The sequence below is a fragment of the Mastacembelus armatus genome, chromosome 19 (assembly GCF_900324485.2).
Source record: "Mastacembelus armatus chromosome 19, fMasArm1.2, whole genome shotgun sequence".
Lineage (NCBI taxonomy): Eukaryota > Metazoa > Chordata > Actinopteri > Synbranchiformes > Mastacembelidae > Mastacembelus > Mastacembelus armatus.
Genome location: NC_046651.1, coordinates 19116461 through 19246266, shown reverse-complemented (window position 1 = coordinate 19246266; position 129806 = coordinate 19116461). Strand labels below are relative to the sequence as shown.

Genomic DNA, 129806 nt, shown 5'->3' with positions numbered 1-129806 from the left:
AAAGGGTAACGCTGCCTTTCTCTCTGTGTCGACCATGAAGACGCAGAATTCAGTCACCTGGCAGCCAGGACCAGATCCTGGACTTCACACACACTGAGCTCATGAGTCCAGGTCTCACTAAAACCGACACATCAAACCAACAGCAAAGAACCAGCAGGCCGACTGAACGTCGCCTTCGTCTGGACCAAAAAGTGTCCTTGAACGTACCACACGGCCAACCAGCTCGATCGTTCTGCACCTGCTGAGAGGAAATACCTCTCCATACCAGCAGGGGGCAGTAGACTGGACTGGTCATTCAAAAAGGGAAGACCTATCCTATACTGCAGATATAAAAGCGTAACCAAAGCAGCGTTTGGTGACCATCTTCACACCACAGACGGTTTATAGCTGTACAGCTGACCCACATGATCTTTTCTCCCTGTCCGTTTGTGTGCACAGCTATACTGATGACACTCTGCTTTACCTGCGGCCCACACAAAATAACCCGGTTCATTTAAAGAGTGTGTGTGTGTGTTGGCGTTACCTGCTCGTGCCGGGCTGTTGTGCAGGCAGTTTGGGGAGACGACGCTCGTGTGCATGGAGATGGAGGCGTGGTTGCTGAGGTCCATCACCGAGGTTGCCGGCGTGAGTGGGGCTGTGGCCATGATTGGCGGCTGACGCGGTGGAGCGTGCGGCTGGTGCTGGTCGTGGTGGTGGTGGTGGTGGGAGGGACTGGAGGGAATGCCGTTCTCAGACAGGAACTCCTCCAGGTCCATGTACTCCAGCTGGAAGGTATCTCCATCGTAGGGCAGGGTCTTGTCCCACAGTGTAGGGCCCAGGAAGGCGGACTGGGGGGTGCTGCGCTCCTCCTCCAAGTTCTTCTCCTTCTCCTGCTCTTTGCTGAAAGCTGCACGAGAAAACAGAGGGATTGAGTCCATACAGACCCAACAAGGCGAAACTCTTCATGTTTAAACTCTGGGTCTGACTACAGACCATTTATCCCGGTTCATCCAGTCTGGACTGGTGGGGTCTTGAGCAAGTCATTGTTTCTTTTCTACCTCATGCTCCACTTGTATGAACAACCACACAGATGATACTACATCACAGGCCCTTCAAACTAAATTACAAAACACTAAAGGACTAAAATTCACCTGGTAACACACCTGCTGTCACATGACTTCTGCTTCAGGTCCTGACAAGAACTGAAATCCCTCACACCACAGTTAGGGGTCGTCAGCAGGTAAACGCAAACATGTCTCAGTCACTTCGACAGCCTGAGCGACACCCAGTCCTGCACAACAACTAGTGACTGTAACACTGAGAAACTCTGCATGTAACCAGGAAAGTCCACAGGGACCTTAACGGATAAATGGTCCTTTACAAACTGGGGCCCTGGGGCGACTCATGTGATCCTCAGAAGTTCAGTCTGTCACATAGGAAAAACCACAGCGGAGGAGTTTAGCATGGCAGGGGACAAGGACTGAATTAGGGCGGAAACTGTGTAAACAGGTTGAGAGATGTGGGGACACTGGGCTTCGACCTCGTGAACCTCACAAAGTCACCAGAACAGACAAACTGGTTTGTCTCAGCTTCGACTGATCCACACACAATGAAACCTTCTTTTTCCAGGAGTGTCCCTGAACACAACACTGACCTCTGACCTTGCCCCTAACAGGGATCATTGCCTAATATTACCAGACACCAGTCACTCTCCTGTTACAGGTCAGGTAAATAAAACCAACAGGATTTCTCGAGTCCTTGAACAAAACCCTGAGGTCCCCCCTGTGCAGACAGACGCTGATGGACCTAGTTCTGTTTGACCTGCTCAGACTAAATCCAGTTTTCAGCAGCAGCTCTGAGCTGAAGAAAAACTATTGGTCACTGATTTACCAAGAATGTGACTATTTTCAGTTTTAACCTGAAATAAAATCCTACAGAGTTTTGGAGTTTTGATATTTAGAAATGTCAAATTCTGCGTTTAGTGCTGGATATTAAAGACATCTGTCATCTCTGAACATCCCTGCAGCTGACAGCTAACTGGTCTTTCTGGTCTGACCTGAAACTTTCTGCCTGACGCACCTGAGGACCTGTCGGAATATACAGCTCGCCTCTAATTACAAAATCCCAAATCCCTGACCCCGAACCTGCGGCTCAGACAGGCAGCTGTGACACACTTTCTTTCCCAGCTTCACCTTCGTGATGCAGCGGCAGCTTCATCGGGTTTTCCAGCAGGGACTTGAGCACTCCGTGCGGCGCCGGAGGGAGGAAACTTGGGTTGAGAGCAACGGGATGCCGGGGCATTTTCTCCATCACGCCTCCTTGCATCGGGACCCGGGGATCCAGCGTGAAACCAAGCGGAACCAAAGACGAGAGAAAGTGTGGCTGAGCTGTGTCCTCGGCTCTGCAGCTACATGAGCTCCGGCGGAAAACGCGAAATAAAAGCCCTAAGAATGAAACCGTGCGCTGGGAGAGAAGGACACTGCTGTGGCAGCGTGTTGCGGCGCCTGACCGGGCTGCGGGAGGCGGACCGACCGAGCACCGAGGGCGGATGACGTCAAACCGTCCGCCCCACCCCCGCCGCTCTACCGCCACCTCCTCCCTCTCTCTCTCTCTCCGTGGACACACCTGAGCTGAAAGACGCAAACACAAAATGAACACAATATTTCCTTTGTCGCCTTTTATTTTGTAGTTTATTAAGCCTCCTTTATTTTGTAGTGTATTAAGCCTCCCTTATTTTGTAGTTTATTAAGCCTCCTTTATTTTGTAGTTTATTAAGCCTCCCTTATTTTGTAGTTTATTAAGCCTCCTTTATTTTGTAGTTTATTAAGCCTCCCTTATTTTGTAGTTTATTAAGCCTCCTTTATTTTGTAGTTTATTAAGCCTCCCTTATTTTGTAGTTTATTAAGTCTTCCTTATTTTGTAGTTTATTAAGCCTCCCTTATTTTGTAGTTTATTAAGCCTCCTTTATTTTGTAGTTTATTAAGCCTCCCTTATTTTGTAGTTTATTAAGCCTCCTTTATTTTGTAGTTTATTAAGCCTCCTTTATTTTGTAGTTTATTAAGTCTTCCTTATTTTGTAGTTTATTAAGCCTCCCTTATTTTGTAGTTTATTAAGCCTTTATTTTGTCGTTTATTAAACCTCCCTTATTTTGTAGTTTATTAAGCCTCCTTTATTTTGTAGTTTATTAAGCCTCCTTTATTTTGTAGTTTATTAAGCCTCCTTTGTCGCATTTTATTTTGTAGGAAACTGTATTTAACCGAGGAGGAATTTTGAAAATGTTCCATTTATTCATGTCTCTGTTGCTTCCTTTAGGAAAACACTGGACCTTAAGTGTCATGCACTTCGTTTTTTATTATTCCTGGCCCGGTCCAGGTGACGCAGTGAAGGTCCAGTTCAACATTTTCTGCAGAAACATGAACATGATCGGTTCAGAGGGCAAAGCCACAGGTCAGAGTTCACATCCCACCGTGTCCCCACAGTCCGTGTCAGTACTGGTCCAGTTCAACCACACACTCATTTCTCCTTATTACGACCAGAACTTTCTCCACGAGGCTGCTCGTGTTGGACCTAATCAGCTTCGTTCAGCTGCTGTTCATCAGGACCAGTGTGTGTTTTAACACACACACTCACAGCCTGCACTGAGGAATGCTGGGTCACATGACTGGGCCGGCTTGACCTACTTTTATCCAATCAGACGCCTCCGTCTCCTTTTCCCCTCCCCGTCCTCCCCCAGCCTGCCCGATCACATTGAACCTCATGTGCTCAAGCAGGAGAACAACAAATCCTGCAAGGAGACAAGGAGGAGGCAAGGACAGGAGAGGAGGAGGCAAAGAGAGGAGGCTAGGGCAGGAGAGAAGGCAAAGATAGAAGAGGAAAGGAGACAAGGAGAGGAGACAAGGGGGTAGGAGACAAGGAGAGGACTTCTAGTACACAAACTAATTAAACTGTTAATTATCAGATGAAAAATGTGTAGCTGGCAGCAGAAAAGCATCATGGGAGAAGAAGAAGCAGCACAAAGATCAAGAAGAAGCTAAAAACTCATTAAGCAGCGACAGACAAACTGCAAATCCTTGTGTCTGGACAGGAAAGTGAACGATTTTCCAAATTCAGACCAGTTTGTGTGTGCAAACATGATCCAGGTCCCTCAGTCAGAGTCCTGTTACCCAGAGCAGACAAACACCAGCTGTGGCCGTGGGGGGAAGGAGTCCTCAGCAGCCCTGACAGATCCTGCTCCGCCTCGCTCTCATTAAACTTCCTTAGCAACAGCGGTTGCTACAGCAAAGCAATGTTGTGATGAGCTGCATGAGAGGAAAGTAGGACAGGGCTGAGACACCAGAGTCTGGGCCAAACACGGCCCTGACTCATCCGCTGGTTTCACTTTGAGTATCAGTCCCTTCACCTGAGCAGCTCCACCTGTTCCCCTGCATACCTTTGTTAGAACAGGTGGAAATATTAAAGCCGCTGTGAGGCAGAACTTAAGGTCCTGCTGTTTCCATCAGACCTGCAGTTTGACCCATGTCTGTCAGGGACATGGACCAGGTGTGAACCCCCTGAGCTCCTAAACTGCCCCCATACACAGACTGAACTGAAACAACGTCAATTGTGCCCAGTTGTCTCCAAAGCTGCTGGGTTCCCATATGTTCCTTCCAGTTTGGCTCCATCAGAAGCTTCTCCATAAATGTCCAACCAATGTGAAGCGTCCTGGTCTCTCCACTGCCCCCCCTCCTCCATGTTGATGTTTCCCACACTGAATGATGACGACAGGCGACATGTGCAGAGGAGGGAGACGTTAAAACGACCACATGGATTCTGATCTGACCGTTCTGACGGCGCTCGCACACTCACACATCAGACAGGAATCAGATCTAGGACCACATATGCAGGTGGCCCAGATCTGGTCTGAGCACATCTGATTTGGTCTGTTCACACAGTGGGAACATCTGGACTGAGTCACTGAGTCATTTGTTCAGTGTGAAACTTCCAGAAGAGCTAATTGGATTTTCCTGCCAAACTGGGATTTGCCTCCAGCCTCATTCATGCTGGGGGGGGGGGTCACTTGGACTAGCTCCAGACCACAGTCTCACTTGTTGTTGTGGGTCAGTTTTTTTCTAGCATATTGTAAACAACAACAGGCTCATGTAACGCCGCTGAGCCAAAACGCTGATTTACATAACCAAAGCTGCCCTGAACGAGCTCAGGCCGAGCGCTGACCTCCTGGTACCTGCTAAGACCCACAGAACACAGGAGGGTTAATGAGACCAGCTGTCGCAGAGTGAAGGGAGGCGTTTAGGGTTGTTGTGGCTTTTGTGTTGTGAACTCAAACACCCACAATAACCACAGTCAGACCAAAATAATGAAAACCAGGAGCAGCAGGAAACACCAGGCTGATTGACGATGTGATGATTCTCTGATTCTCCCTGATCCAATCAGCTGATGACCACAGGGACCTTTATTGTTCCAGGCGTGTTTAATGCAGAAATGATCCGGATCCAGGAAAACTGTCCTCAAACACACATTTAAACCCTAAAGTGAAGACCGTGGCACTGAAACACTCCAGTGGGCGCGGTGTGAAAGAGGTGTGTGTGTGTTCGGGTTTGTGTTGAAGGGTGTGTCTCTTGTCATCAGTGTTTCCGAGCGCAACAGATATTTATAGCTTCACGAGAAGGGAAATCAATACTCGGAGCCCCAGGCAGGAAGAATATTGGCTCGGCCTCTCCACCACCAGCCCTCGCACACACACTATAAATACAGTCATTCACACACACACACACACACACGACCTCCTCACCTGAAGCTAAACAGAAGAATCATCTTTTTATTACAGGATTTTATTTTGGTGCCGTCGAACTGGGACGGCAGCAGAAAACCAGAGAATGGGTTTTAAAGTGAACAGACTCAGAGAGCAGGTCTCTGCATCGACCCTCCTCTGACATAACACGTCCAATATCATCAGCGATGTGACAGTGCACGTCCGTCCGTGCACGTATACGACTCTGTGCTGTGTGTTTCTGTACAAGTGGCCCGGTGCAGATCAGTGATGGAAGCAACAGGAAGTCCCAGTTTGACAGATCTGTGCTGGGCAGCAGCTTCCCCTCCAGCTGTAGCAGAGATGTTAAACCTGTTAAATCACCTGGAAAATACTTGGTGACGTCTCCTCCTTCAAGCCTTCACTCAGACCCACAGGGCAGTAATTTGACTCGGACTGATTTTCCTTTCTGAGGTCTGCGTCCTCATACGGCTCAACATTCAGACAGAAGACCTGAGTCACTTCGGCCTCACCAGGCTCTGGGGTCGAAGCTGGAACACACAGATTTCTATACAAATAGAGTCAGACCCACGTGCACTGTGCACGGCAGCTCGGTTTAATAGTCTCTTACAGCTTCCTGTTTACACACTAATTAGGAACTTTAACACTGTAGGTACTAAAAGGACCTTACACACAAACGGTGATGGGTCAGTGAGCAGCTGCAGGTGGGTCCTGCAGAGGAAAACGTTGCTATAGTCAAATCCAAGGACTTCACATCTCTGTCTCTTTGGACTGGCTGGGTCTCTGGCCCGCCACCTCCCCGTCCTGCTCTGCCTCCAGCTCTGACGCCTCCACAGGTAGAGGAGGCGCCGGGCTGCTGCTCCTCATGTCCGGGAGGCTCCACGATGTCGTCTGGGTCATGTGACTGTTACAGACAGAAAACACAAGACTGACTGACTGGGGGGGGGGGACCTGAGCTCTGCTGTTTGGGGTTTTCTGGTCCTAAAAGCCTCAAGAACTTGGATTTCACTAGAACATTTTAGTATTTAAGTCATTTAACTTCTGGCAGGTTCATCTATGATGATGTGTGGGTCAGAAAACGTGTGAATCCTCTTACTTGATGAAGTACTTGACTCCGTCTGCAGTGTAGGCCTCCTCCCAGCCATAAGGAAGACCTGCAGGGACAGAGATAATCATCACAGAGAGCAGGGCGGCTTTAAGACATCTGTCTCGCTGTGAAACGTCCAGACATAATCAGGCAGAGACATCACCAAACACAAATATCAGGTTTCTATCCAACCTGTTTTTCCACTGAAGCTCCACAAAGCACCGGCCCAGCACTCACTGTCCTGAGGAGGTTCTGAGTCCAGAACCAACGGGGCTCATTTGATTTTACACAGCACCAGGAGCCATGGGGTCATGTTTCTGAGCAAACCACACAGGCACAGGTGACTTCCTGTGGACAGGTCAGGGGGCGGGGCTAAGCTCAGATCTGTGAGACTTCCATTAGTTTAGCTGACTGAAGGTGTAAGGCAGATACGCCTGAAGATTCTTCAGCAGCTGTGTAGTTTTAGTGGCAGCAGGAGGTGTCAGACTAAACCACCGTGTGTGTTCAGGCTGATGAAGCAGCAGAGTCACTCACACACACACACACACACACACACACACACACGATTCCAACCATCAGTGTTGGTTCTGCACAAGAGAAATATACGTAATAATCTTTTAATTAGGAAACAAATCAGTCAAATCAAAGATGTTTCCACTGCGGCTGGAGATGTTTTACTGAACCAACACAGTCACTAAGTTCACTGGTGCAGTTGTCATGGCAACAGAAACACCAAAGCTGCTTAATTCATTTACCCTTTGAAGGAAAACTAACCTGATGGCACCGGTGACGTCACCAGGGCATCAGTCATTCAATCGCGAGTGAAATGTTGCTCCCCATCTGTCCCTCTGTCCACTTTTCGTCCAAACAGCCATTAAATGATTCAACGTGTAAAGAAAATTGAGTTTGTTCTGGGAAGAACTTCGACCTACCTCAGGAAATGAATATATTCTGTTAGGCTGTTCTACCTGTGGGACAGTTAATGGTTGTTTCTTATATCCTGGTCCCAGAGGCTGATTTCTTAAATGTGTTTCGAACCTTAGTCTGCTGTGATTCATTCTGCACAGCCGCCTACGGACCGAACTCTGTCCATATGCAAATATTCTGCTATTACTTTTCCGAGTTCAGCGGGTTCGTGCAGTTTGCAGAGAAGTGGAGCGTGTTGTTTGTGCGCAGCCAGGACAAAACCTGCAGTTTGTCCGTGTCCTCTACAGCAAGAGGACAAGATGTGATGGTTTCTTCTTCAGCTGTGACTGGAACACACCTGATCCAGGTAATCAGCAGTGGCCCTCCTGGGGAAATCTGCCCACCCCTGTGGTAAACCAACCAGGCTGCCGGCCTAAAACACAGTTTCCATATTTCTCTAGACGGAACCTGCCCGGCTCCTGCCTGGTGTGAACACCTGTGGGTCACACTCTGCAGGTTTGATCTGAGAAGAAGCTGCGACTACAGACTTTTATTGTGGAACATGAGCCGTTCCTGCCTGTGTTTCATGAAGAAAAAAAGAAAACATTACTCCTGAAAATGTGTTTTGATAAGAGCAAAGAAGATGCAGATGGATGTAATTTATAGGAGACGAGGTCGTCATGGCAACAGTGTCAAAGTGGCTGCTTGCAAACAACAAATGAATGAATGAGTGTGTGTGTGTGTGTGTAGCTGCTCGGTCTGCTGATTGTTTATCGTGCAATCTGTCGGGCAACGCGTGCGTTTATGTGTGTGCGCGTGCAGTTACGAGCTGTAGGACTTTAAAACAGAGCAGGTATCCAGGCAACAACAGCCCTATACAGGTGATGATGCACAGGCGGCCAGACCCGGATCAGACTGACCTACTTCTGCTCCTCCATCCTTATTATCTGTAACGGGACAGTGTGGATGACAGAGGACGTCTCCGTGGCCGCCTGTGATCCTGAAACGCGGCTGTTAATTATGCAACTGTGCCCACGTCCTCCCACTCGCTCACACATGGAAACTAGGTGACTGTGTCAGAAGCAAACATCCGGCCGTGCGCAAGGAAAACGCTCCAGTCTTCAAAACTAGAACCAGCTCTGTGTATTTGTGCCCAGACTTATTCAGTGTATTCTGATCTGGGCTCTGTGAATTTGTTGTAGAGCTCCTCTAATCCAGAACCAAGCTTCTCTGAAGCGTATCCTGGCTCTGTGTAATTGCTGGGACAGCTGAAACCGCCCACCCTCACCGAACTACTCCAAAGCTCTGTGTAATTAGTGAATGAAGTGGCTCTGAACCTGAATTTTCCAGCCTCAGGTAACGTTCAAGGACCCTCTGACATCGAAGCTTTGAGTTTAAGGGTCAGTGTTTGCAGCATGATGACTGTTTGACCTCTGGGTTTGGAGAATTTAAACTCTGACATAAGTGCAAACCTGAAGCTGTAGCAGGTGTTTTCCAGAACAAACCCGTCACTGTTTTCATCATTTTGATTTGGTCACACTGACCAGAACCGGCCCGTCTGGGAAACCTGACCCAGTTTGAGCTTCAAGCAGCCACACAAAGAACAACTCATCATAGGTACAGTTTGTTTCAGATGGTTTACTCTGAAAATGACAAAGAACAAACAGCAAAGTCTCCAAACATGATAAAAGTGTGGAACATATATGGTCCAGTCAGGTCGAGCTGACCGTTTTTCCACCGTAACGCTCCGTCTGCTCCTTCCTGACCTGAGGGCTTCAGGGTTTGTCCTCCTGCTGGTTTTCCTGGACTTTGTTTTGTTGACTAATCTACTCGAACACAACGCTGAGCACAGACACATAAAGCTACACTAGGTTGTTTTCTAGCTGTACGATATGTAGCTGAACCGCAACCATATGACACTATATGCAACTTTGATGTCTTCTACTCTTCTACTGCTTGTTAAATGAAGATATTTGCTGATGCTACACAGACAGAGGGAGAACTCAACGGACCTTTGAACACTGCCCAGCATGTGTGCGACACTAAATCCCTCCAGAGAGCTTTAATTTAGGAAGCAAACCTGCAGGTTTCAGAAAAAAGTTGAAATATTTTGAGATAAAATGAGAAAAAAGTCAAATTGTTAAAAGAATGGTGTGTGACTTTGAGAGTAAAGTTCATATTTTATATAAAAAAATATTTAAAAAGTTGTGGTTTGAGAAAAAAAGTCGTATTAAACTTAAATATATATAAACTTCAGATATTTTAGGAGAAAAACATTAATAATCCTTGTGTCAAAATATTACTAATAATATAATGTTATGTTTGTACTTTTACACAAACTGCTGAACATGTGTAGGCTGCAGGTTTCACAGCTGGAGTTCATTTGGTCCATCACCTCCTTTTCCAGGTAACAGACAGAAACAATCCTCACATTCGTTCCTCACATTCTGAGCAGCGTTCACGGACACTGTCCAGAACCTTTCTGGTCCGTTCGCAGGTTAAGACCGAGGGGTAAAGCCACAGGTCAGCGTGGACTGATGGACTATTCAGACGACGTGTGGTGGTCAATGTGCTGCTTCATGCATGAGTCCGTGGTGAGCTGAGGAGATGAGGAGGTGACAGGGAGGAGCGGGTTCGCTTGTTGAGTTTCTGCGGGCGTCTGAGAGCCGCAGACCTTTGGGTCCTCTAGAAGGTCAGCACTGAAACGGGGAGGACAGTCAAGACTACGGCAGGTCGGTAGGGTCACTGGTTTCAGCTTCATCCAATGGGAGTCGCATGCGGGGCAGCACAGACAGCAGGAGGAGGACATGCAGACCTGCAGGCGTGGAGGCGATCACTTACAGTCGACCTCCAGGATGGCTCGGACAGTCCGTGTGAGCTCCTTGGCCTCCTGCGCCAGCGTGGTCGCCGTCCAGTGGCTCTTCTTATAGCGAGGAGGCAGACCCTGAGACGACACCCCGACTTTGACGTCTCCAGAGCTGCAGACAGAGAGGAGCATCGGTCAGCACCGACAGGCTACGACTGCAAACCCTCACGGTGGCCCTGAACTGGGGGTCTGCACTCAGCCGTCACTGGCTTTGACATGTTCTACAGCTGAACTGGGAAACAAACTCAGGCTTTCCTGAATGTCGTGCCTCAAACATTTCCCTCTGCACAGGAAGCTGTCAGCAACACTGGTCACAGCCTGGTGGATAAACTCGCACCTCCAGCTGTTTGAATGATGCATGAACACATTGAAGTGGCTGCGTCTCCATGGCTGCAGCTGCTGCTCACAGCCACATACTGTGCTGCAGTACAAGTCAGAGGTACAGGTACTTCATTATTTCCATTTTATGAAACTTCATACTTCTACTCTACTACATCTCAGAGGTAGCTCCAACATCTGAAGCTGAAGAAACCATTCAATAAAGTTTTTCTACTTTTACTGCAGTAAAGGACCTGAGTGCTACTTCCAGTACTGCTCTCTTCACTCCCATCACTGAATGGCTGAATGGAGCCTTAATGGCCGACAGGGCTTTATAACATGTTTTTGCTTTCTGGCTCTTATTACCTACACAATGAAATTTCCTGCTTCTTCCCTCCAAGGGCAGATTTTCTTTTCTTTATTACAGCGCTCAAGTCGGGATGAATAATGGCTTTAATGAGAGCGAAACCCCCAGTTATGAACAAAGTCATTACCTGGGAGTGAATGTGCAGCACACAGCCATTTTTTGCTAACAAAGAGGCACGATGCCTGCTGCCCTCGGTGGCCTGATCGAAGCTCAGCCTACACCTCAGCTCAGCAGTGGCCTAGAAACAGACGCACAGGTGAATAAAAAGCAAACGATGACCGGGGGGGGGGAGGGTCGCGCTATTATGAAACATGCGTCCAGGTGTCCCACTGACCTGGACTGAAATGAAAGGACACCAGGCAGGAGGTGTGATAGCTGGGCGACTTCATAACATGACCGATTGACCTGGTTTACAGAGGTCTTACACAACAGGCCCGAAGGTGCCGAGAGCTCCGTGTTACAGCTCATCACGATGCTGTTCAGCAAGAAACTGGAGAGGAACACACACCTTCCAGGTCAGCCACTACTGAAGCAAACAAACCTGCAGCTCGATGTGTTTCATAACAGCAGGGCCCGTGGGGGCTGAAGTGGGCCGAACCGGGCTGAACCGGGTCACTCAGGGAGTGTCAGGGTGGAACCTAGACTAATGGGCTCTGCTCCGCACGAGCTCTCATTACCTGACATGCACACACGCTACAAATGACTGTAAACAGACACAAACATGAGCAGCACTGTGTACCTGTGGCTCTTTGTTGGTCCGTGACTTTCCAGCAGGAACTCTTGAACATTCTGCAGAAACAAACAAAAACTAAACATGACGCAGTTCTTTCTGGTTTTCTTCATTCGCTGCTTCTAGAAAACAGGAACCAGCTGCACCAGTGCAGGAACTGACTTTTCAGGCAGAATCTGTCAGTCTGATCTAAATGACTTTCAGAAACTTTGCTGCTGCTTCATTCTTTTGTGATACAGACGTTTAACCAACGTTGTGTCTAATGCTGACTCCTAGTTTGACTGTTTACCTCCACAAAGCTCAGCAGTTTCCCTGTCGACATCTCAAAGCCCTTTTTGGTCGCTTCGCTCTTCCGTAGCTGACACTCCAGGACAGCCGCCCTCCTCTTCAGCTCCTCCAGCTCCTCCTGCAGTGAAAACACAACAAAACATTCTCTCGTCTTCTTCACTGGGCTCTGAACGTCATCAGGGACCGTTCTCTGTCTGTGGTTCTAGATGTACGACTGCATAGATCTTCTGGCTATATCTCCAAATTGGCTGATATAAGTTTTAAACTTGGTAAATTCTGCAGCGGGGTCTCCAAAGAATACAAATCTACTGCTCGTTCCTTCTGGACAGAACCAGGCTAGCAGTCTTTATGCTAAGCTAAGCTAATGAGCTTCATCTGCACCTCTGAGTCTCAGCAATTAGGAGAATCTGACAACGCTTCTTTGTTCAAGTTCATCATGTATCAAGCTTTAACTGAAATCAATAATTCAGGAGCTAATCAGCAGATTTCTAAAAACAACTACCTGCTATAGGCCTGTGTTCTACGAGGGTACAGTGTAGTGCAGAACCGCAATTACAACCTTGAAGAACAGTGATGAAGAAACGTGATGGTGTGTAAGAGCGTGGACTTTTTGACACCTGCAGAACCTGCTTTGTGAACGCAGTTTGTTGTTTCTGCAGAGAGCGGCCCGACGTCAGCACTGAGCCTGTTGGTGCCGCTCACCTGTAGTCGCCAGAGTTCTGCAAAAATAACCCGTCGCCTGAGAGGAGGCGACGTCACAGATCTGTCACTAAGCAAGACGGAGCAAAATACTGACCCAGATTCGCTGGTGCTGTGGAGGAAGAAACCAAAACCTGCTGGGCAGGATGGGAGAGGCATGCTGGGAAATCACAAGGCAGATAACAAGGAAGGACTGCCAGAAATGACTTAGTATTAGGCAAAGTCGTTCCTTTTACTAAGACCTGTAATGAGATCCTTAGCTCTGGTTAGATGAAAGCAGACACTCACACTGAGACTCAGGTCAGATCAGTCTGTAAAAACAGTTTTCCCTAAAAACCTTTGTCCAGCAGCATAACCCGACCAGCAGCTCGTCCCTATACATTCAATAAGTGACCAAGTTCACATTTACTTAAAGACCATAACAGGAACTAAACAAGAGCCCTGACTTAACGTCCTGTCGCTCAGTGCTGGGGCCCACTGACATATTCTTACATCTCTAATAACATTAAATGGTGAAAATGATGTGAAAATGAATCAGTGGATTCACCGTGAGGAGGCGAACGGCCCCCACACTCACAATGAGCTTTAATTAAAGCTTCAACTACAAGACAGGTTTTAAAATCCATCACATCCGCAGCCTGAAGAGAACAGAAAACACTGTCATAACCCATGGTTCTGTCTTCTCGCCCTCGTGCTCCAGCATTCATCTCAGAAATGTTCTGTCAGGTGTGAATGTAAAAGTCCTGCCTGAACAGATAAACGAACGTTACGTATTCACAGACTGAAACATTTAGCACCTACAGTGTGAGAGGGAGGTTAGTTTGCTTCCATCAGTCTAAAACTGAATCACATTACATCTTTGAAACACACTTAGGACTAGCAGAAAGAAACTGTGGACACAGTTGGCTCTGGTTCTGACCAAACAGTCCGTCCTGTCCGATCACGGAGGATCGGTCACCTTGTTGCTCGCCGCCGGCTGCTCCAGTCTCTGTGTCTTCAGCTCGGCGATCTCAGCCTCCAGCAGGTGGATCACCTCCTCGTAGTCCATCTCCATCCCCCTCGCCTGCTTCTGGGCCGCTTCAGCCAGCTGGACCTGAGTCCTCAGAGCCCGACTCTCCTCGGCTCCGAGTTTGACTTCCTGTAGGGGAGGGTGTGAGGACAGAGGGGAAAAAAAAGATTCATTCAGCAAACGGAGTATCAGCATCAAAACCTCTTAACCTGCCGGCTCAGGACTTGGACTGACTGGTGTCAGAGTGAGTTAGTGTGATGAAGCTCTTCGTTGCCCTGCAGGACTCACTCACCCCTCAACATGTTTCATATAACGTGGAAAAATCTGCATCTGCAGGGAATTCAAAGCCCGACTGACCCGTGTGTTTCATCTCAGTTGGTCCTGTGGAGTGAACGATGCTGATCCGACATATTTTAAAGACAAGATGAAGACTCTGCCTCCCTGAAATGACTTATCTCTGGTCTTAATGTGGTGTTTTTGTGCACACTCCAGAAATAAACTCCTGAATAACTAGCTAACATTATCTAATCAGCAGTAAGCACAAAATACAGCTGAGGCTGATGGGAATGTGAGGCTTTTCATCACTATCAGGGAGTGAAACTCACACCTTCAACTATTAGACACCATGAGTCCTCTTGACTGGGAAAGACCCCTTCCAGGCCTGTAGGCTCACTGGCAGCCGGTCTCTGCCTGCAGAGGTCCTGCTCTGCTCACAGTGAAGTCTCCTTGGTGGATAATGAGGGTTTAGAAACGCAGAGTCTTAGTACTGCTACTCCCTTCCTCGGACTGATATCTTTCCGCTTTAGAAAATCTACAAGCTACAACATGCGGTGATATTTGAGGCGGCACCGGTTTGTGTTTGTCTCTTCCTGGGGCACATGCACAGATCAGCCCCACAGAGAGATGGTTTGTCAGACTGTATGAAAGTGCAGGAGTGAAGTGTGAAGCTGGGCTTGTCTGGTTGGGTAACTAATTGATCCCAGCATGAGCTGTCTTCCTTCCAGCTGTGGCCCCAGGGGGCCTTAGGGGCCCTGAGATGTTCTCCCTTCTGTCTTGAGGCCTGACCTCTGGCTCTAATGAGGGAGCATGTCACCCGCCTCTCCTCTGCTACTCAGCCTGCAGCTCTGCAGAAAAGACAACATAATGGAAGAAAAATCTCTCGCTGTGCACAAGCTGTACAGCCTGGCAGTGAGAGGCAGAACAAAGGAGCAGCGGCTGGTCCTGGTTTCCATCCCGACCCGACAGCCTGAGTCCACCTGAAAGGTTTTTCTGCTGCTGATCTCACTGGGAAATGACACTGACATTTTCCTTTATGGCAGCTTTTTGCTTTATTTGCCTGTTATGTATTCAAGATGCAGTGTCTGTCTCTGAGCAACTGATTTGACTAAAAGCAACAATGGTGCTGTTGAAATATATTAAATGCACTTCAGCCTCAACTAGATTTTAAAAGCATCTTAAGACAAGTTGGGTCTTGATTTGCAGAAATCAATAAGCTCAGACTGTTATTTTAAAAATCCCACTAAATGTAAATCACTTGACTCATTTATGGATAATAAAAGAAGTTAAAAATGCTGTTACATTTCTTTTTCTTTTCCTCTGCATATGGAAAACAGAACAAATGCCAATCACAGCCAACAGGCAGAAAGAAGTCGAACAATCAGGTTACTCAAAACCGTGACCTCAGCATTGTGCCGGGTTCTTCGCGGTGGGCCGGTCCTGGTTCTGTGCACCGTTTGTTCGTCGTCTCCAATCCCTGACCCTGGAACTGACATAAACCTGCGTTGTCGTCTGTCACCTCTGTCGTCTGTTCAGCTGAGATGCAGGTCGACTGAGCCGATTCAGACTGTACAGCAGCCACAGTCAGATTTCAAACCTAACTGGCTTTGAGAATCCACCTCGAGATTTTCAGGAGTGAATCTGGCCTGGAGAAATCCCCCTCAGGGGATTAACGTTGTCGGCTTTACTTGTCTGCACAGGCTCATTAAATATTCAGAAAACTCAACCCCACACAGGCTAAAGCTGACAGCAGGTAGTGTTCATCTGTGTCCCGACACGTCTGCAGCCGAGGTGGATGTTCTGTTCCCATCAGCTTCTGCAGTTTTCTCTTTACATCTGGACTTTTGCTATCAGCTCAGCGGCTGACGCATCTCCTGTCCTGTTTAATCTGCACGTCTTTGTCTTGCTGCAGAAACCTTTTTGTTCTGGATGCCAAGGTGCCAGATTTGCCTGAAACAGATTTTCCCATTTTCTCTGCCCCCCTGAAAACTAAACATCAACCCTTTGACGCAGAGGTGGTGCCGACTCAGAGGCACCAGTCAGCCCCAGTCATCCAGCAATAACACCGACCCTGCTCCAACTCATTTTTTAATGAGAGTGATTGGGCATTGGCTCAACCAAAGACATGCACATTCTTTGCAGGTCCCAGTGAACTGTGACTTTCCAGAGTTGTCAGTTTCCCAGTACTGTAAACCATCAGAACCAGCACATAAAGTCACCTGGCTGAGGAGGATAGACATGTGGTTCATCCGACTGTCACGTCAGACCCTGAATGAACCTTTTTATGAACCGAACCGACACCTAACCCCCACAGTGCCACTGCTGCTATGATGAGATACTGTTTTCTAGACACAATCAAAGGCTGTGACATTATTGTCTGGTATTAGGGCTGAACAGGGTTGTCTCAAGCATCTTTTTATTTTATTTATATCACTTGGTTCCTAAAACACCGTTTCTGTGGCAGCTGAGCCTCCATCACTGGCTGCACATATCTACAGTTTAGCTAAGGAGCTCACGTCTCAGGTTGTTTCATACAATTTACAGGCCGGGGGGAGTAAAGATTAGAGAAAATCTAATCCCAAGCCAAAGTTCAGTCTGTACCCAGGTACGCATCTGTAGACAGTGAAGAGTGTTAAAACCAGATTGAACTGGTGCATTAAAGTCGGCCCCTCTCGCTGCTCCTGCTGGTGCAGGATGGACGCAGAAGGAAAACAAAAGCCTGAACATGGACTAAATCTGAGTCAGGTACAAGTCGCAGGTAGGAAATGTTCCGACTCAGTCTTTTGTTGTTGCAGTGCATCTGTGATCCTTGTCTAAATGTAGATATCGATCGGTTTATGCAACAGTTGAGAGGCAGGAGAGTGGGAGAGGCTGAGACCCCCTCAGCTATGAATCACAAAACAAACTATTTTAGAGCCTCAGAAAGCTTCAATGGCCTTACTCTCCTCCCACTGTAAAGCTGCTGCTCAGCCTCCTACACACCCCCCAAGCTCGCCTTTCTTCCTCCATTCCCACTGTTGTGTGTGATTGTGTGTGTGTGTGCATACCTGTCCAACAGCGAGCCAACAGAGGACACTGTCCACTGCTGCTCATGCCTTAAACTGCTAGAACTCAGCAAACTTACTTTATTCTGCACCTGCAGCCTGGTGCCTGTAAGGTGGTGACAAAAAGTGGGATTCACCTCTGGCGCCTTTCGATCACATACAAGGCCACTGTGAGGGTCAGTGAATCAGGAGGTCCAGAGAGAGACGAGCTGCATGTCATACAGTCCACGATACATTTAATTATTTCCATAATGGCTTTTTATTTAACAGACTGCAGCACCACAGGGTTCATATCAGAATGCGTAAAATGCATAATGTTTAAAAACAATATAGTTAAATGATGAATGTTTTGTCAGGGAAGTCAAACTAAAAAGTCCACACACACCCAACAGTCCACTGCTGTGTGTGTGTGTGTGTGTGTGTGTGTGTGTGTGTGTGTGTGTGATCTATTTTAAAAGATGCTCCCAGTTCAGAAGCCCACACACACTCTCCCACCAGATGAAACCAACTATAAAAACACAACAGAAGCTACAGACTCACAACAGAGCAGAGTTCAGAGTTGAGAACTACCAGCAGCATGAAATCCACTTCATGAATGTTACTGTCAGCTTCACACAGAACCGTCAAACAGCAGCAAACAGAAACCGTCTCCTGTAAAGTTGTCTGATAAAAAAATCAGTCCCAAGATGTTTTCGTTTGAAGTATTACAGTAAAATGTAAAGAGCTTAATTTAAGTATGACCTCAATAACACACCACAGAATTTCATTTACACCACAGTTGACCCTATAGCTGACCCTGAAGGTCTGTTTCTCTCCACGCAGACCACTGTGGTCCCATATGCAGCAGGTGGGACTCACCTGTTTGACCTTGCTGAGCTCCTCCTCCATCTCACGGTGAATTCTCTGAGACTCGACCAGCTGCTCCTGAAGAGGCGGGAACCAAACGGGGAATCAGCAGGAAGTACACGCACAGGTCGACAGGAAACAGCTGAGAGCAAACAAGAAATTGGAAGAAAAGACACCGAGGGTGGGACTTTACCTGCAGCCTCTTGATCTCCCTCAGAGCCTCGATGTGCTCCTTCCTCAGCCTCTCCATCTCCTCCAGGTCCTCGGAGTCCGACAGCGACGGCTGCACACACACAACCTGAGTTAGCAGCAGATAGGATGATTATTATCAGAATAAGAATATTTTACACCACATCCTGCATGTTGCCATATTTACACGAATCCCCTTAATCAATGTCAAACCCAGTTATACCAGTGAGTAATATAATTTTATTGACAGTGACGTCTGGAGCAGCTTAGATAGATTATCTGTTGTAAGATAAAAAAAAAAGGTTTTTACATCATGATCACGTATAATATCAGGCAGTAGCCATGTTTGGGCACAGACTCCAAAATAAAAGCTGCTCCTGTTCTACTGATTCCTCTCATAACCTGCTGAAAAGTGACTCTACATTTTACAGCCAAATGAGCAGAAGAGAAACTGAACCAGAATAAAGAGATCGGGCCTGCAGTATCAGCTTTGGTTTGGAAAACACTTTGGAGCCACAGGTCTGAACCAGTTCTGTGTCAGAGTGGTTCATGATGGCACTATCAAAGAGCTTTGTGCTCTGGTTAGAAGCAGAAACAGGATCAGGATCACTGGTGGTCCAGGACAGAGTGAAACCTGAGGTACCAAGTGACACTGTGTGTGTCCAAGGAGATGAATGACTGACTGACTGTGTGTTTTTAATAGTGGCACAGAAGAAGAAGAGATGTCATGCTTCTGCCCGTCAGGCCTGTAGCTGTCAGGCTGTGATTGATTATAGTTAATATACTGTAGAAAATCTTTAGACCCTGCTGAAGGGAGAGGTCACAGCTCTCTGCACTGACAGCAGATCGAAGGCCCAACAGGCCAGCTACTGACTACACATGTAGTGAATCTGTCCTTTTCTACCCTGGGCTGTGTGTCCTTACATTACTGAACTTGGCTGAATTGGGCTGTTCTTTCTGGGCCCTGGTTCTGATAACAGAACTCTGGCAGTTCTCTCAGCGACCGACTCTGTAAAATTCATCCTCCTGCTGTCGACAGAAATCTGAAGACAAACCTGCTCCATCAGCTGAGAATAAGACAATGACAAGACAAGACTGATGACACTAACCAGCTCAGACGTCACTGACAAACCACCAACTGCTGTTTCTCTAAAGTGTGCTGTGTGCTGCAGAGTGCTCTGACCCGTGGGTTGGTGGGCGACTCCAACAAACTGCACAGCTCCTCAGATGTGAACCTCGACCCCGGCCGGGCGACGGCCAGCTCCTCCAGCTGAGGCTTGAACAGCTCCCTGATCAGACTCTCAAACTCTGCAAGCACACACAGGTTACGCACACATGCAGGATCTGTTCCAGCTGTGTGACAGAGAACCATTCAGAACCAGACTGAGTGCTCTGATTCTGAACTTACAGGGATGTTAGTGGAGCTTCAGGCTGCTTGGTTTCTACTTTCAGATCAAAACAACACTCAGTTCAAGTGACATCTCATGTAGTTTACAAATATGAGAATCTTTAAATACTTCATCAGCTAATACAAGGAGTTTTAGGAAGGCAAAGACATGACACAAACATTTTGATCTGAAGTCGCACTAACAAAAGTCACTTAAAGTTCACAATATGTGTTCTTACCTGACACGGCCACTGTCCCAGCTGGATCAGCTCGCAGTCTGGACCTGAGCGCTTGTCGCTGAGCCTCTGTGGTCTTTAGACCAATCAGATCCAGAGCCTGGACACACGCACAGAAACACAGATCAATGCGCGCACACACACGCGGCTCACAGTGGTGGCGCCCTGAAACACCGACAAACAGCCTGTAGCTCTGATCTGAGAGGATGGAGGGCAGAGAATAACCTCAGCTCACTAAGATAAAGTGGATCATCAAGTGGAAAGATCTTAATAGACTAGACCAGGAGATGTTTTCTGGCTGCAGCTGATCTGTATTTCAAATTCTATAACACAACAATTGGTTTGAATATTGTACAAACTACTGCATCTTAGAAAAGGCCAATTAGGTGAATTTTAGGTGTTAAGTCAGAGTAATTTTCTCAGCAGGGAGGGGACCTGCACAGACAATAGTAGGTTTATTGGCTGTGGGCTGAATAAACCGGCACACAAACACTTTAATGATTAACACGAGTGACACAAGGCAAAGATTCCCTTCACTTTCTGTCACAGAAGCTACACAAGGGGCTGGATAGAGAATCACACACAGACCTGCTCCACACGCTCCAGTCTGAGGCGACAGCTGGGGCTCAGGGAGAGTTTCCTCTGAGGAGGCTGACTGCTGGAAGACTCTGCACACAGACACACAGACATATATATCAGTACAACAAAAAGGCCACATCAACACAAACTATTCAGAAAGACACAACATGAAGACAGACCAGTGCTACAGCCTCCACCTCATCAAGGAATATTTTGTGGTTAATGAGCTTGAGAAGAATATTTCTGTTCTTCTGGCTGACATTTTTACAGATTACCTCTGACATGCTCATCTTTACAGCCCACTGAGTTTTACTGCCTGTGATGAGAGAGCTCGTTTTTCAGGCTGAGCTGGAAAAGTATAAATTTTAAAACACGTCCCAGGTCGGTCGAATGGGAACTGATCTTCAGTGTCAGATCTTCATGAAGACGTGGAAGAAATCAGCAGGTGCAGCGTAAGCCCAGTCTGCCTGTGTGGGTGTGTTAGCAGTGTGTTAGGAAGGATCAGAGAAACGTCTGAGAGGAAACTGCAGCCACACTTCATTCACTAACAGGGATTCGCAGACATTCGTGTTGTTGTCTAATATGTCAGTGCTGAGCTGCAGGACTGTGATTGGACATCTGCAGCCAGCTGTTGGCCAAGCATGTGATGATGTAGAGCCAGTTATGATGCATGAATGGAGCAGCTGATGCTGATCAGGTGAAACAGCAGAGACTCCAGTGTTCTGCCTGAACTAACCTTTAACTCCCTGTTTAACCTGGAAGCGAAGCTGTGGAAAGTAGCAGTGCTGACGGTGCAGCACCTTCATCTCTCAACGTTTATTTCCACCCGGAGCTGCATTCATTCTGGCTGAGATCCAGGACCACGATGGATAATTCATGCGTGAAATCGATTCCTTCACAACCCTCACAATCCTCATACTTTCTGGCTGATAGTGTCAGACAGTAGATTTAAGCGATCAGAAAAGCTGTAGGTCGACACCTGAAAACATGTTCCTGCAGCTCTGACTGGACTCAGACTAATGTTTGCTCCCTCAGCCCGTCTGAACCATCTGCAACTCATCACACTCACTGGGATGTTCACATTCTCACACCATGTCACAAGCAGACATGTTCCACTTGGACGGTCAACATGTGCAGAAACGTGTAGGAAGATTTATTTTCTCTCAGCTAAGTTGGAGAAAACAGATGCTGGATCCGGTAGCAGATAACAACAGCACAGAACAGTGCGTGTGTGTGTGTGTGTGTGTGTGTGTGTCCAATCATGTGTGATAAAGCAAATCTGTCATATTTACAGCCTGTAAAAACTATGAACATGTAATGACGTGTATATGAAACAGAGCAGCTTTAACTGGGGCAGTTTTTAACATCTACACACTCTTTACTGCAGGAATCACTGGTTCTGAACCCGATCCACCTTCAACATCCTCTATCTACTACGGAACCACATTTTAGTCTTTAGACGTGACATCACATGGCCAACAATCCACAGTAACGCACATATGGAGAAAGCCCTCAGCATCCCTCACACACAGAGACGGGATGATGCTTCACGCCTCTCTGGCCAATTGTAGGCCAGACCACCCGCCCGCTGCACTTCCTCCTCCGTCCACACGCCATCTGTGCCTCGCCGCCTCAAAATCAGAAGTGCTGCCCAACTTTCATTTGCACCGCACAGTTCACAGCAGCATGCCCAGCCGTTTGTATCATGACATAAAACACAGACACACATAGAAATACTGTAGAGACTGTACTTTCTACTTCCTACATGACTGTTTTTCCATCCGCCTCATTCTCAGGTGTGTTTTAATGTGTCGTGAAAACAAGCAGAGCCAACTATAGCACAGAAACATGTAGACAGAGCGTCGACGCAGGTGTATAGACATACATACAATAGATACACACCAGGGTTTGGATCAGTGATGCTGTCGCTCTCTGGTGGAGACGAGACAAGTGTCTGCTCTGGTCTAGATGGAGACACTCGCACCTGCAAACATTCACACAACATATTAATAACGTTTTGATGTGTGTGTGTGTGTTTCAGTGCAGACAGACTGATGCAGAAATTACATTTGTGAGGAAATGTTACTAGTAGCGCCATCATCAGGTCAAAATTAACATTCCCATCAGCCTCAGCTGCACTTTGTGTTTACAGCTGATTGGCTAATGTTTGCATGTAAACACTTTGCAGTAAATGGTGAAAAATGCAAACACTATACCTACTAGTGCTGGTCTCATGCAGGTCCTGAGGCAGACGACACTCACCTGGCTGACGTTCACTGCAGGCAGAGTCTCACTGGTGGGGTTTCGGCTGGAGGTGATCTTGGTGACGACAGCCGGCTGTGGAGGCATGCTGCTCAGCCCCGGGACCTTCATCTGGTGCCCAGCTCCACCTCCAGACCCCTGTAGGGAGATGGGGCTGTGCGGCCCGCTGCTGGAGCTGGAGGAAGACCGCCGCCTGATGAAGGCAATTTCCACTGTGGGGTCTGGTCTGAAACATGCAGGACAGGTTTTTAAAGTGATGGCTATAGGTTGTTGGCAGCACACAATCATATTGATGAGCTATCATCACATTTATTCTAGTGGAATCACACAGCTAAGCTCTTCGGTTTTGTTTCATTGCTGTGAACTATGTTGGCATCGGAATAGTTTCTGTCCTTGGAGAGGTCTTCGGGTGTTGGACCTGAGTTTGGTGCGTGTCAGGATGCTCCGAGCCTCCTCGTAAGTCACTCCGATCAGGGACTCTTTGTTGATGGACACCAGCTGATCCCCGACCTGCAGCCTGCCGTCCTGAACCAGCACAAACACAAACACAGAGTCAGAGCAGCTACTGGGACTCAGTTTCTCATATCAGGGCAGCCGACGCACATCATGGATGTTTTATTTTAAAGGATTAAAAAGAAAGATTAAAAAGTTAGTGACGATATTTTCTGAAGTCATGTTTTGTCTGTTCTCTGAAACAGAGCACTGAGGAAGGCCCCACATAAATGACAGCTAACTGCTGTTTTGTGCCTTAACCATGAGGCTGGATTCACACAGACCTCAAGACCAAAGCGGGAACTTCCATTTCACTTCTGTGTGAACATGTGGAAGAACAATGGAGAGCACAGGCCGGACACATGACAGCGTCTGAAGTGCGTCACCTTTGGGACAAAAGTCTGTGTGAACCCAGCTCTTTAATGTGGTTCACATTCTTCTTATTTATGTTTTATCTTGGGAATGAAGCGGTTCAGTTAGTGATTTTCTGTGTTGTGAGTTAAAAAATGGAGAAGGACGCTAACCTTCTGGCAGTCTCCTCCAGGCACTATTTCCTGAATGAACACCATTGGTCCTTCGGCACGACTGGCACCGCCCTTGATGACGAGCCCCAGGCCTGTTCCCTTGGCAACGCATATCAACTGAATGATACTGTCACTGAGGAGACAGAGGGAGGTCGACACTGAGCATGATTACAAAGCACAGAGCCGCCACCACTCACGCTCAGCCCCACAGAGTAACCTCTCACCCCCCATCCACCTGAACCTCCTGATCCTCCTCATCCTCCCCATCCTCCTCGTTTTCCCAGTACTCCTGATCCTCCTAATTCCCCTCATCCTCCCTGTACTCCTCGTCCTCCAGATCTTCCCCGTCCTCCTGATCCTCCCCGTCCTCCTGATCCTCCCCGCTCTCCTCATCCTCATCCTCCCTGTGCTCCTGATCCTCCCCGCTCTCCTCATCCTCCCTGTGCTCCTGATCCTCCCCGTCCTACTCATCCTCCTCACCCCCACTCCATCCTCCTCTGTGAAACTGCTGAAGATGCTTTTCACTATTTTTAGTTGTTGCTGGTGTTCCCATCCTGCACAATCACAGTTTAACAGTTTATATAACTGCCTCCTAGAAACCAACTCTGCAGAGAAGCTACGTATTAGACTTCTGAACACTTCACACTGCACGTACACTGGAGTGGTTCACAACCAGAATCAGAATCTGGACTGAAATTAAGCTTTACGCATGTCAAACACTGAGAAATGGTATTTTACATTCTCCTGTTGTTACTGGAATCATTTCCTGTGCTCATTATTGAGGTTTTCTTTGCCTGCATTTTAAATGAAACGTGCCACTGAAATAATGAAAGGTTCTGTAGTGTTTCATTGTGATCAAATAATAATTAGGTACATTTCAGGAAGCTGTCATAAAGTCATTTCTCAAATTTGCATCTTGACAAAAGGCAGCTGTGTTTAAATAGATTCCTAAATGTTGAAACCCAAATTCACTTTGTTATTGCAAACTTTAATACAAGGAATTTATCTTCTAATTCATCATGATTAAACAAATCTAATGCTATTTGCTGTCTATATATTTAACTTCCGGCTCCCTGTGGAGTGTTGGAGCGTTGGAGCACATTCCTGAGTGTGGGCCCCACTTTTGCTTATTTTGTGCAGCTGCATGAAGACACACGTGCACACGTCACACTACTGCACTGACCTGCAGGTGGCAGTAACACACCAGGATATTGAGCAATGCACCAAAAATGCAATGAGGAGGTCACCACATTAGGATGTTCTGTTGACTAAACTCCACTTGGTTCACTAATACTGTGCAATTTGGGCTAATTGACTTTAAATGCTTTTTCAAAATATAACTTTATTAACAGACTAAAATCAAGCACCCATGAGGACCAAGAGGAAGAGATATCTGTAAAGGGTTAAATCTGCTGCCACCGTCTAAGCCCTACCTGAAGGCGTGTGTGGGCGTGTGCACGGTGCAGGGGGCGCTGTGGGTGTAGGCAGTGACCCCCTCTTTAGGACTGAGGAGCTGGGGGCTTTCTGATCTGGAGGAGGAGGAGGAGGAGGCTGTGTCCGTCAGCTTACCTAAACAGAAACCAGAGAAGAAGAAAGACAAGAAGAGGAGGAGGAGGTGGGAGGAAGGTGGAGGACGGGACGAAGGGCGAGAGGAGAACAGTCAGATTCTAACACTGATGATCTGAAAGTCTAATGACAGTGCTGAAGGTGTGAAGACCTGGACACTGAGGACATATTTAGTTTCTGCAGTACGTTTCTAAAGTAAAGACATTTACAGAAAGTGCAAGTCACAACATTTGCACAAAGCTGGAGAAATGACCTCTGGATATTTTTAGAAGTTATATTTTAGGAGTCTGCATATTTTTACAAAGTGTGAACCAGGACAGGTGGTAATGACGGTTGTCAGAACGTCAGGAGATTAGTGGAGACCAGGACATTTTTAAAAAAGGAAGTTTTTTGTCTTTGTGTAGTAAAAAGGTCCAGTCAGGCTTCACTTCATCAGAGGGCTGATTGAGGGATTGAGTTTCTAGTTAATGTGAATTTGAATAAAAAGTGTAACTTGCATGTTTTTACCTGTGGAGAGCTGAGTGGGAGAGATTCGCCCTGGTGATGTGACGTTATTGGAGCCGTACTTCTCCATCAGCTCAGCAAACTCCCTCCTGTAAAAATACTTAGATGTGTGAGCGTATGTCTCCCTCACATGGCCACTGAGGAAACCTGAGGTCACTCAGTGTCACCGTCTGATCTGGATTTGATTGGATCGGCTGTTAATGCCTTTTGAAACAGGATCTGCACAATCACTGAGACAACAGAGTTGACAGACAGGGGTCACCCGTCTCACCTTTGCACTCTCCGTGTCCATAACAACCACACACTGACTCCAGGAGTCAGGTGCAGCCCGTGAAAGGAACGACCAAAATATTTTAAAAAGGGATCACAGCAAAGGGTTCACACACGACAAATCAAAGCTGTGAAAAACACAAAAATGAAATTCATCTGGAAAAAAAAATATCCCTAAATTCCAAACAATCACACATTTACACACATTGAACATACAGAGATGTTGTTAATGTATTACAGATTAAAAACTTTTGGTACAAATGAAAAACTTGTTCCTAGCCTCTGGTATTTTGGACTGTACGTCTGACCGGACTTTTGATTTGTTTCATTTATGTATGACTTTTATAAATGTGTGATTATTAGCACTGCCACACTGGTCACACTGGTTTCTGCCTCTATGCTCGGCCCTGGTGAGGTTTATTTCATAGAGCAAACAACCTGGACTTTAATGCAAACACAGTGAAAACAACATTAACTTAATTAAAAAGTCAAAGCATTTGATATCATGTTTCTCCCTCGGTGTTGTTGTCTCGTTTTATTGAGAAACTAAAATACACAGATTACAACACAAGCACAACCCTAGCAACCTAACAACCCTAACTATTTTTAGGCCCTGATGAATCATGGAAAATCCCTGCTGACTCACATACATTACGTGTTTACACAATTATTCTACTAGTTCAGGCTCAGGAGGTGATTTAATTGGTTCTTTAAGATGCAGCAGAACCAAAACAAGCATCCAGAGCCCCACAAGTTTCTCCATGAGGCTGTGATGTTCATTACGCACCAGAAAAATAAAAACTGTTGGCACCAACAGCAGCTGTGACAAACGGTCCTTGAACTTCCAAACCAAACCTCTGACTTTTCATGTCTGTACCACAGCTTAAAATGACTTAATCCACAGTTTCCATCCTCAATCCCATTCAGCATCCTGGACTCACCAGACTCCACCAATAAGCTTTTCCTGTTTCTGTCCAGTGAACCTGTGAGGACAGCAGCACCAAATCCCCGCTGCATGATTGCATCATGGCGTCCTTGCAGTGACCCGCTCTGCCGCTCGGGGCCAGCTGCAGATAATAATCATAATTTGGTTTAAGTGTGAAAGTAATTTCTGCAACAATCGAGGTCGAGCTTTGATGTGTCGCCACAAAACTACTTTCACACACACATGCGGTACACAAACACACACACATACAGGCTGGTTTGGTTGTGTAATAATAAAAATGAGAGGACTCCTGACTCCGGCCGAGCTGGGACGACCTTCGTCTGCAGCCACAACAACACGGTCACTTGCTGTCAGCTGCTGTAAGCTGTTTTTATCAGGTCACACCTCAAATCACCTTCTGTTCCTCAGTGAATCACATCTGGCCGGTTCCCACTGACGCCTCCAGACATTTCTCTGTGCACATCTGTCCTTCAACACGTCTAATGCCACCAATGTGTCAAGCTGGTTAAAGCTGGTTAACAGGCTAAAAACAGTACATGACAGCTGACTTAACCAATATTTCTGGTAATAACTAAAAAGTCCGAATGAGAGGAGGTTAAACACAGTCTCATCTGGTAGGAGGGACAAACCTTAAACCCCAAAAAACAACTCCAGTCTGCAGCCTGGAAACAGGCCGCCTGCTGGTGTTTTTGATAAACCCAGCGCTGCTTTGCATCTCAGATCAGTTGGAAGTCCTTTCCTGAGCAGACACACTGTGGACAGACCTTAGAGCGTCCCTATTGTGTCAGGCTGCGTTTGTCTCAATGTGGCAGGCTGACGTGGGAAAGCACGGGGACAGCAGAGTGCCAGGTCAGTTTACCTCCTGCTGGTGAACCACAGGAATCTGCCTGTCGCCTCAGAGTTTACGCCAAGGATGGATCAAACTCCTGACGAGCTCCAGTTCTATGGGCAGTCAAAGCTTCAGGTTCCACCCTGTGTCTGAAAAGGCCAGCTGGTGTCAGAGAATCTCACAGGGGCTGGGTCAGTTTATTAGGAACCCCTGTGTCAGCTCCTCCTCCATGAAGGTGACAGTGCTCAGTTTGGGGTCAGACTGCTTCACAGATGTTCATTCACCCATTCATTGTTTGTGCTGCTGTTGGACTGGATCTGTTACACTGAGAGCTGGTTCTGGTATTTAGCCCAGAGTATATGGCGGATGGATATATTATAATATATACCTGTCAGTATAAGGCAATACAATCTTACTGCAGCAGGACTAATTTTACGTTGCTCAAATTAAGTGAACAGATCATGATCACCAGACCAGAAGGTGTTCTCAGTAACCTCAGGTTTTGAAACCTCAGATGTGTATTTCATGTCACTGAAAATAACAGACACCAGTGACTCCGGGGTTAAAGAAGCTAATGTGAAAATGAAAGTTTCACAGGAAAAAATTAAGCATTTCTTTACCTGGATTCATCGTCTCTGGCAACCAGCAGGGACATGTGATTAGAGAGTGAGGCGGTCCTCAAGATCTCCACCGCCCTATCAGGAAGCAACACGAAGCCACGACCATTACCAACTGTCCCGTAACCTCTGACACACGTCATCAATGCTCTTTATTCAGTGTAAAACTAAAGGATGAGTCAATCCACTCAAACGCACACAGGTAAACTCACCTCTCATTGGTCACCCCTATCAGACTGATGTTATTCACATCCAGAATCAGGTCACCTGACTTCAGCCGACCTGGATTCAGACAGGAGAGGGAGGATGATGAGAACAAAATCACTCTATCTTTCTCCAGAACAGGGCAAAATATCAAACATGACCCACCATCCTGAGCTGCCAGGCCCCCAGCTATCACCCGCTTGATGAAGATGCCGAAGTCCTCTCCCGTTAGCTCCCTGTAGCCTCCAATTATTTTCACACCTGTGAACGTGCACAGACGAGCTCCGGTCAGTTAAACTGCCTGAACTCAACACAAATGATCTGTTGATATTTGCTGACACTGCTGGTGAAAATGCAGCATTTTCACATTCTGAGCTGCACCTACATTAATAACGATTCAGAGGTCAAAGAGGTCAGCAGGCAAATGCTTACCAAGCCCCTTCCTGCAGTCGCAGAACTCCAGTCGCTGTACGGCTCGGCTGATGCCGTGTGGGCCCATGATCGTCCTGGCAACAAGCAAAAACACAACAGATTCAAAAACATGTCAACATCCGACTCTCTCTCCTCTGCCGCACAAAATAATCAAATCACAGGGTTTTATCATTGTCTCCTCCCTCCCTCCTCCACACAGCCACATCCAAACCAATCAAATCCGTCGCAGAACCACACTGTGACCTGGATGTTAGGAAGCTCCAACAGACAGTGATTAAAAAAAACACTCATAGCAAAATTACAAGGCAGTTATTAGTGCGTATCCTTCACAGCCCCCTTGCTGACTCGACTCGTGTGTTTGTAGAGTTACAGGGGAGAAGTTTTCTCAGACGTGGTTAACATGACCCTGTTGTCTGATGGTCCCGTCCTGAGGCTCAGCTCAACATCAGAGCGGAGCGAGCAGAGGTTGTTTCAGGCGTGTGTGTGTTTGTGTGTGTGCTTGAATCCAACAGCAGATTCATCCACCCGTGAGCCAAAATATAATTTAAAACCCTCTGTTGAGGTTCTTTAACATCAGGGGAAAGCTGCAGGTGTTTTAGGGTTAAAGATCAAACACAGCACTGCAGCAGGGATTTAATGACTCAGTGTTTGGGTGCAGTCGTACCAACGTTCACTTCACTTTGTGTCTTTTACATAAATGCCTGAGCCACTGTTAATCTACAAATATCGATTAATGCACCTTTAGTTATCCAACCTCTGCAGTGAAGGAACCTGGTCTCAGTTATGGAAAGTTTTACAGACAGACTTGGACTTGTACCTGTTTATATGAGACTTTTCTTCGACTTTCCCCAAAATCCCTAAAAGTTTTAGTCAACAGAAACGTGTCTTTCCAGAAAGGTTTTGACTACAAACCTCACTGTCCATATATAGAATTTTTTTTTTTACAAAGGGTAAAAAATACAGAGACTTGAAAAGGTGCTCCACATATCGAGTGGAGCCTTGTTTGCTACGTGTAGAACTACATTAGTCTTTGAGCTGTACCTCGGCTTCTGCAGTGGAGTAAAAAGTACAAAATTTTCCACTGCGGCGTAGTGAAGGAGAGAACAAGGTCTCCATAGAATCCAAAGAACCCCTGTCAGACTGACGGCTCTGACGTCAGCTTGTTTTTTCTCCTTCATTTGCTGTGAGGCGGCTCTCAGGAAACCAGGATACATATACTGTGTGTTATGTAAGGGATACCATAGAGTCAAATGGATGAATAAAGAGGTCACGCCAAACTCCCTGCAGAGGCTTATTTTGAATTTATCCATCTTATGACAAACCACCAGGCCAATAGATCATGTAAATATAAGACAAGGTGTTGATTTAAGAGACATTACACAGTAAGAAGTAATCTGACACTTATCAAGTTAAAAATTCTTTAGCATTCATCATGTGCACTGGCTATGAAAATCCTTCAGAAAGACATAATACACATCAAAAAACAACCTGTGAATAATTAGATAACATAACTAATTCTGCTGCTGCCAGCCTCACTACCAGTCCAAACCATAAAAACACAACTTTACTGTTCTTTAAGAAACAGCTTTCACTTTGTTCTGAGAGTGATTCTTTTATCTAAGTCAGGAGGGCTTATCCTGAGTATGTGGGCCGTTTCAGGACATCTCAAACTGTCAGGTTCAGATTTACAGTGTCAGACGTCCATGGGCCCGGACTCAAACTCATTACTGACATGCAGCGATACAATGTGAAGGTACAGTACTTCACTGTGCAGCCATGTGCCATCACTAAAATCTACAAGTTATCTGATTTAGAAAGGTCCCAAAACCTCCGGGAACCCAACATGCCTACGTTTATTTTCCACACCCAATCAGAAAGTCAGCTGAGGACAACCAGAGCCGCTCTGGAATAGACCAGAGGATCATCAGAGTCCCTGGGGTGTTAGACACATTGACACACAAACCTGAGACCAGCAGCACATCATACACTCAGATTATCATTTAGAACTGGTCCAACTCAGGTCTCAGGTGTTGTTAAGCAGGAACTGAATGGACCCTTGAAAACAGGCTCACTTGATTAGTCTGAATTCCTTACAGGAAGTCAATTAATCAGTGTCCTTTGAGTTTTTTCTTGTTCTAAGAAAACCAAATGTACCAGCTGCAAACAACGAACCCAGCTGCTGGGACACAAGGGAGCAATTAAACTGATCACTTAATACCTGATAATCTGTATTACCTGCCGCTAGTGATTAACATCACACACAGGCCGGCTGCCAGGGGAACACGCTAACGCCACTGCAGAGCCACAAAGCCAGGACCAACACCCACTGAGCAGTTTCTGTCACTGGTTTCTAATCTAACTTCAATGACAGAGACATGCAGTTTCATCCTGACAGGTACCTCACTGTTAACAACATATCAAGACTACAGTTCCACAGCTTTCTCTTGTTCTGCAACTGAAATGAACCAGTTTGTTACTGTTGAACATCTTTCAGTAAAACTCAATTACCCCACAGGAAGAACACAGGCATCACAAAGCTTGACTAACTTTGACTGTGGGCTAAAATTACATTTTTACTAATAAAATGTTCTTAGAAATATGCTGCTTATGTTTTTATCAACACGACAAGGAAATGCCACAGAATGTGCATACCAGAAAAATATGCAAAACATTTTGTATCAAAACAAAGAAAGGAAGATGTGGAAATAACAGAGATCTGTGCTGTGAGGTTTCCACAGAACTACATCAACACTTTTCTACCAGTCAGCGTCAGTGAAGAACATCTCCGTGTGAAGATTACGGTTTGGGGTTTACATATTTAATCTGCTCCTGTCGCTTTGCCGTCTCTCCCTGTGTGTTCCACTGTCACATAAAAACAAGAGCGGGATAAAAGCGAGAGACTCCCTGCAGAAAAGCACAGCAGAGAATTGAGTCATGCATATGGATCCATGTGCTTGACAGGTCATTAGCAGTCACAGGACACTGTGTGATAAACAGAAGCTGCTGCAGCTTCAGTTCCAACAGGGTCATCAGGTGAGAAGCGTCAGCTGTTTCAGCTAAAACCTGGTTTCAAACAAAATAACGAGTTTGTGTCAAAATGAACAATACTGTTTGTTATGTTTCACCTGACCATGTCCATACTATATGTTTTACTGTGTGTGACAAGAGCAGAATGTCAGTATCAGTTATCACATGACTGTAACTATTCGAGAAAAACATACAGTTGGAACCATTCAGACGGAAAATCTCTATTGCAGGCCCAGTGACAGTAGGACTGCGATTCAGACGAATGAAATTATTTAAAAGTACTCCATTACAAAAATATAAATTAGAATTATTATCAACAAATTATTAAAAAAGAAAAAAACGAGAAAGTCTCCTGTGTGTTTTTAGAGTTTCTGAAAACTTTTCTTACCTGATAACATCGATCTCATAAGGGGAAAAGCAGCAAATTCGACAGTATGAACCAAACAATGTCTGACATTTTGCTTGATAACTGACTTCAAGGATTAATCAGTTAATAAACTGTACTGAGTCATTCTTAAATCTACTAAGCTCTTTAAGAAAAAGTGTTTGTGTGAGCTGAAACATAGCTGGGTTTTTTTAACATTTTTACATCCCAACATTCACATTTATCTCACATTAAATGTCCAACATGAAGCTGTAAAAAAAACACCAGTACCTACAAAACCTCCCTCTGAAACCTGCTGCAGGAAAAGCAGAAAGTCAAAAAAGAGATATGTACAAATGAGCCGTCATGACTAAAACTGTTGGTATTGTCCTTTAAAGCATCGCGTACATGCATGACCCAGAACAGTGACCAAGCATGTGGACTTAAACTCAGAGGCATCTGCCAGTAAACAGGCGGTAAGCCCAGTTCACCTCTGAAGTCTGACGCACATGATCCACCGCTGCAGGCAGCCAAGGCAGAAAAACAAAAGCTGGCAACCGTATCAAGGAGCCAAGTTTGTTGTGTTTTAGAAAAAGGAGAGAAGTAAGGAAAGAAGGAAAGAAGGATCTTACCAGTAGAGCAGAGACAGCCTATCGAATCGCTCTGCGTCCTGAGGGAGTAATGGCATCGCACAACAGTCTGGGAGCAATAAACCCACCAACCAGCCACACATACACACTCACACACAAACACAAGCCGCCATGAGACAGCAGCGAGAGGTTCGGAGGAGGAGACGGGATGAGATGAGACGGCGGAGCGGTTCAAACCAGGTCGGCGTGTGTGACCGGAGAGAGAGGAGAGGGATGGAAATCCGCCTAGACAGGGAGAGACACACGCTTACCTTTACTCACTAATCCATGCTGATACCCGTCCGTCTGAAACACACACACACACACACACACACACACACATACAGATGAAACATCAAACTACAAAGGCTTCATTTTCTGAAGACGTGTCCTTTCTCCAGCTGAAAGATTAAAGCTTTAGACTTACAAACACTGGAAGGAGCTTAAAGTGTGTTTTTCTTATGTTTATACCTCAGCCCGGCACTGCACTGACTGCTGTCTGTGCAGGCTGTTTTCACATTCCTGCAGTCAAACATCAGCTCATTTACTGTGAAATAAATAATAAACTGCCAGTTCATATGGTTTTTCCTCAGACAAAGTCCATTTACGTTGTTAAATGTTCTCTAAAGCACATTGGCTCTTACTCTTCTCACTAAAAAAAGGGCTAAATATATAAGTACTGTTGTAAATTGTAAAAATATTCAAACTGCACCCAGAAATGCAGAATGACAGTAAATTGAGTAAATATACAAGGAAAATAGTATTTTTCTGTGAAATGTGAAGTTCAAACTGGCAAATAACATTGATAAAAATCACCTGTAAAAACCTGCAGACTCCAGGGAAACTTTTGGGATTATTTACCTTTATTTTAGACCCAACATACGGTTTGTGCTAAGGTTAGCCGAAGTTAGCTAACGGTTAGCCTGCGGCTAACAGCCAGTTTCCCGCTTGTCACCAAATAACATTTTGGATCAACAGAAAAATGAAGAAATACTCACATGCTGTCAAACTGTTGGTAAGACTGTAAAAACAGTCGTATATATTCTTTATAACGCCGTGAAAACGCAAAAACGTAATTATTAACTTTACAAACCGTGGTGTAAGCCACCGGCTACAAGCTAACTGCTAGCTAACGCTAGAGCTAAAGGATGCTAATCTCAGGAACCAGTGTGAGGCTCACGTTAAACATAATATAGCTAGACATTAGACATATTAACATATATAATAATATATTTTTACAAAGAAGAGTATTTTTATATGCAAAAAGATTCTTAGTCTCAAAAGAATATTCAGAAACTAATAGCTAACAACACTGAATGATTTAATTTCTTTTTTTCTTTTCTCGTGTGGTGTCCGACAGCTATTGTGTGATTGGTCAGAAAATTGAAGTGGGCGTAGTTAATGCGGAAAGCGGAAATGTTTTTCCCGCTTTTTCCGCTGCCGGTTGTCATAGCAATGGATAGTTTTGAGGGACAGCAGCCAGAGGCGGTGAGGAAGTATGAAAATCTTTATAACACATCCTGTAAGAGATATGAAGTATGAAAATCTTTATAACACATCCCGTAAGAGATATGAAGTATGAAAATCTTTATAACACACCCTGTAAGAGGTATGAAGTATGAAAATCTTTATAACACATCCTGTAAGAGGTATGAAATATGAAAATCTTTATAACACATCCCGTAAGAGATATGAAGTATGAAAATCTTTATAACACATCCCGTAAGAGATATGAAGTATGAAAATCTTTATAACACACCCTGTAAGAGATATGAAGTATGAAAATCTTTATAACACATCCTGTAAGAGGTATGAAATATGAAAATCTTTATAACACATCCTGTAAGAGGTATGAAATATGAAAATCTTTATAACACATCCTGTAAGAGGTATGAAATATGAAAATCTTTATAACACACCCTGTAAGAGGTATGAAATATGAAAATCTTTATAACACATCCTGTAAGAGGTATGAAATATGAAAATCTTTATAACACACCCTGTAAGAGGTATGAAATATGAAAATCTTTATAACACATCCTGTAAGAGGTATGAAGTATGAAAATCTTTATAACACATGAAGAGACACAAATATAATTCGTGGAAAAAGGTAGGCCAAACATTGTGTATGGAGGAGAGTGGGTGTGTGTGTCGTAAAAGATGGCGATATCCGCTGAATTGTAGTTTCTGTCAGATTCCCACAAAAAAAGTGTTTTTATATTAAATGTAAGGTTCAAACTGGCAAACATCATCGATAAATCACCTATAAATACCTGCTGACTCCAGTGACTTTTGGGATTATTTACCTTTATTTTACATCCGACATACGGTTTATGGTAACATTAGCCGAAGTTAGCTAACGGTTAGCCTGCGGCTAACAGACAGTTTCCTGCTTCTGTCACCAAATAACATTTTGAACCCAAAAAAAAATCAATACTCAAAATCAATGCTGTCAAACTGTTGGTAAGACTGTTGAAATAGTCAAATATGTTCTCTCTCTCTCTCTCTCTCTCTCTCTCTCTCTCTCTCTCTCTCTCTCTCTCTCTCTCTCTCTCTCTATATATATATATATATATATATATATATATATATATATAAAATATTTAACTTAGTTGCCTTTTTAGTCCATTCCACCACCACATTGGGTCATTGGGTGCACTTAGAGAGCCAAAGCTGGAGAATCTTTACCTCTTCAGGCATGACCCTGAGAACACAAGTGTCAGACCCAGTCTCTGCATCAGAGAAGGGACCTGCTCTATAGACTCAAACTGAACTGAGCCTATCAATGTCCAAGAGTAAAAAAAAAAATCACTTCATCTTAAATGTTACTGTTGGGACATGAACTACACCTGTGCCCCCCGAGTTGGTTTATTTGAAGAGATCAGTCAGTAGCCTATTGAAGATTCTATACTTTTATTGTTTCCACATCAAAACAGATTACATGAGCAAATACAGTCAGATATATCTGGAGTTCTGTGACACTATTTCTAATGCATGTAGCCACAGAACTGAAAACAAGGAAACACACAATGGTTATATAATCTGATTACGCCCTTCTCAAATGTAACTCTTGCTGCTCAGCTCGTTCCCATATATGGCCTTTACATCAGCGTATGCTCAATAATATTTCACCTCCTATATATGGTCTCTACACCAGTATATGCTCAGTAATATTTCACTTCCCATATATGGTCTTTACACCAGTGATTACAATAATTCAATCTTTTATCTTTGACCCCTCACATTACCCATCAGCAAACATAAAGTTGCAACAAAACAAAGTTTCTACAAATATCAACTGACTAAAACAAACTAAAGCACCATAAGGATATAGGTTCTTACTCCTGTCAGTAGCAAACTGTTCATAAAGTGGTTCATGAAGACATCTGCCAGAGAATTAGAAATTATGGGAAAGGCATAAGTTTCTCTTTATATATTTTGCTCTGCCCTCTGCTTCTTTCCAGAACATAGTCAATGTTATTTCTTTTTGTAAGAATTATACCATCATATCATCACTTAACAATCTGTTTCCAGTCCTTATGCATGCATCCTTATGCTTGTCCTTATGGCATTCAGCACCATGGTATTAAACAGTTTCAGAAATGCAAAAATGATGTGCACAAACTTAATAAAGTCAAAAGTAAGGAGCAGAAAGAATCAAGCTAGAAGTTACAAACAGTAATAAGTACAAATAACAATGTAAGATCTAGAAAGAATAGGAAAATATACAAAAAGGGTATTTCAATCAAGTCTCAATAAGTATTACATATGGTCTTTAGAGAGGATGTGTCCGAGGTTGGAGAATGGAAAGTTTTTGTCATGTTTCACCAACAGTAGAGAAAAATCATGTAGCATCTTGTGGAGCAGCCCAGACCACCTGCTAAGGCCCTCTATGTATGCTCTGATAACCACATCCTGTGCTTTTGACCAGGGACAGGAAATAGCCTGGCAGGCAGCACCCAGAACTCAGGTGATTTGTAATTGGTCAATTCTATCACCCCATATGGACATAAGCTGATCTATTGGTTGATTTTCAGTTGAGTTTGCCATTTCCAACTATTGCATGCTAAACTAAGTGTCAGTATAGTTGTGACCAGTGAAGCTTTGGAGCAGAGCAAAGCTTTTCCTCTACCAGAAAGTTTGATACCACATGCTGAGAGATTTCACTCACAGACGGTGAATTGATTAGACGGACTACATACATCTATCGATTGAGAGATAAGTGTCGTTAAGTTGACTTTTCTTTTGAATGTGTGGAAACTCTATCCAGCAAACAGCAGTACAGCAGTTATATGTATAGGGCAAACATTAATTACACCATACTGTCATTTGCTTGCTTGTGTGTGCAAGTCTTTTTTCTTACCTGAAGACTGACAATGTCTAAAAGCTTTTTGCATGTACCCGTATTGTTCCGAATATAAGACAGTATTTTTTTGTTTGTAGCAGGGGAACTGAAATCCCTCTCATTTTTATTATATTAACCCTTTGATACATTTTTGTGTATTTTGATTTTAATTTCCAGCTCTTTTTTTTTTCATTTTTTCATGCATATTGTGAGTAATCAATGCCAGATTATGCATTTTTAAGTTTTTTTTTTTTTTTTTCATGGGTTCGTAAATTTTCGCCTATTTATAACGCTGTAAACCAAAATAGTAACATTGAGTATCCTTCGCACAAAAATGTGCACATTGAAAACCATTTTAATCACTATTTTTGACCCTGCACTTATAAAAAGCATAAAGCATGCATATGATTATATATCTTGTTTTTGTTCATGTTTTGTTATAATAAATAATATAATAAATAACAAATAAATAATAAATATAAAATAGATGTTACATGGGCAAAAGGTGTGGCTGTTTGTTACAGCACAAATGACTATTTGGTATCTATCCATAAATAATCCAGTTTGCATGAAGTATACTGAAAATACATAATTTATTATGCTTTTTTTGGTCATAAAATGAGGGTGCATGATGACAAAAACATGGCAATTTAAGGGTTAAAATAAAAAAAGAACCATGCATATTTGATATGTATGATTAGGGCAGATGCTGGTCTACCAAAAAAAAAAGTTTGATAATAATCCATCCATCCATCCATCTTCTATACCCGCTTTTTCCTGAAAGCCAGGGTCACGGGGATCAGCTGGAGCCTATCCCAGCTCTCTTTGGGTGAAAGGCAGGGGTCCACCCTGGACAGGTCCCCAGTCCATCACAGGGCCACATAGAGACAAACAACCTCACACACTCACACTCACTCCTATGGGCAATTTAGAGTCACCAATCAACCTGACATACATGTTTTTGGACTGTGGGAAGTTTGATAATAATAATTTATATAATTTTTATAGTTTGATTTTTCCGCACACATTTTTGTGGGACATTAACGTAACTTTTTTGAAGCTGCGTCAAAGGGTTAATATAACTCCCTATTACTCATGAGAGTTAACGCACACGACACTCACAGCACACAGGAACTAGGATGCAACTTCATATTCAGAACAGGACTAATTCTGTGGCTTCTCTTCACGGAAGCTTACAAACTTGCGTGTTTCTCAGAAGTACAACTATTCAAGTGCATCATGGGTAATATAGTCGCTGCTTGCAACGGGACTTTTTTACAATATCCTTAAGGTGTAAAGAATGAGCACCTCATCGCTTTAATTCCCCATCTCTCGTGCTCCTCGATGCTGCATATACATAATCCTGTTTGGTATCTATTGAATCTGCTAGTTTGGATGTTTTCATTCATCTAGGAGACATGACTTCAGATAATATAGAAGTGGTGGCAGCTCTGGGTCGTCCTTTTACCCTGGGGATGCTCTATGATGCAAGAAGAGATGAAATCATTCCAGGTAAGATGTGACTAGCTGTTACATTGCAGTTCAGTCCAGGTATCACAGATCTTTTTGAGGAAGTTGAATAAATTGATAATTAACCAGAATAAAGACTCTACTAATTTAATTTAATTATTCAGCACAAATACAATAAAATGCTCACATTAATGTGATTCTTTTTCTTCACTTTAAACACGTAAATTATAAAAGTGCACACATTGTTGGGTCTACTATAAAATACAATGCAGGCCAGTTTAAAAGAGAAAAAATAATTAAAAGACTAATTACATGAAATGTATTTTTCATTTGCATTCCTAGTTTCCTTATATTTGCTAATTTTTTTTTCTATTTTGATTATTGTCGCAAAAGTAAAAATGGGTTTGCACCCTTTTAAAACTAATTAACATAAAAATATTAAATATTCAGATTTTAAAATAATCTGTCATCTCATAAAATAAACCTTTTACAGTATTATGGTGAAGAGATTTTACAGAAAATTAACTGAAACCATAGAAAAACCTTTGCTATGTTACTGTAGTAACTATATTTTTTTATATATTGCCATGTCCCACTGAAAACATACCTCACTATCATTCTTGTACTATGGATGAGCAGTTTTGTGCCAAAATCAAATGTTAATTGCAGAAAACCTTCCCCTCACCACCACCACCAACCTTCCTCTGCAGTTAGACTTAGACTGAATCTATTAATCCACAAGGGAAAGAGCTTTGAAAGTTATTGTTGTTCCTTCTCTCACAACTTTTGTTACATATTTATTTGCACTATTGGTGATTTCTCCGATGTTCTTGAGAAATAGTTTTTCTTTTTAACCAAACTGTGCCTGTGATGTTTTAAAGGCATCATGCCGTGGGATGAGGAAACTGTACAGAAGTACACAAAGGAGTGTGATCATCATGGCAGTGAGTTTAAAGTCTTTACGTCTGACTCCATGGAAGAAAAGTCCTTCCTGCTGGATGTTGGTGCTTCCCTGAAACTCAGTTTTTATGGTGGACTGATTGAAGTTGGAGGATCTGCCAAGTATCTGAATGATAAGAGGAAATCCCACAATCAGAGCAGGGTGACGTTTCAGTACAAGGCCACCACCTCCTTCAAAAAGCTGTCAAAGATTCTTGATGTAGCCAGAAACACCGATCAAATAAATCATGTTAAGGGCTTAGCCACACATGTGGTCACCGGAATCCTGTATGGAGCAAATGCTTTCTTTGTGTTTGACAGTGAGAAGTTGGACACCAGCAGCATTCAGGATGTCCAGGGCAACATGGAAGCTGTGATAAAGAAGATCCCCTCATTTAGCATTGAGGGTGAAGCCAACGTGAAGCTGACTGATGAAGAAAAAGCTCTGATTGATAAATTTTCCTGCAAATTCTATGGAGATTTCATTCTGGACAGCAACCCCACAACATTCGTAGATGCAGTGAAGACCTACCAGCAACTCCCAAAGCTCCTGGGAAAATCAGGTGAGCGTAGTGTTCCATTGAAGGTCTGGATGCTGCCACTGAAGACTGTGGCTCCAGATGCTGCCAAGGTAATGAGTGTGATCAGCATTGGACTTGTGAGGAAGGCTGGAGATGTTCTGGAAGATGTTAAGGAGTTGGAAATAAGATGCAATGATTGTCTGGAGGACGCAGTCGTCAACAGTTTCCCACAGATTCAGAAAAAGGTCAAGAGGTTCCAAAACCTGTGTAAGGACTACGCAGCAGCAGTCCAAGAGGAGATAGCAAAGAAACTTCCCTCGATCAGAGCAGGTGATGAAGATGAGAGCTCACTAAGAAAAGTCTTTAAAGACAGAAAGAGGTCACCTTTCAGTCAGGAAAACCTCAGCAGCTGGATGGATTCTGTAGAGAGAGAGATCAACATCATCAGCTCTTGTGTACAGATGATGGAGGGAGTGAAGATCGTCCCAAATCAGTCTGAACTGGACAAAAAGATTCTTGATCCAGGTGTAGAGGAAGTTTTCTCCTTTGTCTTCACCTCCCTGGAAACTGCTGACCCCTTCCATCAGAAACTGGCCGACTATGTGGATCACTTAGAACCACAGAGTCCTGGAGGGGTCAAAATACCCAAACAGGACCAGTGGTGCTTCTCAGATGAAGTGACGACCAAGATGAGAGAAAAGGCCAAAGTTTTCAGTGAGTTTGTCAAAGGTCAGAAGAGCAACAGCAGAATCTGTTTCCTTGTTGCAGCCATTACAAATGAGAAGCACAAAGGAGGGAGCATCTACCACTACAACGACTCCTCCCTCGTTACCGATGATTTCTCAAAGCCTGAGGTCCCTGATGTAATGAATATAACAGACAGGAGAGATTTAATGTGCTGTAAGTATTTTATTATGATTTGAGAACTTTCCTTTTTTCCACCATCATTGTAAACATGAACCTACTTTTCCTAACGTGTGATCCAAGCTGCAAAATGATTTAGATTTGGTTCTGACCAGGTCTCATTGTCTCCAACAGACGCCTGTGATCTCACCCTGGATCCAAACTCAGCACAGAACAACCTCATTCTGTCTGAGGGGAACAAGAAGGCGACACATGGTGTGAGTCAGTCATATCCTGACCATCCTGACAGATTTGATGTTTTTCATCAGGTCATGTGCAAAGAGGAGCTCACTGGGCGCCATTACTGGGAGGTGGAGTGGAGCAGTGGTGAGAGTGAAGATGTTGCTGTGGGTGTGAGCTACAGAGGAATGTGGCGGAAAGGCTACGGTGACGGGTGCAGGCTGGGCTATAATGTCATGTCCTGGTGTTTGGGCCACAGGTGGAATCCACCAAACCCTACTCTGTATGCAGAGCATGATAAGAAGGCCACATATCAGCCTGTCCCCTCTAGTGGCTTCTGCCAGGTGGGAGTGTACCTGGACTGGCCTGCAGGCACCCTGTCCTACTACAAAGTGTCAGCAAACACACTGACCCACCTTCACACCTTCTCCACCACGTTCACTGAGCCTGTTTGCCCATGCTTCATGATTTGGTGTGATAAAAACTATGTGTTCCTGCCCCTGTAAACCTAAAGCCACATGATTCACTCATGTCTCAGCAACTGGTCATGGTGAATTTAGCTTTTCACTGGTTACAAAACTGATCAATATCAGCAAATCAGTATCGAGAGGAATCGTTTCTACAGATCTCAAAATTAAATCTGGTAATCAGGGGGTCCTTTAGTAATTATCATTACTAATTATTAGTAATAATAATCATTCAATCTCAACTTGACCATGTTTTTCCTTGGAAGACTAGTATATAATAAAATGCCTTAGCAAAGTCTCTAATGAACGTCAGGATGGATTTCAAAGGAATGGTGGATAAGACTCACTCTGTTCTCAACAACAGGGAAGATAAACTTTGTTAAGGAGGAAATTCAGGAGTTTTCAGTGTATTCATGGTTCTGTCTAAACCTTTTGACACGGTGAACCACAGTATTTTGCTTAGAACGCAGTCTCTGTATGTGTTATATGACAAAAGGAAAACAATATGTTAGTGTAATGGATGGAGCTGAGATTTCTGGGGCATTAGATGCCAAATGTAGTTGGAAGGGTCAAATAAACTTAATCATGTAACCAAATCCTTTGTCAACCTGTAAAATAAGCAGATCAGCTCAGCAAAAATGTTTAAGCTTCTATTACAGTTTAGTTTTTCCTTCTCATTAGTTTTAGGACTTGACATTAACATTTACATGTATTTTTATCTATAAACGTCTGTATCATTCACATTATCTATCTCTAACTTCTAAAGGCCTTTTTCAGTTAAATTCTGTAATACACACATTATCATACACGTTAAATAACTAGAGCAACCAAATATTAAACAATCTAATTAAACTAACATAATATGTGTAATGGCAAAAATAATCTTTGACATCTGTTTTGTTTTGCTTATTTTTTATTTGAGATTTTATTTTGTGGTTGTGTATTTTTAAGTCATTTGTGGTGAGATGATATGAAAAGCCCCGACAAGATTCTTCTTTCACCTTCATCCTCATCTCTTTTAAATTTCATTGTATAATCAATGTCTTTGTTTGTGCAAATAAACAAATACAAATATTATTCTTTAAAGTTTGATGTGTGTGATTATGAACATTTAACATATAAACATGAAAAACTGGATGTAGTTTGGATCAAACAGACGTATCTAAATTGATATTTTGCTGACGGCCACATATTCATCCACCTGTCACACACAACAATCATCAGCAAATAAACGTAATAAACATCAGTGTGAGGAACCTGCAGCGAAGCTTCTTAAGAGCAGGCAAACAGCTGAATTCAACACAGAGAGAGAGAAATTCTCATTTCATTTGTCTGAGGACTCAACAGGATGAATCATCACTGCAAAAGCTTGAGATTAAACAGGCGGATGAAAAGAGGAAGGGCAGAAAGTGAGAGCTCTCTCTATCAGGATAGTAACAGTATTGTGGGTTAGGGTGTAGTACAGCAGAAAACAGCACCCTAGCATCCTCAAAGGACAAAAACCCTTAGATCCTAAGGCTCGAGAGCAGATTAGAAAAACTGGTTAGACTTGGGGTCAGGTCAGGGTGAAGGGAAACACACAGATACAGAAAACAGACTTCACCTCCTCCTGAGCCTTTAAATCTGAAGGAGGGTACACACCTGTGCAGGTGACTCTGCAGGTCAGGACAAAATCCAGGCAATAAAGTCCAGGATCTGTCTTCGGGCCTCTGTGATCAAACAGATCGATCAGGACAAGGAACTGAACTGGGAAATATTTTCATTAGAAATGTACAAACGTTCCTCCACTTCATTTGAGTCAGTGTCCAGTGCAGTGATCTTTGTACTTTAAAGGTTTAACTGGGTGATGTCTGCCTGAGAGAGGGAAGGTGAAATCTCAGAAAACCTGATGAATCATCCAAAAAAACCCACCATCAGCTCTGGAAATAACAAATGCTGAACAGCAACAAGGTAAATCCTGTGATTTCAAAACTTCCTCACTAGTTTCTACATTTGGCCCCAGAAAGGAAATAGTTTCAAAATCTCTGTGTCGGTTTGTGTTTTCTGCAGGACCTCGGCTACGACGCGCTGAGGACGTCAGCAGGTGTGCAAGTTACAGGAAACCACAGAAGAAAACACAACGTTAGTACAAGTTTATACAGACAAACTCTGTCTTTCACTCGCCTGTGACGTTAAATATAGATTTATGACTCGTTAAGTTTGAGCTCAGCCACACCGACAGACATTTCAGTCTGTGTGGGGGCCCAGTTAAAAGGTTCCTAGCATTTAAAAATCTAAAAGTAGAATATTGGCATCGAGCATCATGTCTACATTAATCAACAGCCATCTGATGTTCAATATTCTGCTTTTTGGGACTGAGCTTTGAAGGCAAACAGGTTTAGGGATTGGAAGGAAGGTAATATTCTTAAAGGAACATGAGCACATTTTCGTTTATCGTGGGATTATAGCACTTTACATTTTCACTGATGGGTAAAGTCTGCGGCTGTTTGTCTTCAATGAGGACGATTGTTAGCTGTTAATGTTACAGACATTTTATTTTATTTTCCCACGTTATCTTTGCTGCAGCCTTTATGGTGACTGTGACAAAAGTGAATCTCAGATTCAGTCTAAGACAGCAGAGTGTAGTCATTCTTCACTGTGCTGTATCTGTACTTACGTCTCGGTGCTGTTGAGTCCACTCGACTTGACTTTATGTTTGCCTGTAGAACACTTGTGAAACATCTTGCGAAATGTGCTTCAGGATTTCTGGCCAAACACACAACCTTTTTCTTGCAGTGTGATAACTGCTTGAGCAGCAGGCTTGACAACAACACAGGAACATCCTCTTTTCAGTGTTATAAATACAGGAACAAAGGTGAAACATCCATTTCTTCCTCCAGCTCCTCATGAAAGAAATCCTCCCTTAGACGTGGACTGGTGAGTCCTGGATATTAAATTCATTTACAACATTAATTTATGTGTTTTCACAGATTTTATCATAATAAATTTAATATTACTGGTGAGTTTTTTTAAATAAAGGACTCTTTGTTTTGGGTCAGCTCAGACTACATGCGATAAAGATTTAGACTTTTTTAATTTTCACATTTTAAAGCTCTGACAGCATTTGCTTGGTGGTAAACTCGTATTTTCAGTATCTGAAGAGTGTTTAATTGTAGGTTTATTTGGTGTAGCATGTTGAGAGTCAGTACTTCACTTTAAATGACACATGCAGGTGCAGAGTATCTGCAGTAACATCATTAGACTGAATGTTTTATGTTGGATATTTCAACCTTGCTGTCACTGCTGTGACGCTGCTGACGCATGTTTTGTACAAATTGCTTCATTATCTGGTCTTGAAAAAGTGGAACTGGTTCACGTACAGATACAAACGTGTGCTCTGTTTCTGTTGCACAGATTTCTGCCAAATTTAGAAAGAAGAAGGTGAAAAGGAGAAGAGGCAAATTTCCTGAATCTCTGCCTTCTCCTTGGTGTGGTCACTTCTCTCCTTCAACCACCAAAGGTCCTTTAAATAGAAGCACATCAAATAGTTTTGTATCGTCGTTCCTCTGGTTCCTCTGTTCTCTCCGATAAAAGTTAACAACAGCAAAATGCCAATGGAGCAAACTGAGATTTCAATCTGGACGACCCCGAGCCCGGGGGGTGGTGGAGGGGGTGCAGGTGGAGGCTGCCCACCAGTTGGGATTCAGCTGGAGGGCTTGATCATGCCCCCAGTCCTCACCATTGATGTGATACTGGGGCTGCTGGGAAACATAATCGCCCTGTGGATCTTCTGCTTTAAGATGAAATCCTGGAACCCCAATGTCCTGTTCCTCTTCAACCTGGTCATTGCAGACTTCCTGGCTCTGGTGAGTCTGCCGCTGAGGATCGATGCCTTGCTCAGGGGCCACTGGGTGTTTGGGGATGGCATGTGTCGGATCAACCTGTTCCTGATGTTTTCCAACCGCTCGGCCAGCATCGCACTCATGACCGTGGTGGCGATTTATCGCTACTTCAAGGTGAGAAACATACTGTAGTATTTCTCTGTCCACGCTTCAGATCTGTAGTACATTTACTGTGACAGGATCCACGTACCAGGTACAACATCCTGACTTCAGGTACACCCCTTATCTTAACCCTCATCCTAACCCTGAACCTAACCCTAACCCTGAACCTTACCTTAACCCTCATCTGAGCCCTGAACCTAACTCTAACCCTGAACATAACCCTAACCCTAACCCTAGCCCTGAACCTCCTGAGGGTAACGACCCCTGGCTATAGTCTTGGTTTTCTATGACAATGAGTCCACAGTTTAGTTTTTTACTGTAGGTCAGACAAAACATGTTGTTTTTCAATCAGCTGGTTGCAGCCTTGCAGTTCTACTCCAGTGGAATAATGTGACATTAGTACAGGTTTTCTGTGTGTTAACTACATGACAGAGATGGAGGATTGTAATGAATCAAGTTACGACCTAAATGACATGGAACAGTCCTGGGGTCTGCGAGGCCTTTGGACTGATGAGCAGATAGTCCAGAATTACTAGGAAGAGGCACATTTTGCTCTGTGATGTTAAATGCTGCACCGTCCCTGTCCTCTGGTTCCAGGTGGTGCACCCTCACCATCGCTTCAACCGTATGACCAAGCAGCAGGCTGTGTACGTGTCGCTGTTTGTGTGGGTGCTGGTGATCGGACCTCGGGTTCCCATGCTGGCTTACAACCACATCAAGATCGCTGGCAACAACACCCAGTGCTTCTTCTTCACCTCCTACAAAGAGGCATCGCGGGCCATCATCATCCTGGTGGCAATGCACCGGATCCTGACGGTGCTGGAGTTCATCATCCCGCTGGCCATGCTGCTGTTCTGCACCATCCGGATCTCCAGGTTCCTGAAGGAGAGGCAGATGGGAAAGGCGGACAAGGTGAAAAAGGCGATGCGAGTGTGTGCCGCCATTGTGGCGGTGTTCATGGTGTGCTTCCTCCCCACCACAGTGACCACCATCGGGGTGTGGGTCATCCGCTCGTTCCGCCCCTGGGACTGCTCCGCCTTCTACACCTTCACCCAGCTCAACATCGTGTCTTTGTGCCTGAACTTCCTGAACTCGGCGCTGGATCCCATCATCTACGTCTTCTCCAGCTCCTTGTTCAGGAAGAGCCTGTGCAGCTCCCTTCCCCGCGCCCTGCGCTGCGGCCAGGAAGCCAGCGATGGCGAGAAAACCACATCGTCCTCTGGAACTCAGTCGACCCAGCAGGAACTGAAGTCCCTGAGGACTGACAGAGGCAGCGGAGCCATGTGAGGAGCTTCTCGTCCACAGCAACGACTGGAGGAAGCAGCTCAGCCTGCTCTGATTTCCATAATTTGTTTTTGGCTGTTTTTAAGGTTTAGATTACATCTGTGCGAGCACACACACACACACACACACACACACACACATTTGTTAACTGCAAACTGTGTTGTGTTTGTAAATGTATAAACAAGACTGTAAACAAGACCAAGTGGAGCAAAATGAGACTGGGTGACCCTGAGTCCTGGTGGTGGAAAATGTCCAAACAAGCTGCAGTCAGTGAAACAGAAAAGTTATTGATGTGTATGATGAGCTCCATCTAGTGGAGAGATCGTGCACTTCAGTGATCACAGTCCTGATCCTCTCCCGGCCCAGTGAAGGCTGAAGGTCTCTGCAGCCTCAGCAGGAAAGGGCCTGAATAATAAAAACGCTGATAATAAGATTTGATCTCTTTATGTAACACTGAGGGTTTGAACTATAATAACTTTACTCTTGCTCAGAGTCACGACTCAGACACAGTTATATCTTCAATGAGAGAACAGTTTCTAGTCACCGTAAAGCTTGAACACATTAGTGCAGCTGATACTGATCAGTGCAGACCAGCAGAGACAGAACTGACATCAGAGGATAGAAAAACTGGGGAAACTAAGAAACGAGCAGAAGAAATCAATAACCGATACCTGCAGGGCTCGGGTCAAGGTGTTGGAGCAGAAATGATCAATAACCAGTAAATCCAGTGGAGGAAAAGGTTTCATGTTTCCCTCAGTCTCAGAGTAGAAACACACAAGTAGAAGAAATGTGGATAAACACGCAGGAGCACTTGAATGCAACACCAGACCGTCGGTGGTGCGTTCAGGTTACCCGGGGTGCTGTAGCTGACACGTGTGCGTGTTGATCTGCTCACACACACACACACACACACACACACAAACACAAACCTGCGCAGACTCAATGCGCAGTGCCCCCTCTATAGGCTACAGCGCACGATGCAGCGGCGCTTCCCCATCAGAACAAATTAGATTCAAAAATAAGAAACATGTTATTTAATGGTTATACCAGGACACAATGTGTAATTATAAAATACAAATAATTTCTCATCTTTATCATTGGGTGGAGAATGTCAACATCTGTGGACAGAAGCCTATCTCCACCCACTCGGGCGGTGCCAGGTTGACAAATGAAGCCCTCCTTTGTGCGTGTTTCAGGGGGGCGGGTGGCCGCCCCTCCTCCTTTTCTCCAGCAGGTTCATCTCGTCTCTGAGGAGCAAATCTGCGTTTTTACGTTCGTTTTATGAAGACTTTCCTCCGGTCTGAGCCTGGATCCGGATCAACCCGCTCCTGGAGTAGGCGGAGGATGGAGGAGCGGAGCCTGTGCGCTTCCAATCGGGGAGTGTTTCATCCATTCAAGGCCAGTAAACAGCTGTAGTATCGCTGCGGTGTCTCCGGTGAGTCCACTGAGGCCTGCTCTTCTTATCACGGGTCCCCCTGGAAGGATTTTAACGCACCTTCTATTATAATGTTAACATTATATTTAAACCGTGTGGCGCTATACTGTGCTTTACGGTATTTCCACCTCCATAGAAATACATATAAATAAGTATATTTATATTCCTGTGTTAATCTTTTAGTATTTACTATTAGTTATTGCGATTCACAGCCAATATTCTTTCAATACATGGGCTTCTCACGTTACTGTAGGTGTTTTGTTGTACTGTACTGCAAGTACTATGTGGAAATACTTGATTGTTTGTATTTCCTGCTACTTTATAGGCCCCGACTGCATTTCAGGAGAGATTTTTACTGCACCACATTTACCTAAAAACTGAATCATTATCATTAATGTACAGAAATAATTCCTCTTTCTACTGACTAGCATTATTGTTTGTTTATTTCAAAGCAATTTGTTTCATCCATCCATTATCCTGGAGCCAATCCCAGCATGCAGTGGGTGAGAGGTGGGTCCCCCCTGGATAGGTCAGCAGCCAATCACAGGGCTGACACACAGAGACAGACACACACTCACATTCACACCTACAGACAATTTTTAGTCACCAACCAACGAACCTGCATGTGTTTGGACTGTGGGAGGAGAAAACCCACACAGACACAGGGACAACATGCAGACTCCACACAGAAAGGCCCCGGGTCCACCTGGGTTCAGACCCTAATCCTGACCTGCATGTGTTTGGACTGTGGGAGGAGAAAACCCACACAGACACAGGGACAACATGCAGACTCCACACAGAAAGGCCCCGGGTCCACCTGGGTTCAGACCCTAATCCTGACCTGCATGTGTTTGGACTGTGGGAGGAGAAAACCCACACAGACACAGGGACAACATGCAGACTCCACACAGAAAGGCCCCGGGTCCACCTGGGTTCAGACCCTAATCCTGACCTGCATGTGTTTGGACTGTGGGAGGAGAAAACCCACACAGACACAGGGACAACATGCAGACTCCACACAGAAAGGCCCCAGGTCCACCTGGGTTCAGACCCTAATCCTGACCTGCATGAGTTTGGACTGTGGGAGGAGAAAACCCACACAGACACAGGGACAACATGCAGACTCCACACAGAAAGGCCCCGGGTCCACCAGTTAAACACAGGTTTAGTTATGTAATGAGCTGGGCGGGGCTCAGGTAGAAACAGGTGACGTCACAGATGGTTTTGTTCTGTGGTTGTTTGTTTATAACACACTGGTCTTATCAAACCTCACACAGTCAGAAAAATGAGAAACTCTTAAATTGTTGATAAATAATTGTCTTCTCAATAATGATTCCTGACGTCCCAATGACCTCTCTGTCTGGTTCTTGTCTCCCCACTAGTCCCCGGGGGCCCGTTGTCCTGCATGGCCTCAGCGGCTGCAGACTTCTGGGGTTCGGCCGCTTGCTGTGCTCACTCCACACTCTCCAGAAGTGGGAGCCTGAAGCTGGGACGAGGCCGCTCGCCTCTGTCTATGTTGTCCGGCCGGAGGTGTTCGGGAGTGTCCGGTCTCGGGGGCGGAGCCGTGTCCCCGGGGCCCGTGGTGGCGGAGGTGGTGGAGCCTAGCGGCGAGACCAACAGGGAGCTGTTCGAGGCCTGTCGGAGCGGAGACCTGGAGCGAGTTCGGAAACTGGTGACTGCAGAGAACGTGAACAGTCGGGACACAGCGGGGAGGAAGTCCACGCCGCTGCACTTTGCTGCAGGTGAGACACAGTCAGGAGGTGAGATTTACTGATCTGTGATCCACCTTTGCCCAGGATCAGATCCATCTAGGATCTCTGCTGGGACAAATGCATGAAAAGTCCTGTTAGTCCCGTTGTTGGCGATAAATGTCGAACACTGTTCGAATCGTTTCCTCCCACAGTGAACAGGGTGAAATGTGCAGGGGGTCGGTGCTTCCTCAGTTAGTGGAGATTTCAAGCAGCTTGTGCTTGGCTGAAGTCAGTTTGGCGCCTCAGAAGGAAAGTTTGCTCTTTAGTCTTTAGTGCTGCTGAGCTTGGCATGCAGCTAAACACCAGTCTCATCTTCATCATCAGGGCCGTGTGGGTGGTGACCCCTCCAGTCCTCCAGCTGCTTCCACCTGACCATGGAGCCACTGGATCATGCTCCAAGTCCTTTTTTTAGGCAGTGAAATCAAAACACACCCACATAAAAAATCTTCTCCACCTTCATAGTTTCAGTGTTGAAGCTGCTGTGTCTCCGTGAAGCCTCGTCAGCCACCTCAGCTCTGCCTTCCTGTAAACCGCTGAATAATTCACCGTGAGCCCGATGAGGCACAAAGACGGGAACAATAAACCACACAGCTGACAGATATGATTTGTGGCTCAGCTGTTTGTCTCTGGCTCTACAGGTTTTGGTCGTAAAAATGTGGTGGACTTCCTTCTCCAGAACGGAGCCAACGTCTACGCCAGGGACGACGGGGGGTTGATATCCCTCCACAACGCCTGCTCCTTCGGCCACGCTGAGGTACACTGCCCCACAGGCACCTCTGGATTTAAACCAGGCTGTGAAATAATACATTTCCCCTCGAACCCCAAAGACCTTTCTGTTCTTTGTCCCGTCGTTTTTGTGCAGGTGGTGCGTCTCCTGCTGCACCACGGGGCGGACGCAAACGCCCGAGACAACTGGAACTACACTCCTCTCCACGAGGCAGCCATCAAGGGCAAGATCGACGTGTGCATAGGTACCAGACACACAAACTAAGTCCTGTACTTTATTTGACTGTTGGTTTACTTATTTTGCAGATTCAATAATAATATAATACAAAACAAGATCAACAAATAAATGATGATTTACTGTTGACTCCATTTAACTGAAGGGCTCGTATCTGTGTGTAGTGCTGCTGCAGCACGGTGCTGAGCCGACCGTCAGGAACACGGACAGTAGAACCGCTCTGGATCTGGCAGAACCGTCCACCAAAGCCGTGCTGACAGGTGAGGAAGAGTTGAGTGGTCCTCACAACCCCAGCAGACCAGGCGCTTAGTTTGACTGATGGACTGGAACATGTTTTTTCTGTTTCAGGTGAATACAGAAAGGATGAGCTGCTGGAAAGTGCCAGGTACGGTGTTGTTTCTGTCCACAGGCCCTCGGGTTTCTGTTCCCAGCTGATTTTGATCTGATCTGAGCTGCACGGTCACAGGTTATGACGGGCTCGGTCCAAACGTGATGCTGCTGTCCCAACAGGAGCGGGAACGAGGAGAAGCTGATGTCTCTGCTGACGCCGCTCAACGTGAACTGTCACGCCAGCGATGGGCGAAGGGTGAGCTGGACTAAACACAGCCTGATGTTTCATTAGCGAACAGAGCTAATCACACACATTCACTATAAATGTGTTGGTTATTTCTTTAATAGGTGTTTTGCATGAAACCAGAACCAGACCAAGTGCTGGATTTGTGTCCTCAGATGTGTCGGTGTCTGTCCAGTCACATAAATGAACAGTTGATGTACAGGAAGCTTTTATTATCATCAGGCATCAGGTGAACAGCAGAGTAGCTGAACAGTGACAGAGAAAACAGGTGTATCATATTGAAATGTGTGATTGATTATGATCAGACTGATCGATTGACGGTCCTGAGTGTGTGTTCATCAGTGTGTTGTTGTTTCAGTCGACACCTTTACACCTGGCAGCGGGCTACAACCGGGTCAAGACTGTTCAGCTGTTACTGCAGCACGGCGCTGACGTGCACGCCAAGGACAAGGGGTAGGTGTGTGTGTGTGTGGGTGTGTGGAGAGATAGCGTTAGTATCATTATTTATCTGTCAGTATATCTGTCTTCCTATGTGTATAAACACTTTTATAAATATAAAATGGTGGGCGGCGTTCAGACGGACGTTAGTGGACGTATTAACAGAGTGTGTTGTGTGTGTCTCAGGGATCTGGTTCCTCTTCATAACGCCTGTTCATATGGTCACTATGAAGTCACGGAGCTGCTGGTGAAGGTGAGCACAGCTACAGATTGTTTTCCTCTAGTCTAAATATAGAGAGTCCTTTAGGTGTCTGTGCGTCCTGATGGTGTTTGCTGAGAGGGCTCTTCTCATCCAGACTCTGGGGACCACATGTACGGATTATTGTCTTTGGGTTATAAAAACAAATCTGCAATAAGTCTGATAGCTGGCTGTCTCAGCTTCTGCTGTGCAAACACCACCACGTTTCCTGTGGCATCTTCACAATAAAAGCCCCCTGTATTAGTCCAGTTACAGTGTTTTAATGTGAAGCAGCAACAGTAGGAAAAGTTCTGTCAGTCAAATTACAAAACCCCAATCCTGGATCACATGTGCATCGTTTCCTGTTGTTTCCTACATGTGAAGGTTCAGTTAGAATCAAAAAGAAAACACAGTAACACCGAGTGGCCATTAGGGGGCACTGCACCGCTACTTTCATGGCTGCACACTAATACTATTTGGTGTGTGTGTGTGTGTGTGTGTGTGTGTGCGTGCGCGTGTGTGTCAGCACGGAGCCTGTGTTAATGCCATGGACCTGTGGCAGTTCACTCCTCTGCACGAAGCTGCTTCCAAAAACCGCGTCGAGGTAAAGTACGAAGTTAGAGCTGGTTCTAATGGCTGCCCTGATAATATGAAGTGAAGTTTATTTATTCATGTCCTGCTGTTGTATTCCTGCCGATGTGACGGCAGAATGTCCTCAGGCTGATTCCAGGAGTTACTGCACTTCTTCTTCTTTGACATTTATTTCATTCAGCGTTTTGTCCGTGAGGCCCCACTATCTCTGCACTTTCAAACTGGATGACATCTCATTTCTCAACAACACAGTGAGTAATAATAAAACCAGGTTAAAGCCACCTGTGTGTTTGTGCACAGGTGTGTTCTCTCCTGCTGAGCTACGGAGCCGACCCCACCTTCCTGAACTGTCACAATAAAAGCTCCCTGGACCTCGCCCCAACCTCGCAGCTGAAGGAGCGACTGGCCTGTAGGTCCCAATGATCAGTTTTACTGTTGCATGTTTATTTCTGCTTTGACGTCACGACGTGGACCAGAACTCATTGAGTCACATCAGCTGGTTTTATGGGGGCCACTTTGTAAAGCTAACCCAGACTCTCTGAGCCTCTTTATCAAGCACCAATCAGGTGTCAGAGTTGTTTATGTTCCTGACCCTGCTCTGTGATCTGATTGGATCTTTGACAGATGAGTTCAGAGGTCACAGCCTGCTGCAGGCGGCCAGAGACGCCGACCTGGCTCGAGTCAAGAAGCACCTGAGCCTGGAGACCATCGGCTTCAAACACCCGCACACTCAGGAGACCGTGCTGGTAGGAGTGACGTGTTGTTGTGTAGCACAGCAGGATGACTGATCAGAGAAAAGTCGGCGTCTCTCGATCACTGACTGACTGACTGACTGACTGACTGACTGACTGACTGACTGACTGACTGACTGACTGACTGACTGACTGACTGACTGACTGACTGAAAGATGCTTCACCTTGGATCACCATGGATTCTGCTCCCTGAGCTGAGTGTTTACTTATTATCGTCTGTGTCCATGTGTCCAGCACTGTGCGTCTGCGTCTCCGTACCCGAAGAGGAAACAAGTGTGTGAACTTCTGCTGAGGAAAGGAGCCAACGTCAACGCGAAGACTAAAGAGTGAGTACTGACAGGTGTGATGGGCGGGGCCTGTTTTTACAGGTGAACACAGTGTTTAAAAGAAAACTCTTGTTTTTCCCTCAGCCTGCTGACCCCTCTCCACCTGGCGTCAGAGAAAGGCCACAACGACGTCATCAAGGTTCTGGTCAAACATGAAGCGAAGGTCGTAACCTGTCGAGAACAAGCCTTAACACCTGTCTGTGCTAAAGCCTGAATTGGTTTCAGCGTCTCGGGTCCAACCCCCCTTCCGGTTTCCCTTCTTCCAGGTGAACGCCATGGACCACCTGGGCCAGACGCCGCTGCATCGAGCAGCCCACAGCGGACGCCTGCAGACCTGCAGACTGCTGCTGACCGCCGGCTGTGACCCGCTGCTGATGTCGCTGCAGGGACACTCACCTTCACGGCTGGGGGACGAGAGCCTGCAGGAGATACTGCAGGGTGGGTGGTGACGGGCTGTTACGGTTATCAAACTGATTTATTTCAAACCACAGACCGTCCACATACGTCTGGCTAATAGTCTTTATTATCTTGAGCTGTGATCGTTTTTCAACGAGGGTCTCTATCTGTCAGCAGGAGTCCTGATCGGGAACTCGGAAGTGGACCGACAGCTGCTGGAAGCCTCCAGAACAGGAGATCTGGAAACTGTCAAGGTGGGTTTAGATTTTATAGGAAAAAATCTTTAATTTGGTCTTTTTTAAAACTTTCTAGCTACTGAAAACGGATCCGCCTGGTCCTGTTCTGCTGGCTGATCATGTTGGCTGGCTAACGTCTTAACCTGCTCCCTCAGGTTATGTTCCTGTGTTGTTGTTCTACTGTTCTAAGACCTGAGATGCAGGAACATACAGGCTTCATCATGGTTTCACATGTTTGGTGTCTCCCATGGAGCATGTCCCTGACCACAGTTCTGCTGAATCCAACCCTGGATCAGCGCTCAGGTGTGCACGTCAGGAAAGTAACGAGGCTACGTGCACAGTTTGCTGTGTGCACTTTATTTCCATACCACAGGGCAGGTCTTAGCTCCACAATCACTGACTTCTGCTGACACTTAAATATTGGTGGATGATAAAGTTTCTCTCTCTCTCTGTTCACACTGTCCATCGGTGTCTCTCGCCCCCTGTAGAAGCTCTGTACAGTGCAGAACGTGAACTGCAGGGATGTGGAGGGTCGACAGTCGACGCCGCTGCATTTTGCCGCCGGCTACAACCGACTGTCTGTCGTCCAGTTCCTGCTGCACCACGGAGCCGACGTACACGCCAAAGACAAAGGGTGAGGAAGGTGGAAGGACGGTGAATGTTCCTGCTGCAGGATTCAGGATTATTTCTAATCTCTGTTGTTCCTTTTATTAAGTTGGTTTTGTTGGTGTGGGTCTCGCTGCTTTGTCCCTCAGAGGCCTGGTTCCGCTCCATAACGCCTGCTCATACGGTCACTATGAGGTGGCTGAGTTGCTGGTCCTTCACGGTGCCGTGGTCAACGTGGCCGACCTGTGGAGGTTCACGCCTCTGCATGAAGCTGCGGCCAAGGGCAAATACGACATCTGTAAACTCCTGCTGCAGGTACACGCAGACGTCAGTGACGTCGAGGAGCTGAGGATTTGTTGTCAGTGAAGTTTCATCTGATCTCCTGTACCCAGCACGGCGCCGATCCGGCCCGGAAGAACCGGGATGGTAACACTCCTCTGGATCTGGTGAAGGACTCCGACACGGACATCCAGGACCTGCTGCGGGGCGACGCCGCCCTGCTGGACGCCGCCAAGAAGGGCTGCCTGGCCCGAGTGAAGAAACTCTGCACCCAAGACAACGTCAACTGCCGAGACACACAGGGGAGACACTCCACGCCGCTCCACCTGGCTGGTACCAGAACACACACCTGATCCATCATACCCCAGCACTACGCAGACACAGATCAGTGTTACCTGTAAGTAAGGTGCTGTGTGTGTGTGTGTGTGTGTGTGTGTGTGTGTGTGTGTTACAGCGGGCTATAATAACCTGGAGGTGGCTGAGTACCTGCTGCAGCACGGAGCTGAGGTCAACTCTCAGGACAAAGGAGGACTCATTCCCCTGCACAATGCTGCCTCCTATGGGGTGAGGCTGGAATAACACACACACACACACACACACACACACACACACACACACAGAGTCAAATACACACAGGTGACTGAAAGGTAAATGAATTTCCATACGAGAAAAGAGACAAGCCTGATGTAATACCGGATTCAGACTCTTTCCTCGTCCGGGTGGACGAGGCGGCGTGGAGAAGCTTGATCAGCTAATTCAGCTAATAAAGTTTGTTGAAATGAATTCAGGCAGGAGAGCTGCTCTGGACTCTTTACCCACACACACTTAGTCACCGTGGCCTCCGGTTGATGAGCTGATGATTGAAGAGACACAAAGTGGACACACACACATTCCCTCCTCATCTCCAGGCCTCTTGTCCAGGCAGACCAGTTGATTAAAACACACTGAAGAGATCCAACCATCATCATCTCTTCATCCCTCGCTCTCCTCCACCTCGCCCGTTCTTTCTCTCAGCTCCTCCTCTCCTCCTTTCACCCATCACATCTGATGTCGGTGCGTCTGACACTGAACCGAAACAACAACGGTCAGGAAATATCTGATGATTGAGGGACCTTTACCTCCGATCTGGTTCTCTGTGTCCTCCAGCACGTGGACGTGGCGGCTCTCCTCATCAAGTATGACGCCTGCGTGAACGCCACCGATAAGTGGGCGTTCACGCCTCTGCACGAGGCAGCTCAGAAGGGCAGGACCCAGCTCTGCGCCCTCCTGTTGGCTCATGGAGCTGACCCCACCCTCAGAAACCAGGAAGGGCAGTCGCCGCTGGACGTGGTCACGGTGCGTCCCATGCTGCCTTAAAGGGACAGTCCACCATAAAACATACATAAGCTTACAGGGTTACCTGTTTTTCCTCTTTCCTTCCTTCTCCATCCTTTTTCATTCTTTACTTGTTCTGCTTATTTCCTCCTCCTCTTCCTCCTCCTCCTCCTGTAGGCTGATGATGTCCGGGCGTTGCTAACAGCAGCGATGCCTCCCTCTGCCCTCCCCGGCTGTTATAAACCTCAGGTCATCAGCGTTGCGGCGTCAGCTTCTGGCTCTCCACCCATCACCGTGGTCCCGCCACTTCTCTCCTCTTCCTCCTGCCCTATTCCTCCCCTTCTCCTCCTCCCCTCCTCTTCCTTCTCCTCATCTTCCTCCTCTGGTCTTGACACCAATCCATTGGATACTGCCAACGCCACCGCCGCTGCCAATTCTTGTCCCAGCTCCTCGTCTTCGCCACCACCACCATCTTCATCCTGGTCTGCGTTTCCTGAGATGTCACGGCTGCTGACGGCTGAGGAGCCGCTGGGCCCTGAGAAGAAAGAGGAAGGTGCGTGATGATGATGATGATGATGGGCAGTTAGAAACAAATAGGATCAATAAAGTTTGATGATTAGATTGTATTTGGTTTGAGAAGTTTGGTGCAGTGAAATGTCTGTGTGGTTCCAGGAGCTGAGCTCAGTATCTGTCAGTTCTTGAAGAACCTGGGGTTGGAGCATCTTCTGGAGATCTTCGCCAGAGAGCAGGTGAGACATCGATGCTCTGCTGCAGATTTTTCAAAGACCTGACTTAGGGTTCAGATCTGGTTTTAGGGTTCAGGGTAGAAGCAGGTTTGGGTTGGGCTGTCAATGAGTGTCCTCACAGGTATAGACAAAACGTGTGTGTGTGTGTGTGTGCGTGTGTGCGTGCAGATCACCCTGGATGTGCTGGTGGACATGGGTCACCACGAGCTGAAGGAGATCGGCGTCGACGCCTACGGACACAGACACAAGGTCATCAAGGGGGTGGAGAGGCTGCTGAGTGGGCCGCAGAGTGAGCACACACACACACACACACGTCGGGCTGCAGGTTTTCCTGACTTTTGCATCAATAGGACAAAGGGTTAATGGAGCAGGCTGCTGTGATCTGACTGTGTGTGTGACTGTGTGTGTGTGTGTGTGTCAGGCCTGAACCCCTACCTGACGCTGAACACAACCAACAGTGGCACGATCTTGATCGACCTTGCGGCCGATGACAAGGAGTTCCAGTCAGTTGAGGAAGAGGTACTTCTCTAATAATACTACTACTACTACTACTACTACTACTACTACTAATACTAATAATAACAATAACCCTGTTTGGTGTCGACCAGATGCAGAGCACGATCAGGGAGCACAGAGACGGCGGCCATGCCGGAGGAGTCTTCAGCAGATACGGTCTGGTCAAGGTGACGTTGTTTTCACTGCAAACATTCAGTGCATTTTCCCTTTAACTGCTTTTAGTGACATTTGAACCAGAGCAGGAAATATTTTCTGTCCAAACTGTGCCGGACTCAGTCCGACTGAGCAGACGGGCTTTTCAAATGTCTCCCTGTGTTTCAGATCCAGAAGGTCTGCAACAAGAAGCTGTGGGAGAGGTACAGCCACCGCAGGAAGGAGGTGTCGGAGGAGAACCACAACCACTCCAACGAGCGCATGCTGTTCCACGGTCCGGACAGCAGCAGGCCCAAAGAACCACTGCAGCCGTGGTGTCTGACTGTAGTCAGGCTGCAGTGGGACTACTTACTGCTAGTGATGGTTCTATAATTAATTTATTACTGTGGTAGTTTTTTTTTTTACTGATGGTACGTGTTGTCCCTCCCAGGGTCTCCCTTTGTCAACGCCATCATCCATAAAGGTTTCGACGAGCGCCACGCCTACATCGGCGGCATGTTCGGGGCCGGGATTTACTTTGCAGAGAACTCGTCCAAGAGTAACCAGTACGTGTACGGGATCGGAGGAGGGACGGGCTGCCCCCTGCACAAAGACCGCTCATGCTACGTCTGCCACAGGTGCACTGCCTCACACTCTTACCTCACTTAGTGCAGCAGGTAAAACATCATCATCATCGTCGTCATCATCGTCATCATCGTCATCATCAGGTCCTGTGTGTTGTTACTGCTCTACATTTATCTGATAACTTTATACAAACTACAGTCTAATCATCAAACTTTATTGATACTGCACAATGACTACTTTTACTTTGGATACTTCAAGTACGTTTGGATGATGGTACTGTGCTGTTACTACTGTTACTGCAGTAGAGGAGCTGAGTACTACAGTAACTCTTCGTGCTGGCCTCCTCCCAGGCACCTGTTGTTCTGCAGGGTGACTCTGGGAAAATCCTTCCTGCAGTTCAGCGCCATGAAGATGGCTCACTCTCCGCCGGGCCACCACTCCGTCACCGGCAGGCCGAGCGTTAACGGCCTGGCTCTGGCCGAGTACGTCATCTACAGAGGAGAGCAGGTCAGCAGCTGCCACACGTGAGGTTCTAGTTTCTCTAATCAGAGACATAATAAAAATATTAATGATGATGTTTCCTGCTTCGTCGGGTCATTTCTCCTTCTTTTTAAACCTTTAAAGTGATGACACTGCTAATATTATATTTATATTAGAGAAACCAGAAATGGTCCTGACCAATGGGACCTGGTAGAATTTCAGTATTATGGTATTATTATTATTATGGTTCTGTAGAGCCAGGACAGTGACTTAGTCTGTGGTCTCAGTCTGAAGTCTGGTCACAGGTAGTCACTGTGTGGGCTCAGAAAGCAGCTTGGACTCGTAACGTCTTGTGGTGAAGTGGCACTTCACCGTCTGGCACGAACAGAGCTCCACTCCAGCAATCAGCGCCGCTGTTACTGAGCCAAATTACATGTGGCGCTCGGCTCTAGAGATCATTTCTGCAGCAGGACGGAGAAGATGAAAAGGAACTGGGGTCATTAAAACTTCACTCAGCCATAAAACCATGTTGACGATTAGATCTGATACAGAAACAGGTCGTGTCCTGTCCTGCAGAAAACAAACCAAAACATCTGAGTTGACTGAAAAAAAGATCATCAGCGTTTTAATCTTAGATGTTTGTTTTCACTGAGCTTTTTCTAATTTGATCTTGAGAAGGAAGAAGTAGTTTTGATGTTTCCGAGGGTCAGTGAACGCCTCTGTGCTGCCCACAGGCCTATCCAGAGTACCTGATCACCTACCAGATCGTGAAGCCCGAGTCCTCTGCAGACGGCTGAAGAAGGTGCAGAAGAAGAGCGCTCATCTTATCCTCCCAGCTGAGCCTTCGCTTCACTAACTGCATGCAGGACTTTTTTTCTACTGTTTCTTCTATTTTCTGTTGTATGCACTTTATTTATTAACCACAGGTTGTATCGTGACTTGATTTAGTCTCTTTCTCACTAAAACACTATGGTCCAGTGATTTCAGGGCACAGCACTTTGAGAAAGGATGAGTCTGTTTCACGGCAGCAGAGTTTTGGGTTTGGACCCACGGTCTTCACGTTGGCCGCTCGTACGTTTTTCAAAATAAAGTCATTTGGGTGGATACGACACGAGAACAATCCAGATGTCACTGACAGAAATCTGCTGATTGGATGAACGTGACTCATCCTCTCTGAAGAGCGAGCACTTCCTCCTTCTGACAGACTTTTCCATAAACAGTGTGTTGCCTGGCAACGGCCTAACGAGGTGAAGTATTCGTTTAGTTTTATGAAGCTGTTGTGCATAATTGTTTTTGTAATGTGGGTTTATTGTCATTTCTAATGTGAAGAGCGTTTCTGAGGCAGCCTGACGAGCTGATTCCTCACTTTAATGGCTGGTTAATATTTTAATGATGATCAATAATTCCACAACACGACAAGGTCTGAATGTGTTTATTCCACATGGTTGTGTCAGACCAGTATTAACTTCATGTCACCTGCTCCACAGCTCGTTTGGCTGCTCGTGGTAATGAATTTAGGAGAAACTCTAGTTTTCCTGGTTTGTGGAACAACAACTCTTCGAACATTCAGTGACAGATTCGGTAAAACACTGTGGACTCACAGGTTATTGACAGTCGCTATTATTGATTGTTATTGACAGAAATATAACCGACTGTCAATAACCTGTTCACCAAGTGTCTCCAGTCTTAATGTTGAATCCTAAAAAAATACCACTCAGCTCCTAAATCCACCAGGTTCCGCCTTAATATCCAAAGGTTTCCCAGTAAACCCAGTGCAGGTGCAGCGTCAGACTTAGAAACACAGACTGTAAAACCTACAGAGGAGCAAAAGCACCAATGACTGTCATGTATGTAAATGTGCTCCGACCGCTGTGCTGCTGTGAGCTCTTCTGCTGTCGTCTGTAACGTGACGTTAATGGGCACTGATGCACGGAGCAGCAGCTGCATGTGGTGGTGGGGGGGGGGGGCAGTAAACACCTCACAGGCTGCAAACTGACTGAGGAGAAATGGGCCTGTTTGTTTACACCTTTGGTCCCCACAGTGTTTGAAAAAGGAAAATGTCCAACCATGAAGTTCATTGGATGTTACCTCAGATGACATGAGAGCAGGAAACAACTTTGTCTAGGAAACTTCCAAACTAGCTGCCCCTCTCAAAATGTTGGCCTTGAGAGGAACCTGTCAGACAAATCCATCTGCCTTCTGATATTTGTTTAGTTTTCCATCAGCATGAGCTTCTTCACCACCCAGTGGTCTTCTACGACACCAGATTTCCATATCATCAGAAAAAGAACCATGATTTCAGTTCCTGCTTCAGAGAAATAAAGTTGGTGTAACTTGAAGTGCTGTTTCCTGTTTCTACTAAACTTCCATGATTTTTAAAAAGAGACTAATTGGTTGGACAGTGTTTAAAGGAACTTCACACCTGCTGAACATCTGAGTTTTTGCACCATCGTTGTAGCTTCATGACAAGTGATTTGTTCTTTTCCATCTCTAACCAGTTTTCTGACAGATCTCCAATTATTCTCCGACACGTCATCAGGAACCTCAAAAGGTTTAGACCAATTAAAGCTGGAACCCAGCTGGCCTTCCTCAGCCCAGTGAGCCTCAGGACTGGGGGCCCAAAGGCCAAAAGTGAAGGGACATTTCAGATGTTTCCTGTGGATGCTAATGAACCTGCAGACTGATCTCTGCACAGGATGAGTCTGCAGGAGTCGGCCCGACCAAACCGGTGCTGACACCAGCAGGTAGGAAGGTTAGTGAAGAGTTTAATTAAAACCCTCAAACTGAAATAGTCCAGACTAATGGATTTTAGTCATGTTTTCCCAAAGCAGCATCTGACAGGTGGCTCCTCAGATAACACAGGACATTTGCTGCTGCCCTGCAGCTTCTCCTGATCAACCTGTTTGACCTGACATTACCTTTAGTGACGCAAAGGGATGCTGCAGTAGTGAGGACAGCAAACCAACATGGATGTGCTGTAATCTTAAAACCTGCAGTGGAGAGGACCTGCACCGCCAGGCTTGTCAGAGCTGAAGGACAGACGGACGTTCACTGAGCAAGTTAAAAATGGGACTAATTGGCTGTGAATTCTGGGTAAATTTTAAAAAGTGAACTGTCCAAACCCTTCAGCTCCAACATTAAAGCCAATCATAAGCTGGAAGATACCAATTCACCACCTCCCCCCACTCCACCCTGATCTAAGAGGGTCCTGCCCATTAGCTGCAGACAATAAAAAGTTCATTTGTTTTTTTATTAAACACTTTTTACTTCATGCAAATGTTTCAGGATCCAGGTTCATCCTGCAAAACAAGAAAACCATGAGTTAGTTGTGATCAAACCACCATTAATCAGCCCAGACCTCAGTTTGTATTGTACCTCATCAGAACCGTCCCTCTGGACCTGCACCCTGGTAGAAACCTGCTTGTTGCTGTTGCAGTGAAGGCAAAGATCGCGGTTGGTTGTGGCCGTGGCGACCGTGCGGGGCTTCTTCTGCTTGCTGGAACCAGTTTACAGCGTGGCTGTGTGGAGGGGGAAGAGGAACCATCTCACTCACAATCTGGTGCAACTTGACATTGGAGTCCCAGAGGCTCAAGACAGGAGAGGCCACCCAGTTCCTCAGGTCATAGACTGAGGTGTAGTCTCCTGCAGGCTCCTTGTCCCAAGGTAAGGCTGCAGTAGACGGGTTCTCATAAGGACCAGATCCATGACCCCCAAAGCCATGAACACTGGCAAAAGGAAAAGGTCCGTAACTCAGCCAGAAAATCTTCTCTGCAACAGCTGGAGGGTGAAATGGAGACGTGTCATGGTCAGGACTGGCTTCCTCCTCGTCCACGCTCAGGTCTGGATCCACATCGATGCTAAAAACAGGGTCAGTCCGTGCCATTTTCACAACAGCCTTCTTGTAGTCTAGACTATGGGAACGGGGTTGTGCATAACTGGAGGATTTATCAGACCTGGAATCAAAAGTTTCACTGAACCTTTTTGACCCAGAACTCTGTGGCAAGATAGACACCCTGGGAAGTGCAACCCAAAATGGGATCTGGTCTGCAGTGGGATGACTGGTCTGCTGGAGGTCTGTTTCAGGCAGCTGGTCTCGGGCAGATTGGTCAGTCAGTTTGGACACCACAGAACGGAAATCTTTAGACCGAGGGTTCGGGATTCCAGCAGCAGCTCCACCAGAGTCCATGACAGATTTGTAGGGATACACGTAGTCTGGACAAGACACAGCTCAGTCAGAGAACTCAATCACATTAGCAGGTTCTGCACCAGGTTTCTGCATGTTAACCCTGAGAGTAAGTAATGAGTGGTTTAAACTAGCTGGAGAAACTAGTCTCAGGACTTTCATACTTCTGGAACATCAGAAGAATAAAAGGAGAAAGTTAATGCAATTGGATTTAATGCCTGAAGAGAGAAATGCAGGAAGGAGAAAGGCCAGAGAGTCTAATGATTATTTAGAGGAACCACGAGGAAACAAGAAAACCAGTTTGCTCTTAGCTGCTTTGTTCTCTCTGGAGGTTCCTAAAGCCAAACAGGGGTCACAAAGTTCTTTAACTCACCTCTTTTTGTTGCTGGATAACAAGCAGCACTGCTGATTAACAGCAGACACAGAATCCTGTAGGACCAAGCAAGAAATCTTTAATTGTCCCTGAGTTGGACTTTCAGTAAAGGTTTGGACCAGTTTAAAAAAAAACACATACCATACTGAGAGCCCCCACACCATGTTTGAGCCAGAACAGCAGCAGCAGCGAGGCCTCAGCAGCCTGGGGGAGGGTGGACAGTGTTGTTGGTGGACGGCTGCTCTGGTTTATGTGCTTTCTGAGCTAATTAAACTCATTAATGGCACCTGGAGCTCCGGCCGTCTGCTGCTGGGAAAACAAAACTCTGTGTCTGAAGTTTTTTGTATCTGCAGCAGAAACTTTTTCCTTCAGGTTAATTAGTCCAAAATGCAAAAATCAACAAAAACCAGACCAAAATCTCCTGTTTGCACCTGTGGCCTCCATTTTTCATTATTCAAGCACTGAAGACCGTGAGCTCCACCACACGGACACACTCAGCCCTGATCAATGGTTTGCAGGAAGCGGCTCACAGGGACCAGTCAGAGACATAAACAATAACTTATTTCCTGCCCAGGTAATTACAGGTGAGCATGTTATGGACACAGCAGCTCAGGTGTTGAAGCCTTTGTAGTTCAGTCTCATCTGTGTGTGTGTGTGTGTGTGTGTGTGTTGTTGTTCTGCAGTGTCCGTCACGCGGCGAATGACCGAGGCTCACACACACGAAGATGAAAGTGGAGTGTGTGTCAGAGACAGCTCTTAAGGCGGCGGCTGTTTGGCGTGTCCTCCATGACCTTTGACCTCAGCGGCTCAGCTTCAATAAAGCACAGCTTCAAACACCGAGAGGCTGCAAACACTTTCTGCTGCACAGAAACAAACCAGGAGCTGCCGTTCACTGAAACATGCTTCTTCTCTCAGAACTGATGAAGGTAATTAGCACAAAGCATTCTGGGTAGTCTGGACCAGTCCACCTGCTCCACCCAGGGCTGGTTTTAAAAAGCATCGTGGTATGTGTGTGTGTGTGTGTGTGTGTGTGTAAATCTGTAGAGTCGCTAACATGGTTAAAATAACATGTTTCTGATTATTAAAACTAAAACAGTCAGAGCTGAGAAGGAACCGGCTTCAGTTCGCCCACACAGGAACCTTCCCACCACAGAACCACTGGACCTGCTTCAGCTGAATTTATGCAGAAACGGCCGCAATTACCTGAAGGAGCAATTCAGCTAATGATGTAAACTAATGATGTGATTGTCTCTAATGAGCCTTTGTGGCTTTAACATATCAAAGGTGGATCCTGTGGTTCCACAGCTTTGGTTTTATCTGTCACTGAGCAGAAACTGCAGATCTTCTCACAGTAAAACCTTCTGAGCCTGAACACACACACACACACACACGTGTAAAACATCAGCTGAACTTTATTGATCCCGTATCAATAATATCAATAACATGTCAGTCCTACCAGCAGCTAAACATAAACAGTTATGGAAAACACAACAACAGTCCAACCAGCTGCCCTGGACCCTGGATGCTGATAGTCACAGTCCAGGAAAAAGAGAAAAGTGGTTCCCAACCTGCAGACCCCGACCCCCAGGAGAGGCCGCAGCATAGAACCACAGGGTCAGAAGAGGGAAGGGGATGTGGAAGTCAGGAGGTCAAACAGAAGGTCAAAGGTCACCCATGTAAACCCCCTTCTCCCTGGGGTGTGATATGGAAAACAAGGGGCCAGACATTTGGGCCAGTGTGCTCACGGCTGGATTTGACCCGGAATAACGTAACTGTCTGTGGGTCCGGACGAGTTGAAGGGCATCATGTCTAAAGAAATCTCCGCCTCGCACTCGTACTGCAGGATGGCAGGAAGCAGCAGGTTGCTGTGGTTCCGGGATTCATCCGAAATGACAGAAACTTTGTCAAAGTTCTGCTCCGGGTCTCCTCCTGTGTGAGAGGTGGCCAGTCTCTGCGGCCCGGGGCCCGGCAAGGCGCAGGTTTCCTTCTGCATGGTGGTGTCGTGGTGGTAAGACACCAGCTCGTTACTGAAGTCCACCGTCTCCACCGTGGACGTGGAGCAGTACTTGTTACAGCCCAGGATGGTGGAGAAGGCCTTCCTGAAGTCGGCGTTGAAGGCGTAAATGACCGGGTTCAGGGACGAGTTGGCCCAGCCGAACCACACGAAGATGCTGAAGGTGGTGTCGCTGACGCACGGCTCTCCACCTTTGTCCATGTCGCAGAACGGAACCACGCAGTTCAGGACGAAAAACGGCAGCCAGCAGAACACAAACACGCCCATGATGATGGACAGGGTCTTTAGAACTTTCGTCTCTCTCTTAAAAGATGTTTTCAGCGAACTTTCGTCCTGCGCTGACGCGCGGTGACGGTGGTTTTGCGCGCGGGGCCCCGCCGCCCTCTCCAAGGACGAGATCCGTCTGATTTGGGTTTGTGCTATGCGGAAAATGCGAGTGTACGTCCCCACCATGATCACCACGGGGATGTAGAAGCTGATGAGGGACGAGGAGATGGCGTAAGTGCGGTTCAGGCTCGCGTTGCAGTCGTCCGGGTTGTCCGCTGTTGCGTTTTCCGCGTCCGCGCGGTGCCAGTTGAGCTGCACGGGGATGAAGGAGATGAGGATGGACAGAGTCCAGGCGACGCCGATCATCAGGAAGGCGAACCTGCGCGTCATCTTGCGCTCGTACTTGAACGGGCTGGAGATGGCCCAGTAGCGGTCCATGCTGATGATGCACAGGTTGAGGATGGACGCGGTGGAGCACATGATGTCGAAGGCGACCCAGGTGTCGCAGAAGCGGCCGAAGAGCCAGATGCCCGCGACCTCTGACACCGCCCTCCAGGGCATCACCAGCACCGCCACGAACAGGTCGGACACCGCCAGAGAGATGACGAAGGAGTTGGTGACTTTGGAGCGCAGGTGGCGGAATTTGATGACCGCTGCGCAGACCAGAGTGTTACCCAGCAGGGTGGAGACGATCAGGACGCACAGGACGCAGCCGGTCAGCGCGCGGAGGCTGAGACCTCCACCCGGCTCGGGGCTGTCCGCTCCCGCTGTGACCACCTGGTGCGGATGCGGCTGGTCCAGGTGGAGGTTTTGACTCTCATTATAAAAGCTCTCCATGGATGTCCAGAGTCACTCCCTCGGCGCCATGCCCGTCTCAGCTTCTCCTCACGGTACTGCCGCCCCGGTCCTCTTCACATGCAGAGGCTCCAAACTCTCTGCCCGTGTCTCCACCGCGCAGACAGAAAGAAACCAGCTCACTGAGCATTTCCCCGCGTCCCTCAGCGCACTGACTGACGCTGCAGGTGGCGACTAGACTGACAGCCCCAAGTCCCGACTTTAACACATCCAACATGTTTACTCCACCGTCACCACATCCGTTTGTTTCCCGTCGGGTCTTTAGACATGTGCGGCCCAAAGAAAACACTCAGAGGCAGAATTTGACTGCAAATCAATGGAGAGAAGAGCGAGGTCAAATAGAATCACAGCAAGAGCATAGTCCTCAAAAGTTTTAAATAATTAATGAGACTCTGCAGCGTCCAAATTAAAAATGTGAAACAAGCAGAATAAAGATTTTAAAGGCAAATATATTAGTGACCATTTCGAACCAGTCCAAATAAAAAGTGATGGACCAGAGGAACAAACTCATGATATTATATTCGTGGTATTATATATATTATATATCACCAACTCTGGGTCAAGTGAGTCAAATCTCTGTTTTAATCAGGGACCCACTGGTTTTTACTGGGTCCATTTAATCCAGTGTCGCACTGGTGCACAATGATCCAGATTAGGTTTAATATGAGTCAATGTGATTTAGACTATAAATAAAAATAAAATAATAATAGACACTGAAGAACAAAAAGCAGATTGAACTCTGCCCTCTAGTGGCCAAAGACTCACAACACACCGACAGTGGCACAAAGGCTGATTATTGTTATTGTGGGTCATTTTTATATTTTCATTGTGTTTACTGCGTTTTTTCCTGCCCCACATTTATTTGATACCAGATACGGACTGATCATCAAACTTTATTGATCCCAAGATACCCACAAGTATGGAAAGTACTTCAAATTAAGAGTATATAAGGTAGTTAACATTGCACAATGACTACTTTTACTTTGGATACTTCAAGTACATTTGGATGTTGATATTTTTGTAGTCTTACTGCAGTAATATTTGGATGCTGGTACTTTTATACTTTTACTGCAGTAATATTTGGATGATGGTATTTTTGTACTTTTACTGCAGTAATATTTGGATGCTGGTACTTTTGTAGTTTCACTGCAGTAATATTTGGATGCTGGTAGTTTTGTAGTTTTACTGCAGTAATATTTGGGTGCTGGTACTTGTAGTTTTACTGCAGTAATATTTGGGTGCTGGTACTTTTGTAGTGTTACTGCAGTAATATATGAATGCTGGTGCATTTGTACTTTTACTGCAGAAATATTTGGATGCTGGTACTTGTAGTTTTACTGCAGTAATATTTGGATGCTGGTACTTGTAGTTTTCATGTGTTGGTCTGGTCATGAAGGGGTTATGTTTACAGCTGGTTGGTGACGTCAGAGTCAGCTGAGGGCGTGCGTGCGTGCGTGTGTGTGTGCGGATGATTCAGCAGTCGCTCTGCTCATGTGCAACAGACAAACGGATTTGACGCGGTCGGTTCCAGGCTTTTATTTTGATGTTCTGCTGCTCCGAGGGCGCGTGGAGGACACAGGTGAACCCGTGCAGGTGATAAAGAGCCTTCGGAGACCCCGTAGTGTTCGGCCCAGGCCGGAGAGCACGAGCGGAGCCGCAGAGAGGCTTCCGCTTCGTCCTCCTCAGTCGTCCCACCGGATTTTATCGCCGTTTGTCGGGACTCTTACCGTCCGGAGCCTTTTATCGGACCCTGCTCGCTGGATTTACCTGAAACATCTGGACACACATCCAGCTGCTGCACGCGACCTTCTGTGGTCCACATTTCCGCGTTTGTCCGGTGGATGGTCGATGTACCGGCAGGTGAGTGCGCGTCTCCGCGGGTCCAAGAAAACCGAGCGTTTCGGTGAAATTTGATTCCCAGAGAAACAACATCACGCACGTTAACGTGACTCAGACCAAACGCGTCGTCACGGCCCAGCGAATGTGGGGGAGACCTGCTGCACGGTGCTCAGGCACAGCGGCTTATCAATACATTCCATTGATTATCAGTCCAGCCCAGGGTTGGACCGGGTATTGATCCATAATCACCAATGACTCCGATGTGTTTCATGCAGCGGCGTTAATACACTGTTCAGTTGGCTGAGTGAGGCTGGTTAGGCTGATCAAACTAATCAATAACTGTATTGATAAGTGATTAACAGTTTCTTTCCAGCTGAAATGGACAAAGTCAGTTTTGAGGACTTGATGTTTCCTGCGTGTCGTTGACAGTAAACTGAGAATCACATGTACAAATAATGTAAATGAGCTAAGTTTCTAGATTGAGGATAAAATCTGCAGGTTGATCAATAAACCAGGTGTGTGTTGACTAGTTACAGATACATAATCAATGATTAGACCAGATTGAACTGATGGAAGAATCTTCTGACTGTGAAATAATTGGATGGATCCGTTTTTGCTTGTTGACTGAGTTGTAGTTGCTTTGTCCTTCGGTTCTGTTGGTTCTGTCGTGTTTGTGGCAGCAGAACAGGACCTGCTGTTCACCTGGTCTTGGTCCAGAAGGACCCTGCTGTTCTCTGGGTGTTTATTGCCATATGGACTGGGTCCAGTCAGTCTTCCCATCTGTCCCTCTGTCCCTGATGTTTCCGCTCCGCTGGACTTTGTGATGATTCGCCCTCTGGCTGCTTGAATCCTCACTGACATGATGAATCTGTTCTTCAACAACCATCACTAAGTCCAGAGAACCCTCACAGGTATGAGGACCAACAAAGAACCTGTATGTGGATTCAGTAGATAGTTGGCCCCAGACTGCTCCAGGCCTCTTGTGTCCAGCATGTGGACTGTGCTCAGCCAGAGGCCTCCGGGACTTTGTTGCTGTTCCTTCCTGGAAACACATGATGCGTTGGGAAGCACAGACCACGAGTCCTGGACCGACAGATCAAAAATTCATCGTTTCCAGGCGGTTCTGGAAGAATGAAAAAGCCTGAGTGCTGAATAATTAAGACAAAAGTGCTTCAGCAGCTGTGCAGCCACACAACAGGTTTAGATTTATTTCCCAGGCTCCTCTGTGAAGAACAGACCAGATGTTTGTGTCATTTCTGTAAACCAGTTACCAAAGTTCTCTGAACAGTCTGGCCCGAGATTGATCCCTGAAATTAGAGACTGTCAGCAGCAGCTATTAATCATTTATCATCTGTCACCGTCAGACCACACGTGGAACAGTCTGTACTGGATCACCAAAATACCTGGAACTGTTTTTTCATAGCGTAAACACAAGGGGTCCCCGTGTAAACCAGGATTAATGAACATGTGACTGTTGGACTCAGACTGGACTGAAGACCAACCCAGACTTGACTAGAGACCAGACATGATACTGTTCCTACAGAGCTGTGACCAGCAGTTGTTCTACTGTCTGATCTCCGTTGTGTCTGTACAGAGGCAGTAAAGCAATAATTCACCAGGATCAAAGTCCGTAACCAAGTACTTTTAAGTCCACGACTGTCGTGTAACAGAGAAAAGCAGCAAATCGTCACATCGGAGCAGCTGGACCCAGAGAATATTTATGTTTGTGGCTGAATCAGGTTTTTTCATGTTTTGCAGATCAGCGCGTCCATTAATAAACTTAGTGTCTGTAACTGGTCCAAGAGCTAAGTGCACCCAGACCCTGGTCCTGATATGGACCTGAAACCTAGAAACGATGGGTTATGTGAGGTCACATTATGTGCATCGTTGTTTACTGTGCACAGACAATAACAAGAGTGAACAGGAACATCTTGGTTTGGGTCCCAGTCCGGATCCTGTCTCCCTCTCGTTTTACTCCTCAGCGTTTCCTCTCCGGCCTCTTTTCCTCCACGTCTGTCCGTCCTCTGTGAGTTTGTCTGATGTCTGAGAGATAAATGTGGGAGTGGTCTCAGTGTCAGGAAATGTTTGGTGAGTCTCTGGATCTCAGTCCGTCCTCTCGTCTCTGACGGGGCCTCTCTAAACCCCTCTAACCCTGACCCTCCGCTCACAAACACACGCTTGTTGTCATTAGACGCTGGTCAAGGTTTGCTGTTTTGGGATTTTCCAGGGAATATCTGATCAAACAAGGTCTGGATTAAACTTTGCATCATGTGACCAAACGGTTTCCCAGTTTCCCCTGCTGCAGGTCAGTGCTGCTCAGAGTACAGAACAGGACTGGGAAAGCAGGGAAGAAAGGCCAGAGTCACATGGGGGTCTGGCACAGGGACTGTTCAGGACTTCAGTGCTGGGCGGCCCAGAGACAGAGCTGCTTTGTGGCAGATTAATGATGGGGCTGGGGTGGAGGGGGCTGCATTAGAGTGGAGGTCCAGAGCTCCCAGCACAACAGGGAGGTTGTCCCAGCCAAGTTGCTATGAAACCAGAGGGTCCCAGGAAACACGCGGCTCTGAGCCGGATCTCCTGCGGCCCAGTGGTCAGTGAGCCAGGTAGACTGGGGGTTGTTTTATGTTAACTGGGAAGGTTTTGTTAAAGTGAACTCCAGGAAATAAGTTGATGTCAAAATAACAGCAACACGGACTGAACGTCATCGGGACTTTAGTGCGAGACTGTTGGATCAGACTGACTCAGTCTGTAACGGTGTGTGTTACTGAAAACAGTCCAACCAGTCTGACCAGTTACTATGTGGTACCACACCAGTGCAGTTTCACACAGACAGTTTTCATGGTCACACTCCGTGTCTGGGAGAGGCTCATTCAGGCGTGTGTGTCTGTGTGTGTGTGTCTGTCTGTGTGAATTTGTGTTGGTGAATTTTCTGGTTCAGTTCAGGCTGATGTTTTTTTTTTTTTTTCAGGACTCTGACTCTTAGGACTCTGGTTCCCTTCCCTGGTTCTTGGTCCTGGTCCAGTATCAGCCTGTGTGTTTGAATCACCTGCTGGGTCGAGTGTTTAAATTATTGCGGTTCAGACATTATGGGATGCTTTGCAGTGTCTTTGTTCAGCTGTTTGTGAGCAGCCGCCTGCTGATCAGGTTACTGTTGATTCATTTATCACTGAGCAGTAATGGAAGCTGACCCCGCTGAGGGTTTGTCTTACAGGGGAGGGAAATGTGTGTTTGGGACTTTACCGTCCACTGAAAGTGAACGTCGGTCCGGTGCGTTTGGGCCTGACCATCTGTCGGGCTGCTGGTCCATCTGTGACGTTTTCTCAGCCTCGGCGTGTGAATTAAACCTGAGCTCACAGACTCTACTGAGAGCAGGGACCTGGTTTTCATGGACCTCTACAAGCTGGAGTCTCACTGTTTGTTACACAGCAGAAATATGTGGAAACCAGTCAGATCTGAGTCCATGGGTTTAATTTAAAGTCTGCAGCTGGTGATTTTCTATGCTTTTGTTATTCTGCACAAATCCCATCCAGTGACCAATAATAAATGTGGAACCAGATCAGAGACCAGTGGACTCTTTGTTCCTTCAGAGCCTGTAAACAGTGACGGCCGTTCTCAGCGTCTGGAGCTGGTTTTTGTAAAAAGAGGGGCCTCCCATTGTTGTTGAGGAAGAACCATGTGAGCCAGGTCAGCGGTGTGGCTCCCTGCTGTGTTTTTAATAGTTTTTGGACAACAATGGAGGTCTACGGCACAGACCCATAAGCTGAACCAGGTTCTGGATTCCTCACATTTCATGCTCTGATGCTACAGACAGATGTATCTTTGCCCTCACGTCTGATGTTTGGTCTCTAAAACACAAACTGTCATTTTGTCCCGTCGTTCTGTTACAGACTCTCAGGTTCTGGTGGAGGTTTGGGTTTATCACACGGGAGGAAACGGGTCAAATATGTTGGGGACTATTTGTCTCAGCGGATGAATCCACATGTGGCCTTAGTGAGTATTAGTTGGCAGCAGGACAGTGTGGTATCAGTGCCTCACTGTGTTTTACTCATTTAAAAACAAAAATATAAACTAGGTCTGTCTTGTGGTCTTGATGAGACCAGTTAGTTAACTGGAATCACCTCATCTGTCATTCACTCATTCATTTGTTATTCAACGATTAGTTCAAATGGACTCGTCCGTGTTTGTGCTGAGACAGGAAGTCTCTAAAACACACTGGTTCGGCTGCTGTGATGACTATCCAGGTCAGATCTCTCCTGTGCATCTGCCAAACGGCAGTAAAACATAAACGTGGTCGATTGTGGATGAGACATGGACTTTAACGTTCCCTGCAGGCAGAGCAGAATGACTCTGCAGCCTGTGGGTCGATGTTAATCTTAAAAAGAGACGCACACAAAGGAGGGAAATATATCAGGCAGTGGGAAATCCTCCAAATCCTAATGAAAAACTAGCGTTTTATTGCGGCGCAGTGAGTTACTGTGCACTGAGAACAAGAGCGGCAGTAAAACGTGCTGACCTCTGGCTTTCAGCTTCGGTATGACAACACATTTTTCCAGCGTTCCTGAAAGCAGCTTTTCACCTGGATCAGACTCTCCAGAGGCTCCACCTCCTTTATCTGTTTTCTGTCGGGCAGAGACATTTTTTTTATTCTCATGCAGCTAAAAGAAAAAGATTTTTTGAATAACAATAAACGTTCTAATGGTTCCCTGCTTCTAGGCTGTAAAGATTTGGGACCAAGATACTGTGAGTTCTGGTAGAAAAACAGGACACTGCAGAGGGTTCAGGCTCTTTAGACGTTTAGCCCAGACCTGCAGCAGAGCCCTGATCCCGTCAGTCTGGGATCACATGACTAGAGAACAACCTGCAGGTGCACTTTCTGATGGACGGATGTGTTTTACTGTTTGTCTGGACAATAACTTTATTCTGAAAACATTGAGCTTTTGTCTCGTCCCTTTGTCGGACGCACCGACGGGGCAGGGCGGGTCGGGACTGCAGCTCCGCTCGGAGAGGGAGGTAATGAAGCAGAGGAGAGAAGGAGCGAGAGAGAATCTCATCATCGTTTAGTCGTGACCTCGTTCATCAGTCTTCGTTCCTCCTGTGTGTCCTTGGTCTTACAGCTGCAGTAACCACACACACACACACACACACACACACAGGTTTTTACTGAATTCAGAAATTCTTGCTTAATGTCTCATTGAAGATCTTTTTTTTTTTTTAAGTTTTAAACACTAAATCACAAATTCATTTCAAAACCCCATTAAACGTCCTGATTAACATCACAGATGTAGAACTCTGATGATGATGATGATGATGATGATGCTGATGCTGCAGCTGTTTTAAATCATTCTCACTCAGAAACATGCAGCTAATGATCCGACACAGTGACGACCATCTGCATTAGAGCGTTGACGTTACCGCAGGAGCTTCGGTGTTTGTGAGCTGGGCTGCAGATTCAGAGCAGACACACTTTTTATCTCTGTGTGGACCAGACAGGTTTGTGGGCAGAGTTTTAATGGCCCCTGGTTTTGCATTAATTCCACAGAACTCTGTTGGGGATTTGCCAACGCGGATGCAGACCTTGTTTGTGAGCTGGTCAGCAGACAGACAGGAAATGTGGCCCGGTCCCGTCGGTTTCAGCAGCAGGTGGATGTTCCTGCTCGTGTCAGAACAGGGTGGTGATGTGAGCGCCGCCCTGTGACTGACGCAGCATCGGGGAAGTTGTGACTCAGCTCAGTGCAGCGGCTCTTGTGGGAAACACTTTATTCGTTTAGCTTCCTCTTTCACGTACGAGAGGAAAAGGTTTCAAGCTTCAGTTTACAGATATGGATTGGCCACTTTCAGGGTGTGAGGTCACTAATTTATTTCACAGATTCTTGATTTAGCGTCTTCCTTGAACACCAGAGTTTGTTGGTGGAAATTTCAAACCTTCAGTCATTTCTTCAGGGATGTTCCTCGGCACACATGGCCTCAGTATGGAGGATTTTGAAAAGGTTCTCTGTAACTACAAAGCCTGTTTTCATTCGTGAAGGTTCTGATGTTCTGACCTTTCTGTTCCTCTCACACTGAAATCACAAGTTTGGAGCTGAATTACGTTTCACTTTCTTCATGGGACATCAGCTGTTTCCACGTGGGCTCCCAGAGGAGCTTGTGATGACGCGGTTAGTTTGAGGTACGGTGGCCTTGGGCGGACAAACGGCTGCGGCTGATGTTCTAACATCAGAGCCATGTGCTCAGACTGCAGCCTGGGGAGTTGAGGGTTTAGTCTCAAAGACTCTTTAAAAAAGCTCTTTTCTGATTGTTATGTAATTGTGCTGAGACAGGAAGTCTGTGCTCAGTGAGAGTCTAGAGCTACAACTAATGACGCCTGTCACTATCAATCCATCTGCCAGTTACTCTTCTGATTAGAGTTTATGAAACGTCAGACCGTAGTCAGACACGTTTCCTGTAGGACTGTGAGTCTGTCCTTAACTATATACCAGAGCAGGAGCTTCAGGTAATTAGCTGCTGACGCCAGTTCTCCGAACAGGAACCTGCTTAACGTCAGTGGGAGCATGTTGGTGTTTATGGCCTGAGCACAGTTTGAGTCCTGGTCTTGTTCCTCCCTTAAGTTTGAGCTGAGGGGTAAAAGAAAATAAAAGGCAAAAAGGCTCAGGAGGTAGAGCAGGTCGACCATGAGCCAGAGGGTTGGTGGTTCGATCCTTGGCTTCCCTGGTCCACAGGCCGAAGTGTCTTTGGGCAAGACACTGAACCCCAAGTTTCCCCTGGTGGCTTCTCCCCCGGTGTATGAAGGTGTGAGTGGACAAATGGTGTAAAAAGAGCTTTAGACCATTTACAGGTGTGTAGAGGTGAAATTAGTCCATCCACAGAACATTAATCTGCAACTCCTCATAAAAGATCATTTTTCAGGTGAAGAGACCGAACGGTGCCAGATAGTCTGTGGTTTTTGGACCGAACAATTAATTAATTTCTTGGATGTTCTGATTTATTTTGATCATCGTCAGTTTCAGTGTGTTATGTTCAATATTATCAGTGTTTTCACCGTGTCCTTGTCTGCTGCACAAACTGACTCTCCACCCAAAATCTGCTCTTTTAGTAACACACACTTTCATACCTGAAACAGGCTGTCCTTGTTTTTTACCGCCTGGGGTTCATGTGCTGTTACACGTGTGTGTGTGTGTGTGTGTGTGTGTGTGTGTGTGTGTGTGTGTGTGTGTGTGTACAGTTACACACAGGGCGGCGGGTTAGGGTGTGTCAACATCATTTTTCTGATCGCTATCTGTGCAGGAGCAGCTGATTGTTTTTGTTAGGGGCGTGGTGTGTGTGTGTGTGTGTGTGTGTGTGTGTGTGTGTGTGTGTGTGTGTGTGTGTTAGATAATTAATATGTTGTCTGCACACACACACCTGAACTCACCCTGCAGTGTTTCAGCTGTTAGTCACATTAACGGTCTATAAATGATTTTCTGTGGTGTGTGTGTGTGCGTGTGTGTGTGCGTGTGTGTGTGCGTGTGTGTGTGCGTGTGTGTGTGTGTGCGTGTGTGTGTGTGTGTGTGTGTGTGTTAGATAATTAATATGTTGTCTGCACACACACACCTGAACTCACCCTGCAGTGTTTCAGCTGTTAGTCACATTAACGGTCTATAAATGATTTTCTGTGGGGTGTGTGTGTGTGTGTGTGTGTGTGTGTGTGTGTGTGTGTGTGTGTGTGTGTGTGTGTGTGTGTGTGTGTGTGTGTGTGTGTGTGTGTGCGTGTGTGTGTGTGCGCTACTAGTCCCTCCAGCTCCTTTTTCTGATCTTACTTATGTGGTTTTATTGGAGCTGATTGAGCTAAAACAGTTTAATTCCTGTTACTGTCCAAGATTATTTATTACTTCCTGTTTTGTCATCTACAGCTCCTCCTGCTCTGTGTCTCCATGGTGAAGTGGGTGGAGTCTGATGTCAGCCCCTCCTCTTATCGACCATCCCGCCGCCATGCCCACCATGGTCTCTAGGCTGCCCAAGTTCGGCTCGCGGCCCAAATCTGCTGCCTCCTCCAGCGGGTCACAGATGGGTCCAGTGAACGGCGGCACCTTTGCTGCTGCTTCCAGCACCCGCCTCACCAACGGGTTCTACCACCATCCTGGCCCGGTGGGAGTCACCACCACCACTGGAGCTGCAACCCCCCCCTCTATTAAGCAGAATGGGTTCATCAGAGTACCAACTTCGTTCTCCATGAAATGGAGGAAAGAAAACGGGCTGATGGAGGACGGGGAGAGGGAGTGGAGAAGAGGAAAAGGTGGGAATGGTGGGCAGAATCGCCCCGGTACCAACATCCATCAGCCTTATTCCCAACGGCAACCGGGCTCACCAGTGGTGTCGCAGCATGACGCCAAAAAAACAGGGAAGGGGCGTGGCCTTGGCCAGCCTGTTACGCCATCATCATCACCATCACCACAGTCCAGCCCCAGAACACTTCCTGTTTCTAAAAGTGGATCTTACGGTCCCAAACCAAGCCAGACTGGGCTGACCAACGGGACAAAACCAACCCTGAATGGCCTTTGTGGACCTAAATCACAGAGCGGAATAGTTGATTCTCTGAGAAGGCCTCTGAGTTTTGGTGGTTCTAGGCCAGGTTCTGGTCCTGGTTCTCGTTCTGGGTCCCCCCTGCTAAAGAAACCGCCAGCCAGCCGCTCACACTCCACCGACAGCCTCGGGTCCACTTCAACAGTCCAGCTGGCTCAGAGCGATCGATTTCGGTCACGTAGCCTCACCCAGGTCCGGCAGCATTCCTCGTCCCCCCACGCCACCAACAGGGCGGCTGAACGGGGCCTTAAGGAGCCGACTGCTCCCTCCACTCATGCTCCGCCCAGAGGTGGAGGGGTCAGAGTTCAGAGCTCTGCTGCTTCAGGAAGATCAGGGCTCAGCACCATATCACTCCTGCCCCCCTCCGCCTTAAAGAAACCCCTCCTGTCCAGCCTCGTCTCTGCCTCCAAGCCCAGTGGCGTCAGCTACAAAATGTCACGCCCGTCACTCATCAAGCAGCCCCGCCCCCTCAGAGTGACCCAAGCCATTGCGTCTGGTAGTGACCAGGAAGTGAACCTGAGGGGCTGGAAGAACTCAGCAGAGACGCCGTCGACAACAGAAAACAGCCCAGGTAACGTAATTTTCATTTGGCATCAGCGTCATTTCTCTGTTTCTACAATCATCTCACATCACATCTCACCTGTCACACCTGTCAGAAACTACCCCGGACACTCCGGAGACAGAGGGGGTCTCAGGAGAGTTGGTGTCCCAGGCAGAGGTGTCGATTGTCGTGGAGACACTGGAGGAGATGTCCCTGTCTTCGACCTCCTCTCTGGATAGGAATGATACGAGTCAGGAGTACATGGACGACTTTGACAACCTCGGTAAGGACGCACAAACACACAGGCACAGACGCGGCCTTTCCCTCAGCAGATTGTCACATGTCTTGTCTTGTGTTTGTAGGAAACGGAGGCGTCGGCGTGATGCTGCTTTCCTCCAAAAACGAAGACGACGACTCTGGACTCGACCAGTCAAGCACCAGGTTCAATGAGGACAAGGGGGGTCCTGGTGGGGTGACAGGACTCTGTTTTCTGGACGACGGTGTGGACTGGGACAGTATGACGCTGAGCGGTGAGTTTCACACAAAAAGTCTTGAAACAAAAACAAAACAAAAAAAAACATTTCTAAAAGCTTTTGTTTGTCTCCAGGCGAACGAGAAGAGCAACGTCTGAGCCGACTGTCACGCCAGAGACGACCCAGCCAGCCGGAATATCACGACCAGGTAGGTCACAGAAAAGGTCAAAACAAAAGCTGCAGCTGTTCATTTACGGCTCAAACACCATTATCAGTTCACAAAGCAGAGAGGGTTAGTTTTCCAGTTAATTAGAGTTCAGCTCTTGTGCAGTCACAGAAACATCTGGCACAGCAGAAAATAAGTAAAAAGTTTTAACGATGAGACGTGAAAACAAAGCTGGATCCAACGTTGGGACCAAAAAGGGAAAGCTTCCCCAGATCCTCTGCAGCTCAGTGAGGGGAGCAGGTGTAGTGCTGGATCTGCCCCGGGAGCCAAGTTCAGGGTAATCCTGGGCTGATACCTGACAGGGTGTGACATCATTAAAGTGATGTAATTAATGCCAGGAATGGAATGACAGGTGAGAGGTGCAGCGGTGCAGCGACCCCACCCTTAGACCGTTAGGACAGAGGACGTGAGTCACGTTTCACAGGGCGAAGCAGCAGCTTCTCTCCTCCTGTCAGGCAGCACTGAACAGATGCCCTGAACCGCTGACTGGTTTCTGCTGTGAGCCCATTAAACAGCTGATGTCTCCCAGTTCTGCTGCAGGTACAGGATATAAACAAGTCTGTGTTTTTGTCAGTCATTCTTTTTTGTTTGTGTCACGTCTTTGGTTCGACTTAGTGCGAGTGTTTTACAGACAAATACATAAAAACATCTTCTCTCTCTGGAGGGCGGTTCGTCCCTGGACCTGTCCCCATCGGACAGCTGCGGCTCCGGGGGAACCTACATGTGGGATGAAGAGGGTCTGGAGCCACTGGGGGGCGCCGCCATGAGCGCCTCTATCAACACCAAAAGCAACACCTCCCACCACATCGGGAGCTTTGACTCGGACGTCAACAGCATCGTAAGGAACAGCTGGTTCTTCTAGCCAGAGCTCGTTATGTTTTCCAACACACATATTAGGCCTCGTTTTCTTTCTTCTGCCTAAAATCTTTTCAAATCTCATTTTACTTTGACATTTAAACTGATTGTTTGACTGAAAATAAACAGGTAATATTTTCTAATCGGAGAAAACCATTAGAGAACTAATCTCTGAAGGGACTAAGGAATCTTGCCTGAGGACAGTTTGTGGTTAGTTCCACTGAAAAGGTGCAGCGTTCTGCGAGGGCTGTGTTTTTATTTGTTGCCTGGATCACTTCAGCCCAGTAACTGAACAGAGACAAAGAGAAAAGGGCAAAAAGTGAGTTTAACTTTCCAGCAGCCTCCTGTCCTGCCCGGGGCCAGTTCTGGACTTCAGGACCATCTTGTGGTTGGTGCTGGGCAGCAGATGGTTTTGACTTTCTAAACGTGAGCATCCAACAGGCCCCAACAGGCAGCGTCAGAGCGAAACATCAGAGCGTTGCTGCCGATTGAGGTTGGCACTTGTTCCACATTTTTGGAACTAGTCTGAACTCGAGGTCTCGTAGCAGAACTCAGACCTCCTGAGACTCCGAGCACTTCTTTATCTAAATGTCCAATTTACCTGTTAGTTCTGGGTCTAGTTCTGCTAAATCAAACCTGGTTCTTATTGGTTCTAGCAGTGACTGAATGCTGGTTCAGGTTGATAATATTATTTCATAATCTAGTTCTGACCCAATCGGCTAAAACCCTTCGTTCTTCAAATCAATTCCCCCTTTGGACTTAATATTCTTTGCTCAACCAAACTTAGAGGACAAACCGTAAAGCCTGCCTGCTCCTGCTGAGGCTATTAAACCGAGCTGTGGTGCTCAGTGAGTCACTTCACTGACATTCATCTTCCTGAATCAGACGGCAGACCTGCATCATTTATCAGAGGTCACACGTGTCACGGTCTGGTTCTCGGACGTCGCCCTGCTGAGGTCTGGATTAGTCCTTTGGCTCCCTCCAGTGTCTGAGACGTGCAGCTGCCACTGCAATGCTCCAGGCCTGGTTTTCACCTTCACTGGTGTGTGAGAGGATTCTTGATTCTTGTTTAGAGTTGATCTGAATATCCAGAACCACAACTAGAGATATCAAACCTTTTTATTTCCTGTGCTGTGTAAGAAATACAGTGACAGGCTCTTTCTTTAATCAGACTTTTCAAAGTTTCTTGCATTAATTCACTTTACATGAATTACTTTGGCATCAGCCAGTAAGGTTCTGCAGTGGGTTGAGGTTAGTCAGGATAGTCACCCAGACTGTTACTGTCTGTCTGTGTAGTGAATAATGTTGAGGTGGTTGTGATGAGCTCCCTGTGTGTTAATGAGCTGTGGACTTTAAAGAGTGACTGACCCTAATGAGCCTCAGACCCTTAATGACCTGAGGACATTAACACCTGAGATCTGAACTGACGTCTGAACTCTGTTTTTGTTTTTTGTGTTTATATGTACATACCTGAATGGTTTGTAATTGGTTGACCCTGTTTGTGCAGCAGTTTGTGCAGCAGTTACTGATGTTTGACCAGCAGGGGGCAGTGTTGGTCTAGTAGAAGTCTGTATGTGTGTGTGGCTGCAAACCTGCAACACGCCAACCTGCCAAACGAGTGGCCTCGGATCAAACGGCCTGAAATCAGCAGGATGATGTTGGTTAATTGGCTTTTATTTGTGTGTGTGTTTTTGAGGGGGGGGTTAGCACAAACAAAAAGCTGTTGGTCGGTGCAGAGCTGCCAAGTAGGAGGAAGAGAAGAAGACAGAAGGTGAAAAGGAAGGAATAGACGAGGGAGAGAGGTGGAGAAGACAGGAGGACGTCCGGACAAAGTAGGTGGAGGGTTCGTGAAGACGTAAGAGGTGAGAAGGGAAGGAGGAGATGAGGTAAGGAAAGGAAAAGAGAGAAGGAGGCGAGAGGATAAAGGAGAGAGAGGAGCAGGAGAGGAGATAGTGAATGTGGTGATGTGGATGGCTGCTCTCAGCCACCGGGGACAGTTTGTGCAGGTGTGTTTTTAAATGCAGCACTTAGATTTAGTTTGCTCTCAGGTCACTGTGCTGTGACTAAGCTTCCCAGGCAGGAAACTACCAAACCAGCTGTGTGTGTGTGTGTGTCTGTGTGTGTCTGTGTGTGTCTGTGTGTGTCTGTGTGTGTCTGTGTGTGTCTGTGTGTGTCTGTGTGTGTGTGTGTGTGTGTGTCTCTGTGTGTCTCTGTGTGTCTCTGTGTGTCTCTGTGTGTCTCTGTGTGTCTCTGTGTGTCTCTGTGTGTCTCTGTGTGTCTCTGTGTGTCTCTGTGTGTCTCTGTGTGTCTCTGTGTGTCTGGACAGAAACTTCTTTTTCTTTCATTTCTCATGTTTTCTTCAGGAGTGTGATGTGTGAGTTGGGGGAAAACTCTTCAGAGCTGTTACTGTTAATGTTAGCTAAAAAAAAGAAGCAGTGATGTTTGTCACCCTGATCATATTGATCGTATTGATCATATTGATTGTATTGATCATATTGATCGTATTGATCATATTGATCGTATTGATCATATAGTTTCTTCTGTTTCCTGAGAGACAAAAAAAAAAAACAAACATCTTCTTGAAATAAACAGGTTTAGCTTTGGTTCCAGGTTTTAGTTGAACTGCTCACATTAGCTTTGTGGCTACAGTGGTGGTGTTCAGTACAGCACCCCCTGGTGTTGTGGAGCAGTAATGGACGCTCCACCCAACGCAGAACTCCAGACCCTTATTTTAACGCCGATAGATGCGTCCAGCACAGGAGTGACTTTCTAAGTGTCTTTCCATCCAAACGTAGAGCAGATTTTTACCATGTGTGGAAGAAAATGCACATCCATCCACTTTGAGTTGGTTCATCAGCCAAATACTGTGAGATACAGAGATTAAATATGAGGTTTATGCTTCTCAGTCCAATGCTCAAATTAAAACAGTTTGAAAACTAGTGGCCGTCATATTGTGAAGAGGTGAATATGGTTCCCCTCAGCAGCAAACATCTTTGAGAATTCGACCTGAAATCTGTCCTGTGTTTGGTTTGACTGACTGATGTGGAGGAGAAAAGAGGCAGTGTTAGTTTTTGTTATTCAGGCGGTGGAGGTTTTTAAAACACGTCCAACCTTCTCTTTGTCTCTTTCAGTGTAGACGTGTACAAAAAGTCAGACCGATCAACAGGCCTCAAAACAACGAGAAGGTCTTTCATCAGGGTCTGGTAGAAGCTGATGTCCTTCATACTGTACCTGCTATTTTGCAGAAGAAAAACATCATTTAGTTTGGATTTTCATTCCCTTGGGTCTGTGTGTCTGTTCAAGGATTTTGTTTTGTGCTCACAGTGTGTGCTGGAACCTGGAAATCAGATTTACTGTGTTTCTGTCTTCTCCTCGAAAATACACGTTTCAGGACGAGCTCTGACCTTCATGTTCCCCAACAGGCCGACCAGACAGAAAAACTCAAATAGTTTCAGATTGTTTGCATAAAAACCATTTTACAATCAACTCAAAGTGTCTCTAAACAGTCTGAACCGGTTGAAATGGTTGAAATGTTTTGTTCCAGTTAGCTAATAGTGAAGTCTGGTGTTTTATCAACTCATTGAGTGCCTGTGTCTTTCAGGACATCTTGAACAACCTGGACTCTTGTGATCTGGATGACGACGACCTCATGCTGGATGCAGACCTTGCAGAGGACACGTCACTGCACAGCGGTAACGTTAGATACTCACATGAAGGTGACGAGTTTGACCCAGGTCTTAAGGGACATTTTTTGGGACAGTTTCCCCCAAAAAACATAAACCCATGTTACTGAACTCATCCAAAACTGAACCAGAAGCTGAAACTGGCCTGATTTAAACCTGAGTCCTTCTCCTGTCATAAAACCAAATTTCCTGCACAGATGTCTTTATCTAGCTTGTAGACGTAGCGCTCACTTCGTGGTCTAGCTCTGTGCTTCGTTAGCGTTTCGGTGCTTTAAATAAAACCCGTGTCCTCGTGCTGCTGGTCTGAACCCTGCAGATGGAGAGGGGCTGTCCCACATGGCTCAGTGGAGGAAGAGGCAGCTGTGCTGGGGAATGCAGGACGTCCACAATGACAATGAAAGGTGCTTTTTCTGCCTTTTGTCACAATCCATCCAACAAACTCACCAATATTAGACACTGTAAGCTCTTCACACTAGAGTCAACTGTATGTAAACCTTATACATGATCATATTAGTATAATCAGTTGATTTGGCAAGAGGGAAGTGAAACAGTCGGTAAGAAGAGCAGGTTTTTCTAATTGCATCAGTGTTTACTAAGCGCTCAGCCTTAAGGCTTTAAGGGGGAAAGGTTAGTGGTTTATTTCTCTTTACTGGGAGCTTGAGAACTGGAGTACAGGTCTTAGTGTTACTAAGTAGGTGTTTTACTGGTGGGACCATGCATGTGCACAGTGCATGTTGTGTCTGTCAGAGATCTCAACAGATGAGCAGGAGCTCTGAGCTGCTGTGTTCACTTGTCCCGTTCCTGCGTCTGTTGATGTGGCGTCTTTGACTCTGTGACGTGTAGTAAGAGGGGGAGGCACAGCGCCGACTGCAGGACGTTTTGGGTCAACGCAGAAGAACAGAGGGTTGAAATAAATGTCATGTGACTGAGTTTGCACTGGCAGCTAATGATCAGACTGTTTCTGTTGCTCCCTCAGTGACTTCCAGTGTTACCAGCTCACTGAGGATCCTGGGAATCAGAGGACCGACGCGACCAGAGACGGTGACCTCGTTCTGGACCTGCGTCCTCCCAGGTGAAACATCTCCGTTATATACTAACACCCAGTGAGAGCCCCCAGTTTAGTCACTGGCCTGTGTCAACACACAGAAACATGTTTAAGATGTTTAAACTCACATACACCAGCGATTTGAGACTTTTACCAGGAGACTTTGTCTGTGTCTGTCTGTGTCTGTCTGTGTCTGTCTGTCTGTGTCTGTCTGTCTGTGTCTGTCTGTCTGTGTCTGTCTGTCTGTGTCTGTCTGTCTGTGTCTGTCTGTCTGTGTCTGTCTGTCTGTGTCTGTCTGTGTCCTTCACCCCCTCAGGTCTGCCAGTCTGTCTCCTGGTACCCCTGCTTTGGGTCTGGATGTGGAGGAACTGGCTGAAGACTGTTCTGCAGTCAGATCTCAGCTGGAGCACCTGCAGAGGTTGCTGCTGCAGGTGAGACTTCCATAGCGCATGGTGTTCCTATAAGAACATGGTGTTCGGTGTTCTTTATAGGAACACGGTGTTCCTATAAGAACATGGTGTTCGGTGTTCTTTATAGGAACACCGTGTTCCTATCGATGTATAACAATATGCAGAATTTTCATTGTGCAGTGAAAATCAGTATCCAGAGGTTTGTGGTTCTGCAGCTTTTATCACACTAACCAGCTACAGTGTGTTTGATGTTTAAGCCTTTAACCAGGTCACATTTAGCTTCTTTTCTCACCTTTGTCATTTTTCTGTGAATATGAAGCCAACTCTCATTAGTTATTCCACCTCTGAGCTTTTATTAGTTAGTCCACCTCATTTCTCTGAGGGGGTTCAGTCCTTGTTCATGTGTCCCAAACAGCCAGTCCATTAAAGAACAGCCAGTCCATTAAAGAACAGCCAGTCCATTAAAGAACAGCCAGTCCATTAAAGAACAGCCAGTCCATTAAAGAACACACCCCGTGTGTTATTTTCCTCGGTTCATGTCCTCTTCTTGTTGTCTGTGGTTTAGGAGTTGGACTGGTGGAGCTGTGGGATAAGTGCAGTGTGTTGGATCCTAATGAAACATTTTAAACTCACACAGTTTTTCTCCTAATTTGCACCATCGTTAGACGATTTGCCACCTCAGCGTGACGGAGGACAGTTTCATGAATCTTTCTTTAGAGCTGTGTAAAATATTCACAAATGAAAAACGTTACTGTGCCCATGAATGCCTCTTTGAGCACAGCGACAACAAGCAGAACACGGTCCATGTTGTTCATTTCCAAGCTCCGTGTGTTTGTGCAGGAGGAGGATGTGGACGACGACACTCTGACCACAGACACCGTGAGTCCTGAGGAAAATGACTCGTCCCAGGGCTCCGACATGCAGGTCAGCATGTTTAAACTTTATTTAAAACAGGTCAGCGTGTTTGCACTTTATTTAAAACAGCTCAGCATGTTTAAGAGTGTGTGTGTGTGTGTTCAGGTGCAGGCTCTCCTGCAGGAGGTGCAGCAGCTCAGAGAGGAGCTAAGGAGCAGGGACCGGACCATCGCACAGCTCACACTGCAGCTGGTCAGAGTTGTTCTGTCTTTATCGCTGACCTCACTGATATGACGAGCACAGCTGATATTGATATGTATTGATATATTGATATAGGTTATCTGTGAGTGTATTACCATTCATTACCTAAGATATATAATAATACAATATTATTGAATTGTGTGTGTGTGTGTGTAGACTGCTCCCATGGCAACCACCAGGTGTTGTTGCCAGGAGACGACAAGGATGGACCGACAGACGCAGACGACTGAGACGGAGAGAGAGAGCGTGGCCTCGCAGACGCCCTGGAGAGAGCACGCCGTGAGCACACACACACACACACACACACACACACACACTGAACATATATGTCAAGTCATGATAAACAGAAAAGTCCTGAAACGGGACAGTTCAAATAAAGAGAAGCTGCGTTTCAGTAATGAAGGCGATCAAGCCTTGTTGTTGAGCAGCACTTGGTCTCAGCAGGATTGAAGTCTCTTCATCCTCCCTGTTTCTGTCTTCTCTCTATAAACTTAAGTCTTTATAAAAGTTTGCTTGCTTCCTGTTGTGTGAGCCTTCAGACGTTTTAGTGACACCTGAAAGGGTTTCTGGGTAATGTAGTCTTTCATAGTCTGGTGCTGTAAATGATTCTATAATTCTCTTTTGTTTTGAATGGGAGATGCTTTCTTTACAAACTGTCCCCCCCAGTTGGTGTTTTCCGTCTGTCTCTGTCTCGGTCGTCTCCGTCTTTTCTCTCTCGATGTTACGAACCTGCCCCCCCCCTCTACCTGTTTCTCTCTGCCTCTCCTCAGGCTTTTCCTCCTGTTCCTTTTCTCTCTCCACCCTGGCAGTATCAGCGCTCCAGGCCTTTCAGGGGGAAGCCAAAGCCCAGCATCCCCTCCCACCTGGCTAGAAAAAGTGAGTCCACGTGTCTCTGCAGCAGTAACCTGCAGTAGTTTTGTTGATTTTTAGAAAATATTTACAGTAAAACAAAATTCCTTCTAATAAGAATCTCTGCCATGAACTGCCTGTCAAAGCGAGTGAGCGGTAAAGTTTGGTGTTTTTATCTAATTTGGTTTAAATAACTGTTTCTGCAGGTTTCAGTAAAATAAACTGCAGGTCCGTTCCCTGGAACAGGAAGTAGATTTGTGCACTGACTGCTCCTGCACAGAAAAGTGTTTTTAATGAATTTCATTGAATGAGTCCAAGGTTCCAGTTATACTAAAGTCTGCATTTAAAAAACAAAACACCAAAGGGTCACAGAGTGTCTCTAAGGTATTTAAGGAGAGTGAAACTCCAGCATTCAGAGGAGGCAGGTGAAGGGTCAGAGGAGATGTTTTTAATGGAGATGTGGCTGCTCTACAGCGTGAAGTGACTTGAATATTATACTCAGAATTACACTTAAATGAGTCACAACTGCTCTGAATCCGAACTCCAAATTAAAAGTTTCCGTGTGACATTGAAGGTTATTTTCACTTATTCATGGGAATGTACATTAAGGGAGCAGCTCCAGAGCAAACCTGAGGCGCAGCCGCGTTCAGACATGAATGTCATCTACTTGTCACTTCGGTTCACTTCAGCCTAGCTTAGCTTTACTGTGGAGTTCTTAACCTCTTCGTTAGCTTACTTCCACCTCAAACTTCTCCTCAAATCTTTTTGACTCTAGATTAGTTCCTCAGTTTTCTGCTCAACTTTCACTTCAGGCCTTCCCTCCTGTTTTCCATCCTGTGTTTCCTCTTCGGCCCGAATTATTCAGCCCCGCTGTCTAGTCTCTCTCCGAGGGCAGACGGACGTTGGCTGAGAAATTCCGTCTCTGTCTGAAACAGTTGAGAAATCTGTGAGAGACGTTTGTGTTTTCTCCTCTGACTGTCCTCTTTCTGCCTGTCCTCCCTGCCTTCGCCCAGGAGTGGAGAAACTAGTGCTTTACTTCAGTGACACAGCGTGGTACAGTAACACCTTTTTATCTTCCTCACCTGTGTCGTCCTCCTCCAACACCCGTTTGTCTGTTTCCTCCTTTCCCTCGCTTCCCTCCTTTCCCTGTCCAACCCATCAAGAAACTCTGTTGGCCAAAGTATGTGAAACAGGCCAAACCTTAAAGGTGCATGAGTTGATTTCTGGCCACTAGAGGGCAGTGTTTTAAAAGTACGACCTGAAAACGTCTTTGACTTTGTTCAGCTCTAACACAAGTCAGTTCAGTACAAAGTCCATTTCCACAGCAGTAATTCATCAGTACAACTGAGGCAGAACATGTGACACAATGGACAGCTCCAGAACAGCTGCTAAATGGACCTTGTAGTCAGATTATTATAATAATGTATGAACAAATCAGAGTAAAGCTCCAGCTGATGGCACAAATGTAATAATATTGTAAGAGATGAAATGTTTAAGTAACGTGGCCACACCAGACCACCCGTCCGGACTGTTTTACCCATGATTCATTGCTCTGTGGGGGACGGGTCACACCTTCTCCTTCACAGTGAAATGAGCCCGGTGAAGTCCAGAGGCTCGTTGGGAGGCAGCGCCGAGCTAAAATTATCTTTCTAAATGGCTGTTAAATGCTGCATTAGATGAGGTGCACTTCACTCCAGCCTGTTCAGTCACTTGAAACAGTCAAACCACTGGAGATGAGATCACTCAGGGCGCACTTCATCTCCTCCACGTGACGCCGGGAAGCTGCTCGGGGAAGTGGTGTCCTGTCTGAGCAGGATACTGGGAGGTCCGGTTACCGGTTAACATCCAGACCTCAGTGGGTTTGATGTCAGGCCTTTTTTTGGATCCATGTGAAGGCACCTGAAGAAGTGTTTCCTGTTAGAGATAACAAGAAACTAAAGGCCTTTTTTCATTTTTAAAGCGTGACACACACAAAGAAGCAAATTTAACATCACAGCCCTGGAAAAGTCTGAAGGAATCTGAGGTTCAACGTGTCAGCACCAGTGAGGTTTTACCTCCTTTTTATGGGGAGCAGCTCTTGTCTTCTGAAAGCTCTTTATGTTCTAGTTGCATTTGTTTTTAGGGTGAACACAGACCTGACAGTCCAGTGAGGAGGATTCTGGGTGGTTAGGGATGTGTTTTAATACTTAGAGCTCCACCAGGGCCCTGCGAGCTCATGTCTGTTCATTATTGTCATGATTTTAATAATGCAGCTAATTAACGATGCAGCGTGAAGCAATGTTATTCATCTAACGAGACTCCGGGGACCAATGAGAGGACAGCAGAGAGGAGGGAGGGGGGTTGGTTTGGGTGGATCAGCACTTTGTACATCAGAGGTGTGTGTGTGTGTGTGTGTGTGTGTGTGTGTGTGTGTGTGTGTGTGTGTGTGTGTGTGTGTGTGTGTGTGTGTGTGTGTGTGTGTGTGTGTGTGTGTGTGTGTGTGTGTGTGTGTGTGTGTTACTGTAGGGACGTCCTGTAAGTCGTTGTCAGGGAAGCAGAACAGTGAAAAAATTTGGCAGTCGAGTGATTCCTCCATCCAACACAAGGTGAACGCTCCCTGAGAGGAGCTGAATGTGGTGGAGGACACAGTTTCAGTTCTCTCTCTCTGTTAATCTCTCTCCTCTGTGCTCGCTCTACCAATCTGTTTATCTCTTTTTCTGTCCTTTCTCTGCATCACATCGTCACTTTCCCACTTCTTTCATGTCTTTCTGGCTTCCTGCTCTCGCTGCCCTTCCCTGCCTCTCTCTAATCCCTCCGTCCTGTCATGCATTATTTATGAGCGGTGGACTTGGACATAAAGAAATGTCCCTGCAGGAAGCAGGGGGGCAGACAGACCGGCTGCAGTACCGTCCTCCGCCACCAGATTTCAGTGTTGACCAACAAATGTTCCCTTCCTGTGAGTGATTAGAGTTTTTTGTTCTGCACAGAACCTCCCATTGTTTTCATGCCCCTGATTCAGAATGTAAAACCAGACCCAGAGACTAAACCCAGACCTAGTCTCTATATTTGCTTTGTGCAGATCCAAACACTGAATGTCTCCTGTTATTGTGTGTGTGTGTGTGCGTGTGCGTGCGTGCGTGTGTTACCTAACAACTGCAATACGCCATGAAACGGCATCATCAGCTTCTGATAGTTTCATTTGAGCTGAGCCCTGGGTCTTTATTTGGGTTTTCCTACACAGTGACGGGACAGTTGGAGCCAGACAAGTCAACTGTTTAGGTTCATGCCTGTTTAGTCTCTCAAGCTCTAAATTGAGGTGAGTGTCACTCACAGGGTTAATGTTCTGCTCTCATGTCTGTGTCATTGACCCCAAAGGAACAAATGAAGGCGCCTGCCTATAAAAGCAGGATCAGTGTAAATGCTGCAGGTTGTTGTTCGGTGGGTGGCGTTTTGTTTTTGGTGGCAGGACACGTTTGTTACAGCAGCAGAGCTGGAGGAGGATCTTCCCTGTTGTTCTGCAGATTTCAGGGTATTGTCTCTGCAGTGGGAGGAAGTCTGGACCTTGTTCTGAACCAGTTTGTGACTGGCAGTGGTGTTTTTGTGTTTAGTGTTACAGGACTGTGAGCGGCCTCTAACACACACTGTGCACAACAAAGAGCAGCAGCAGACTGAGCTTCTCTAACAGATCAATAAGAACAGACTGTACTAAACACCGACGGCACTGAACTTCTGTTTTTTACTGCTGGATGTTGAACAAACCGTTTTCATTCCTGCTCTTACAGCCGTGTGTGTTGCCTGAGGATGGCAGCTGAAGGTAACTCCAACATTAATCTGCTGTGAAGTCGAGCAGCAGCAGTGATGAATCCGCGAGTCCGGATCGACTAATTGTGAAGTCGTCTCGTATTTACCGCAGGTCTGTGTCTTCACGACGCTCAGACAGGTTTTATGTTGAGGATGGTAACAGGTTCGCTGCAGACCGTAGGACTCTGAGGACAGAAACCTACTTTGCAGAACGTGAGGTGTTAAAGCTGCTCTCAGGGATGGAAGAGCAGCATCAGTCAGTCTGCTGTTCCCACTGTAATCCTGATGATCAGGTTTACACCAGGAATCAGACAGGAAGCAGAAAAGCAGAGCCGTGGAATCCATCATGTGCCGCAGTCACAGTTTATTGATCCTGGCAAACTAATAACAAACCTGCTGTTTTATTTCGGACTCTAATTCACTAACGCACAGTCTTCGCTCTCGTGCGTCTGGTTTGTTTCTGCTTCTCATGGCTCAGCAAAGCTGAAAATAAAGACGTACACACCAGCCCTGAGCCACAGAGACGACACTGTGTGTTACACTGGAGTCAGGCTGCTGCTGTTTGAAGCCTCAGACCTGATGAGGGGCTGGGCTTTTGAGTTACTGTGTTATTTTGGGGTTTTTGTGCATATTGTTGTTGCAGAATATTGATTCTGGCTCTTCGCTGTTGGCGACTGAAGTCTAACATTTTCATCCAAACCTGGTTCTGCAGCTTCTTCTTGTCTGTTTGTGAGTTACATCACAACAGAGCTGATTGTTACAGTGGAAGCTGTCATGGATAAACACAAACAGAAAATGTCCAGCGGTCAGAAAAACCTTCACAGCAGCAGAGACATAAAAACAAACACGTCAGGTTGAGACGTTTTCCCGACGTGAGGAGCAGCTTTATCTCTGGATCCAGCAGCGTTTCAGCGTTTGGATCAGTGTTGCCTCAGAGTTTCTCATCGAATTTAAAGCATGAAAGTCATCACAGCTGGAATCCGCTTACATTGTGCTGCTGTAAAAACTCACACATCAACAATGCAAATACAGAGTTTTCCTTCACAATGAAGATGATGTCTGAGAGAAAGATCCTCAAACACCTTGTTTTTTTTTTTTCTTCCTCACATCCAAGTGATAAATTATTGACCAAAGGAGATTTTTTTCCTCAGCGTCTTTGTTATATTTGAAGAGGCTGAGAGCATCAGGATGTGGACCAGGCTGTGTCTGTCATGTAAAACACAAATCAAGGAGACAAATAATGAACCTGTTTATTACAGATTCAATGAATGAGTGAATACTGTTGTTGAAGTTTTAATGGGTCCCCCTATCAGTGACTGGAAACCAGCTGGGGACTGGCTGTCACTTATCCAATGGCAAATCATTTAGATGGAAATCCAGTTAAATGCAGCCAAAGTTGCTTTTCCAGAGGTTTCGTTTTAACAGCAGGCGTGTGGTTTTGGCTCGGTCACCACATCCAAACAAACAAACAAGGGAGAAGCAAACAACTCGGCCCTCCCTCTCTCTGTGCTGCAGGTACAGCAAACCTGCATCTGAGGTTTGGCCGTGTGGTTTAACCCTGATTCACACATCCTGTGTCAACACAAAGGTCCAGTTAGGAGCCTTTCTGGTTTCTCACATGTCGTAGTTTCAGGAATGAACTTTGCTAAATGCAGAAGCAGTAGGAGAAAAGCAGGTCACATGTTCTGCGGTTGTTCTGTAGACCTCCATCACATAGATCCACCTGACATTAAACACTCCAGGGGACACTAATTGTTTCTCTGTTCTCCAGCCACAGATACTTCACTCCTCCAGCCCCAAACACCAGGAGCCACTGACAGACCAGATCCCAACGCCACCCCAGGCCCCAGCTAACCCCTTCTCCACCCATTCCGAGATCCCTGCTGCCAGACCCCCCTGCTGTCCTGGTCCCGATGCCACAACCCAGGGAGGAGAGGACGATGGGAAGAGACAGAGGAAGGTGGAGGAAGAGGAGAAAGACCAGACAAAGGAGAGAAGAAGGACCAACAGCCGATCCCTGCAGCCTCCGCAGCCCTCCAAGCTTCGCCTCTTCCTGTCTCAGACCTCCAGACTGGCCGCCAGCTCTGGCTCTGCTTCCGCGCTGAAGACGACTAGCGAGCCGGAGAGGAACGGCACTTCTGGAGTCAAGCTCAAAAGTCTGGCCTTCCCCTCGGGCTCCTCTCGCCTCCCCAAGCCAAAGAGCCACTGAAAGAGCTGCCAGCCTCTAAAATCAGCTTCTTAATGCGCAGCGATAAAAACCCCACCAGCTTATTCTGGCCACGTTCCTCCATTTCAGTAATGACTGAAGCTAAACTCAGCCTCCATCGCAGACTCTGTAATGAATAGTTTACGCAGTAAATGAGGCTGAAATATATGCAGTTAACTTATTTATTGTTAATATTTGGAGCACCGTGATGATAAAGCTTTGAAAACCCGGTAACACTTTATTTTATGGGAACAGCCGTAAATTCAGCGACAACAAGAAAAGTCTTTTCAAACTTCCCTCTTCCCTCAGGGAGGACACAGGTTCTATGAAACAGGTTCTACATGCAGAAACTGTTTTGGTTTTTGTTTACACTCCGTCAAACAGTCAAATGTTTAATTAAAGACGTGTGTGTGTGTGTGTGTGTGTGTGTGTGTGTGTAGCATTTGTCTACATGTAGACACAATTAGACAAATAGATTTTTATTCATAAACAGTTTAGCTTTCACTTCTCAGAAGTTTCTCTGCTGTTGCCAGTAAAATAAAGTGTTACCAAAAAGTTCAACTGGTCATGTGATGGTACAGAAAGTAGAGTATTTATTTATTTCTATGAGAAAAGACAAAAAACTGAAGTGCGGACAAAAGTGGAAACTTATAGATTCCTTTAGCAACAGACGTCCGACTCTTCCTGTGGGACTGGAAATATCCGACTGTACAGAAACTCATCAGACTTCCTGTTCTCCCTTCGTCCTTCACTTCGCTGAAACTGTCTCTGGCAGCCGCCCGAACACAAAGACTTGCACCGCGACCTTCAGCCCAAACACTGAATCCATCCATCCATCCGTCACCTGTGCTGGCTCACGCCTGCTGCTCTGCAACACGTCTCCAAGGTCAGAAAGTCCAACTTTATTTTTCCTCTGTCAGGAGCTAAGCTCTGTGTCCGCTCTCAGTCAATGTCCTTTGTCGTCTTTTCGATTCCTCCTTAAATCCACTAAGAGCTGACAGAAGGTTTTAGGTCCAACTTCTTCGTTGTTGCATTTGACTTTTCCAGTGTGAAAACCTTGAAGCTGCAGAGCCCCCGAGAAGTCGATAACCAGCCGAAGCTGCTGTTGTAGTCTGAAGAGGTTTTACCACACACTGACAGAAAGGGTGAACGTGTCAGTGTGCCTCAAACAGAGTGCTGAAAATAATGAAGTACCTCTGCTCACATACTGTGTTCGAGTAGTTATAGTCTTTCTTCTTCTGTTGTCTGCTGCTTTATTCCTCCACAGTGCTGCATTTCTCCTTTGACGATCAGTGAATCGATACGGGTCTTGGATTAAAAAGAGCTGTCAGACATGAACAGGCCACGGCTTGTGTCCTGCTTCAGAGTAGAAACTGAAGATCTTTGGGTTCTGGACTTTGGCTCAGACCAGACATTTGATCTTTACATCAAACTGTTTCATTATTTTCATTACGTTTGTTTGACGCATACTGAAATATCTCAGAGATTCATTTTCACATCCACGCTCAGCAGAGGAGGAGAGTTTCACTCAAATCTCAAACTTTAAGACTCGTCCGTCACGTTTCAGACGGTGAGGACACATTAACGTCATGTCTGACATTTACTCTGACCAATCAGAATCTCATTTCTATCAGCGGTTATGCGTCAGGAGGTCGACGCTCTTCCTTCCAGCGCTGCCTGCTCCGACATTTGTAACAGTATATGCAAGAAGTACGACCCCCAAAAAACACTTTGACACTGGCCCATGTGCCCTTGAGCAGGAGCGGAGACAGAAAAACTGTATATGCAACCAGAGCGACTCTACGTTTCCTGCAGCTGAGGGCGGTTTGTCTGCAGACAATCAGAGCAGGTTGAGTCAGAAACCACCCAGGCTGCTAATTGGAAACAAAGCATCAGCCCGAACGTCCAGGAATAAATGACGAGCAGCAGCAACAGTCGATTAGTCACTGGCCGTTTTTCTGATTTAGTGATTTTATTTAATCATTTAAAAACTTGGACTGACATTTGGAAAAACCAACTTGACCTTTGAAAGTTGTGACGTTCTTTTTTTCTTCCTTTCCAACTATTTATAGACGTAAACGACAATAATCTGTCAAATAGCGAGAACGTAAAATAATTGATAATGAAAATAATTGGCTGTGCGGCAGATGATTGACAGTTCTCTCTTCTTGCACGTGATTGGACGAACGTCTCATTTGTCATTGGTCCTTGTTTACTTTTGCTAATTTCTTTAACTTCCTTCTTTCTTCCTCTCTTCCTCCTTCCTTTCCTTCGAGGCCTGAGACGTCCTCATCCTCAGGGTAAAACACCACGACTGACTCTGCCAGGAAAGCGGTTTAGTCCGCAGTTGACCCTCAGCTGGTAATGAGGAGGATTTTGGGGTGAGGTCACACTGGATTTACTGAATCTTCTCAGCCCAGAACAGCCAGGACAGACAGGTAGAGCGCTTAAACCTGAAGGTCACCTCATCTTAAACAGGGATTCGTTTATGGAGGGAAACGACAGTTAATCTGCCTCCCAGCGTCCAATTAAAATCCTCCCCTGTCCAAACAACAGGAGCCAATGAAACATAATTAAATGTGTCAACAAAAACTAGAAACTCGTCGAATTAATGGCCGAGCTGTTTTTGTGTATTATAGGAGTGTGCAGGTGCAGCATCACCACAGAGAAGCTTCAGCTTAGCACTGAAAACACCACGTCTGTTCAGATGAAACCCATCGGACAAATGTTGGTTTATTTCGTGTTTAACATCAGAAAATAATATTAGCCTGTAAATAATCTTTTGAACTCAGAAGTCCAGTTATCAGTCGGGCTTTATTGTGCAGCAGCTGATAACTACCGATTGTTTGCAGTCCCATTATTTTCTAATCAAAGATGCTGTGGCTGGAAAATGACAGAGCTCCTGGATTTCACTGCTCATTAGACTTAAAAAGCAGATTTTCCTCTAGTTGTTGCTGAGATGCAGCTGTCGCCTGACGTGAAGTGTGATCAGATGAATATTTTCACCGCACTCCGCTCCCAAACCAGATTTTAATAACACCCACACGCTACCATATCTCCTCTATCTGACACGTTTCTTCAGAGACGGGACGTTTCTCAAGTCATAAAACATTCTGCTGCTGTTTTAATCCCCGCGGTAACGAATTACAATATGAGGAGTTTTATTCCAACAACTTTTATGGTATGTTAACTTTATGCTGTGTCACGGTGCTCTTTAAGTGGAGCACTACTTCTTCTTCAGATGTGATCTGAGGCCTCCAGCGGGACGCGCTGCCTTAACTCATGCAGGTGACACCAAACCCAGCGGGGCGCGTTCACATGCTTCAGATTCAACTCAGGAAAAATGAACTTCCAGTAAAAGCCGGAGTCAAAGAAGGATCAGAAGCAAAAGTACAAGAGGAATTTTAATTTCAAATGAAAATGAATCAAGGTCAAAGGCACAAAAAGGCGTTTTGTCAGATTCGTCTCGAGGCTGCGCTCTGGCCTTCACGTGTCTTTATGCTGCTGCTGCTACAGCTGGTTAAAGACGTGAGTCTCGGCCCTGACGCACTTTAGGCTTTGGAGAAAATCCCCATATGCTCGAATTCAGCTCGTTTTCATGAGCAAAGTTTCATTATGTCTTGGAAATGTAGATTTCCTCGCAGTGGGTCGTTGTTGCAGTTAAAACCTTATTTCTTCAGTTACTTTAACTAAAAGCGTTTGAGTCGTATGTTCAGGCTTTATCAGTCCAGGCCCCCTTTTCACCTGCCAGTCTCCTGATCGCCACCTGCTGCTGCTGCTCCCCCAAAATGTCCCAAACATCAGAGAAAGTCACCAGACAGCCCAGTTATTCCTAAACCTCAGGTCTGTTCCCTGTAGCAGGAAGGTCGGAGGTTTTAGTTCTCGCTGCTGGAACCCTCAGCTGGTTCTCTGTCTTATGGGGCAGCTGGTCTCTGGACTCTGGGGTGGAGAGTTTTTCATGTATGAATTGTCTTTTTTTTTTATGTTTTAACTTTTAATCTTCAAAAATGGTCGTTTCTGAATGTACGTCTGTTTTGTTGAAAACACTGGACTGACCTTTGACACGTGTCAGTTTCGAGTCAAAACGATAAAATATCGTAGGATCATAAATTAGTGCCAGGATGTAAATAATCCCCAGGTGAGGCTCACCCAAATACGGACATTAAAACATGTGACAGGTACGTGGGTCACATGATCAATTTATTTCAATGATCTTTAGACACAAGTCATAAATTTCTCTATTTATCAGAAAGTCTGTTTCATTGACTTAATCCCAAACTGATGCTTTTGGATCAATGAACCACTTCCTGAAGATGTTCCTGCCAGCAGGCTTTTAATGTGAAACACCTGTACAGGAAGTGTTGAGTCTCAGCAGTGACAGTAACTTAACGCTGTTCTAACTCAACCAACCTAAACAGAAGCATTTAGCACATTAAGAGCCAGCCTGGAACCATGGAAAGGCTTTTAATTTGAAACATCTTTGCAGGAAATGTATTGAGTGTTATTGAGAGCATCTTAATAATAATTGGATATGGGGGGTCAGAATTAAAGCTGTGATCCACCTAAATAAAAGCTTGAGACACTACTGGAGGTTTTAGGTCAGAATTTCCACCATGAACTGCTTTGTTGTCAATAATATTTCAGTCACTGTATTTATATGTATTTAAATATTCAATATCTTGTTGTATCTCCACAACTTAGAATAATCAGAATAATGTACTCAGATTCCACTGTTCAACCATCCTGCAGTGAAAGTACTGTACTCTCTGTGCGTGCGCTGTCTGGGGAAATACTCTTATTTTGAAAACTTGAAGGACAGGAGTTTTATGCTGACAGACATCCTGCCATTTCCTGTCACCTGCTGGTTTTGCTGGATTAAATTTTCTGTGCAATAACTGGAGAGCTGAGTGTTTTAGCTGGCTGCTGCACTAACTCTTATTTATGTCAAACTGTACAGTACCTGCTGTAATTATTATTATTATTATTATTATTATTAACACTGACTCGTAAGCTTGTAAAGTATCTCAGTGTGAAAATGCACTTTAAATAAAGCCAGACAACATGGGGCTTCGCTCAGCTCAGCACTTCAACACAAAAAAGTCTCCACTGCTGAGTTTGATGTGTTTTTATTCGTTTGTCATCAAATTTGACTTTTCGTTTTGTCTGTTGGCTCTTAAAAGCATCACTCTGCATTAATGCTGCATTTGTGTCACGTGGAAAATACAAACAATGATGCTCAGCTTAGAGAAACCCTCCTCAGATGCATAAAATCTACGACAGAAATATTCATAAATGCTCTGCGACCTGGTGTATGTAATAAACTGACACTCAGGAGTCTGACCTCTGACCTGTGGAAAAGGATGATTGACAGAATGTAAAGACTAATCGTTTTTGGGGAAATGTTGAGAAATTGTTTTCCATGTGACTTGAATGCAGAACTATTAGTCAGGATCTGTTATCTTTGCTGTGATTGGTTGATTGACTTTGCTCTGATTGGTTAAAAACTGACCAATAAGAACACAGTCCCTGTCACACCAGGCTGGTGTCTGCTGCTCTGCATCTCCTGGTTACCTGCATCACACCTGTGCATCCTGGTGCAGGGTTGTGATTGGCTAGTACAGCTCTGTTGTTCATTGGTTAGTGTCTATGATCCTCTTCTGTCATTGGCTAACATGTCTCTGATGCTGCTGAAATAAAATTAATCTGCACCAAAACTGAATTTGTGGAGTTTGTGTTTGGAGCCTTCGTTTTGTGTTTCATGTGATTCTTCTGTTCTTGTGATTTATTTTGACATAATATAAAACTTAAGTGATTTATAGTCAGCACTTTGCGTATGTAGGCTCTTAAGAAGATTATCAAGAACATCAAACGTTCTGCCACTTTCATGATTTATGATTTATTGGTGGTGATAAAAGTGCATCTGACAAATATAAATCTCTATAATTGCTGAAAATCAATTAATGTGTCACTAAGATGCATATCATAGAGTCCTTTTAATCTGAAACTTCTGTACAGGAAGTGTGGGCTAATCATTGAGTCAGTAATTAATCAGTGAATAAAAAACTTTAAAAAAATAAAAAGACTGTTCTGGGCTTTTTAAACTATTAGTGTTTGTATCAAGAAAAGACAGTAGTTCTTAGAATATAACTGCAGAACTTCATTCAGAATCCTGCTGTTTTTAAGTTTCCTTCAGTCTCACAGTGATGCAGTGACAGTTGTCTGTACATCCATGGGTTCAGTGCAAACAGCAGCTGATCACAGCTCGTTCGTCATACTTAGTTTTCCAAAGTGTAAGCAAATACAGGCTAAATAATGGGGCTCAAATTATAGCCCATGTGGTAACATTATGCATGACAGCTGTGAGTGTTCCAGCCCTGCTGGCTCTGCATCATTTTTCATTTTAAATGTATAAAACATGTGTCAGATTGTCAGATTAATTAGTTTGCATCAGCTCGACCTTTAAACATGTCGCACACAGACATAAACAGCAGAACGCAGACATGTCTGTGAGTCATGTAGAGACGTTGTGAAGAGTCCTCTTTAACTGTGTGTTTTCATTCGACAGAGAAACAAACAGCGGCTCCTCGCTTCATTCTTCTTCTCTGGTTGTTGAGCTTCAGTAACACTTTGAAACAAGAGACACACACACACACATAGATGCTGACTAACTGCATTTCTTTGCTGCTTAGACTTTGAATGAACCTGCAGTAGAGGAGCTGCACTCAATTACAGTTAGTGTCCTCCCAACAGACTGTGTGTGTGCATGTGTGTGTGTCTGTGTGTGTGTGTGTGACAACAGGTAGGTTTCTGACACCCCTCCTGTTTATTATTTCCTTTCCTGTCTGAAATATCCAGACTGGAGTTTTTCTTCCGGCTGCTTCCTGCTGCTGAAGATTAAAAAACAAACAGATCCTGAGGGTCTCACACACACACACACACACACGCACACAGCAGGAAGCTCTGCTCATCATGCATCTCCTCCACCAAGGACAAATCCTCCTTCAAAATAAGCGGCGGCTTTGTTGGACGAAGTAGTATTGTATGTCTATGTGGTTCTGAATCCATAAATATATCTGTTAAATATCTTTTGTGTCATCCTGAAACTTGTCTGATGTGTCAGACGTTGTCCCGTGTCTTCCCTCTCATCTCCCTGTGAGATCTCCCAGGTCCAGGTCCTGACAGCCCACCGCTCATCCCATGGTGGGGTAATGCTGAGAAATGCTCCCATTTGCCCCTTGGCAGCTGAATACAGCAGGACTGATGGTCTGGGCGAGGACTGGGCTCGCTCCTTCTTGATGCTGAAGGCCGAGCTGAGTGATGGTGATGATGATGGTGGTGAAGAAAAGAAGTGCATGTCTTCATGTGTGGGATGTTTCATGGAAAATGTGGGATATAAAGACATTTTCAACCCAAAGCACAACATTATTACAGTGACAGGAGCCTCCTCTGCTTTTTCTATCTAATCGTGTTATCTCCTGCTTTATGTTTACAGAGAGTGGGAGAGTGAGGGCTTCTGGGAAATGCAGTTTTTTGCTGTTGCTACTTTGAGATCAGGCCACATTAACAGTGTCAATTATCCTCCCGTCACCTCACTGTTAATACCTGACTGTGCATTGTAGAGCAGCTTACGCAGCTTTTCTAAATCCTGAGAGTCGTCAGCCGTTTTCACCCAAACAAATTATTCTTCCTAAATTATCTCCTTTCATTATGACGAGCAAAAAGCAGCACTAACATCATCGTCCTCATCATGTTTCTGTCTGTTAGTTTCCGTGCTCGTCTCGTCCCGGAGCATTAGGTATGAGGTGAATAAATGAATTTTTAATGAACCTTGTTTAGCTGTTGCTGCATATTATGAGGTCAGTAAAGCCGCAGCACAGTGCATTAAAGAAGGAGGATTTTTTTTTTCCAGAGAAACGGCTGCACATCCTTCACCATGGATTGATTTTTAATGAATAAATGTGCTTTTAATGGACTGTGCTCAGCAGTTACTGCTGGTAAACAAACGTTACTGAATCACTTCTGAGCACTTTGTCCTCTTGCAAAGTTTAGGATAAGTGCATAGTCATCTTTAGATAAATGAATTTCTCTTTGCAAATTAGTGGAATCAGTGAAACCAGACTCTGTTTGCTGTCTTAGGACAGCATGGTGAGCTGAGAATATTAATGTGGAAATTCAAGGACGGTTTTGAATTTATTAAGACACAGCAGGGAAAACATAAACATAGCAGCAACTTTTATTTACCAGACATACAGCTTTCATACAAACAGCTATCAGCGGCTCATGGGTTGTATGTCACAGTCACTGTGCAGCTTCAGACTAAACTAAAAAACTAAAACCCATAATAAGCTCAGGAATGGGCTTTTGCTTTTCTGCTATATTTGCATTTAGCCAAACATAAATAAAAATGGTACAGACTCCAAACTCAGACAGCGCAGCAGCTGGTGCCAGCCTCCAGTTAAAGATGATGGTGCAGGTTTCACTCCAGCACATTTAAAGTGGAGATTCTTTCTCACCATTAAGCAGATGCTGCACATTTTCTCTCACATAAGATCATCCATCCTGAAGGAGGAGCAGGGAGATAGTTTCCCTTCTTCGTCTCAGCAGCCTTTCTCTCGGCAGTGAAGATGCGAGGCATGAAAACGGGCAGATGGGTGAAAAGCACAAACCTGCAAAGATAAACTTCACAGGAAGAAAGAAAAATCCACGGATTCACTGACCGTACGACTGGAGCTGAGGGCACATACTGTGGTTTCTTAGGTCTATAGCTCGGGTTCATTGTTCTTTTGTTTTCTACAGAAGCGTAGATGAAGCCCCGTCACGTCATAAATACAAACCAGGATGTAACACGTAATTAAAATGAGAATCTCTGTCACCTCACAACTTGCACCCGACACCACTAATAATAAAAAACCTTATCTGGACAGTGTCTGTTGACCATCTGCCCACTCAGGCCGGCCAAACATCTGCAGCCTGAGCAGGCGTCTGGCCTCTTTTCAGACACCAACAGAGAGGGCAGAGCGTTTACTGACCTGCGATTGGTTAATTAGCTGGAGGTGACAGATCTGCAGAGGCATGGGTCCAGGTACTGAGCGTTAATGGAGTAAACACAGTGTGTGTTTACTCACTGAAACCTGCAGAGATCAGCACAACAAACAGAGGGATGTTCCTGTTTCTATAAATACTACAAGGGAGAGAAGAAATGACTAAAATAGTTTATAAATGATCCTATTAGACCGAAAATGAGATGATTTGGAAACAGCTGGAGAAATAATTTGATGAAATCTGATGTTAAATAGCATCAAAAACTGAACAGGAAAAACTTCTGATCATCAAAGCCGCTGAGCAATAAAGTTTTTAAACAGAAAGTTTTAAAAGTTCGTGCCGGAAGTGACGCACTTCCTTTTCCAGGCCAACATGGCGGACGCGAGAATGGCGCGGAATGTTTGAGCATGAACGAAAACGGTTTTCGAAGCTTTTGAGTTCGAAGTCCGGAACCTTTTGGACTTTTTCATGGAGAAACTGTGCTGCTTCAAGGCTGCGCCGCGGGAACCGGTTATATCCGGTAAAAACACCTGTTGTCGCACAACTGAAGCGAATTAACGCGAGATCAGCTGAACGAAGGGGGCGCAGTTCCAGACAGTTACGTTACCTGTGCTGTAAGTTTCTTCTACTTCTAATTTGAAGTACTTTATATACCGCTGGGTAGCTGACGTTAACTACCTCATGTACTTCTAATTTGAAGTACTTTATATACCGCTGGGTAGCTGATGTTAACTACCTTATATACTTCTAATTTGAAGTACTTTATATACCGCCGGGTAGCTGACGTTAACTACCTTATATACTTCTAATTTGAAGTACTTTATATACCGCCGGGTAGCTGACGTTAACTACCTTATATACTTCTAATTTGAAGTACTTTATATACCGCTGGGTAGCTGACGTTAACTACCTCATGTACTTCTAATTTGAAGTACTTTATATACCGCTGGGTAGCTGATGTTAACTACCTTATATACTTCTAATTTGAAGTACTTTATATACCGCCGGGTAGCTGACGTTAACTACCTTATGTACTTCTAATTTGAAGTACTTTATATACTGCCGGGTAGCTGACGTTAACTACCTCATGTACTTCTAATTTGAAGTACTTTATATACCGCCGGGTAGTTGACGTTAACTACCTCATGTACTTCTAATTTGAAGTACTTTATATACTGCTGGGTAGCTGACGTTAACTACCTCATGTACTTTTAATTTGAAGTACTTTATGTACCGCTGGGTAGCTGACGTTAACTACCTCATGTACTTCTAATTTGAAGTACTTTATATACCGCCGGGTAGTTGACGTTAACTACCTCATGTACTTCTAATTTGAAGTACTTTATATACTGCTGGGTAGCTGACGTTAACTACCTCATGTACTTTTAATTTGAAGTACTTTATATACCGCCGGGTAGCTGACGTTAACTACCTTATGTACTTCTAATTTGAAGTACTTTATATACTGCCGGGTAGCTGACGTTAACTACCTCATGTACTTCTAATTTGAAGTACTTTATATACCGCCGGGTAGTTGACGTTAACTACCTCATGTACTTCTAATTTGAAGTACTTTATATACTGCTGGGTAGCTGACGTTAACTACCTCATGTACTTTTAATTTGAAGTACTTTATGTACCGCTGGGTAGCTGACGTTAACTACCTTATGTACTTCTAATTTGAAGTACTTTATATACTGCTGGGTAGCTGACGTTAACTACCTCATGTACTTTTAATTTGAAGTACTTTATGTACCGCTGGGTAGCTGACGTTAACTACCTCATGTACTTCTAATTTGAAGTACTTTATATACCGCCGGGTAGTTGACGTTAACTACCTCATGTACTTCTAATTTGAAGTACTTTATATACTGCTGGGTAGCTGACGTTAACTACCTCATGTACTTTTAATTTGAAGTACTTTATGTACCGCTGGGTAGCTGACGTTAACTACCTTATGTACTTCTAATTTGAAGTACTTTATATACTGCTGGGTAGCTGACGTTAACTACCTCATGTACTTTTAATTTGAAGTACTTTATGTACCGCTGGGTAGCTGACGTTAACTACCTCATGTACTTCTAATTTGAAGTACTTTATATACTGCCGGGTAGCTGACGTTAACTACCTCATGTACTTCTAATTTGAAGTACTCTCTTCAGAATCAGAATCTCTTTGTTGTCATTGCATTAAAAATACAACAAAGTCAGAGCTGCTCAAATAAGGGGCTTCATAAAAAAACACAGTACGTTTTGTGTGAGAGGGAAAATACTTTTCACTCTACTCCAGTTTTTATCATCTGGGGTTAATTCACATTTTCCTTCACAGTGTGAACCTGCAGACATGTGGCTTCTGTCAGGTATAAACCTGCAAAATGTCTAGTTTTAAATTCAAATTAGAAGTATATAAGGTAGTTAACATCAGCTACCCAGCAGTATATGAAGTACTTCAAATTAAAAGTATCTCAAATTGATGTGGAAAAAACCTCTAAACACCATCTAATGTATTTATGTATTTTCTCAGTTTATGCAGAAACATTTCATTTTTAATGGCTCTAATCTAATCTCTAATCTCATCCTGAGGTTTGAAAAGCCACAGAGCTGTAGATATGAAGTGTTTACCCCACAACACTAAGATGCGTGAGTGCAGTTTATTCTTCGACTTCTTGCCCTTTTCATTACACGTACATAATTAAGACAGGAGGTGTATGTGGCTTCCAGTGCCTTTAAGTCTCCTTTGATTGGTAATTAGCTGCGTTGAGCAGGAAGGAGACACTGACTTGGCTTCGTAATCACACATCTGGAGATTTGAAATAAGATGAAACCAAATCGTAACCTGCAATCATCCTTTTAGCAAGTGTGTGAAATATATCAACACCTCGTTTGCTTTCATCTGTAGGTGAATTCAGCGAGAGACTCAACCTCACTAGGTTTGTGCATGAAGTCTCTTGCTGAGGAATTAAAAGTCTTTGGCCTTACACGTACTGCTGTGAATGCCAGAGCTGGAGACGCAAGCTGAAAAATACAGAAGAGCAGCTGCTTTGATAATTGATTAAACACTGAAGTTGTTTTTGAAGCAGAAATATCACTGACTCCAGCTCCTCATGGGGAGGACTCACTGCTGCTCTTTGTCTCATGTCACTAAACCTGTAATGTGTGGGTGTTTTATTTATAAATCAAATCTTAAATGTATTAATTGAGGATAAAATTAGCCACTTGGCTGATAATGAAAATAATCCTTAATTGCACTCTGCACATGATTAGTTGACAAGAAGAAAAAAATGAGTTTTTACTTAAAATTCAAGCAGATGCACAAAAATTTTGCCTAAATCCAAAAAAATGATGAGTGATTTAAAATGATCCAGTTTTCTCACAGTTTATTGTAGCTTGAGGTTTGTCCCAGTGTTGAGATCATATGTCCTGTTCGATGTGTGTGTGTGTGTGTGTGTGTGTGTGTGTGTTGGGTAATAATGGAAACACACACTGAGCAGTTGACTACACAGCTGCACGTTTCTCTTCAGGTGCCTGACACTGATTGTTTTGGTCTGAATTCAGTGAAACTCTCCTGCAGCACCGAACTGTTGCTTTATATTTTGAACGAGTAAAGTAATGAAGTGGTTTTGGTTGATGCAGTAAAGACATAGATGGTGTTTGAGCTTCATAACCACATTTCTGAACAGGATGTCTAATCATTATCCTTCACTTTGACACAGAGCAGCGACACACCTCGGCCAAAGCTTCAGAAAGTCTCTATCTTCTTAAAAGTGATGTGTTGTATGTTTTCGCCTGACAGATGGATCCTGACGGTGCTGGACAGAACACAGAGTCTGACTGACACCATCACTGCTTTTGATCAACAGCTCGATGCGGCCAAAGGTAAGAAAACTGCTTTCCTGATGTGCTCAGTGTTTAATGTGGCTGCTGGTGCCGCATCAACATCTGTACAGAAGCTCATTGACCCGTGTTGTTGTTAAAGTCGATTATCTGTTTTAAACCTGTACACACTGTGGACGCACTGCAGCAGAACACTAAACAAACCAAGCTGCTGTGTGCAACTCCACCTGCATGTCTGTCCTCCTGTTTGATTCAGCAAAGTGCAGTGTTATCATCTCTGATTTCATTAGATGGAGCCGTGTAAACTGTAAACCGACGCCTCCACATGCTGAGCAAACATCACAACCACCGTAATTGCCACCATAACAACCTGTATGACAATATGAAGAAGCTGTAACTTCCACTCCAAAGTCAGACAAACAAATGTCGGTGCTGAGGCAGTTTTTAACGAAGGTTAAAAATCACACGAGCTCAGTGAAGACGCCGCTGCTGCTGGTGTTACTGTAGGATTCAGGAATGGGTTTAGAAAAGTCCACTGCTCTCAGTTCCCACAAACCAACTGCAACAGCATCAGCTTTGAACATGGAACATGCTACACCGCTGCACGTTTTCCTCCATGTGCCTGAAATCAGTTGTTTTGGTCTGAATTTCATGTGAAACTCTTCTTCTCTTGTCTGTCGCAGCAGTTTGCTTCTCCCGCAGCACCGATGTGTTGGTTTATATTTTAAACGAGTAAAGTAATGAAGTGGCGTTGGTTGTGTCGTCAGTCTTCTTGTTCATGCGACCGTCTGAACCAGGACGCAGGGTTAGGGTTGAGGCCGTGCATGAACAAATCACATCTTTAGTATGTGGCCGTCTGTGTTTGTGTTTGTAGTGATGAAGCTGCAGTTTCTGTGACTTATTCGTGTTCTGCCATTCTCCTTTTTATTATTTCCTGTTGAATTTTTCCGTTAACAACCTCCGATGGCGTGATCATGGCTGTTGGAGGAAGTTGTGTGCATGTGTGTGTCGTGCTGCTGCAGCCAATCATGAAGGCAATCTCCAGCACCCGTCTTTCCATCAGTACGCCCATAAACATCGAGGCGGCTATAAAATGGAGTGACAGATTTAAGAGCCGCTGCTCATGGTTTTTTACTGCCGCCATCTTCTTTTTGGGCTCCCTGCTGCAACACACTCACACTCACACAGTTGTCAGTTTATTAGGAACACCTAGCTCCAGCAGTAAATCCTCCCTTCATGAGGGTGATGGTGTTCAGCAACACGAACTGCAGCCTCCACAATGATCATCCACGAGAGTCGACAGCCTGCTGAAACAGCATTTCTTTAGCTAGGCGTTCCTAATAAACTGACAACTGAGGTCCAGGAACATGCAAATGAAAATAATAACATGTAGTTTGATTTCATCCTTTCTTGTCTGGTAAACATTTGGTTTTTGGCTCATAGTTTGTATTTTTAGTGCATGTTTTACATTGTTTAAGGTCGTTCTCACATATTTTAGATCAGAGGCTTGAGTTGTTACTCGGTTTAGTCTAAACCCACAGACATCAAACATATTTTTAAGTTATGTGACTTACATTAGCTGAGGTTATTGTTCTCCGATGTCCTTTATGAACAAGCATCTGTAGAGCTGCTTAGAAATCATAGTAAAAAATAGCTTCTGTTAACTGCAGAACTTCATTGAGAATCCTGCTGTTTTTAAGTTTCCTTCGGTGTCACAGTGATCCAGTGACAGTTGTCAGTACACCCATGGGTGCACTGCAGACAGCAGCTGATCACTGTCAGTTCTGCAGCTGCTAATGGAGACAATTTACTAACCATGTAAGCAAATGCGGCTGAGCACTAGTTGTTTGTAAATGACACCCGGTGGGAGACGTCGGGGTGCAGTTGTCTCTGGTCAGACTTTAGATTAACACGTCCTCAGCTCTGGGGGTTTGGATGTAAACACATGTAAACAAATGCAAACAAAAAAACACTGGGCCTCCATTACTGTCACAGGCAGCAGCATCTTCTGAGCCCTAATTTAACACACACTGTGACACACATCCAGCTATCACGGCGCTAATCACCGGCTGTTACTCTAAAAGGATAATCTGCTGTTTGTGTCTGTCCCAGCAAATAATGGGATTTAGAAGTTTAGTCCAGTGAGACACAGTCACACTGGGAAAGCGCCCAGTCGTCCTGAGGCGAAGCTTTATTTTAATCTGTTGATCAGAAAGTCGCTAAACTGTCTGTAATGGTTCACGGTAGAAGCAAACATAACTAAGAGGAATATAAATAAAAATATGCAAATACGTTAATGAACAAATAAATAAATAAAATATGCAGATTAAAGTTTAGTTTTTCCTGAATTTTTCTTAAAACTTTCTGATATTCTTGAGTGTCTTTAAACAGTTTTTTTAATCTTTTATGGTTTTTAAATTCTCACGTTAAGACGTTTGTTATTTCTATGTAAATGTAACCTTTTCTGGGATAATCGTTTTCAGTAAACAAATCTGACATTTTGTCTTTTTCTTTAGGTTCCATATGAAAGTCACTAAAGTCTGTAGGTTTTCACTCTGAGAAGTTGATGATGCCTTGCGCTGTGTCAAAACACACAATGTAAATGTGGGAGTTTTTAAAGCCGAGGCACAGATGTGTTGAAAGTGCCATTTTTCAGAATAAAGCAGCCTGACAGCTCACTCGGGGCTCACGCCGTCCCCTGGGGGCCCCTGTACGGGCAGACACCTTTGTTATTCCTACAAGTGGCTTTGGCAGATGCCGCGTGTGACACAAAAGGGCTGTATTTTAAACTGAAACCGTGAGAAAAGCTGGCACTGGCAGAAGAGAACAAGCAGAAACAGAAAAGATGTGGAATTAGTTTTGATGCCCAGCAGATCTGCTGCCTGTTGCATTAAAATGTGAGGTGTCACTGGCGCCGTGTGAGACAGTCGGTCCAAACCAGATGTGATTATGGTGTTCTTCTCCACTTAGTGTCGACCTGCCGCAGAGGGAAACTACATCATCTCTGTGATCACTGTGAACATGCTTCAGTTTGACTGTGGTTCGCAGGTCTGGGCGTCAGGTTCAGCCTGAATCACAACAAGCCGGACCGAAATTGGATTTTGACGTGAAGCTGAGGGTCAGGCTGAAAGGAATCCGGTGTGAGCTTCTCACAATCAGAATAATCAGAACCAGCTTCCGAATCGGACCAAAGCCCCCGGCACAGCCGTCACTAATGGTGGCAGCTGCACCGGTTCTGGAAGCGATGTAGAGTTTTCCCGGTGTCTTACTTGTAACTGAGGTTTCCAGTTTGTCTGATATGAGCAGGCTTCTCCATCACTGCATTATATTCACTCACAGTCACAGTGAGGTCACAGCGCCCTCGTCAGGTCACTGTCTGGTTGGAGGGTTTAGCGGGGTCTCCGTTAATCGTCATTATTTGATAGATCAGTACCCAAAGCGTCATTGTGTCCTGCTGTGTGGTTTATTTGTGTTTCATCTATTATCACCAGCAACACTCTCTGCTATTGGAGGTGAGGAAGTAACCTGCACTTTCCAGGTGAGGTGACCCTGTGCCTCTGCCGTAGTCCGACTACTGTCCTGTTCCTCAGCTCTGATGTGCGTCGGCTCCTGAAAAGCAGCATTTCTCATATCACAGTGACTTCTAGGATCGGTTCTTTACGAAGGAGGAGGCGACTGCTTGTAAACAATTCAGGATTCTCACCTCTAAAAACTTCAGAAAGGAATCTGCTTTGTGAATGATTTGTTAGGTTTGTACGACCTCCAGGATACTCCCAATATGCTTTGCTGAGAATGTAAACATAACTTTTCTTATGTTTCTCCACAGGGGATCCTTAATCTTTCCCACCTTCCTCACAGTTATTTTATTCAGCCCCCGTCCGTCTGTCTGCTGCTGCCTCCTTGTGAATTATTTCTCCCCCTCTCCGTCGTTCTGTTCCCTGACCTCTCCAGGTCTCTGCCATTGACTGCAGCACAAATCACCTTTGATCACCTTCATCCTGGTTTAAGCCTCTTTGTTTTGATCATCCAAAGAGAACGGGCCTCCGCCTCTGACCAGCTCCCTCTAATCACTGCAAATACTTACCCAATAAAACACCCGAGGGTGAACCCGTATGAAAAGAAGAAAACCACTTTCAGGGCCCGTGTCTTGTTTGGCTCATCATGGTGGATTATGGCTGGATGAGACACGGTTACATCAGATCCTCACAGTCGGAACATGCACTTCAGGCCACTGTTGTTAAGCCTGTTTCAAACCCACAGTGCTTACTGGGATCCACATCAAAATTAAGTTCTGGGAAAAACACACACGCTTGCGTACAGTATCCATAGCACACTGTGGAGTACACATCTGTGTGTGTGGTGTCCAAAGTAGTGTGTCTGATAAATGCCCAGAGAAAACACAGCGTTTCTCTGAGTGTCGCAGGCCGATGAGGAGAAGCAGGTCCAAACCTTTATTTAAAGTTCAAAGACAAACATGGTGACGCGGTTCAGAGGCGGCACAAGAAAAACCACCAACCTCCTTCAGCACTTTGCATCTGTGACCCACATGGCTCATAGATCAGGCTGTTCTTCATTCAGTTCTCGCTTTTCCACCGTCACACAAGACGTTTATTCATTTTAGTGCTTAGATAAGTTAGAAAGGCACAAGGTCACCAAAATGTTAAGCTTTAAAATCCCAGTTCATCGTTCTGTAAGTCTCGGTTTCCGTTACAGGCTGAGCTGAGTAATCACTTCCAGTCGGCTCCACTGGTTTCACAGCAGCCCAGTGGTGCTGATGAGGGAGGGGTTAGCCAAGATGGAGTCAGACATCTCTTCACTTTCTTCACTCCAACACAGGCACACAGAGAATGTGGGTCAGATCTGTGCTTGTGCTTTAGCGTATGTTGGTCTCTGACGGAGTAAAGCCTCTGTGTGTGGGGAACACAGGCTGTTCTCCACATCCATCACTGTGGTTTGGTGGGTGTAGCACTGTTGCTGCAGACTTTTGTTCCAGCTTCAGTGCTGTCAAGGGGATGGAGTTTAAGCTGGGTCTCCTGAAGTTCCCCGAGTCTTCAGAGCGAGTCATTAACATGCCGAGCGCTCGCCTCTTCTCGCCCTGGTGCGTCCAAAAACACAGCGCTGTGAAATGCTACTTAGGTAATGTTTTTCAAACAGAGTGCAGGGGAAAGACGAGCCCCGGGCGAGGGAAAAATCTGCATGAAGAGAAACACAAGAGGACAAAAAGGAGAGAGAAATCATTTTATGCTCACATTTCCCATGATGCTCTGTGAGTTTTTTTTTTTTTTTTGAGCACAGGTGGGCGCGGCCTGTTTCTGCAGGGCAGACGTGTTCTCGCTTTTCACGCGATCTCACATCGTGCGTTAGAAGTCAACCTTCGCTGTGCCTGGCTGCAGCGATACCTGACCGAGACTGCTTAGCATTGCAGAGCGGGCGAGGAGGCGCCCTGGGAACCGTCGGTAATGTGAAACACACAAGCTGTCTGCAGCACAATCGGCCTCTCCGCAGTGAATACACAAGCAGGCTTTCATCCGGCAAATTATGTATTTGAGCATCGCGGGGATGTTATTTGTGTGAATGCTCAGCCAGGTGTGTATCTGTGCTTGTTTGCATCTTTATGGCTGCAGCAGGGAATGTGCGTCTGCTTGTGCATTTTGTGCATTTTGATGTGACTGCAGGGAAAAACTTTGCTTCCTCAGCTCCAGTGTGGACAGAACATCCTGCATAACGAAACGCAAGCCAGTGAACTGAACACTGAGAGATGTGTTTATTCTTACGTCTAACTGGCCATAAATACACATGCATACTGGGAAAACTGGGTACAAGTAAGCTTAATAAGTACGTATAGCACCATCTGAGCTACTAATACACACGCTGGGAGCTGACTGGTTAGAAATAAACATACTGGGGACTTACTGGTCAGATATACATAAAGTAAGGAGTGCTCAAATAAACATACCAGTGTCGTCAGTGTGTGCAGCACCACAGGAGTGAAAGATGGAGGAACCAGATGTGAGGAGTAGCAGCACACGGGGGGACTCTTAACAGGGACGCTCCTGCTGCCTCGCACCAATATGACACACAGACGCTCTTAGTTTAGTCTGCCTCCAGTGTGTTAAAGGTCAAAGAATGAATTTTCTGTGACCCAGGGAACATTAACCCCATTAACCCGTCTTATATTTACCTTATATGTTTTGTATTGTACAGCAAACACTTGAAAAGATGAGTGTGATGTTGGTCGCAGCAGACACAGACAGTTTTTGTAGGCTGCAGCAGGGAAACCTTTAAGTCAGTGTCTTATGAAAGGAGGCTGCATGAAATCAGAGCAAGTGCTCGGTGAGATGCTTTTGCCTTTTCCCAGCATCTATAAATCCTTTGGATTCACAGCAAACACGGCGTCAAACACGGCGTGACTGTGTTTCCACGTAGAAAATCTGTCCTCGATGCCGTTTGTCGTCCTGTGAACAGATCAGATTCATTTCACTCACCATTTCACTCGCAGCAGCACAAACCACAGGGCCTGTGTTTTCTTTACAGTGGAGGTATCCCATTGTTTTTGGTGGCACCGTGAACATTTGCCAGAATTCTTTCCATTCTGATGAGCCCATTAAATTAATTCTAGCGCCCCCCTCAGGACAAACTTATGTTGAGTGTGAAGGTTTGGAGCTGAACTTTATTTGTTGACACACAGACCAGTTTGTAATGTACACATCCAGCAAATACACATCATTAACTTTCTTTGTGCACGCAGGCAAATCTTTACAAATCCGTCGGCCTCCTCTGTTTCCTTCCTAAAGGGGGGAGCTTCTTGCTGGATTCAGCTGCTCAGGCTCATAAATCTGAACAACCTGGTTATTCTCTGGAATAATTTGCTCGTCGAGCTTCCTTTACCTGTCTCCATCTCGTCCTTCTCTCGCATAGAATATGTGGAGGAGTCGGCTTTGAAAACGTTTGTCAAACTTCGCTCAGTCGTTTGAGACGTTCAGTGATTTTTAAATCGCCGGGAGCTCTCTCCCAAAGTGCAGGCTCATTTTCTTCCTGCTGGCTGCAGCCATCTTCCTCCTCTCCCAGTAGACAAAGCCAAACGCAGGAACTTATTTCTGTCTGGGTGTGAATCTCTGTCTGTCGCTGCTCGATAAGCGAGCCGCAGGACGGCCTCCAGCTGTGCTCCTGCTCATTCACACCTCGAACACACACCACAAATCTGCTTTGTAGCCGCAGTCGGGGCCCAGACCTACATCTCATCTCCTCGCCTCATTGTTTAACACACCTTCGGACTGAAAGCTGAAACATGAAGCGGCATCCATGAGTTTATCTGACATGGTGTATGTAGGAAAATCACTACAAGTCAGAGCATACATTTTTAATAGCTTCGGTACCCCCCTTCCTGTCAGTTTCAAGGTTAGAGCTCATTTTTCCATCTCGCAGTACGAACACCCCACAGCCGGTGTTCAGCATGATTAATTTCATTTCGGTTGGTGAGCAGACCTCTGGCTCCTCTGTCTGCATACCTGTCCGTGCACACCTGATTGCCAAACAAGATGAGAAATCCTGGCTCGCCCTCCTGCAGCTCAGCCTTGAGTCAGTGCACGCTGGGAGCTCGGATGCAGAAACAAGGCTGGTCTTTCAGTTTGGGCTGTATATTTCTGCCATCGCCTCCACCTTCAGAGGTTTGGCCTTTAACCCCAATTTGTCTTCAGCGAATGCTGAGTGCTGCCTTCATGTCAGAGGATTATGGATTTGTTGCTGTTTGGCTCCTGGTGGGATGAGGTGGCGTGTTTTAATCCAGTCCTCTCTGTTTAGTCCAGCTCCCTCTCCATTTTATTTGAAACACTGATACCTAACCTGTTGATCAGGTGCTTCATAAAGCAGATAAGTTCTCCAGAGAACGTCAGGAGCACAGAGAGACACATGTCTGAAACATGCAAAGCGTTTCTTTAACGATCTTCCTTCCTCTTTAATACTTAAGTTACACACACAAACTCATATTAAGGTGTAGATGACTCTGAGTCTCAGCAGGACCCAGTGCAGGAAGCAAAAAGTCATTAGTCGTCTCTCGTCAATGAAGTCTGTGCTCCCAGTTAATTAAAGCGAGCAGTTCATTACACACCGTGAGAGTGTTGGTACAGGTCAGTGTCTGAGCTCACGCTCGGGGAAATGAGAGAGAAGGAAAGATTCCTCCTCGACGGTGGAAACGAAGCTCTCCGACTGTAAAATTAAATCTTCTGCGCAGGAACATTGTTTGTAAAAGCTAACAAACAAAAACAAACGAGAGCTTTGTTTGAGATTCATTATGAGTCAGTCAAGTGTGGGAGCCCGACAGACTCGTTAAAGTTCCTCACAGATGACGCGTTCTGGTGTTTTCCATGTGTGTGGTAATGGATAGTGCCTGCACTAAGTTACAGGTGATTATACTGCACAGATGGATTATAAAATCATGGCTGTGCTGTGTGGCTGTTTGCTGCCTGCCTGCTCAGGCAGCTCAGAGAAACAGTGTTTGGACAGAAACCAGTTCATTTGAAGCGAAGCTGCTCTGTCCTGCAGGTTCAGGCCCTCGACCTGTTGTAAATCACCTTAACGGGGCTGATGTTTGAGGAAACAGGGAGGCTGTGTTGCATCGTCCCCGTGACGCCCACTGATTCCCAGTTATCCCACTAAAGACTCTGGACTTCCTGCAGCCTGTTTAAGCTGTTTAGCGTGAACTGAAGCACAGTACAATACGTTGATCTAACAGCATTTGTGTTTATTCAGTATTGGCCAACAGTTATAATGTCTCCAGTGTATTATATATGATTATTACTGTTGTATTTGACTCATCCAGCCATTTATCCGTGTTTATGTACTGCTGGTTAAACCCTAAACAGCCTTTAAAAGCCTGTAAATGTGCTGCTGCCCTCACGCCACAGCAACAGTCTTTGTCCTGAGTTAATGGAACAGTTTTATAGAAAGTGTCGTGGACGCTCTTCCTCTGGAAACCGTCGGCAGACTAACATAAACCGTGATATTGGTGTTTGTCCTGACTGAGGACCCAGAGGCTGATTTCTCCTCCTCTTTATGGTTTTTGTGACTTTGCTCCGGCTTTACGAGTCCTGGAACAGCCTGTTTGTTCAGGTGACCTCTCTGTCACAATTTATGGCAGGTGTCATCTTTATCCATGCAGCAGTCACAGGTTGGCTGACAAATGTCCTGCATCTCCTCTCTCCTGCTTCGGTGCAGCTTTACATAAGAATTTATGACGACAGCGGCGCTCTGACTTAACATGCATCCACCGTCCTGCCTTTGAGAGACTGGCAGACGTGGATCCCTCCCTGTTTTACTGATAAGACAGGCAGCGCTGGAAAACCTCTCCATTAAATAATTATGCTGTTTTTCTTTTCGTGTGCAAAAGAAAGTTTCAGACATCACCAGGGGGAAGTTTTGGTTTCAAACAAACGATGAAACGGGTTTTGGATGGTTATTAAAGTTGGAGAGAAAGTAATTCTCCCCAGTTTTCATTATAATGAATGACGACCATGTGTCTGTCGTTCTTTACGCGACAGGCTGCAGTTATTTCTGCCAGAAGCTGCGGTGCTCTAAATTAGTCAAGTTCTCATTTATTTCCTCAGAGTTGTCTTTCCAACGCAAACAGTCTTAAAAATTAACATTTTCTCTGCACGGCGTCCGTGTTTCCTTGTTATTTGTCTGCTGAGACGTACGATCCAGCTGTGCAGCTTGATAGTTGACAGCCTGTTTGCTAAATGACACAGTACTGACCAACACTACCACCGCCTCTGGTCGCTACCACTGAAACATTGATAATTATGAATCCTGCCCCTGTAACACAGTTTCATTTGATTTCAATTCTATTCAATTTGAGAAGCAGAAATTAAAATAGAGTGAAATGTTCATTTTTAAGAACCAGCTGCAGCAGAAGTGAGTCCGTCTTCTTACATCGTGTTGGATTCTAGGGCACTTTTGTTTGTAAAAACTAGACTTTTGACTTAAAACCGACTTTAAACTTTAAAAACCCACTGCACCTCTTTATTTTTGGCGTTAGGGCTCTTCCTCTGCCTCCTCACCTCTGCTGCAGCTGTTCAGTAGCTACTGATGTTCTTGGTGATGGTCATTCTGGGCTGCTGTGTTTCTGGTGTTCAGAGTGTCTTTGAATGCACCTGAGAGGAGACAGCTGCTGTTAACATGTGATGATATTGGGTGTTTTGCCAGTGGAGGAACTGCAGATACTGGAGCTGCTCCCTCTGATGGTTTAATGAAAGTCTCAGCAGGTGGATTTGATTGAAATATGTTGAAACCAGTAGAAACTAAAAACAAATGGTTTGATTCGTGCAGTGGTCATTAATATAATGTGCATGTGTAATATTTGTCAGAGCATGTGGTCCAGCACGCTTCACAGTGGACGGAGCTTGTAGGTTTAAAACAAAAAGGTTTTCTGTCCATCAGGAACAGGAGCATCAGACATTTGGTGTTTTACTCCTGCAAAGATCCGGCCTCATGTGTTCCGTACGTTTCACACAGAGGTGACGGGAACAGGATGGTGCTGTGTTGGCAGCACTTTGGGAAGACAGAGGTTAGAAAAGAAGTCAGGGAGATGAAGCTAGATATCTGCACCACTTTCTGCAGCGCAGGTGCCAAACAGATGGAGATGGTGCAGCAGAGCCTTAGAAAGAGGAAAGTCACGTCCAGGCAGCAGGTTTCTTTGATTGTGGAGAAGTGAGGTCAGTCACGCTGAAGGGTTTGTGTTATTTAGAGACGACCTCAGCAGCAGAGGAGTCAGACTGAGAGCTGAAGTACCCTTCATCCAAACCCGAGAGAGGTTTCCCTGTGCTAAAGGTCATTCTTACGCTGATTTTTATCTCCTGATGGTGCTGAGTGTGATTTCCTCCTGACAGGAGTATCTCTCTCTTTGAATATTAGATCCCTAACATCCAGGAGACCTTTTTAAACTGTGATGATGAAGATTATGAAAATGAAGAGGTACTAACAGCAATGCTGAACTGCCTGTAATTCCAATAAAGGACCTCAGGAGGGTTGTAGCTCCTACATAGTGATTCCTAAAGTATCTGTAATAAAATGAAAAGCTACCCCTTAGAATACCTGAGAGTAAAACAAAGGATGATTGGTAGTGATGCAGCTACTTGTTTTTATTTTATTGTTTTCATTATTTTTCTCTTTTGAAAATCACAGAACTATAAAAAGAAATCACAAATTCCTAGAGCCGGACGTGACTGTGTTGGATGGATCTTTCTAAGAGACTGATCAATGACATAAATATCAAGAAGCTGCCTGGACCACAGTGGTTTTAGAAGGAGAGATGTTCTACATTAAGGGGTTATTAAAAATCACGCAGTGCTGATGTCTGCATATTAACAGGTGACAATAGCTCTTTCTGCATCGTCCTGATTATTCTGTCCAGTGTATTTTGACTGTGAGAGCAAAACGCAGGTTTGAATTGACCCGGCTGTTTGATTGATCCTCCCCCTGACGGTTAAACTGCAGCCACAGATAACAAGCAAAATGAGTTAGTGTCGTCCAATGAAAGGTTGAAACACAGTCACGTCTTTGACTGGGGTGTTTAATGGGTTTTGTGCAGAGCTGTCAGGAGCAGAGAGAAGCCGCAGCAGTGATTGATGCTTTGGTTTGTGTGTCAGAGTGAGAGGTCGGCGTGTTCAGGAAGAGGCTGCGAGCGTCTTTGATTCACGACGTGACGTTGGACGCTCTGAAGTGGTTTGAGCGGATCTTCCTCTCTGCGTCGGCCCCGACTAGTGAAAGGATTTTTACTTAGAAGCGAATATACGTAATGAGCTGTATGTGGAAGGTTCATCCCATTAACAACAACGTGCAGCTCAAACAGTAAATATTATCTTCAAGTATTAAATTAAAAATAGTTTTGCAGTAAAATGCTGTGATGATTTTGAGACACTCACTGATGGTTTTGTTGTGGTAGCTGCTTTATTGACCCTCCAAGGGTCAGTAGATAAACTGTGAGATGAGTAATGGAGGAGGAAGGAAGTGTTACAACTAATCTGTTGGACTTTGTGAAATATTTAACACTTTTTACTCTTTCTGGAGTAAAAAGTGTTAAATATTTCCTTTGAGAAATGTAGTAGTGTGGAAGGATAAATTAGCATATTATGGTAATACTGAAGTACTGCATAACCTCCGCCAGCCTGCTGTGGCTTTGAGACCTAAATACTCAGCTGCATATGTCACCTGGTGTATTTATTGCCCTAATGTATTATTTCCTTAATGTCTTATTGTGCGGCGCTGCCAAAGTACCAGGGACTACAGCCTATAAAAATAATAATCATAAAACCAATAAATGGGTTTTAAAATCCAGTTGGCTGCTAAAGCAGTAAGTATATTGGACAATGTGTCTGTTAGATGAACCAAATATGACATGTAATGTGTAAACCACCTGCTCTGCAGCTGTGGGCGGCATTTTTGCATCTGTCTAAATCTGGTAAGGAGCCAAAGTTGTTCTGGGACTTTGGGGATTATCAGCCAGTGTGGTAGACAAAATGTTTTCTCTCTAATCTGCAAAAGATGCAAAACCTCATCAAAAGTTGACCCTGAACTGCAAAAATAAACAAGGTGGTTCAGGCTTGTGTAACGGCGAGGAAGGGTCCCCAAAGTGGCCAAATTTACTGCTCAGCAGCTTGAAGAGCTGCTTCCCAAAATGAGAAATGTGCGACCACAGCGTCTGGAGAATAAAAGTAAAGTTTCCAGGCCCGTGTTTTCTTTTTGTGTCTCTCTCCAGCTCGTTACAAGATAAAAAGACGACAGTGGAGCTTCATTAGAGAACGTCTGCCTCGCCGAGCCGGTGTTTGAAGAACGGTGACACTGTCTAACATTTGCTGTCACAGGTTTCTTCATAACACCCCTCTGTGATATTTCTCCCTTTGGTGGCTCTGTAGAAAAGTAGAAGCCTGACTATTTTTCACCTCCGAGCTGTGAACAGCTCTCTGGTGGCCCACTCAGGAATGAGCCAAGCATTTCCATGGCTGCGTGGGAGTAACACCTCTTCTATAATGAGCTGAAACCAGTTAAGAGCCTTTGGATCATAACTGGGTTTTTAGTACCAGCACTGGCTGCAAACTGTGTCACTGTGAAAATGAGTCATAGTGTTTTTGGTTTGTCGTGTTATTTCTCAATTGTCTGAGCGTGGCTTTTATGCTCAGAGGCCCTTAACAGGTTTGATGGTGCCCCGTGTTTGTGGACGACTGTTTGTGCTGTTTAATTACCTGCAATTGTTTTAGCCAATTTTATTTTTTAGAACAGTAGAATCTGAATAAGTACGGCTCAGTGTTGTCACACGTCTGTGTGTAGTCTAATCTGAATATTGAGCTTTTTGTCATGTGAACTTTTTTATCCCAGTGATGAGTCTGTTTCTGCCTGATCGTATGTTAACGTCCTGACGTGATGATGTTTATTTAACCAGGGACACACAGAAAACCTGCTGAGGTTCACAAGTTCAATAAATTTAGCAAAGTGCAACCTCCTGCATTTAAAAGCATAAAGTTCAGATTTAAATCAAAATGAATACACAGTCAAATAATTATATCTTTCTATTTTCTTTGTGCCCACACGATATCTACATGCTAATCAGATGTCTGGTTGGGTTTACAGGACGGTTCCTGAGCAGTTTGCGTTCCTTCCCTGAGGAGCTGTAGCTTTAAAGGATACAACCTTTTTTGACAGCGCGTCATTGAAGTTTATTCTATTTAAGCCAAAGTGAACATATTCAAACCCAAGAGGCCAGTTTTTAATGGCTGTGCCATTAGATGAAATGAAAACATATCTCTTGTGCAGTATTTTACAGCCATTCATCCTAAGCTAACTAAGAACTCTGGGATCTCAGCTGTGACTTTTGCAGACACTGTGGCTTGATGGCATTCATGCAGGATGAAATATGTGTTTGAATCCGAAATAAACAAACGCTGTGGCAGAGCATCCTGGAACTCCCTGGACTCAAACACAGGCAGGTTCGCAGCGCCAACATGGCTGCCGCTGCAAACCGCCACGTCCAGCATGTTTGTGATGGATGGCCGGGCATCACAGCCAGCTGTTTGGACAGATGTTTGTGTTCTGCTGCCCGCCGCTCGGATCTGAAGGCTGGACGCCGCTCCACCAAAACTCCAGAAAAGCACCTCTGTTCCAGCAGCTGGCAGTGCAGACGGACAAAGTGCTCACTAACAGATATGTCGCTAATGCAGCTTCCGAGCCACATAGCAGCACAAACACTGGTCAGTGCTGCTCTCACTACATGCACCACAGGCACGTTTCTGTCTCTTGACGCCGTTTCAGAAAGTAGAAATATAGTAGAGAACAGTTTTCTGGTATATTTGGAAAAACTTTTTAGAGATGGATGGAAACGTTTTGTAGAGATTCTTCTGAAGACGTAGATTATTGAAGGTTTGTAGTGAGGAAGGAACATTGGAAAATCAGTGTTTTGTTTTAAATGGGAGGATATTTTTGGGAAGTAAGGACGTTTGGACCGTCTGGTTTCACACTTTGTCTATATGCAGTATAGGTCTTCCACTTTCCCTTTTTTGAAAGACCAATACAGACCACCGCCCCCTGCTGGTGTGGAGAGGCATGAACCTGGAGTCTGTGTGTTCAGGTCCAAATGAAAGACAGAACAGTCGGCCTTCGTCACTGCTGGTTCTTTGGTGTCGGCTCGGTGTGTCTGCCCTGAGACATGGATTAGTGGAGCGTGGTGCTGTGTGTTACAGGCGACTGGTGCAGCTTGTTGTGTTGCTGCACTTAAAGAACGGCAACACATGCACAACTCATTTTCAGAAGAGCAATTGGAAAACTAGTGCTAGAGACAAGTCATTAGTGTACACTGATGAACAACACATCTGCTTTGTTTTTTCTCCCTTCACCTCCTGGAACAGGGAATATAAAAACACCGTGTCAACCCTGATCCTCCACCTTGTCCCGCGAGGAATAATTTGGTGCTTTTTAAACCCAATCAAAGACACAATCCAAGCTGTTCCCTGCCAGGAACCACAAGTGGTGCAGAGGCAAGAACATAAAACATCAAATATTCAGCGTTATCTGTGCTCGTGCCCAGGGGCTTTTACTGCCTGTGCTGTTTAGACGACTTCCAACGGGACAGAACCGACCCCAATCGACCATAAAGCTTTGGTGAGCTTCCAACAAAACCCTAAAACGCATTTCTGTTTTGCAGCAATCAGGGAGGTTTATTTGTGATGATGGGCTCTCTGCGCCTTTACAATTAGAGTGCTGAATTCCTCAGCAAGTCTCAAAGGGTTTCAGAGGGAGCACATCTCACTCGTAAAAGATGGGACAACTGAGGGAAATGGTAAAATGCTTTAAACAGGTTTTGAAATCTTACAGTAGCAGCTCCATGTTGTTGGTTGGGAGGCTCGTGAGGATGAACTTTAGCTGGGATTAGGAGATCTTTGGCCTTCAGCATATTTGGAGGGTTCAGAGTGGAAGCTCATGAGTTCAGCACCTTACCTCGATCAAACAGGTCCTGATAATGGATCGTGTTGGGTTGGGTCTGGGGCAGAAATGAGGTGCAAAGTTACACTGTTATTGTGTCTAAGGCTGGTTCAGGATTATTACCAAGGCTCCGTGTTTCACTGTTTAAGTTGAGGTTTGCCGATCACGGCTGACAGAACAGCAGGCCGATGGCTTTGGAAAGAAAATGTCGATCAATGTTGATCATTTTTCCAGAGACGTGAAATCCTGTGTGTGATCAATAGCGCGGATTAAATCCTGTATTGACACGGTTTGTCAGGAGTGAAGCTGAGGTTGTTTCCCCTGCACTCAGCTCTGATAGGAGCTTTTGCATTAATGCAGCACATCTGGCTGAGATCCAGTGTCTGGTAGATCCTGAGGACAGAGCAGGACTTTTGTATTTTCTGATGTTAACAGAATAAAAACCAGATCTCGTGCAGCAGCAGCGTAAAAAAAATAGATGTAATTTTCACCTAAAAATGGAGTGAGAAAAGCTGCATTCATCAGCTTGTTCCTTTTTTGAAGCTTTATTTTGAAGCCTGGTTTTTATGGCAGCACCAGACGATTTTCATCAGTGTAAACACAAAATGAGCCTGACATGTTTTTTTATGTTTGGACACTTTGGGATCTGCACTTGAATTTAAAATTGGCGGCTGGTGCCGGAGGATCTGACAGAGATGCAGAGGTCAATTTGTGAGTCGTTTCATTTTTCCAAAGGTGAATCCGTGATATAAAAGCGCAATAAAAGGACGGTGGTCAGGCGATAAAACAGCAGCAGGGCAGAAAAATAGATGTGGTTGTAACTGGAGGGTCGGCTCGTATAACAGAGCTGCTGCCTCCCTCGGCCTCTCAGCTCCGTTATTTATGCCGAGCTGCCGAGAGATTAGATTTAAGGGGAGTCGGGGTGGAACTGAAAGCTGCAGACAGGTTCTGCACATCACACCATATACATTTAACGTGGGCTCTGTACTTAAACAGGGTCTAGCTACATATTATTGAAACTGAGCAGCAGCAGATTCTGGACAGTGAAGACAGACAGTCCTGAATGAAGCTGCTGTGCACAGATTAGATTAAAAATGAATTAGCAGAGGTGAGTTTGACATCCTGCCCTGCCCCCATGTGTCAATGTGGGTGAAACATCTTCTATGTGCTATTTTTTAAAACTTGGATTCTTCTGGATTTTGACCTTTGAAACATCACAGATGAGAATAAATCACTGATTTTTGCAGTTGGTTAATTTAAGTCAAGATCCCACCTCTTTTGAAAACTGTTCACAGAAGGTTAAATCTACTCTCTGCATTTCCTGCAGATGTGCAGTACCAGATGTTGTTCGCGTTATTTTGTCCACCCCGTGTACACATGCAGTGTTTTAACAGCTTTAACTTTTACCATTCACATTTATTGCTATGAAGAGAATGTGGGTTTAAGGAGCAGCAGCTAAAACACTTGTGAGAAAGAAAATGAACTTGTTCTCGTCGTCCTGCTGCTCTTCCTCATCTGCAGCCTCCAGACCTGCGTCCCATGTTTCACAGAGCCAGCCTGCTGATGTCGACACTGCCGCCGCCGCCGCCGCCCTAAAGTTGCGTTGCATACAAATGGGATATCAACAAAAGAAAATATTACCTTTTCTTTCCTCTCCGTCTCCTCGGCCCCCCAAGTACATCTGTTTCTGACAAAATCTGTTTCGCCCTCGATGTGTCTCTTTCTGTTCCCGCCTTTCAGCTCAGGGTTACACCGAGTGAGATATATATCTGCTCTCAAACTCAGCACAGGAAAACAAACAAGATGCGGTTTAAAACAAACAAGATGCGCTTTTGTAAAAGGCTCAAAATAAGACCATCACAGGGGCATCTGGGGAGAAGATATTCACCGCTCACCTACTGTTCTACTCCTCGTTCTTCTTGTTTATTAAAGCAGGATGCTGTCCTTATTTTGGATCTACACCCAGAATAGGAAAACAATATTTGGAAGTATTTGGAAGTTTTCTTCTGTATCACAGAAAACCTGGTATGGTCGTCTGACCTACCAATAGCTAATTTACCATAAATATAAGGAATGAAACAAACTCAGACAGAACAGTTCTGTAGCTGACATTAGAACTTTAATTCCATCACATCGGTTCCCAAATGTTAAATTAGCGAAGTAGTTTTTACTTCACTGTTAGAGAAATTTCACACAAAGCTTATAAAATATAAAGAACTAAAAAAAACTGAATGCTCCAGTTTAAACTGTGAGGACCAACCTGCTCACAGATAAACAGAAGGTCGTTGTGGTGCAATTATTCTAATTACGGGGGTGAAAATTACCCGACTGCACGCTCTGGACTTGATTAAAATCACTGACCAGAGCAGGTAATTTTCCAGATACCTAACCTCCCATATTAACTTAAATCCAGTCTGATTGAGGCTTTAGGTTCAGGCTGCTGCAAATGTTTAGATTTCACACTAAAAGTTAATGGAGAGTCGATGTTACCTTTGCCAGGAAGCGAAGATGTTGCAGCTGATGATTATTTTCACTGTTGTCATTGTAAATGAGACTGAAAACAAACTGCTCTGAAGCTTAGCCGGTGCCTGGTCTTTGCACCTTTACAGCTTCTGTGTCCTGCAGAGAGAACGTGAGGGGTTTCTGTACAAATGGTGAGATGAACTGGCACCTTCGTGTGTCGGCCTTAACAAGCGTGTTTCCGGATCCTCGTGGCAGCGCAGGAAGACGCCGTGTGTCATTCGATGGTGGATGATGTCCCCTGAGTGTTCGCCCTCTTGATTAACAATTTTCTCTCATCTGTCTTTTACTGCGCTAATTAACTGGTTAATTAGCAGGACTGATATATGGACGCAGCAGACGTAAAAGCATCCAGGCGTCCAGGCTGTGTCTCCCTGAAGCTGTGTCGTCTTCCCCGATTCACATACGATTGAGCTGCTCGGAGATTTCCATTCTGCAGCACGTATCAATACAGACAGTGCGGTATTAGCATAAAGTCATCTTAAAAACACAGGCAGTGCTGAATTTAAATGAGCCCAACAATCAAAAATGCATGGAATACAGACCAGGCAGTAAATATCAAACCTGTGCTGTTTTAAACAGCAGGCTGCCTGGAAGCTGGACAAGTAGGGAAATAAGGGAACGAAGAGAAACAAAGTTTGTTGTTGATTTTATATACAGGCCACTCAAATCATTCACCTTAAGTGAAAATATTTCTCTTCACAGTCATATTTCCATAGTTTCAGCCATCTTTACTCTAGCATATGGAACAGATGAAAGTGAGTTGATCTGTCTGTTGTAGTGGAAATCACCAGTTTACTAAAAGTCTTAGTGCAAACTCAGTTTTCTCTGAGTAGTAAAAAAGACTGAGGTATGAGTCCTGCTCATTTCTGCTCTGAGGGATTTATCTCATTTGAGCTGTCTGTGCTTCTCCCCACCTGCCTCCATCCTCTTCCACCTCCTGTGAAACTCCCCAGATCTCTGCGAGGACAAAGGCCCAGGAGCTCGCAATGACCTGCAGATATTTTCGCACATTTCCCTCACTTTGTCTGGCTCTCTTTGTCCTGCTCTGTCCGACATGTCAGGCTGTCATTAGCTACTTTTATAAGAAGGACCAAGTGATGGAGAAACCAGGTACCTGCAGGTGGCAAAGTCTTAAAAAACTGAATTCTGTTCCCTACAGAAAAGGCCTTTCAGCACATTAGACAGTGTCATACCCGGTTGCTCCACTAGGTGGTGCTTCTTAGAGTTTAATCAGGTCGACGTTATTAAACAAACGTGTCCAAGGAAGAAATAAGTGACTTTCAGTCGTGTTGAACGTGACCTGATGCTCATGCTAAAGCTAAACTAGCATTGTGAAGCAGCTGCTCAGGTAACTCCAGCAGCAGTTTTGCTCACATTGCATTAAAAATTGCATTATGCTGCTATTGAGATGCTATTGTGTGTGTGTGTTGTGGAGGAGGTTTAATAAGAGCTGTGAAGTACACTCAATGTGCAGTTTTATTTTATTCCTGTTCACTGTAGCTCACATTTTAAATGGAAAAGAAAGAAAAAGTGGAAACGCCTTCTTTTGTAATTCATTGCTTTTTTTTGAGGTGCACTCAGGTATGATTGAGTTTGCTATATTGGTCTTGCTCGCTGTGGGAGACCTGCATATTCTTCCTCATACCTGCAGCTTCACCTGTGCTCCTTGATGGATTGTGATTATAATCATTTCCTGACTCAAAAGGTGGAATACCCTGAGTGCTGCATACTTCAGCGATTCTTTATGTGGCTGCCACTCACCACCCCCACCTGGCTCTGCATTAACTACTGTGTTTGTGTGATACACACACTGAAAAGTTACCTGGAAGTTTGAGGTGTATGGTGGAACGTGCCACCGCAGTGTGCAGGACTCTGCTGGGCTGTGGTGTTCCAGTCCTGCAGCTCAGGTGTTTAGATGTGTTTATAAGAATAGATCAGGAGGTAAAAAGAATAAAGCCACCTTCAAGAGCGGAAAAACAATCAGTTCATTCTTCTTCTTGTTTTTTTTCTTTGATGCAAATGAAGCTCTGGTCTGTTTCCGGTCTGTGGTTTCAATGGTTTAAACATTTTCATATCTTCAGAGCTGCTTCTTTTGCAAGAGGTTCAGAATGTTTAAACTTTTAATTAAAGTGCAATTTGCTTCAAAAGGGTTTTTGAAATGTTTAAAATACCAAGTGCAAAGGCCAGCGCTGCCCACAACTTCCTGTCTGCCCAGTTCTCTAAACCTGAGTGTTAATCAGAGTTTTCCTTCTCTCTAATCATCATCTTGCTCCTGCTGTTTCCAGCTGCACTTATCTTTGGTAGCACTGACTCTGACTCACAGCATGTTTCTTTTGAGAAGAAGCTTTTTAGCTCTTAAATTGAAATGTAATTCTGAGTCACTTGAACTGACCTGACAAAGCATCAGTGTTCTGTAGTCCATGTCTTTGCTCCTTCCATCCCGTCCTGTTTCCTGAAGCTGCGACGTGAACTGTTCCTACTCTCACCTGTGGTCATGAGCTTTGGGTCATGACCGAAAGGACAAGATCTCGGATACAAGCGGCTGAAATGAGCTTCCTTCGCAGGGTGGCTGGGCGCTCCCTTAGAGATATGGGGAAGAGTTCGGAGTAGAGCCGCTGCTCCTCCGCATCGAGAGGAACCAGCTGAGGTGGCTCGGGCATCTGTACCAGATGCCTCCTGGGCGCGAGAGGTGTTCTGGGCATGTCTCACCAGGAGGAGACCCCGGGTAGACCCAGGACCCACCACTCGGCTGGCCTGGGTACGCCTCGGTGTCCCCCAGGATGAGGTGGAGGAAGTGTCCAGGGAAAAGGAAGTCTGGGTATCCCTGCTTAGGCTACTGCCCCTGTGACCTGGCCCCGGATAAGTGGAAGAAGATGGATGGATAAAAAAATATTGCACTACACATTTGTGTTTCCTGACTACACCTGTTCCATGAGTTCGTCTTTTTAACTGGAATACCAGTCGCTCCAGCGTCAGGTCACAGGATCAGTCAGGACATTTCAAAAGTCACATTTACTTTAGCTGTGCACAGTCAGTTCCTTCCTTCCTGGCAGCCATTCACTGTATTTTTATGAAAACCAGTTTGACAAGTTAATCCATCACAGTGAGTTTACCCAGTGGTTATCCCATTTTAGAAACAGCACCTGTAAGTAGCTAAATCTACATCCAATTTAGAAACAGTTGGACTTTTAGTTTAGCAACATGGGAATAAAGCAAAACCCTGTTGTCATAATAGCATCATGAGCATCATAGACTCAGTCACATGAAGTTATTTTAAATCCAGCCTTAAACTTCAGCCCAACAAAAAGCTGAGGAATTAGTGTTGGTTGTCGTCTCTCCTGACTCCCCCACAGAAAATTAAAATGCTTCACACACCGTTTCTCCATCATCACTTTAACGATGACAGCCAGCTGCCTGATGTGGAGCTGGCCCCGGTGTCGACGTGCGTACCTGTGCTGGTAAAGCAGCATATGGCAAAATATAAAACGTTCAGGGCTTTTTCAGCCAGAGCCCGAGGACACACCGGGGTGGATGGGAGATCATTGTGCGTTCGTGTCAAAGCTGCAGGGTTAGTAAAGGAGCAACCTGTTTTCAGACACCTCTTTACGCCCAGGCGAGAAAACGAGCATGTTGGATTTGGTTTTTACAGCGTTTAGCGTGGAAAAAGAGACTTCCTCCATGTTTGTTCCTTAATTAGTTTGTGGGCAGTTTTTCATCAATTGGTCAATCAACAGAGATGTTTTAGTTTTTGTAATCAATTGATAGTTTCAGACTCTGATTCAAGCTTCTTCAATGTGAGGATCTTATTGTCATATATGAACAAAATCTGGAAACCTGAGAGAAACGGGAGAGGATCAGTTCTGTCTGTTGACGTTTTTAGTAAATGTCCCTCATTCATAAATGTGACAAGTGACACAATAATTCACCTGAGAGTGGTCCGTTTTTGTCGTCAGTTGCCAGGCAACAGTGTTTCTCAACATAAAGAGACTAGACTGGAAACTGGCTCAGGAAACTGACCTCACAAGTGACCATTTGAAGATGGTAACAGTTGCTATGGAAACAGTTGCTGCATCAGCCTGTTGCTTTGCGTTGTCAGCTGACGTAAACAATCGTGGTCCTGCCTGTTGTAAAGCAGCTGTCCTGAAGTACATCCGCCCATTCAGAGGACGTCATGATGCTCAGGGGGCGGGGCTCGGGAGTCTGTCGGGATTTGGCGTCACTCTGTCGCCTTTTGGTGGCGGTTTTGGAGCCAGAGGAGTTTTGTTTCTGTGGTGCTGTGGTGGCTCGTGAACACCATATGGACCGCCTTCATCATTAAAACAGCACGCCAGGAAATGCTCCATCGCTCGCGCTTTATTAATCTGACAGTGAGGAAACGGGGAAGCCTCCCGGGACGCTCGAGAAGTCATCTGCATTTATCAGGGGGGAGGGAGACCACAAGGGAGGGGATGGTTGAAGGACAGGTGGGGAGGTAAGAGGAGGACGGACAGGCTGAAGGAAAGGAGATCAGGAACAAGAGAAAAGAGCAGACGTGAGGACAGAAAGGAAGGAGAGAGACGAGGTGGGGGGAGGACAGGGTAAGGAGGGAACAGAAGGGAGGGCAAGAGGTGAGGAGGAGGAAGGAGAACCAGACGGCCAGGCGGAGGGGGAATATCCGGGCCTTCCTGCTGGGGGATATTTTGGGTTATTATTTGATCATACAGGTGACAAGAAAGCTGAGACACACAAAGCCTCCGTTTGTCTTCTTGACTAAAATATGAACAAGTCCTACATGAGCTGAGCTGAGGGTCCGTTACTTCTCAGCTGTTTTGCACTTTTAAACTAATGATCGAGGCCGATTTGTTCAGCTTCTTTAAAATTTAAATCGATCTGATTCCATTAACTGAACATGGTCATTTCTTGGTTGTAAGAGCGCGTGTGATAATTAAGGTCAGCATCATTTGATTCCTCTCCAGCGAAGACAAAGGAGACGAGTTAATGTACGATGGCAGGTCAGGAAGGAAAGGTAGCACAGAGTGAGATAAGGAGAGACCACAGGAGCAAAGGCAGGAAAAATGAAGGGACACAAGAGGGAGGGTCGAAGGAAAAGGAAGGAGATAGATTGAATTTTGGGAAACAAAGAAAATGACGCAGACGAGAGTGAGAAGAGAGTGAAAAGTCCTCTATTCCTCTATTCCTCTGTGGTTTTATCCCACTGGAACAGAGAGAAGCTTTGACAGAGAAAACAGGAAGGAGGAAGAGAAGTGGTTTCTTTAAGATCTCTCCAACTGCTTCTTTTTATCAGATTACAGCAGTTTAAGAAGCCCTTCGCTTAAACCATTTAAAAGACCCTGCTGCATTCAAATAGGTCTAATTTGCATTAGACTGGGAAGAATAGTTTCATTATCTAACCACAATATTTCCTTAAGCCCAACTCCAGAGTTTGAAAAGTTTGAATGTTCGACTCTCAGCCCGTGTTCAGACTCACGTCCTGCTGAGCGCTCACAGAAAAATAATTTAGTGATGTGGCTCCTCCAGTTTTATTTTTCTTAGTTTCTGATAATGCAAAGATTTATTTCAGACAGTTTGTGTTTTTCCCTCACAGACCAGCCGGCGCCTCCGTTTGGTTAGTACCCGGTAATTTGACTGGACCGGACTTTGCACAGTTTGGTTGAACAGTGAAGTTTGGTTGAATATTGAATCAGAAAACCTTCTGTGAATAATGATAGCATCCCTGACGTGTCCTTTCCCCCACACACCTGGACATCGTCTCCCTTTCCTGCAGGAGTTTTACTCTTTGTGTGTCAGGTCAGAACTCAGAGTATTATCTCAATCTGCCACTCATGTCTGTCGAATGAAGATTAGACCCACTTTCATTTGTCGATGCCACTTTATCGGTGGCTGTAATTCTCCCCCCAGATGGAGCTGAAGTGCATTTAAAGTCTTTACACCCCAAGGCCAATTATGATCAGAAAGGACGGACAGAGGCGTGAAGGACAGGATCAG

General features: G+C 45.4%; 7 protein-coding genes across 21 annotated transcripts in view; 4 read left to right on the top strand and 3 right to left on the bottom strand.

The window, feature by feature from the left end:
* The window catches only part of hlfb (HLF transcription factor, PAR bZIP family member b), a 10152-nt gene extending 7648 nt beyond the window's left edge, over window positions 1-2504 (bottom strand). For both annotated transcript variants that reach the window (XM_026315467.2, XM_026315468.2), the window contains exons 1-2: window positions 2172-2504; window positions 524-886 (exon numbers count right to left, since the gene is read on the bottom strand). In XM_026315467.2, coding sequence (XP_026171252.1) covers window positions 524-886; window positions 2172-2304 — 496 coding nt within the window. In that variant the 5' untranslated portion in view covers window positions 2305-2504. The remainder of the gene's footprint in view (window positions 1-523; window positions 887-2171) is intronic.
* Window positions 2505-9401: 6897 nt separating this feature from the next.
* stxbp4 (syntaxin binding protein 4) lies at window positions 9402-33454 on the bottom strand. 3 transcript variants are annotated; one of them, XM_026316029.1, is made up of 21 exons: window positions 33243-33454; window positions 29220-29293; window positions 28953-29048; window positions 28796-28865; window positions 28587-28661; window positions 25925-26010; window positions 25285-25420; window positions 23852-23984; window positions 23254-23360; window positions 22836-23061; window positions 22476-22557; window positions 20583-20662; window positions 19998-20094; window positions 19555-19679; window positions 18376-18465; window positions 18195-18260; window positions 13966-14145; window positions 12310-12426; window positions 12030-12079; window positions 10581-10717; window positions 9402-10438 (listed from the first exon to the last, which is right to left on the bottom strand). In XM_026316029.1, the coding sequence occupies exons 1-21, from the start codon at window positions 33341-33343 to the stop codon at window positions 10425-10427; spliced, it is 2142 nt and encodes a 713-aa protein (XP_026171814.1). In that variant the 5' UTR covers window positions 33344-33454; the 3' UTR covers window positions 9402-10424. The 3 variants fall into 3 exon arrangements, with proteins under 3 accessions (XP_026171814.1, XP_026171811.1, XP_026171813.1); XM_026316026.1 differs by having other exon boundaries at window positions 9404-10438; window positions 18376-18480; XM_026316028.1 differs by having other exon boundaries at window positions 9407-10717; window positions 18376-18480.
* A 3918-nt stretch (window positions 33455-37372) lies between these two features.
* On the top strand, window positions 37373-43139 carry LOC113135771 (neoverrucotoxin subunit alpha-like). The gene is made up of 4 exons (XM_026316030.2): window positions 37373-37456; window positions 38998-39096; window positions 39936-41414; window positions 41553-43139. Exons 2-4 carry the CDS (start codon window positions 39003-39005, stop codon window positions 42101-42103), a joined length of 2124 nt encoding a protein of 707 aa, XP_026171815.1. The 5' UTR covers window positions 37373-37456; window positions 38998-39002; the 3' UTR covers window positions 42104-43139.
* A 1595-nt stretch (window positions 43140-44734) lies between these two features.
* LOC113135772 (hydroxycarboxylic acid receptor 2-like) lies at window positions 44735-47762 on the top strand. The gene is made up of 3 exons (XM_026316031.2): window positions 44735-44980; window positions 45458-46059; window positions 46645-47762. The coding sequence occupies exons 2-3, from the start codon at window positions 45652-45654 to the stop codon at window positions 47332-47334; spliced, it is 1098 nt and encodes a 365-aa protein (XP_026171816.1). The 5' UTR covers window positions 44735-44980; window positions 45458-45651; the 3' UTR covers window positions 47335-47762.
* Window positions 47763-48556: 794 nt separating this feature from the next.
* Window positions 48557-60956, top strand: LOC113135768 (poly [ADP-ribose] polymerase tankyrase-2-like). 5 transcript variants are annotated; one of them, XM_026316021.1, is made up of 32 exons: window positions 48557-48766; window positions 49219-49276; window positions 50149-50508; window positions 51156-51271; window positions 51380-51488; window positions 51643-51738; window positions 51827-51863; window positions 51989-52064; window positions 52411-52505; window positions 52677-52743; window positions 53255-53332; window positions 53620-53728; window positions 53944-54065; window positions 54306-54397; window positions 54482-54560; window positions 54664-54835; window positions 54971-55047; window positions 55518-55663; window positions 55785-55950; window positions 56028-56247; window positions 56369-56478; window positions 56929-56967; window positions 57061-57249; window positions 57406-57781; window positions 57901-57977; window positions 58143-58263; window positions 58396-58493; window positions 58583-58657; window positions 58812-58917; window positions 59074-59260; window positions 59558-59714; window positions 60422-60956. In XM_026316021.1, exons 2-32 carry the CDS (start codon window positions 49261-49263, stop codon window positions 60482-60484), a joined length of 3831 nt encoding a protein of 1276 aa, XP_026171806.1. In that variant the 5' UTR covers window positions 48557-48766; window positions 49219-49260; the 3' UTR covers window positions 60485-60956. The 5 variants fall into 5 exon arrangements, with proteins under 5 accessions (XP_026171806.1, XP_026171807.1, XP_026171809.1 ...); XM_026316022.1 differs by having other exon boundaries at window positions 59558-59731; XM_026316024.1 differs by lacking the exon at window positions 49219-49276.
* A 4054-nt stretch (window positions 60957-65010) lies between these two features.
* ccser2b (coiled-coil serine-rich protein 2b) lies at window positions 65011-98661 on the top strand. Of its 8 annotated transcripts, none has more exons than XM_026315136.1 (15): window positions 68835-69239; window positions 77105-78345; window positions 78431-78598; window positions 78678-78845; window positions 78923-78996; window positions 79679-79852; window positions 83471-83561; window positions 83869-83953; window positions 84529-84624; window positions 84914-85028; window positions 85848-85931; window positions 86028-86114; window positions 86280-86402; window positions 86894-86999; window positions 92524-92735. In XM_026315136.1, exons 2-15 carry the CDS (start codon window positions 77148-77150, stop codon window positions 92604-92606), a joined length of 2652 nt encoding a protein of 883 aa, XP_026170921.1. In that variant the 5' UTR covers window positions 68835-69239; window positions 77105-77147; the 3' UTR covers window positions 92607-92735. The 8 variants fall into 8 exon arrangements, with proteins under 8 accessions (XP_026170919.1, XP_026170921.1, XP_026170920.1 ...); XM_026315135.1 differs by lacking the exon at window positions 92524-92735 and adding an exon at window positions 87986-89282; XM_026315134.1 differs by lacking the exons at window positions 68835-69239; window positions 86894-86999 and adding an exon at window positions 65011-65169 and having other exon boundaries at window positions 92524-98661.
* LOC113135264 (D(5)-like dopamine receptor) lies at window positions 65985-67361 on the bottom strand. The gene has a single exon (XM_026315137.1). The coding sequence runs from the start codon at window positions 67359-67361 to the stop codon at window positions 65985-65987; it is 1377 nt and encodes a 458-aa protein (XP_026170922.1).
* Window positions 98662-129806: the final 31145 nt, after the last annotated feature.

Coding starts and splice junctions, on each gene's coding strand:
- stxbp4 (XM_026316026.1), bottom strand. CDS start 33,343: ATGTGTGGCTGGTTGGTGGGTTTATTGCTCCCAGACTGTTGTGCGATG. Junction 28,662..28,795: donor ATAGGGGTGACCAATGAGAG/GTGAGTTTACCT, acceptor GCTTCCTGATAG/GGCGGTGGAGATCTTGAGGA. Junction 26,011..28,586: donor GCCAGAGACGATGAATCCAG/GTAAAGAAATGC, acceptor GTATTTTTACAG/GAGGGAGTTTGCTGAGCTGA.
- LOC113135771 (XM_026316030.2), top strand. CDS start 39,003: ATGACTTCAGATAATATAGAAGTGGTGGCAGCTCTGGGTCGTCCTTTT. Junction 39,097..39,935: donor AAGAGATGAAATCATTCCAG/GTAAGATGTGAC, acceptor GATGTTTTAAAG/GCATCATGCCGTGGGATGAG. Junction 41,415..41,552: donor CAGGAGAGATTTAATGTGCT/GTAAGTATTTTA, acceptor TGTCTCCAACAG/ACGCCTGTGATCTCACCCTG.
- LOC113135772 (XM_026316031.2), top strand. CDS start 45,652: ATGCCAATGGAGCAAACTGAGATTTCAATCTGGACGACCCCGAGCCCG. Junction 46,060..46,644: donor CGATTTATCGCTACTTCAAG/GTGAGAAACATA, acceptor CTCTGGTTCCAG/GTGGTGCACCCTCACCATCG.
- LOC113135768 (XM_026316021.1), top strand. Junction 53,333..53,619: donor CTTCCAAAAACCGCGTCGAG/GTAAAGTACGAA, acceptor GTTTGTGCACAG/GTGTGTTCTCTCCTGCTGAG. Junction 59,261..59,557: donor TCATGCTACGTCTGCCACAG/GTGCACTGCCTC, acceptor GCCTCCTCCCAG/GCACCTGTTGTTCTGCAGGG.
- LOC113135264 (XM_026315137.1), bottom strand. CDS start 67,361: ATGGAGAGCTTTTATAATGAGAGTCAAAACCTCCACCTGGACCAGCCG.
- ccser2b (XM_026315134.1), top strand. CDS start 77,148: ATGTCAGCCCCTCCTCTTATCGACCATCCCGCCGCCATGCCCACCATG. Junction 78,846..78,922: donor GGACAGTATGACGCTGAGCG/GTGAGTTTCACA, acceptor GTTTGTCTCCAG/GCGAACGAGAAGAGCAACGT. Junction 86,403..92,523: donor CGCCCTGGAGAGAGCACGCC/GTGAGCACACAC, acceptor TCTGTTCTCCAG/CCACAGATACTTCACTCCTC.